General features: G+C 37.6%; 3 protein-coding genes across 3 annotated transcripts in view; 1 reads left to right on the top strand and 2 right to left on the bottom strand.

Moving 5' to 3' along the window:
* The window catches only part of LOC139124757 (uncharacterized), a 6,808-nt gene extending 1,984 nt beyond the window's left edge, over positions 1-4,824 (bottom strand). Inside the window, exons 1-3 of the mRNA XM_070690867.1 lie at positions 3,436-4,824; positions 1,806-1,845; positions 1,000-1,154 (exon numbers count right to left, since the gene is read on the bottom strand). Coding sequence (XP_070546968.1) covers positions 1,000-1,154; positions 1,806-1,845; positions 3,436-3,513 — 273 coding nt within the window. The 5' untranslated portion in view covers positions 3,514-4,824. The remainder of the gene's footprint in view (positions 1-999; positions 1,155-1,805; positions 1,846-3,435) is intronic.
* Positions 4,825-11,299: 6,475 nt separating this feature from the next.
* Positions 11,300-34,192, top strand: LOC139124758 (uncharacterized). The gene is made up of 4 exons (XM_070690868.1): positions 11,300-11,318; positions 29,337-29,550; positions 31,094-31,198; positions 31,920-34,192. Exons 2-4 carry the CDS (start codon positions 29,518-29,520, stop codon positions 32,121-32,123), a joined length of 342 nt encoding a protein of 113 aa, XP_070546969.1. The 5' UTR covers positions 11,300-11,318; positions 29,337-29,517; the 3' UTR covers positions 32,124-34,192.
* A 760-nt stretch (positions 34,193-34,952) lies between these two features.
* On the bottom strand, positions 34,953-120,584 carry LOC139124753 (monoacylglycerol lipase ABHD2-like). The gene is made up of 7 exons (XM_070690863.1): positions 120,138-120,584; positions 105,547-105,722; positions 103,847-104,014; positions 78,745-78,928; positions 48,269-48,487; positions 44,962-45,031; positions 34,953-37,960 (listed from the first exon to the last, which is right to left on the bottom strand). The coding sequence occupies exons 1-7, from the start codon at positions 120,293-120,295 to the stop codon at positions 37,706-37,708; spliced, it is 1,230 nt and encodes a 409-aa protein (XP_070546964.1). The 5' UTR covers positions 120,296-120,584; the 3' UTR covers positions 34,953-37,705.
* Between the last annotated feature and the right edge of the window lie 4,869 nt (positions 120,585-125,453).

Below are 125,453 nucleotides of genomic sequence, written 5' to 3' on the forward strand. Positions count from 1 at the left end.
ATTGAACATGGTAACCCTATCTTTTTTTCTTTTATATTCGATTATTCGCGCATGCCAGATTTCCAAAATCCCCAATAACTTTTTAAGTCTCCTAGTCTTCCATGTGTTGCTCTCTGGCCTGATCTTGTGCTCAAGTACGTTTCACTGTCATGATCGTCATTTAACCCAAACTCTTCTTCAACTACCATATACATCAGAGTCAGAGCTATCTCTGTCACTGCTCAGGTATGACAGTGACACTGCAGTCGTAGGGCGGTACCTGATAGTGACACTGTCTGCACGGGGTAGCTGTATTTTAACTTCAATGATTTTGACAATATTTTTGTTCAGTTAATACAACTGTGTTCTTGTTCTTCTCCCTACAGCATGTTGAACTGTCCAGTATTCTTTTTGCTAACACAGCCTGTGTATATGTACAATACATTTGTATCACCGACAACTGACTGTCAGTCCGGACTCTAATTAAATTATCACCTAATACATATTTATATATACAGACTTTGTGGACAAATTTGTGGACAAAGTGAATATTGTTTGTTTGATTGAGCATAGGGAAACAGCAAAAAAACTGTAGTTGATATATTACACAGAAATATTGGACTATGGTCTGTATTATCCTTGCTACAGTAAGTCTCAGTGCTGAAGGTTGTGTTGTTGTTATGATGACTATCGAAATTTGCATACAACTCTGGGAGTGAAACAGGTTGTCAAATTATCACCAACCCTGTTTCCTTGGGTATTAAAGGTGTTCAATATTCACTTTAAATAACTAGAAAATTCACTTCATGGACAGAATCTTGAAAAAGAGCCTTATCTTGTCTGGTTAAAGAGAAAAGATATCCCTAAACTAAAACAGGCATGGGCTACCAGCCATTGTCACTGGGCTACCAACTTCAGAAAATGGTAGCCCAAGTGGACTACCATGGGAAAAAGTTAATTTCACGCCTTGTTTAAAGTTAATATCATTGTCAAACACAGTTTGACCAATAATTTACATACCTGTTGTGCTTGTTTAGCTTTCCTTGTTTTTTCCTTGCCTTGGTGACACTCCAATACCAGCTTTCCAACAACAATGAATGGAACTCCATCAAATTCAATAGAATTGGTATCTTTGGAACATTCAGGTAAATTCCATCGAACCCTATGTGGCGTACCTTCAAACATATTCATAAAAGGAATTACTCTGGTAAGATTTGGTGAAGCTATCATTACAAAACTGAATGAGCTTGTGAACATTCATTTTGCTTCATTCATAAGTATATTACTAACACCAAACGTTGCCTGACCACCTTTTCATGTCTAAGGTCAAAAATCCTTTCATTTTATAATATCAACTTCTCAATATTTGTACTAAAATTTGTATTTAATTTTTAGGTTTCCTTGAAGAGGTAACAAAAATGTAAAATCTTATCTTCCAAGCTCTACAAATGAATCTACTGATAACATGTTTAAGGGAAGGGGGTCCTGGTTGCAATTGAAACGAGTATTCACTTCATGATTTTGGACATATTTTCAATAGACCTTGGGAAATAGAATTTACAACTTTCAGTTATAATATCTACCAAGGAGTCTTTTTTTTTATATAGTTTTAATGTATAAATGAAATTCTATTCATCATTGAACTAACTGGCAGATGAAAACTACATTTGAACATAAAGAAATAAAAAAAACAGTAATTTTATTTGAAAAACGATAATTTACTGCATAAGGAGATAACTACAACTTACAAGACTATATTTCAAATACAATCACATTATGAAATACAATGTTGTAGATAAGAATAAATGATAAAAGGATATACTTACAAAAATATATATGGAAAATAATGGACTTAAACATATAGATCTATAAAATAAAAAAAATGAAAATTATATTAAATTTATTGTTAAATAAATGACAGTATATTCTGTCAAAATAGGGTATTTTAGAGTCAACAATGGTGCTGTCATGCATGACCAAAAAAAATCTTAAAAAATTAAAAAATTGACTAAAAAAAATTGAAAAAAAAAAAATTAACAACTGAATATATAATATGTTTCCGTGACAGATAAAATAAGGTACTTTTTCTGTCAAAAAAATCGAACATTAAAAGCCTAAAGAGAGATAAAACTAACAGGTCAAAATTGTACTGTGGTTCTACATGTTCTACACAATACTATATATTGAACAGTGTTCTCCCTGAATAAGGTAACAGGGGCGTGGCGCCCTCTTGTAAATTCCGAGCGCCCCCTTGCCAGAAATGAAAAAGATTTATTTTTTTGAAAAATAAAACAATAAAATGTACGGGGAAAAAAAGTTGACAGTGATTTACAAGCAAAATGCGAGCGTGAGCGTCGATCCTGCAGACTGCAAACGTAATTCTCATCGATCTTGCAAATCTCGCGAGTTTGTGATGTCATCCGAGATCATAAGCCCATGTGCAACTCCTCGAAGGCAGCCATATTTGCATGGTTCAGTCCGTAACGTTACGTTAGCCACGGTCCCTCCATAGGGACCGTGCATTAGGTAACCGACTTAGCTGAGTAAACATGGCAAGGAGCTTGAGGGTAACCAAGGACAGCAGAGTACACTGAAGTTTTTATAGGAGGTTAGAATTTCGTTTGTGTATTCCTTCCAAAAGCAAAACAACCTAATTTTAGGCTTGGTCGGACTTGTATCAGGATGAGAACACGTGAGTGTTATGGTGATAATTTTGCCATCGATGAATAAATGTATGTCTCAAGACTCGCTATGTTTTCGTTTGTAATAAAAGTTATGGAACACTGTTTCAGATCTCTTTTCCTTTGAGTTTTTTGTACGAAAAAAATCTGAAAAAATGCTCCCCAAACCTGAGTGTTATGGTGATAATTTTGACATCGATGAATTAATGTATGTCTCTCGCTACGTTTTCGTTTTCAAAAAATGAAATCTTCATAATTGAAATCAGTGAACTGTAATAAAAGTTATGGTACACTGTCTCAGATCTCCTTTCCTTTGAGTTTTTTATACGAAAAAAATCTGAAAAAAATACTCCCCAAGTGCCACCAAATGACACCATTTTAATCGCTGTTTTTCAAAAGCTCCAACGGTAGGAGGGGGGACACCCCCCTCCTGACCTCCCCCCGCGACCGCTAACGCGGCCGCTTGTGGTGCTTCGCACCACGTCTTCGCCCTCTTCTCAAAAAAATCCTGGGGAGAACACTGTATTGCTGCGAAAACGAGCCCTGCCACTCCTTGACGTGTTCTACTGGGAGTGGGGGCTGCGATGTGAAGAACTGAAATATCGCACAGGATAGTATTACACATGCACTATGCCGATGCGCACGGAATTTCGAACGGCGCGAATTTGAACGCCAATTTTCAATCTTTAGAGAAATAATTTCCATAGACTTGGTCCAAAGTCCATTTAGCATCTATCCATTGGAAGATGTGTAGGTATTCCTCAAGTTTACCTACTTTTAACGGGTTTTTCCAACTGTTACCGGCGATCGCCTTGAAGTCACCGCCATCTTGAATTTTAGCTGCATGACCCATGACGTCATGCAAGTCTCGCACGTTCCCGTTCTAGTTACAGACAACACGTGCGCTCGACCATCGTCTTTCACACTTCGCATTGTCGGCAACGTTGTGCGTATTTTCGCAAAAAAAACCGGAAATGTAAATATTGTAAATAAAAGGAAATAAAAGAAAAGAAATTGGGAATGGGTTGTGTTTTTGCACTTTTTTATATTTCATTTTTTTTTTAATTTGGAAGGGGGAGGGGGCTTGACATGCATATTATGAAAGAGTCTTTTGTTTTATAAATAAACATAATTGTATAAAAATAGTTGTATAAAAATAATTGTATAATGCAGGCGCACATAACGACATCTTAAGTCGTTAATCCTCCTAAAATATTTGGTTTCTCAAACATTACCGTACCAAGACCCACTGCAATTTGCTTACCGCCAACACAGGAGTAAGGAAGACGCAGTTCTCTGTCATATACATACCCTCACACAACACCTTGATACTTCCAATGCATCTCTTCGAATTTTATTTGTGGACTTCTCAAATGCATTTAATACTATTTCACCAAACTTATTAATCAGAAAATTGAAAAATATGTCAGTAAACAGGCAGTTAATTCATTCGGTTGCAGATTTTTTGGTTAGGAGACCACAGTTTGTCAAGGTAAATTCAATACGATCGCATGTGCGATTGACAAATACCGGCTCGCCTCAAGGCTCGGTTATATTACCGTCATCATTTACCATATTTACATCTGATTGTAGCCCCATACATGCGGACAGTAATGATAAGCTTTACAAATTTACTGACGACAAGTCTTTCATCGGCCTCATTACAGCAGATCAGGACACAATCTATAAGCAAGAAGTGGACAGATTGGTTACATGGTGTGATGATAATAACTTAAGCTTGTTTTTGAATGTAAAGATAACAAAAGAAATGATAATTGATTTCAGTAAAAACAAAATCAGTCCACCTCCGTTAAAAATCAAAGGTGAGGAGGTTGGAAGGGTAAATAGTTATAGATATCTTGGGATCCTTCTTACAAACATGGTTTCTTGGGATGACCATGTGAATATGTTAAACCGTAAATGTCAGCAAAGATTGTATTTTCTGCGTAAGTTGCATAGATTTGGTGTATCCGGGAACATTTTGCATATGTTTTACAGATCAACGGTTGAGCCAATCATCTGTTATTGTATTTCTTGCCGGGGCGGTAGTATTTCCTCTTCTAATAAAGTTCAGATAAATCGTATCATCAAAGCTGCTAGGAATATTCTAGGCGTACAATTGTATAGTTTTGATGACTTGTATATGAAATCAGTGAAAAACAAATCTACAAAACATATGCAAAATGTTCCCGGATACACCAAATCTATGCAACTTACTCTAATCAACACCGCCATTAAAGAAGCCAAAAACATAAAACGCCCAGATCTCATTACATGTTCCAAACCTACAAAAACCGGCCCAATTCGCATACCATTCATCACCACTTACAACCCAGCGCTACCAAAAATATCGAACATCATAAGAAAACATTGGCCCATCATTCAGTCAAACAAAATAACAAAAGAAGCCTTCCCAACTGTTCCCGTTGTAGCCTATCGCCAACCGCCTAATCTCAGAAAACACTTGTGAGATCAAAATTGCACACCACTATTAACACCCCAACCCCAGGAAAATGCCAGCCATGCACACACTGCAATCAATGCAAATTTATGTTAATTCAGGACCATGATGTCATCATCAACCACACCACTGGTAACTCATACAAAATAACTGGCCAATTATCATGCAGCACCCGGAATGTCATCTACACAATACAATGCTCTAAATGTCACCTTCTGTATGTTGGAGAAACAAAACGCGAACTCCGGAAAAGAATCTATGAACACCTGTACAGCATACGTTCAAATAAACCCACCCTAATTGCCCAACATTTCAATAGCCCGGATCACAGCATCAATCATTTCACTTTCATCGGTATTTGCAAAGTCTACTCGAAACAAGATAAAATAAGAAAATCACTCGAACTGAAAATCCTATCCAAACTTAATACCCTCTACCCTTATGGTATCAACAAACAAGTCATCGTTGATGACACAGTCCCCACTTGTTAATGGGTACATTGATTACATGTCCTCAGAGAGGATAGAGTCCTCTTCATTAATTAGGTTTGTGATAAAAAATACTTTGATAGAGATGGCGCTCAATGGCCAAGAGTGAGATCCATGGTGATGAGAACATAAAACCAATGTAGGCACCATCCTAAAGTTCATAAAATGAGTCAACTAGGAATTAATCAACAGGATGTTGCAAAACATTTTTGCATACAATCCTAACACTTAACAGATTATCACTGTTACCATATTTCATAAAGTTTGATGCAGTATTTACAAAACTATGAGATCAACATCTGTATCAAGTTTCATCAAATTTGACGTTGTATTAATTTGTGGCTATATCACTCTACTTAGGTAAGCCATTACTTATGCAATTACAAATTAATTAAAATGACACTGATAAATGTCTTTTTCAATGTTAAAGCAATGTGAGCTTAACATCTGCACAAAGTTTCATGAATTTGATGTAGTATTTCTTGACATATTAGCCTACTTACGAAACTTCAATAATTGACATGTTACTGCTACATGACGTGAAACAAATTGACGAGCATATGTATGAAATAGGTCGATGTCCTTGTACCAACTTTGAATGATACTGGTGGAAATATGTCTGAGTTACGGCTCTGTACATTAGAAAACTGTAACAAAATCACCACCATGCAGCGATATTTGATCTTACTGTTTAAAAAATCAACAAGTATATATGTATGACATAAATCAATGTTCATGTACCAACTTTGGATAAGATCAGTTGAGACTTGCCAGAGTTATGGCTCTCGACATGAAACAACCATAACAAAATTGCTACCATGTGGCCATATTGGACCATCTCGTGAAACCAATCCACATACCGGTACATACAGATAAATAAATCAATGTCCTTGTACCAACTTTGAATAAATTCACTTGATACATGTCTGAGTTATGGTTCCAGACATGAAAAAATCGGGAAAAAATGGCCACAAGGCGGCCATATTGGATTGTATCACAAAACAAATCAATGTGCATATGCATGACATAAGTCAATGTCCTTGTACAAAGTTTGCATAAAATTGGTGAATAAAATCAGTTGAGACGTGCTCAAGTTTTGGCTAAGGACATGAAATAATTGTAATGAAATGGCTGCCATGCAGCCATATTGGATCATATCATAAAACAAATTGACCTACATATGTATGACATAGGTTAATGTCCTTGTACCAACTTTGAATAAAATCGGTTGAGATATGCCTGAGTATAATGGTTCTGTACATGAAAAAATCGTAACAAAATGGCCGAATGGCAGCCATATTGGATCGTATCACATAACAAATTGACATGCATATGTATGACATTAGTCAATCTCCTTGTACCAACTTTGAATAAATTAGCTTAATACATGTGTGAGTATTATGGCTCTGTACATGAAAGCATCGTAATAAAATGGCTGCCTAGCGGTCATATTGGATTGTATCACAAAACAAATCCACATACATATGTATGACATTGGTCAATGTCCTTGTACCAACTTTGAATAAAATCGGTTGAAACATGTCTGAGTTATGGCTCTGTACATGAAAAAATTGTAATAAAATGGCCGCCTGGCAGCCATATTGGATCGTATCACAAAACAAATCGACGTGCATATCTATGACATTGGTCAATGTCCTTGTACCAACTTTGAATAAAATTGGTTGAAACATGTCTGAGTTATGGCTCTGTACATGAAAAAATTGTAATAAAATGGCCGACTGGCGGCCATATTGGCTCCTATCACAAAACAAATTGACATGCATATCTATGACATTGGTCAATGTCCTTGTACCAACTTTGAATAAAATCGGTTGTAACATGTCTGAGTTATGGCTCTGTACATGAAAAAATTGTAATAAAATGGCCGCCTGGCGGCCATATTGGATCATATTACAAAACAAATCGACATGCATATCTATGACATTGGTCAATGTCCTTGTACCAACTTTGAATAAAATCGGTTGAAACATGTCTGAGTTATGGCTCTGTACATGAAAAAATCGTAATAAAATGGCCGCCTGGCGGCCATATTGGATCGCATCACAAAACAAATCGACGTGCATCTGTATGACATATGAAGTAATCCTTGTACCAAGTTTGAATGAAATCACTCTCTGCATCTCTGAGATATCTGCGTGAACGCACGGACGCACGGACATGACCAAACCTATAAGTCCCCACGGACACCAAAAAGACTGGTGACCCCCTAACTCCATATCCATTTTCACCATTGTATTAGCTACTAGGGAGCCCTCTCATTCACACTCTGTTCCACCTAGAGTCTGAGCCACACACTACCGGCTCTACGCTCCTACAATGTAAGTTTCACCACTGTAAATAGTGTATTCCCTTATCATTTCATCTTCTTTATTTTTTGCAACTATTATATTGCATATTGTATCCATTAATTTAGCAACCACTATACTGTATTCATTTTTATCACTTCTGTATGGCTTTCACAAATAGCTTTGTTATCGTTGTATTTACGTTTTGAATATGTTTTCTTTCATTTGTTTAGTGCCCTGAAGAAGGACCCCCGTGTGGGTTCGAAACGTCGGCTTTAGAAATAAAAGGAGTCAATGTACAACCAGAGACTGAGAGTGACTTGTTTATTTAACAAACTATATTGTCTGACAAAACGCATCAACTGAATAGTAATTTCACTAAAATGAGGTCTGGTACCAGATACTATTCAGTAAAGGTGCCGCACAAACAGGTTTAGAAATACTTTTGTACCCTCATCAGTGAGAATTCTAAACCAATTTTTTAACAGGTGAAAAAAACAAAAAAACAAACTCATTAATGGCTACTGTTAGAATTATTTAAATTGTATTGTTGTTGATCGACAAGTGCTTTGTCTGTTATTTGGAACTGTGCTTTTTAATCTGTGTGATCTCTTTGTATTTTATCTAGTGTGAAACATTTCTTTTTAGACTGTGTACATTTCAATTTTTTATATTGGATTAATAAAGGATATAATAATAGTAAGTGGTCCTTCATTTGAAATTTAGTAAGGAGTTAGGGTGTTGGTTCAGTTAAAGTTCAGAAACATTATGGAGGTCAAATGTATGGACTGTGGAGAAGTCTTTGAGGAGAGAGCAAAAGGTTACAGACGAGTCTCCATTGGAAGGCAGATTCATAAAACAGAAAATGTGAAAGATGTAAAGGAAAATAAGGGCAACTCCACACATCAGCTCTACCAAGTTTGTTTAATATTACGATATGGTAAATAAAAGGATCATTGCATTTATTTTGTGTTACATGTGATGGAGAACATCATGATCTATAATGTAAAATTTCTCTGGGGAATTTAACATAATTTGCATGATGGATAATAGTTGGACAAGTTTAGTGTCATTCAACAATTTATTTTATTTATAAACTCAGGGTTTTACATGACGCGCATTTCTGCGTCCTTTACGCATAAAACCGGACGCAGGACCCCTCAAAAACTAAACCACGCGTCCCTTGGGACGCAGCAATATCTGTTGCTGGTGTACACCTCGCGAAGCTGCTGAACACGTAAAACACATCCCAGTAAACCTTACCGACCCCGTACTTTAATGGAATGCTCCATAGTGCATTGGCCTCCACTGTTTCATAACCAATGGTAACCGCGGAAACAAATTCTATTGCTGTAAAAAGTTACTTTCAAAATGTAAACTGATTCTTAATTGGTCGATTTCTTGTTTGTGTTGATTAACACATGTTTATGCATCAGGGCGGGTCGTGTCAAAACAGGCCGATCTGCGAAAGTTTTTCGGCGGCCGCAGCAACCAGCACCATGCAGGTTTGGTCGAGGCCGAAACGGCAGCTACGCCATGCGATACTGATAATCAGGTCCCCCGACCAAGTCAGCAAAATTACGAACATTCAACAGAAGTTGACTCAATAGATTTACTATAAATGGCTTCGATATTCTGAAGAGCGAAACGTCATGGAGTGCGGTGTATGTTTGAAAGCAAATGTTACATGCCCGTTCATGGAAGGTTTTTGTAATTTTCAACATTCAACTCTCACTCGTCATCAGGACTCGAAAAGTCGTCTCACAAGCGTTAAAATCCTAAGCATGAGGACCGGCAGTTGCAGGGTAAGAGCACAGTCAGTGGAGTGATACGTAGCGGTAAGAGTAACGAACTCGAGGCGTACGCTGCACAATTACGTACTGTTTACCTGATCGCTAAACGTGACCTTCCATGCGATGTATTCACTGACATCATTCATCTGCAGAATCTGAACGGCTTAGACATTGAATATTACAAACGTCCTCAGATAGTTATGGAGTTTGAAGAGTGTATTCAACGTGCGATCGAGAAGTCCCTGATTGATAGCATACATGCAAGTGACGTCATCGGTATAATGTTGGATGAGACTTGTGTTGTGACATTTCATTCATAAGAAACTTGCAATATATGTTCGATATATTCAGAATGGCGAGGCGAATGTTTCTTTCCTCTGTAACCAGTAAATTACAGATGCCACTGCTGCAGAGATCGAAAACGCCTTGATTGAATTTTTGACTAGGAAAGAAATCTGTGACGCAGCCGTGAACAAAATATATGGACTAGGAACAGACGGGGCGGCCATAATGACCGGCCGTTTGAACGGGTTGGGTGCAAAATTAAAAGCCAGAAATCCCAACCTTGTTCAAGTGCATTGTGTTGCACATCGATTGAATCTTGCTGCTTCCCAAGCAGGCAGAGATATTGAATATTGCAAAGAATATCATAATATAATCCATTCATTGTATAAATACTTCATTGACTCTAGTGTGAGATATGACAAACTTAGGGAAATTCAAACTCTGTTGAATGGGAAAGCAAAACGAATTACTGAGGCTACATCTGTTCGCTGGCTGTCGGTCGAATCAGCTGTCAAGATGGTTTTCATCAGTTTTGAGCCAATTGCCTTGGCACTTGCAAGTGACAAAAAAAGGGGGAAAGGCTGATGAGCTGTTGAAATTTATCTCTAATTCATTGTGTCTGCTATTCACTGCCTTATTGATTGATGTTCTTACTGTCATTGGAATTTTGAGCCTTACATTTCAGAAAGATTCTGTCACCTCTTATATCCAAAAAAGTGTTCAGTCTACTAGGGACACATTGAATAGAATGACTAATGATTCACACACTGTCAGAGACGTCTTTAGTGATTTGGGTGATGTTCCTGTGAACTAGAATTTTCATGTAGGAATTATTTTAATAAATATGCAACTATTTGCTGTGTGTTTTAATACTAATTGAACACAGTGAAGACCATGGCATTGATAAACTATAAAATATTTTTGTGAAATAAATTGGGACCCCCATATTTTGATGTAGGACTCCCATTTTCTAACACCAGGAGTCCCAGGGACTCTCAAAAGTAAAAAGTGATGTAAAAATATTTTATTCACAATTTTTGAAGTTAAAAGTAATTTGCTTTCTATTCATTCACTTTTTACCACGCGAAAATTCGCATGACGTAGCCGACAATGCTGAGACAGCAATACTAGTCAGCGCACGTGTTGTTTGTTAATATCTGAATGCAAATGAAGTAGAAACGGGAACTTGCGAGACTTGCATGACGTCATGGGTCAAGCAGCTTTAAATTCAAGATGGCGGTTATTTCAAGGCGATCGTCGGTCTTGCTGCGAAAAATCCATTAGGAGGAGAGAAAAGTTACAAATACCGAGTAATTATTGAGCGGGTAGGTTATATGAACACCGGACAAGGTCCGTTTTGAAAAGTTATGTCACATTTGTGTCTTTGAAAATTTCTGGCGAAGGCCGTATCCTGTGCGATATTTGCGTATTAGACACATCGTAGCCCTTCCACTCCAATGACCAACCTACCCGAGTGGCAGAGGCTACGGATTCGCAGCAATACTATATACAGCATACCTGTAAAGTCTCTCTGAGAAGAATGCCAAAGTTCTTGGTACGTTTAGAAACTGCAAATTTGGTGTTAGTTTCCACTTCAAACGCACGAAGCAGAGTCATGGCATCTTCAACGGTCTTCACGAATCCGATGTGGTCGCTGGTGGCTTCAGTGAAAAAATTCATCCAAGAAATCATTGCGATGTATAATATGGTTTACGATGTGCTTTATTCGAGAGTCAGAATTCAAGTGGCGGTACCTTAGATTCCGCCGGGGATTTAAATTTGCCCGCGAAAATCTGTTTATTTGCATGATATTTGCATGTAGGGTCCGCCTGACCCTATATTTCCCCACGCCCTCTACCGGGGAAATGGGTCAGGGAACCAGACTATCAGGGAACCAGACTATCTCCACTGTATCCGAACCAAAAACATTGATAGAGGCAGTTCCCGAGATAAGGAGACAGGGCGTTTTCATTGGTCGCAATGATAACGCCCAGGTCGAAAGCGTTGCAGAGCGCATGCGCAGATTATCGCCATGCTGCCTTGCGTTTTGAGAGGACGTACGTACCGGCCGCCGCGTACTATGCATATAAGAAGGGGTATCAGTGCGGACGCAGATACCCGAGACGCGCAAAATCGATTTTCCTTCGTGGGTGGTATGGAACGCGAAAATTTCAAAAAAAATCACTAAATCTAGCGCTACACATTGTAAAGAAATATCGTCTGTAGTTCATCGAGAATTCAACTTATGTTAATTATAACTGGGCGAATTGAAAGATAAATAGTTAGATTTACCAAAGCGTACATTATTTAGTGTCTTATTAGTTTATTATATCGCTGAAAATCGCGAAGTCAAAATGTTGTCTCGTGCGTTTTGACAGAAAATACAACTCATTCACTCCTGAATTTTCTGGTCATGCTCATTACATGTTTCTTCTCCAAGTTTGATTTTGTCACTGTCCTTTTACACAGACATCCAACTGAAACGCTATGCCCTCAGTTTTGGCGATAAGGCCGTGAGACGGAAATGTTAACTTAAAATAGCACTGGCGGATACAGGTAGTCCTTGCAAATCCCTAAAATAACAGCTAAAGCGCATGCGTGAAGGTTGCCCTCTAGCGACGATACTCATTGTAGCGTTTCTCAAATATAATTTTTACTATAACCCAAACGGGATTCGAACCCCCACACACTCACAGCAACATCGCCTAGCTGCTAGGCCTCACACAAAACCAGTCGGCTACCGTTTACCGTTTCTCCCGTTTTCCTGAACTTTTGCGCCGGAGAAAGTATCTCCCCTATAAAAGTGCAGAAAATTAAGCTGAGGCGATTTACTGAAGCTTTGTATCTTTAAAGTGGCCAATATGAATTCACTAAAAAAGCATAAATGAACTCTTACTGATTGTCACTGATTTTTCTGAAATGCACACTTGCATATTGAGCCAGAAAGGCAAAAAAATTACAAGTATCACAGCTTCAAGGCTATACCTGAGTTCAATTTAACAATTATTGTTCTAAAAGTACAGGTTTAATTAATGATGAGGTTATGCGATTTACCTAAACTAATTATAAAATACGTATTTTTTATAAATCTTTTACAATTTGATGCAATAAGTATCTTACAACAATACAACGATAGTAGGCCCTATAAACTTTATTTTAACTCTATAGCCATGATAGGCATACGCCTCTTTTCACAAGGGTCAAACACAAAGAAAACTTATACACAGAAGACAGAGTACAGGATAACAACAACATTACAACACAGACAGGTTTCATGTAAAAGTGTCGAAAAACCTTTGTCGATAAAATTTGTAACAAGCCTGCTCAAAACCTCTAACACTTGTACAACTTCTTATTGCTGAAGGTCAATTGTTGTACAATTCGGTTCTAGCAAATGTAACTTGTAGAGCTTTATTATTAATAAATCTTAAAATCTTTGTGGATCTTTTTACTTCGTTGTTATATCCCGGATGTATGGAGGAGACTGGCCACAACATACCCTTGTAAACAGACACTACTATGTTGTACTTATAGCGATGGGATAGCAGATACCATTGTAGAAGTGTAAACATTTCAATGGATGAGGTACCAATGTCACAATTCAAAATCAGTCGCATTGCCCGCTTTAAAAGACAGTTCAAATGATCCATATCCTTTTGACTACAACAACCCCAAATACCGAGACCATAATCAAAATATGGTAAAGTGAAACTGTTATAAAATTGACGCCTTGCTGAAACTGGTAAAAATGCTTAAATTCTGGCAAGAAGATACAGAAGATACAGATTACTCTTTATTTTTCACAATACTATCAACATGACTCTGAATCTTCCACACCAAGCATCTTTTCGCTTTCTACATTTTCAATATCACTGTCACCATCTTATGATGGAACTTTGAGTTAATTTTCAACCAAAATTCATAAAATTGCAGCAAATCTAGATTGTAATAATGATTAATGTCTTTAATGGCAATAAATCATTGTTGTAATGACATGTCAAAAAGAAATTTAAGTGTTTCAGTCTTGTCACGCATAACGTTCACTGGCCGTCAGTCCATGTAGTGTTGATCTGAAAGAATAAGTTCACACCACTTATTAATATACATGCATATTAAAAACCAGCAAATTTATCATTTATTATACATATGTTTTAAAAGTATTTGTCAATGATTATTTATCAAGTCCTCAGTCAATTGTTAGGACAATTTAGTGCGTAAATTGTATAAAGAATGACACTCCTTGAAAATTATCACTTCAATGGATAAACATGCATGATATATTAACAGATATCAGTAGCAGATATTGTTATATAAAACAGGATTTTCACAAAACATCCTTCCATATCAGCTGTTCTGTACGTGGAATCGTCCGACTTAAATGCTCTCATTTGTTTAGGATCTCATCTCACAAACTTAATGCACATCCGATGTGAACTCCCAATAGACTCGCTATACTTGATATGAACTTCAGCCTAATTAGTATACAGCATCGCCCTCTAGACTATCATTTTCTCTAATGTGTACAGGTGAAGCTAAAAAATAGTCACTGCTATGGCTAAAGACGCGGGTCATAGGAAGGGGACTTTGTTTTTTTCATGTTTAATACTACGTCACATTGTAGACAGTCAGAGAAAAATCGAGAGAAGAATCGGAAATCGTACCCAAAAATGCAAGAAGGTCGTTATTGACGATAGACTATAACAGGTATGGATTCAGAGACGTATTGGAAGCCATCGATGCTGTTTTATTAAGTAAACTATAGCTTTTTGTCATGAAAATCCGTCTCCGAACTCGGCTGTACGTGCATATAGCGGCTATTCAATTTCCCGACTTCCTATGTTTCTATATGCATACCAAAGCGGCCATCACCGTATATCGAACAGCAAGTGACTGTGGCTCGAGGGTAACTTGCATGGTATTGTTTTTGAAATACCGCGACGGTTATAGCTATTCTGCATGATAATACATTAAGTAAGCGACAGAAGATTGTCAACTTAATGCTTCCCTAACAAATAACTGGATTAAACGACCGTGATACTAAATATGAATATTGTGAACGAAGTTATCATCAATTATATCGCCTGGAAAGTTAATGTAATTCCGGTTTTCAGGTGTCTGCATTTCATACGCTATCGTACTGTCAAATGACCTCCTCCAGAAGCGATATTCACAAAATCTATTCCTATACATAAACTGTTACGGAAATTACCGAAATTGTTCAAGATAAGGCCGTGAGACGGAAATGTTAACATCAGAAAGCAGGACATAATACTGACAACTTTCTCCTAACGATGCAATCCACTATCGTCAGCAATGTCAATTTTCTTTGGGCATATTTACATTATTTAGAGGAGGATTACTGCATGAACGGTCAATTTTGATCGGAGACCAGTATTCTTAAAATAAGATTACTTAAAATATTCGATCTCAAACTTACTTGGCGAAATTAAACGAAAATTTGGAGAGCTCCACCTACCTGAACCGTCACCCAGTCAGTCTGATGTTGCTCTGAAGCGCACGCCAGGACCCCTTGGCAACGATGGAATTTGGCATAAGCATGCTTAGCAACAACGGAAAAATCGCATATCTGCGTCCGCACTGTACCAGTATATGCATAGTACGCGGCGGCCGGTACGTATCACTCCACTCGTAACTGTGCATGTAGGCCCACGCTCCCTGCGTTTGATTGATTCTTCAGGAATCCTGTCGAATCACGTTATGTTACAATTTTTTAGTGCACAAAATGATACCCAAGCAGCTGCACGTCATGAAATCGAAAAACTGTATACGATCTTTAACACTGGACCGCAAGTGTAATGTAAGCTAGCAAAACCCACAGGTAAGTGGAGTTGCCGTGTACGCTTAGAGACACGCTTACGGTCCCCACATTTGTGGAGGGACCGTGATAGATAAACTACTACACGGCAACTCCACGTACCTGAGGTATAACCAGGGTCCCTCCTCAAATGCCATGAGACCTTGCTATAACGTTGTGCTACATCGATTCTCAGAGTGCTGTTCTGCGCGGTAGGGGGAGAGAAGCGGTAACATTTGATAATTTTTAACATAATGACCGTAGGTCATCAAGTTATTGTGATGGGGTTGAGTGGATGTCGGAGAGTGAAAATTGTCCGTAAACGACAAGAAGTCAAACACTGCTGAACAGACTGTGTTGATATTTGGTACATATGTTAGGACCATGTTCAAGGTTCCGATTCCTCAAAATGGTGCCAAACGAATCAGCGGTTAGATAGATATGGGAAATTGTTGACCCTCTTTTTCTACTAATTTATTTTAGGGGCCTTCCATATGTGTATTTTTGGAAGGTACACCGATACTGCACTTTGGACTGTTTTATGAATTATGGAATAGAAATGAGTGTTAGATGAATGCTAGAAACATGCAGGATGCACTGAATGGAAGTATCAGACATTTCCATGCTCTTTTAGGCATCAAAAGCGATAAAAAATAGCATATTTCATATTTTAGATTCTCACATTTGAGACGACCCTAGGCATTTGTCATATTATCTCATATCTGCTCACTTCAATCTTCAGTAAACATCCTTGAGTCAATATACAGACTTTGACATTCACATTCTAGAGATTAGCCTGTTCAGGCACAGTTCCCTGGAAACAGGTCCAAGATCACCATTCTGATAAAAATTAGAGGAATGTTGACAAATGTTAACTTCGGAGACTGATTTGATTGTTTTTGAGAGAATGGGCGATTCTGTTTGGATTTTCTTCAATATATTCTTACTTCGAACACTCTATTGAACTTGTCTATACGATACAAATGAATGTTGACAAAAGTGGGCTTCGGAGACAGATATATATTGTTTTTGAGAGACTGGGCCACTACAGTTGCAAGAGCCATACCCCAGTCTCTTTTCAAATTAAAGTGTTGTTTTTGGAGTTTCTTCAATATATTCATACTTCAAACACTCTAATGAACTTACGTTGGTAACAAATGACAGGAGTGTTGACAAAGGTTTGCACTGGAGACAGATTTTATTGTTTTTGAGAGAATGGGCTATTATAGTTGCAAAAGCCATGGCCCTGTCTCTTTTCAAATTAGAGTGTTGGTTTTGGATTTTATTCAATATATTTTTACTTCAAACACTCTATTGAACTTATCTAGGATAAAATGACAGGAATGTTGACAAAGGTTGGCTTCGTAGACTGATTTTATTGTTTTTGAGAGAATGGGGCATTATAGTTGCAAAAGCCATGGTCCTGTCTCTTTTCAAATTAGAGTGTCATTTTTGGAGTTTCTTCAATAAATTCATACTTCAAACACTCTATTGAACTTATCTAGAATATATATGACAGGGATGTTGACAAAGGTTGGCTTCGGAGACAGATTTTATTGTTTTTCAGAGAATGGGGCATTATAGTTGCAAAAGCCATGCGCCAGTCTTTTTTCAAATTAGAATGTTTTTTGGAGTTTCTTCAATATATTAATACTTCAAACACTCTAATGAACTTATGTAAGTAACAAATGACAGGAGTGTTGACGAAGGTTTGCACTGGAGACAGATTTTATTGTTTTTGAGAGAATGGGGCATTATAGTTGCAAAAGCCATGCCCCAGTCTCTTTTCAAATTAGAGTGTTGTTTTTTTGGAGTTTCTTCAATAAATTCATACTTCAAACACTCTATTGAACTTATCTAGAATATATATGACAGGGATGTTGACAGAGGTTGGCTTCGGAGACTGATTTTATTGTTTTTGAGAGAATGGGCCATTATAGTTGCAAAAGTCATGCCCCTGTATCTTTTCAAATTTAAGTGTTGTTTTTGGAGTTTCTTCTATATATTCATACTTCAAACACTCTATTGAACTACCTGACGCCCTCACGTGTGCCTTATATGTGTTGTCTCCGATAATTACTCATTCTAAGTGGCGATATAGAATCTAATCCCGGGCCATAGTCAACTAAGCATTACAGAGACAATGTCTACCAGGGTGCAAGAACTGTGCAGTCGCTCGATATCACTTGAAGAATTGAACACTGACAGCGGCAAAACCGGAGAAAATGATGATACGATAAAAGATATAATGGATGAACTTGGTACTATGAAATTGTCTATTTCCGGTTAAATAGAATCCCTTTCTGATGAAATAAATAACAAAATAGGACAAATTGACGCTGAAATGAGAGAGGTCAGGTCAGAGCTACAGCGGAAATGTGAACATGTTAAATTATTCAGGTATGAAACTGAACAACTACGAACACGATGTTTAAACTCGAATCTGAAGCCGACTGTACTACATCGCAATCAAAACGCAATGATTTCATTGTTTATGGAGTTCCTGAGCCTGCAAACGGAGAAAGCTGGGATGATAGTGAGGAGAAAGTGAAAGCCCTACTGAAAGACGAATATAACATTGACGGTGTGGACTTTGAACGTCCTCATCCGCTTAATACCCCTTCCCTTCCGCGACCAATCATTGCCAAGTGTACAAGTTTTAAACAGAAGGAACAGGTGTTAACAGCTGCACGGAAATGCGAATACTCTGAAACACAATACCCTGTTGCTGAAGATTTCTATATCCGTGTTCGTAACATCAGAAAGAACTTATCGAAATTTGTTAGACAAGCCCGGCAAAACAACCAATGATGTAGGCTTTCTTTATATGATAGAATTATTATCGAAGGTAAAGTGTTTGTGTATGATACAATGTTAACGATGATATCAAACCAGAAGGTAGATCAAAATAGGGTCTAGGCCAAGGTCTAAAGTGTAATAAATAAAAATACCGCAATTATACGGTGTCGCTCAAATTTGATCAGAATTGGTATATACCAGTATGGGTTACCAATGATCAACAATAAATGTTGTTTCTATCTGTTCAGTGGAGGAAAACTCTATGTTGATGTTATGACAATGATTTCTGCACAGTACAACCAGAAAAACAACAAGAAATATTTAAACCAGAAAAACAGGAATGACAAAAGTAATTAAGGTCTGAAACTTTAGGTACTGGAGGTCAACTTTAGCAACATGCATAGCAGAAACAAGCGCCCTCTTAGTTTGAGTATAGACGGTCTTCGCCCCCTCTACTGTCTATGGTTTCATCAGGTCTGTTAATATGTAACAGTTCATAAACAATGACAGGAAATGATTCAAGATCAGTGGAGTTGGCCTGTTTCTTACTGGCCTGCATATTTGCAAGATTTCACTTTTTCTTACCTCATTTGCACATTTTTGACACTGATGTGTTCATTTGAACAAATTCACATCTCAACCCCTACATCTACCTGTACACCAAATACTGAGACGGTAGATTTGGCGGTATGGGAGCCTTTGTGTGTGACGGACATACATCCGCACATACCACAAATCTACAGACATGCAAATCAAATGCAAATGAACTGATTCAGCTTATACGATTACCTCAAATTGGTATACCAAATGTGAGCTAAAAATGATAAGGATGTCTTCTCTAAAACTTGTATCTGTGAAAACCATTCTAATACTGCTGTTGATATTTCGACTAATGTTTTGAAGACACTGACACTTAAAATACGAAGGCTAAGGTTTTCGCATATGAGTTTCAATCAACAATTGCAAATCACAATATCCTTGGATTTGTAGAGACCTGGCTTAGTGGATCTGATGAAATGCTATGTATTCCTGGTTACGTTGGTTTTAATATGCCAAAGGTAAAACGATGTAAACGATGGCGCAGGGCAGGGGAGTTGCTGTCTATGTTAGTAATAATATTGTAGACGGTGTCACTCAATTGAAATGCAATTTGCAAGATATAATTGTACTACTGTTTCACAATGATTTCTTTCATTCTAAATCATCTACAGATATTGTTTACTTTGTGTTTACACTGCACTAGAATACTCGACTATATACCATAGTTTACTTGACGTAAACGGAATAGTGCTCCTCGAAGAGTGAATGTCAGATATATTGTCTGATTATCCAGATGTAAATGACATTTTAACAGGAGATTTAATGCAAGAACCTCTTCTGAGGATTGCAATATTTTAGATGATTCTATTGATTATTTACCATTGGAATCATATTCCTGTGATACATTTACCTTTCCACGCAAATCAAAAGACAAATTAAGTCATCAATAACTTTGGTAAGTCGTTTTTATCACTTTGTAAAATATTTGATATTCATATCGTAAATGGAAGTTTCGAACCAGACATTCCTGGAGAGTATACATGTATCTCAAATAATGGGTGAAGCGCTGTTGATTATTTAATCATCTCTACTGATTTATTTAGAGCTGTAACATATTTTTCAGTTATTGATATTGATCTGTCTGATCATTTTACCTATTGTATCAAACATTGAAGTGAATATGTGTATTCCATAGAGTCTCCAAAAGCCCTCTGTAAATGAATATGAGGGTACACGAAAGGCTGTCAAATCTAAATGAAAATTATTTGAAAGATATTTTTATTGAGCGCATGAGTGCCTCAGAAATGTGGGATAATGTACGTTTTGCGTTTGATATTTCTGATATTTCTAGCCGTATAAGTATATGTGTGATATTTTTGAATCTGCTGCTGAAGAAATGAAATACGAACAACGAAATTCATCAATATTCATCAGTACACATGCCCCATGGCTGGTTTGACCTGTGGTGTCAACAGCTGAAGTCTGTGAAAAACAAAAATCTTCGTAACTTTCGTTTACGAAATACAGAGTCTGATCTTTCTAATTACATAGAAAGTAAACGTAAATTCAAAGCTTTCTGAATGCAAAAGAAACAAGAGTATCACGATAACATTAACTTGTCATTACTGAAGTAAGGTAGATATAGCAAAACATTGTAGGATACACTATAGGAAAACATTGCGAGACTGGAGCGAGAAAATGACGCTTTCTCGCAATTGGTGAGAGTCTCTTGTTATTCTCACCGCAGTCAGTGAGAACATGAGCTGCGAGAAATACACTCCTTAGTGAGAATAAAGTGTGATAACAGATTCTCACCGGTGAGACTGGAAATTCCCACCAAGCATGGTGAGAATGTATCATTCTTATCATTCACCAATGAGAATCAACCAGACTCACCATTCACTGGTGAGAATCAAGTAGACTGAGTCTCGCTGTTCACTGGTGAGAATCAAGTAGACTGAGTCTCGCTGTTCACTGGTGAGAATCAGCTAGACTCGCTGTTCACTTTACCAGTTAACAGCGAGTCTGCTTGATTCTCACCAGTAAATGATGAGTATTATACATTCCCATAGTGAAAATTACCATTCTCACCGTACTTGGTGAGAATTTACAGTTTCACTGGTGAGAATCTGTTGTCATACTTTATTCTCACCAAAGAGTGCATTCTCGCAGCTCATCGGTCAAGCGTCACTTTCTCGCAATTTTTTCCTATAGTGATAAGTTTAAATCATTGAGTACAAAGTGTTTAAGCTCTGAAATCTCGGTAAATCAGTGGTTTGAGTATTTAAAAAAGTATTTCAATCTTTGTCGGATGACACAATAGCTCCTGATTTATCTATGGACGACACCTATAGTGAATATAACTCAATATTAGATAGTGTTATTACAGCAGACAAAATTCACAAAGCTGTCATGTTTCTATAATTTGCACCGGTTACTGTAAATCTTCATTCTAGTAATTCGCCAAATTTCAACATTTCGCCACTTGGGCTTGAATTCCCACGATTTACCGGAGGTGTAATTCTTAAAAATTGGCGGCAAATTACATTTTTCAAGTCTCTTCTGTTTAAATTCAATGGCAGCGCCATTCCAGGCACCCGCATGTCTCGTGAATTCCTATGATTATGCATGGAGTGTCCCACGCAAGGTTGGACAGTAGAAAGACAATGTAGTCGAACTTTTATCAGAACTGTAGCTGTTAAGTATCACTTTCCATATTTTCACAGCTTGGATTTAAAACAATGGTGTTGTGACATATCTCATGCATACTATGTAGTAATCATTGTGGAACAAGCGTTGGCAAGCTTTCTTGTCGACAAAGTATTGTAAATTTGAGAGTCAGACTTTGGGGGCCTTGGAGTGAGCACATCTCCAGGCTCTCGGAGCTAAGGGTTGCCCCAGGCAGCCATCAGGCTGACCTGGGGAAATAAAGTTTCGAGCGCAACGTTAATTCCTGTGTCGCCTGATCTATATATTTACTCCATCTACGCGTACTGTGGTCTGAAGTTTCCTTTAATCCTGATTCCGAACACCAAGAACACTCTTTTACTATTTGATAAAGCTATTCAGGAACTTAAAGCCAGGAAAACACCTGGTTTTGATGGAATGCCGGCTGAATTTTTCAAAGCTACTGAGGATGTCCTCCTATCATACCTTGTTAGACTTTTTCATTTAATCTTTAATTCCGGTAGTTTTCCAGAGGAGTGGACTACGGGTGTTATCGATCCACTTTATAATTCAGGAGACACTTAAATGTAAATAATTATACAGGTACCACGCTCTTAAAGGCCTTTGTTGGCACCAGATTGTCTCATCAGAAAATTTACCCAAAAGATTACAATTTCAAAGGAAAATAAAAGGCTATCAAACCTCCATAATCCTCTTATAATTACAGACTAGAACAAAGACGATCCCAGGGATCGCGAACAGTGCAACTTTAGCAAATTATTTACCATTATTTTGAATGAAATATTAACGAATGGGCAAAGGCAGAAGGAAAACTGTCAGAGTGCCAAACAGGTTTCAAAAAAGGATATTCAACCTTATATAATATTTTTACTTTATATTCCATAGTCAAAAAATATCTTTGTAGGAACGGAGGAAGATTTTATTGTGTTTTTGTTGACTTTGTTAAAGCATTTGATACCGTAAACAATACGCTGTTATTTACGTTACTCCTACAAATGATGTACAAGGTAAAATGCTTTTAATATCATATATAATGATGTTAGTAGAACAGGTCAGCATATCACAGAAAACTTTCATTGTCTAATGGGAGTAAGACAGAGATGTATCCTTAGCCCCTTTTTTGTTCGCTGCTTTCATAAATGAACTACAAAGTGTTGTTGAAAACGCGGGTCACATGGACGTTCAGATAACACAAGAATTGTAAGATATTTTTCTTCTGCTATATGGATATGCTGATGATATAACTCTGTTTGCTGATACAGTAGTAGGCCTACAAAGACTTCTAATTTTACCCAATTTGTTTGCTGATAAATGGAAAATCAAAGTAAATCTTGCACAATCAAAAATCTTCAGAAATGGTGGGATATTGAAAAAGACAGAACAATGGTTTTATAAAGGGGAAAAGGTTGATGTTGTATCGTATTATAAATATCTTGGCATTGTATTTTCTGGACGTAATGATTCGTTTAAAGCCACCAAAACTCTAGCAGACCAAACAAAAGAAATCCGTATTCATAATCGCGTAACCAAAAAGTTCGGAGAGAAATGGGACATAATTTGACATATACTTCCGATTTTGCTGTATGATGCTGAGTTATGGGATATCAAATGTATACATGTATTGAGACCGTACACTAATTGTTGTAAACGTTTCCTTGGTGTAAAACGTAACATTCCCACTGTTGCCGTACTTGGAGAATTAGGAACCCCTCTATTTATTTTTACATATGTTAGATGCATCGAATGGAGGGTGAAACTTCTGTCTATGCCGAATAGTAGAATTGCTAAGCATTCTTACTCGCTTTTAGTCGTTGGAGATCAAAAAGGGAAAACTGACTTGGTGACATATTTACGAAATATACTCTTAAGGTGTGGCTTCGGTCATGCGTGGGTCAGCCAAGGTGTTGGTAATAAACAAAAAAATTTTTATCACCTTTATGAACAGAGTCAAAAACAACTGGCAACATGAATGGTGGGAGGATGTCTCGAATACGTCGTTTACACTTATTTCGTCAAATCAAACACAAGCCATCTTTTAAGAATTATTTTCTTTATATTTGAAATCAATATATATCGAAAGGCACTGTCACAGTCCCAGTTACGTTGTTCCAGTCACAAACTATTGATTGAAATTTGTTCAAGTTGTAGTAAATACTTAGCGCGATCAGAACGTTCGTGTGAAATCTGTGATAGGCTACTCTTTCTATTGATGGTGAATTTCACTTTCTGTTCAAATGTAATCTTTACCACTGACAATCTACGGATTCAGTTTCTACCGAATTGGGCAATTAGAAACCCAGGTCTACGAAATGTAACGAAACTCTTCATGAGTAAAATTATACGTAATTTAGCAAAGTTTTCCTATCAAGCTTTTGAATTAGGGAAAGAAGCCTTGGTATTATTTACGTAGTGGTGTAATCTGTTTATGTTTATGTAATTCTTTTATCTGTATTGATGTTATGGGCTGAAGGCCTGAAGACAATAAAGTTGTTGTTGTTAAAAGATGTAACATTTCTGGTGCAACGAATTTCTGAAGGCAGTGCATTCCACAGAAAAGGAGTACGTACCGAAAAAGCTCTGTGACCATAAGACTTATTAAAATAACCGTGAGGAGGAGTTACACGCAATTTCTTAGAAAATCATAGATCTCTTTTCGTTACATACAGGTCAAATAAAGCGGTGCATCGCCACTAACAATCTTAAAAGTAGATATTAACTAATACGCGCTTTCACAGGTAACCAGTGAAAATCAACAGGAGTCGAGTGATGTGGTCATATTTATGTGTATCTGTGACTAGACGGGCTGCTGCATTATGAACAGACTGCAGACGATTTAGTTGGTCATTTGAAATACCATAGAACAAACTGTTACAATAGTCGAATCTGGAGGTAACGAATGCATGGATGAGTTTTTCAGTAGTGGGCTTGTCCAGTAATTTCAATACGATATAAGATAAACTACAACGTTTGATTAACATTCGAAGTGATATAAAACGTTGAGTAGGCCTATATGGCCTTCATTTTACATTTTACCAGTGATTTTACTAATTTGTAATGAAGCTATGGCAAAAATAATTTAATGGTCACGACCATTAATTCATTGTCATCATGGTTTCATGTATCGTGTCTAAAACCGGGGTCAAATATATGCATGGTCACCCATTCATTATCTTTCAACATGTCAAACAATATAAGTAGTATGTTGCATTAAACAAACTTCATGGAGAAATGGCCGACTTTGTCCCTTTAACATTATATGGATACGTTCATATTCAGGCTTATGTAGCAAGAGACTGACAAGAGCAGAAGTGAAACGGAAGTGAGAGCGCCGCCACTGTTTGAAGTGTGGCATGGCAACGATGTCGGCCGGGCCGACATCGTTACAGCGATGAAAACGCCCTGTCTCCTTATCTCGCGAACTGGTGTTCTGAAAACATTGGCACACGAGATGAGGGAACGTTCACGTGATGACATAACAAGTGGAATCATTGCGCACCCTGTCTTCGACAGATGACGTTCTGATTCTGAGATCGAAGTTTTTAAGTTCAAGATTCAAAATAGAAATAAAATAATTTCTTAAGCCTTTTCAAATGTAAATTATATTTTATTTATCAGTATATTTCATTAAACTTTGAAAATTGTGAAATTTTAATTATGAATCTGCGTCTGAAGTTATAGGATCTGAGGTCTGAGATCTGAGGATCTGAAACTGAGGATCTGAAAAGTCAACTACCACAAACGGTAGTAGTGGGAGTAGTGGACCTGTGAAAACTATCGATCTTGCGTTTGTGGTGAGGAAGTTCTCTCGGGGATACAGATACCGTGCACTGTACAGGTTGAACCTGGAGGTCGAAGCAAATGCGATAGGCAATGCTCGATCAATTTTGAAGCTTTTTGAAATGTCAGTGTAAAAAACTACTGATCTTGCGTTTGTGGTGAGAATACCTTCTCGGTGATATAGTTACCGTGCACCCGGAAGTCGATGCCCCACCTGCCTGCCGACTGCGTACCATTATTACGCTGTTTACAAGAAAACGCAATAGACTACACTAGACCCTCCACAGAATGGTGCATTTACGTTAGAACGTCCATGCCGTATCAATTTTGAAGTTTTTTGTCCCGTCAGTGTAAATTACGGCATTGCTGGACATGTGAAAACTATTGATCTTGCGTTTTTAAGGACCGTGGTTTGTTGTTAGAATACCGTCTCGAGGATATGGATACCGTGCACAGCACCGTGCAGGTCGTCGAAGCTCCACCGGCCGGCCAACTGCTGCGTAGGTTATGCTGCTACGATCGTAAAATCGTGGATAAATTGTTTCCAAATTTAGGATGATATTTTTGAACGATGTCAAAGTTTGGTGGATATCTTGAGGTGGGCGTGTAATACTTTTTGCCTGACGGAAAGGGCAGTGATATACGCGGGTGTCGACCGACGCTCATAAGCTTTAATGTCATTGTGAAATCGGGCCGGTTTGATTTTTAGATAGGGGTCGTGTTTTTCTGGTGGTTGGAAAGGCGAGGCTGAAGTTGTGTTATACGCAGGAAGAAAACCAATGATAGCATAATATTATATATAATATGATGAATTTAATCATTGAGTATGCCTTGTTATAATAATAGAGAGGTATGGACAATTTGTTTTTTGTCCTGTCAGTGTAAATTACGAGATTGGTGGACGGACATGTGAAAACTATTGATCTTGCGTTTGTTTGTGGTCTTTGTCTGACAAGCCGTTCCGATCTCCTTTATACTGTGCAGGGGAGAATGAATTACATTCCTCATGGGTTTACAATATGTCAAAAATACGAATTTTTGAATGGATTTACAATTCTATATATATAACAAGATGCTTCGCAGAACCCTCCTGAATGAAATAGTTCCAAATTCAATATGTTGTGTAAGAGCATGGAGGTAGGAAGAGAAACAGAGCTTTGTGCGCTACCAAAATGATTGGTCTAGCAAAGCGTCAGAGCCAAAATTGCTGAAGTGCCTTGACATGATGAAAATCGTCGACAACATAGATATCCAAAAAATGCACACACTGTCACAGTTTTCAGTTTTTAAATTGTAAAGTCAGTTCGCGAGTCACTTTTATCAGCAACATCCAAAAGAAAAAACTTTATCCAAAAGAAAAAACTGGAGATTGTTCCCTCCTACCTACTTGGGTATTACTTTTACTTCGTCTGCGAACTTTAAAAAAGCCGGGTCAGTTTTGAAAAACAAAGCATCGAGGGCGCTGTTCGCTTACATGAAGCTTTCAACTCTCTCAATGGAACACCAGTTGGGGTTCAATTACATTTATTTGATTCATAAGTAAAACCTGTGTTGCTTTATGGGTCTGAAGTGTGGGGTGCTTACTTATTCAGAAAAGTCAGTGTGGAAAGATTTACAGATTATTTTGCAAAACCTGTCAGTGAATTTGAGTCAATTCATATGAAAGCATAATACCCATTCTTGGTGTTAGTAAAACTGCCAGCATCCATACTTGTCTTGGTGAACTTGGGCGTTACCCATTACTGATATCAGTTATTTTGAATGTTATTAAATTTTGGGTTCGCCTTAAGAATTTGTCCAAGGGCAGTTTGCTGTATACTGCATTTGAACTCAAAAAAAGCTTACACAAGAAAGGTTTCTCGTGTTTCTTAAATTTTGTTGAGTCTGTTCTTCTACTGTGCAATTCTAGCATTTTGAATTGTGAGAAATGTAAACCTTCAACAGTTATCGAACTTGTGAAAAAGTCTTTAAAGTCTAAATTTAGGGAAGCCTGGAAAAATGCCTTGTCAAAAAATAACAAATTAAATGTATACTGTAGTATTAAAACATGTTTAAATGTGAAAATTATCTATCACTTGTTAAGTCTCCATTTCACAGAATTGCTTTGACAAAGGCAAGAATTTCTGACCATACTTTTGCAGTAGAAATTGGTCGTTTTGAAAACATTCCAAGACATCTTAGACTTTGTACCCTTTGTCATTCTGGTGTTGGTGATGAAATCCATTGTATTTTATTAACCAGCACAAACTGTACAAACAATTTACTTAGAAATAATTTTTAACATTCAGAACCAGTTAAAATGCTTTGACAATGATTCTCTTTTTAAGTACTTTTTGTCATGTACTGACAGTTGCATTGTTCATGTTGTTGCAAAATACATGAATGAATTGTTACAGATTTTAAGACAGAAAGTTTAATCACTTCTGAGCTAATGTGAATGAAGTGAATCTGAAAACTTTTTAGTGTTATACATTTTCTTCCCCTTCTCTTTCTTTCTGAGCCAATGTCATTATTGTGAACACGGCTAATAAATAAATAAATAAATAATATCTCACTAAATGGTTATCCAGCCTGAAACAGTCCGGGTCATTTCCAAAATTGGCGACGCAATACCATAATATTTTCCCCCTATCATTAGCCAATCAGCGGCCAGCGCGCCATCAGTAAAAATTGTATTTCCTTGCAACCTCCACACCATGCTAAGTGGCGTGAACGCAATGAGCGGGGTGAACGTTATACACTGGGGAGTTTCTCCCAGTGAATCCGGCATAAGTAACTCACTACTGCACAGACTCAGCTAAGAAAACCTCTCAGTCTGGCCTGGGCTGCCGATTCCAAATAGGTTTGTATGAAGCAGGAGAGATACAAGGGATTGAAAACTATTAAAAATGATATTATTTTTGAAAATTCACCGGCTTGAACCAAGTCTAGGTTATCTTGAGCAAACTAAGATCACCTAAAATGTGTACGAATAAGGGATGACATATTTTTACTTTATATAAACAAAGAAATACCTAGTTATAATTATTATTAGCTACTATTATTATACTGTAATACTTTATCTTTATTGAAGAAACTTTTAACTTATTTTTGCATCACACTTTTATTGCCACAAATGTGATGTAAATCCTATATTTACAAGCAAGCAATAAAAATATTATTATTATTATTATTAGGTGTTTGAAGGGGTGGTCAAATATTGTGAAAATTTGAATGATAATTGCTCAAATATTTCCTGTTGAACCATGTTGACTTTCAAAAGTAAGCTTAACTATTTACATGTACGGTGCTGGAACGAGTGGAAATTTGGAAGAAAATAATATGCACAGTCTCCAAAAACTCATAGTTAAACGCAAGAAGAATGCAAGTCAAAATTCTGATCATCCCTCCAAACATCTAATGGTCCACCCCGGCAGTCACTCAAAAGCAGTACCGATCTATAAATCCTCCCGTGTTGAACAATGGCTTGAACAGATATGAATAGATGACCCCTGACTGTGACACGGGCGATACCTTTTCATGAGTCGCCTTTTTTAATCGCCATCGAATAGTTCACAGTGATAACTCCTCAAAATTAACTTTCTCGAATTTTCTTTACTCTACAGATTTACAAAACTACTAACTTACGTTTTCTGCAGCGATAATAACATTGTGTAAATCACAAAACCCAAATAAACGTCGGTGTTACGATTTGCTTGATGTAAAATGGTATGGTCCATTGCAGGCGACAGACTGAACGAACGGACCCTCTAGAACTGCTGAGCAGACAAACCGACAACATGGAGACGTAGTTCGCCTAGTTACATTGTCACAGCTAGACAATCACCACAACTAGCCACAATCATTGCCACTACACTCTGTAAATTTGGTCCCTTTTTACATCGCATCGGAACTACCCATACGAAATGTGTCGTTGGGGGTGCACCACTACAAGCACGGTAAGTTGTCTTGACGACGGTTGATAACCGATTATATACGCGCTATTAGTATTACGGTGATTGCCCGCCACTATAGCTCTAGCTAGTCTCTAATCACTGTAACTTGTTTGCGAAGCGTTTCATCTTTTGTAGTATGCTTTTTAATGGGCGTAATTTATCGGTAAAAACAACATTAAACGCTTAAAACTCGTTAGGATACAAAATGGAGGTTTTATTGAATATCGTTTCTGATTTTCCCTAAACCCCACAGATTGTTGTTATGCTAGTGACGGGCAGTAATTAGTAGGACCGAGATACACTGCACAAGTCCATTAGTGTTTTAAAACTGTCGCGGTAACTGCAGTATTCAAGATCAAAGCGGTTCGATAGATCATGTGATGTAGATTTCCTAACAAAAGTAAAGAATTAATACTACTGTATGTTATGTTGTGCTTTATGAATACTGCACTACTTGTTACAAACCATGTTTTCAATTTTTCTTTCCTGATTCACCATGGCCAATAGGGTCATAGTTTAAGTTTAATAAACCGCTGACGGTGTTGAGGGCGGGATTCTGAATACAATCCGAAGCTCTCCGTAGATAAACATACCAAGGGCAATCAGTCGTGAAAGGCAGGCATCGCGGTCATTCCATTTCCAAGTCTGGAGCAGGAAGATTTTTGTTGTCTCGCGTACTTTGTGATGTCTGTACTGTTAGCGACAGATTATAATGCACAACTTGTATAATTTAAGACTTCCAACAATGCACATTTGGTTGAGCGAACACCTTATGTATACAACTTAGCTATTGAGGTATTACGACTTTATGAGCGTCTCAAAAATTCAATAACATTCTTTGACTTGACTGGCATTACCGATAAATAATTTCTCAGGGAGCTATTAACATCAACAGGTGGTTTTTGCCTACTACGCCCTTATGGTTTTCTGTACATACTAACCTAGATGTAAGGGTGTCTTGGTAAAATGGTCACATGGCCGTACATGTCACTGATGGACAATGAATGCTATTGTCAATTGAATCATATTGTGGATAGAGGGACTGTGGCTCAATATTATATTGGCTGCATTCAACTCAATATAAAACTGAGTGCTATTTCTGAGTCTTTCATCTAATAAGTGATCAATAAAATGTTAAATATAGTCATGTTTGTCAAAGTGTTCTTGTCAACATTTTCTGCATAATCCACTGGAGATCTCCTATTCTACAACACTTTATATATATATATATATATATATATATATATATATATATATATATATATATATATATATATATATATAATATTATGTTATATATACCATATATATACCATATATATAATATATATGATTATATATATATATATAATATATATATATATATATATATACCATATATATATATATATACGTGTGTGTCTCTGTCTGTCTCTGACTGTGTGATTTCTACAATTTTCAACATATGTTGAAGTAATAATTCAAACACAAGCTCTTTTACCTCAACTATGACAGTGGTAACTTTGTCTATGAACTCATTGATAACAGTGTGTTTCTTTTTTCACAGACATACATGTGTAAATGGTGTGGAACAAGGTATTGCAAAGAATGTCTACGAGGCGACTTCACTGGAGAGATGTTGGCAGCAAACAGATGTAGAAAATGTAATCAGGCAAGTCGAATATTAATATAATCCCAAGGATTTTGGGTTTTGATTCAAGAAGATATGAATCAGTAAGAGAAAAGAGGTGTGGCAGATTTTGATTGGATTGAATTACATGTATTCGTGTATAATGAGCAAGGTTTAGCATTTTAAAATTCTGAAAATAAATTTGTTTCTGCCATGTCTTCACATCTTGCTGATATTGTCATGTTGAATTGACATCAGTCACAGTAAAGTGATTCAGTGATAGTACTGTCTACAAAAACAACTGAATACCGGTACCTGTATTTGAAGAAAACTTACATTATTAAGTTGAGTAAAGGTCTATTTGGCGTCAATTCTAGTGAAGAGAGACATGCCAATGATTTGATTGACAACAAATAAATACAGTCATAATTGCTATCCTGATTGGCAATGCAAAATAAGACAAATATCTGTGTAAGATTTGTGCAGTGTTACCGTGTGAAAGTAATTGAGTTACAATCAGACAATAGTTTAAGTTGCTAGTCTCATGCTATGTATGGTGTTGGAAATAAACTGGTCAACACATTGATTCAAAATGCTGGTCAACATCAATAGTAACATGACTACAAAAATGTCAAATGTCTTCTTATTCCATAATTTAAATAAAAAAACAAAAAAAAAGTCATGGCAAAACACAAATACACAAGAATATTTGCAAACATAAACACTGTATTTCATGAATCATTTGTAAATGTTTTCCTTGTAGAAATCTTGCCAAGGTGACAGAGTAGAGTATGTTGTTCCAGAGAAAAAACCTGGTGATGATGACAAGAAAGGAAAAAAGTCAGCATCAGCACGGGGTTGGAGCAAGTCACCATCCAAGTCTGCCAAAAGAAAATCTGGTAAAAAATCTGGTAAAAAATCTGGCAAAAAATCTGGAAAGAAATCAGGAAAAAAGAAAAAGAAATAACTCTGCCTACATCACCATGAATTTTCATGTCTTTGAATGTTAATGTTACATTGTATTTTGTAAAGTACAGTTAGAAAATTTACAAAGCCATTCTTGCAAATTATTGTTTTTGTGTATCTTAGCCGAAATATTAAATTGATCAACATTCAAAGGAAGATTTACAATATTGGAAACTTGAATCAGGGAATTCTAATGACTAGATCACATTCATTCATTGTGTCTCTGATGTAGTCTACATGTATAAGCTTTCAAGTCAGAGTAGCCAAATCTATCTACATGCCTTTATATCTAATCCAAATGCCTTTATTATATTTAATCCAAATGCCTTTTCATATCTAATCCAAATGCCAAATTTAGATTTGGTGCCATATTTAGATAACCATGTCTGAAAGAACCAACATATAGAATATCCATCATCCTTTCTTTGTGCAAACAGTTACTCTACTTTGTTGATAATTATTTCCAAAGAAAGTTCTGCTCTTGTGGAAAAATTGAACAGCAAAATAAAGCTTTCATATACTTTGTTGAAAATTTTCTGTTGCTAGCATACAGGGCATGGGTGCATATTGGGGGGGGGGGGCATGGGTGTTTATTATTGGCATGAACCCAGTGTTTAGTGGGGCATGGGTGTTTATTGGCATGGACCCAGTGTTTAGTGGGGCATGGGTGATTATTATGGCATGGACCCAGTGTTTAGTGGGGCATGGGTGTGTATTGGCATGGACCCAGTGTTTAGTGGGGCATGGGTGTTTTATTATTGGCATGGACCAGTGTTTAGTGGGGCATGGGTGTTTATTGGCATGGACCCAGTGTTTAGTGGGGCATGGGTGTTTATTATTGGCATGGACCCAGTGTTTAGTGGGGCATGGGTGTTTATTGGCATGGACCCAGTGTTTAGTGGGGCATGGGTGTTTATTATTGGCATGGACCCAGTGTTTAGTGGGGCATGGGTGATTATAGGGGCATGGGAAAGATAACAGGGAGATGAGTTCCAAAAGAAAAGACACATTTTAGTTAGCTTACCTCGACATTTCAGCTAGCCCTGACATTCCAAGAAATTGAAGAAACCAAGAAAATATTGCTGGGAACCCTTGTTCATAAATGTTGGCAAACTAAAATGTGATATGTCTACGGCTTTGTCATGAAATTTCGTTATCGATATTTTGCTAATGTCAAGAATAATTTGCCAATGTCAAGAAGGATTTGCCAATGTGATTATTTATACTATCATAAACAAAGAATCAAGATGTTTACAACTTCATAGAAACCATATCTTGAAGATGTTTATTTACATTTTACATTTCTATAGTGAGCTGATAATTTATTCACTTATGTACGGTGCCATTTGGGTAGCATACATTGAGATAGAAAATTAGTGTTGTTGTTGGTAGTGTATAACTTTTCAACAGTACATCAACGTTACAAAAGCTTTTCAATGGCTTTGAAAATTGTTCAATGATAGAATTGCGGCAATATTTCGAACCTGGCAAATTAATTTCACAGTTTATTAAATGTAATAGCTTTTAAGTATGTAGTACATTCAATCAATTTAGGAGTACAAATACTACAAAGTATCACGTCATTTACTGTAGTATTCCATTTTTCATGAGTCCTTGATTATAGAATATACTGGCTGTGTTTTGACCATACATGATTTATTTTCCGTGAAAAGCTTTTTAAAGACATCAGATGAAGATGAAAAATAATTTTTTCTGTTATGGCTTTTCAATCCATATTGTAACATGAATATACTTTGAAATCAGTACCATTTTAACATGCATATTTTTGATAAATGGAATTGCCTATTGCATTGTGCACATAAATGGAATTGCCTATTGCATTGTGCACAAATTTTTAATATAAAAAACAGTACACCGTGAGACTTATTTACTAAAGTACAGCAACTATTCACTTTCTAAGTTATTTTAAGATAAAGAGAAAAACTGCAGCTTCAAGTTCTTTATTTCTAATAGTATGTGAATTTCCGTAAAAGTCAAAAATAAAGTGCCAATTGTATTTTTTTCAACATGGAAGACCATAAGACAACGAATAAAGATTTCTAGATGAAACACTTTTTCTTGGTTTAAATTGTTATCATAAATATTAATCAGAAAATATTGTAAAACATAGTGTCAATGACACTTGGCTCATGTTTGATTTGATCTGGCAGGCTAGAGCTATATTTACCCCTGGGAACATGCATACAAAGTTTTAAAGCAATGGGACATGCGATTTCAGAGAAAATGATTTTTTGACCAAAAATGGGAAAAATTACCAAAAAATACACATATGAAAATTTCACCACAATTTGAACAAATCTGTTAGAGACCAACCCTAAAATCATGCATAAAGTTAAAGGGACAAGCACTTTCAGGGAAGATTTTTTGACCAAAAACAGGAAAAATTGTCCCCAAGGTACAACTATCAAAATTTCACCACAATTTGAACAAATCTAACTAAAGCCACTATTAACAACCTGCATACCAAGTTTCAACCACATCTAGCCTCTGGTTACATAGTTTTAGCGATTTGCTGGATGTTCTCATTTTTTACCTCATTTGCATATTTTTGACACTGACATGTTCATTTGAATAAATTCACACCTCCACCCCTGGGTGCACCTGTACATGGAATACTAAGACAGTAGGTGCTGCAGTTTAGGAGTTTGATGTGGACGGACATACATCCGCTAATACTAACATACATACATGTACATACATACATACATACAGACACTGCTGACCTACCATACATAAGCTCTTTTTGGGATATATACAGATACCAAATGTGAGCTAAAAAAAAACACACTGAGTGGACACTTTGGTACAATTAGTATATAGAACTTAAATTACTTTTAATATTCTCAAAAAAGATTTTTTAAGATGAAATGAAAATATAAATCTATAAATTGCTTGTAAAATGGATAATACCACACATAACACCAATTTTCTTTCTGTCACATAAATATAATGACTCAGCTATAAGCTTCCACAAATAAATCCAAATCTTAAATCTAATATATTCTCAGACCCACAATTCATTAAAATGCACATGCAAAACTCTTTTTTAAATTACCATACATAACCATTATACTTTTAATTATCTTTTCATGAAAGTGTGAGTTGTAAAAAAAGTTTCCAGGCAAAAGTTGATTGTGTGTCTGCCCTAAATGTAAACAACCTTGTTTTATTATATCTTCGAAGCTCATCAAAGTTGTCTTTCTACACAGGAAAACTTAGATAAATTAGATACCTTTTTGTACATGACAGACTCTACTAAGATCAGTTGAGGAGCACACTGTGATGTCATTATGTATCAAATTCAGTTTTGAAGATTGGACAGATCACTTAAGGATGTACGATCGGTAAAATTAAAAGTAATGTCATTTCTCTGAATTGTCAATTTTTGGATTCTCCTTTGTAAGTATTATCAAAATGTGTGATAAAATATAGGGGTCACCGCGCTCGTTTTTGAGATAAATGACCATGAATTTTGCCATTTGTGAGAAAAAATGCTGAGTCAGCATTTTTCCACCAATGCATTTTCTATGGACGAAATAATTCAATGCCATTTATCTCAAAATTTAGCGCGGTGACCATATACTTTTATTTGATCAGTATAATTTATTTCTCTAGACTGAGCTTTGTGCAAATTTTCATGAAAATGACATTAGTAGAAATTGATTTTCCAGCAAATTTCAATGTAATCCTATGGGAAGTGACAAATTCCACGCGCGCGTACCGCTCGTACATCCTTAATTAAGTAGAAATTAGAATATGTAAACTAGACTGTACTGTTTGATATTTGTACATACTGTATTTGACAATATCACACATGGTGTAGTTATGACAACATTTCAACACAATTTTTTGGATGTGATAATAATAGCTGGTTGGAAAGGCCTACTTAATATTCATATCAAAATATTGAAGAAAAAACCAATGAGTCACTATGCAAGCAATGGCTTGTATTCATTTTTTGTAAATTGCACATGCATGATAAATGAAATGATATTGTAAATAATATAATGAAAAATTGCCATTGAAAAAAACTTAATTCTAACACAACTTGGTTGTTTCTCTGCTTTTTCTTATCCTCTTGATCAATTGTAATATTGCTTAGATTGTATCGCTGTATTATCTTTCATACATCTGACAGCTGTCATGAATCAACCAGACAACATCACTCATTGCTAGTTGTACAATCATGCTCTTCTATGAAAATTTTTGTACTATTTTATATTTATATACTGGTGCTGGTAATAGTATTTCTAAAGTATATCATTCACCAAGAAGGAACTAAACTGACTACCATTTGAAAGAGATGCAAAGCAGAACAAATATCAAAACTACACATTTATGTACTTAACAAGGCAATAAGTCTGTGAATTGCACATAATGAATGGATTGTATGGGAAAAACAACTGTGTAGAAAATATACAGTAATCTAAAAAAAGATCCAATAAATAAACCAATAAATATAAGATGTTTAAACATTGTAAATAAATGTTACCATCATGTAACAATTGCAGGCTGTTCAATCACTGCAAATAAAATACATCATCATGCCGATATTTATACTTATACCGTTTAAATTCTATCATGCCGATATTTATACTTATACCGTTTAAATTCTATCATGCCGATATTTATACTTATACTGTTTAAATTCTATCATGCCGATATTTATACTTAAAACCGTTTAAATTCTTACACAATAATAATTAAAACATTTATTTGTTTAAAGTCATCAGAGTTCTTAATTGTTATTTAAAAAATAATATCTTACAGAACTCTATTACTTACTGTGTTGTAAATAATTGACCATTGCTGACTCTACCAAATACCAAAGGAACTGTTCCTGCATAAACTTCTACATTTACAAATTGACTTTTAATTCAATGGGTTTTGTCTATCAAAGTGACCAGGCAAGCCAGTAGGATCAATGTTTTTGCAATTTTACATCAAAGTTTCGAACAAGTCTTCAAGAAAGCACTTGGATAACTACAAACATTTTTGTAGATTTATCAGCTACCAATCATCAATAGTCTGAATCAAGCAATTTGATTGGCAAACACCACTCTGAACTACAAGACAATGAATAATAAACTAACACTAAAACACTTAAGAATCCAATTGGCCATGCTATGAGAAAAAATAAAGTCGGCTAATGTCTGTAAATTCTTTCTGATTATGAGAGAGAGTGTAAAACTTTAAGCCTCTGGTAATTTATATCTGTTTACCCTAAAGGTTATAAACAGTTTGCTTGGGTATGTAGAAGCCTAAATAAGATCTCTTTAGGGAAAATTAGCTTATTTAGCACAAATAATTACTTCACTTAACTTTGTGTTCATATAATCAGCCAAATGCCTTCTCTTGCTGTTTTCCCTTATATTACATTTCTTTTATCTTGTTCTGTCAAACAGATACATAACATTCCAACCAAGCATCTGCAATGATCTTGACCTCTGCATGATGGTCATTTATTTCTTTAGAGTCATGGCTATAACATCTCTAAAGTCTTTATTCTTAAATCAAAAATTACCACGATTATAAATCACATGTTTTGAAACATCTGAACTTTTAATCTGAGAGTTCTTCATTTCTCTGTGTGACATCAATGATGGCATCAACATATTCAACAACCATTCTGTCCAACCATGTTACTGGGTTTGGCCGAACTACACCACCTTCAAAAAATCCAAGATGGCCGCCATGTTTGGTGACAACAAATATTGAATTGTTGACAGTCTCTACGTGTTTTTTTGGAATATCAAAGACAGCATTGGGTATTAGTGGATCATCCTCTGCATTCAGTATCATCAGTGGAATTTCAATCTGAAAAACAAATGCAAGATATATGTGAACACTGACAATTTATGAATCAAACAAAGTGAGAGAGAATAAGAGTTCTGGTCAGAGTTTTTTATGATTGAGATGGTTGAGCTGTGCATTTGGCTGGTCATTATAGCACTAAATTATCAGAATGAAATCAAACTAACAGACTATCTCTGTTGTAACATCCATGATATCAGTATGTCTTGCAAAAAAAAGCTTCATTAAAGTTTCATGGGAAATCACAAACATTGGGCAATTGTCCCTGAAGCTACTATAGATGGTACAGAAGACATAGCATAATACCTGATAAAGTGAGAGCAGAGGTCCTTTGGCAATACAGTGTATTCTTAAGGCAGAAGAACTGTTTCAGTGTGGCTCATACTTACAGAGCCTCCTATAAACACAGACATTCATCAATAGCCAGCATAGAAAACTGCCATCTATGCCTATAAAAATGGCAAAAATTTGCCCGAAAAATACAAAATTGCAGATTTCATCATTATTTTGATGCATTATAAATAACTCCTACAAACCTGTGTATCAAACATCAAAGCCATCAATCAAATGAGCAGTTTTTGAGAGACAAATTTTTTGATCAAAAGTGGCAAAAATTACCCAAAAATTACAAAATTGCAGATTTCATCATAATTTTGATATATCAGCATTGGAAACTACTGCCCGTCCTCCCGTCCGAGATGGGTAACTTTTCAGTCGGACGGGAGGAAAATTGTACTTCCACGTCCGTGTGTCGGGCTCTCGACAGTAGCCCATACGGCATACCCAGTAATCTCATGCGATCATTGATTGTCGGCATGCCAAACAAGGCGGTGACACATTTGATCACTATTGCAATGTATTCGATTTTTAAGGCGTGGTGTTTACAAAAGCCATGTAAAGCTGTGTTTCAACACGATTTGGAGACTACCATATTCTGTGAATCTTTTCTAGATCGTAAAAGAGCTAAAGAGAAATGGAAAACTTTATACGATGAAATAAAATATACATAAAAAAAAAAAAAAACTCTGTAAGAAACCTAAAAAAAAAACAAAAAAAAAAAACATTGGGCAATTGTCCCTGAAGCTACTATAGATGGTACAGAAGACATACATATATAGCATAATACCTGATAAAGTGAGAGCAGAGGTCCTTTGGCAATACAGTGTATTCTTAAGGCAGAAGAACTGTTTCAGTGTGGCTCATACTTACAGAGCCCCCTATAAACACAGACATTCATCAATAGCCAGCATAGAAAACTGCCATCTATGCCTATAAAAATGGCAAAAATTTGCCCGAAAAATACAAAATTGCAGATTTCATCATTATTTTGATGCATTATAAATAACTCCTACAAACCTGTGTATCAAACATCAAAGCCATCAATCAAATGAGCAGTTTTTGAGAGACAAATTTTTTGATCAAAAGTGGCAAAAATTACCCAAAAATTACAAAATTGCAGATTTCATCATAATTTTGATATATCAGCATTGGAAACTACCGCCTGTCCTCCCGTCCGAGATGGGTAACTTTTCAGTCGGACGGGAGGAAAATTTTACTTCCACGTCCGTGTGTCGGGCTCTCGACAGTAGCCCATACGGCATACCCAGTAATCTCATCGATCAGCTGCTTATAAAGGAATATAAAGGAAAATGAGGGCAACTCAACACATCGGCTCTACCAAGATTGTTCAGTATTACGATATGGTGAATAAGAGGATCATTGCATTTATTTTGTGTGGAATAGATGGCGAGACACCGGTGAATCGATAGTGCTTTGACCCTAGTCATGTGATCTGGGTCCCCGGTAAACCAGTTTGTTGATTGAGTGATTCGTCTTAACGGTGTTTCGGAACCAAAAATGGGGTTCCTTCATCAGTCGCTCTCTTGTTTTGTATCCCATCCGCTTGGTTGTGTGATGAAGTCATCTTCGTCCTCGAAGAGGAGAAGCCAGATTCGTTATTGAGAGAGTTAGCCACTATTGACTGACTCTATAGTGAGCGATCCGGTGTGTGGTGTCATATTATAATTAACATGACCCAGCATCGACCGGAGTTTCTGGACGGTTATAAGGATTTTTGTTTTAGGGTATATTTTGAGCGTTGCTAGTGCTCGTTGTGTTAACAGTAAATGTTGTACTAATCTGTCAACGATTAGTTTGTTTTAGGCATTTAAATCGATTATCCGAACTTTTAGTTATGTGTCAATTTTTCATGGACTTTGTCATAGATTTCGGGTCGATATTGGTGCCTGCTTTCCGGTGTTTGAAAAGCATGTTGTGAAGGGCTGTTTCGAGAAATAAATCTTGTTTCTTTGTGTTTAGCCGTTCCCAGGTTTCATGGTTTCGTTAACAATATTTTCTGTAAATGGCCTTTGAAATCGGTTTGATCTGGGGAGAGTATTGGTTTATTTAATTCATGCCGCCAACTATGATTACTTATATGGCAACTCTCTCAGTTTTGATTTTCTTTGCCAGATGATGTTTTCTGTACTGCTCAGCAATCTTTTCAGTTTGGTTAATTGTAGTACCAATTCGATGACAGATTGCATCTTGGTTTTATATGATAAGTTGTGGCATGAAATGGAGATAAATTTAATTAAAAAATTCAGTTTCCCCATTGTTAAAACCAAATATATAGGGGGCAGATGCTGCAGTCATTTGTAGCAGGACAGGGACTGGACTCTGATTATGAATCAGACTTTTCTGATCTCCTGGAAAGTGATGTTGGTAGTGACACTGACTTGATGTAATCTGTGCTTGACTCATGTCAGCACTGATTTCATCAAGGAGACCATGCAAAGATCCATGATGAAATGTCCAGTACTCGGTTATCAACACAATGTATCAGAGTGTTATCAGCATTGTTATTGTAGAAATTTTGTATTCAAGTCCGGATTAGAATTCATTTCGAACAGTGGAATTCAGAACAGTTTGTTTGTAAGATCACAGTTAATACTCATGTTGAAAATAAAGTTGTTTAGGGACGATTCAGAATTTACTTCCAGGGGGGGTGGAGGATTTTCAGGGGGGCCACCCATTTTTCCCAAGAAAATTTAGGGGGGGGGGCCAGACAAAAATACCACAATCTTTTAGGGGGGGGCAAGGAAAAAAATCATCAATTCAATATTTGCCCAGAATTTCTGATCTCTACAAAAGAGAACCATAGATGCTACCTGGGTGACAGATAAACTCAACGTGTTTAGTTAAACTCCTTTAGCTGCCAAATTCGGTAATATTCACAGTGGTTTGTTTTATGCATCTACTGCAGTATCTTGTTCTCCTCCCTGAAGCGTCATGAAATGTCCAGTATTTAGCATGTCAACACAAACCATACAGTAAACAGTCAGGGTTATTTTTGTTGAAAAGAGATCTCGAATCAAGTCCAGGCTAGAATTCATTTATCAACAATAACAATGGTCATTTATGTTCACACTGGTATGCTGCTAAATACAGCATTGGGTGTTCTATGTAGTGATAGAATAACAAACAAATGCTGATACACAGAGATGAACATTGAACAAATGCTAAAAATTACAGCAAATATTCAGCATCATCAGGTTGGGTTTACCTTGTAGCTTGTAAAGCAGTGTAAAGTTGCATGATAAAGAAGTGTTAATTTGTGCAAATGTATGCAAATCACCCGATTTCTTGGCTTCTTTTGCCTCCCAATTTCAAAATTTCCGAAGAATATAACTCCACTCCAACTTGGTCAAATTTTCTGAAATTTCACATTATGTTTTTTAAATGCTATATAACAAAACGACTATCAATTGGTTTTGTTTGGCAATAAAGCTCTTACATTTTTAAAAAGAGGCATTTTGAATAAGAGGCATTTTAATTTTGCTGATCATGATTTTAATCAATTATTAGAGTGTCAGTCTTTAAACCCCTACAATTTTAAAATGAGGATGGATAATGCCAAATAAATAGTCGTTTTATTCTACATATACTCTCCTTTCAAGTGAAATATTACATTTCAGAAAATACTGTCTAGTTTTTGACTTAAATTAATTTTTATCATTAATACCAAAATTGAGGTTTTTACCCCAAATATACACCCACTTCATCCTTTGAGTAACTACTGCTACCATACTAAACTTTAGAGTCTCTGCTTTTTGAAAATATATGGTATGAGGGGGTTTCCTTGTCATCTTTGATGAGAAATATTGCTTTGAAAAAAACTGTGTTGGCAACATGCAGCTCCACCTTAATTCAAAACAAAACGACTTGCTACTCTGCCACTTCTTAAAGTAACATGGTCACGTTGGTTCTCTGGGATTTCGTCAGTTCAGTGTCTGTGTCACTATTATATTCAGAACCAACACCATCATCATCACTCTCAATGACTCCATTGACAGAGATTTCCAATTCAGAGTCACTGCTATCTGACTCTGACTCATCTGTGACATAAGTTGTTACATCTTTCCCTGACAGTTTTCTTAAATTGAATGAAGGTTGTGCATGTATATGTGCGGTGAACTTTTTCAGCTTTCAATTTTTTTTGTTTTGGTAATTTATGTTTATCAAGGTATTTATCTAATTCTTTTACGTTTAAATTTTGAAGGTTCCCACTCAAGAGCAACTTTAACCAGTCATAGTCCTCGTATTTTTTATCCTCTCTTCTTTTCTGCTCCTTTTTCTATGTTTCATTCTCATCAATTTTACCCTTTCTAAATTTTTTAAATGTTCTACATAACTTTTTACAGTGCTTACATCTACTATAAACTTTTTTGAAATAAATTTATGGCCGTCTCATCTTCAAGTTGCTTTTCAGCGAATAGTTTTTTAATGTTGAAAATAAAAATTATATGTATTACTGTCAAAAATATATGGTGAAAAATTTACAAAAGGGTTGATTTTCCAATAATCCTGTATGTGCATCCAGAAGATCATGTGGCTCTGCATCAATGCTATGGTGTCGGATTGTTGAAATATTGTGTACACAAGAAATTTGCTGTAGTCCAAGAAGTGATCTCAGTGTGTATGAGGCTAGGAGAAATATGGATAGGCTTACACATTGTGTATTGATGCTAATACTTTTGTGTCCCATTCATTCTGATATGTATAATCAAAGATTTCTCAGTGGCGGCTGGCAGAAAAGGCAAAAAAACAAATTAACATGTATTGTTTCATGTCATCTGAAAACATGCGCATCATGACTATTTTAAGATTAAAGTTTGTTAAAAAAAATTGAAATATGAATGCTCTGTCAATTTTGAAAAATACTGCTGACAAAATGTGAACTTTGACTTACACAGGGTTATCTGCATTTTAATATGAACATTGGATTGTTAATGGAATGAGCAGAATAACATGTGAATTCATGTTTTTGATAAGGTGTTTTGTTCAAGAAATGATCTAAAATATTCCTCAGCATTGTTGCTTTCCGTGGCAGCTACTTGGTTTTATGACAACCAAATTAGAAAAAAAGAGAAAATTAAAAACAAGTTGGCTTTCACCAATTTTAATTCCTAATGTTTAAAACTTTCACCGTGAGTCAGCATTCAGCATCATCAAATGAAAATGTATGCTGAACTTGTGCATGTACATGTACATCTTACTTTCCAGAAATATCTGGATATCTGCAAATGATGTACAATAAACTTCTAGATATATATCACTTTGCCAATTATCTGCTCCTCTGATTTCCTGTTCACCATTTCTAACCGACATCTTTGCTTGTCTTTGTGTGCATCATATGTATCAGTGAGACATAACGAAAAACGTATTCATATTTAGTAATTAACTTTTCTTCAGAAATTTACAACCAGATATGTTTATTGCCACCCTTTCCAAAAGTGTGCCACTTGCAGTCCCTGCAAATCATTCTTTTTATAGTCACATAACCCTGAAATGATTTGTTATATCATCGATAAATGTCCACTACAGTTCCTGCAACTTGTTAGACTGGATATGTCTATAATGTATAAGCATGCATGTATATATTAGGGGGGGCCATGGAAAAAAAACGAAAGATGAGGGGGGGGGGGCCCATAGATTTTTTCTATAATTTACTAGGGGGGGGGGGGGGGGGCCGTGGAAAAAAATCACCCAGAAAATAGAAAATCCTCCACCCTCCCCCTGGAAGTAAATTCTGAATCGTCCCTTACAGTTTGAAGTACATAATGGTTTTGTGTTTTTTGAATGAATGGATTTGTCAAAAATTCAGGACAGGCAACTTTCTGGCAGGACAGGCAAGTTTTGAAAGTTACCAGTCCTGATGTCTGGCAAATATTTTGGCCAGTTTCCAACACTGGATATATCAACTTCAGTTCATCACTACAAGCCTGTTCACTAAATATCAAAGCTGTCTGACCAGCGGTTATAAAGAAAATTTTTTTCAAAACACGCCTGTTTTGAACTAATTTGCATGTTCTCAAAAATATCAAAAAACAACAAAAACTTTTTCATAATCATATTTTGGACTACAAATATCAAATCTGTAAGTACTTTGGTTCTCAAGATATTTGAGTGGACGGACATCCTCACAAAGGGACATACCGGTACATACATACATACATACCGGTATATACATAATACATACAGACTGACGACGGACACTGGACGGATACCCATCCCAATAGCTTCTATTGACTGTAGTCTATAGTAGCTAAAAACATGACTGTTGGACTGTCGCAAAATTCATAGACCAGTCCAGTGATTCATTGTCATCTACTAACCATAGCTGGTGGATTTGACGAGAATTTATTCTTCAAATTGTTTAACTATCTTCATCTGTATATTGTCTTATCAAAATGATACTTCATCTTTCTCAGGAATTTTATCAATAGCCACAACCAATGAAAATGAAGATTTCTAGATTGTGCAAGTTGGAATAGAATATTAGAGTTACATTGGAATTCTGGTACAAAACACTTATGTCCACTCCTGATTGGCTTGACAAATACCAATGACATCCATGTATCGCATATAGTATGCACACTATTGTGTCTTTTGAAGCAACAGTAGATGATAAAGCTGTACGGCATTGATTAATTTAGACTTACATTTGGAATGTAGAACTTGGAGCTGCACGTACAGAAAAATTCTTCCAAAGAATTGTAACCTGCCATTTTCCTGGAATACAATATCGGAAGTATCCATTTATGTTGCATATTGTATTTCTGCTGTAACTATCTCTAGCTCTGCTGTACTTTCATATCTGCTGATCACATTGAGTCATACAATATTTCCATGGCAACAATGTAACAGTTGTCATAAACCTTACAGTCAGTTTTAAGAACATCTGGCCAGGCTAAATAAATTTATAAATAAATAGTTTCTCAGTTCTACTTTTGTTGATTTAAAATCCTGTAAATTAGTCAAAAATCCTGTACATTAATCAAAAAAACTGTAAATTAGTCAAAAATCCTGTAAATTAGTCAAAAATCCTGTACAGTAGTCAAAAATCCTGTAAATAAGACAAAAATACTTTAACGTTACAAGTACATAGGTAGTTACTCTTCTTATCAGCTAAAACTCACCTCACTACATCTCTGAAAGGAAACAAAACTTGGAACTCACCTCAATACGTCACTGAGAGGAGATAAAACTTGTGAAACCAACCTCACTACATCTCTGGGAGGAGGTGAAACGTATACCGTAAAACTCAACACATTACATCTCTGGGAGGAGGTGAAACTTGTGAAACCAACCTCACTACATCTCTGGGAGGAGGTGAAACGTATACCGTAAAACTCAACACATTACATCTCTGAGAGGAGATAAAACTTGTGAAACCAACCTCACTACATCTCTGGGAGGAGGTGAAACGTATACCGTAAAACTCAACACATTACATCTCTGAGAGGGGTGAAACTTGTGAAACCAACCTCACTACATCTCTGGGAGGAGGTGAAACGTATACCGTAAAACTCAACACATTACATCTCTGGGAGGAGGTGAAACTTGTGAAACCAACCTCACTACATCTCTGGGAGGAGGTGAAACGTATACCGTAAACTCAACACATTACATCTCTGGGAGGAGGTGAAACTTGTGAAACCAACCTCACTACATCTCTGGGAGGAGGTGAAACGTATACCGTAAAACTCAACACATTACATCTCTGGGAGGAGGTGAAACTTGTGAAACCAACCTCACTACATCTCTGGGAGGAGGTGAAACGTATACCGTAAAACTCAACACATTACATCTCTGGGAGGAGGTGAAACTTGTGAAACCAACCTCACTACATCTCTGGGAGGAGGTGAAACGTATACCGTAAAACTCAACACATTACATCTCTGGGAGGAGGTGAAACTTGTGAAACCAACCTCACTACATCTCTGGGAGGAGGTGAAACGTATACCGTAAAACTCAACACATTACATCTCTGGGAGGAGGTGAAACTTGTGAAACCAACCTCACTACATCTCTGGGAGGAGGTGAAACGTATACCGTAAAACTCAACACATTACATCTCTGGGAGGAGGTGAAACTTGTGAAACCAACCTCACTACATCTCTGGGAGGAGGTGAAACGTATACCGTAAAACTCAACACATTACATCTCTGGGAGGAGGTGAAACTTGTGAAACCAACCTCACTACATCTCTGGGAGGAGGTGAAACGTATACCGTAAAACTCAACACATTACATCTCTGGGAGGAGGTGAAACTTGTGAAACCAACCTCACTACATCTCTGGGAGGAGGTGAAACGTATACCGTAAAACTCAACACATTACATCTCTGAGAGGAGACAAAACTTGTAAAACTCACCCTGGGTCAGTTTATTTGCTGATGAAAATTTTACAAAACTTGAACATGAAATGATACTCTATCATATCAATTTTTTAAATCACTTAGATTTAAATGTACTCAGAGTTTGAAGCATAGTATCATCAAATGTAAGGAATTTGATGAGCATGCAATTTCATGTATTTTGACATAATGAGAATACATTTCGTTTAGGTCATTCAAAGAAATTGATCAACTATATTAAACAACATAAAGGGCAAATAACAAGTTATTTCTGAATAAATATTCTTTCGGCAAAATACTTTAGAATTAAAATATTGTTTCATTTCATTATGATATATACAAAGGGAAACATCCATGGAGATGTTCAAACAATGGACTTCTCAATGGAGATAACAAAGCAGTGATATTGTCATGACAACAAATTAATGCACATAAATTCTACCTGAATAACTACAATCTGACCAACAGTTCTTCTCTTTTGACGATTTTTACCATTTTTAGAGTATCAACCTTATGTGCCTATCAGACAAATTCAAATTTACTACAAATGATGCATCTCTAATATTTAATTGATACAAATACTACTTTCAAAAATATTGCAAATCTGCACAGTCGTGACAAAATAACTGTTAGACAGCACTGTATTAGTATTTAGCCAGTACAGCATAGCTTTTGTTAATTTAGTTATCAACTATACTCACCAAGTGAAGTGTTCATCAATGTGGACCAAGCTGGTTGCTTCAAACACTTTATCAACTATACTCACCTTGTGAAGTGTTCATCAATGTGGACCAAGCTGGTTGCTTCAAACACTTTATCAACTATACTCACCTTGTGAAGTGTTCATCAATGTGGACCAAGCTGGTTGCTTCAAACACTTTATCAACTATACTCACCAAGTGAAGTGTTCATCAATGTGGACCAAGCTGGTTGCTTCAAACACTTTATCAACTATACTCACCTTGTGAAGTGTTCATCAATGTGGACCAAGCTGGTTGCTTCAAACACTTTATCAACTATACTCACCTTGTGAAGTGTTTATCAATGTGGACCAAGCTGGTTGTTGCAAACACTTTATCAACTATACTCACCAAGTGAAGTGTTCATCAATGTGGACCAAGCTGGTTGCTGCAAACACTTTATCAACTATACTCACCTTGTGAAGTGTTTATCAATGTGGACCAAGCTGGTTGTTGCAAACACTTTATCAACTATACTCACCAAGTGAAGTGTTTATCAATGTGGACCAAGCTGGTTGCTGCAAACACTTTATCAACTATACTCACCTTGTGAAGTGTTTATCAATGTGGACCAAGCTGGTTGCTTCAAACACTTTATCAACTATACTCACCAAGTGAAGTGTTCATCAATGTGGACCAAGCTGGTTGCTGCAAACACTTTATCAACTATACTCACCTTGTGAAGTGTTCATCAATGTGGACCAAGCTGGTTGCTTCAAACACTTTATCAACTATACTCACCTTGTGAAGTGTTCATCAATGTGGACCAAGCTGGTTGCTTCAAACACTTTATCAACTATACTCACCTTGTGAAGTGTTCATCAATGTGGACCAAGCTGGTTGCTTCAAGCACTTTATCAACTATACTCACCTTGTGAAGTGTTCATCAATGTGGACCAAGCTGGTTGCTTCAAACACTTTATCAAGATCATATTCGGTAGGTTTCTTTCCTTCTCTTTGATAGTATAACTTAGCACCAGAACCAAACAACATATCTCGATTTCTTTTGATGACTGACTTTTGATTCTCAGTCATCAGGAAGTTGTAGATTCTTCGAAGCTTCTCCCATTGGTGCATAGCTTCTACACCACTGCAGATGAAAGGTCAAATCAAAATGTTAAAGGGAAACCTAAGTCAAGCAAATTTCATTGTTTATCCCTTCTGATAGAACCCTTGAATAAAATGCAGCTCAAATTTGCAACATGATTGCATGCACTGGTGACTACAACGCGGCGAAAAAGAGAAGTTGAAGTAGACGACATTTATGACAATGAGCTCGGAATTCCATGGGCGTGAAAGGGCTCATGGGAGGACCTTGCGTGACATCATCGGCGATACAGACTATTGGAGCTTGCAGCTGGAGGAGTACTGCGAAAGGTTCAGTGCGTTCGTAAGACGACTATGGAGAGTTTTGACAGTGATATTTCTGACATCGAGTATTACTTTTCCCCTACTGAAATTAAACCATACCAGTTTGAACCAAGATATGTAATAATGGAAAAGAAGCACACACATAAGTTCATATCTTGGTTGTTTGCGTTTTGTGTATGATTCCGTGGAGGCACGGTCCCGAGGGACCATGGTGGAGGGAGTCACTGTGCTTGGACCCCAAACTGGATTGGAGACACTAAGTGACCGTGCGATCCTTCAATGTTACGTTTCTAAAACAGTGTTTTCTTCATCAGTCGCTTAAATTAATTTTTTGTTTGTGAATGATACGGATTGATCAATATCTAAGTCGAGCTTTGCCAGATCTTTAAGCTTGCGAAATCTCTGATACATATCGGAAAATATTTATCCGCGATTTGATAAATCTATCTATAGTATCATCTATTTTTCGAAGTTTAGGTTGAACTGAGGAAGTCGTGCTTGCTCAGATCTGTAAAGTGATGAAATCTTTGACATAAGCTTATATTGGATATTTACCCGCGATATGAAAAATCTAGTGTCGTAAAGAATGAATTTCATGGAAGACCAGCCAAAACTCCCAATGATGTCCGATCGGTCGTCTGTCCAAGTCCCGATCATCAAGTAATTTTTTTTAAGCCTACATGTAAAGAATGTATTTTGTGCAAGGCCTTACCAAACTCCCAATGGTATCCGCTTGGTCCTTTAAGGAAGTTACACTTCATAATGTGTATGAAAGTTTTGTGTGGACATTTTATGAAAAAAATGCTTTAAATGTGAAAAATGTATTTCTTGCATGATTAATTTAACAATGTAAAACATGCAGGATTCTTGACTACCTCCCGTGGATGCTATTTTTGAACTAAGAGTCGGACAGAAGTAGTCGGGTGGTCAGGTCTGTTAGGTGGTGAAATCTCTGATATACATCGGATATTTACCCACGATTTGACAAAGTATCGTCTAGTATCAGAGTTAAAGTCCCAAATTGCCGATATTTATCTGGTTAACATTGGTAATTTTGCAGACCTGGCGTGCCAAAAGACAGTGCAAGTAAATCTAGTGTGATCGTCTGGTATCGATATTAGAGTCTTGCAATTGCCGATATTTATAGGGTAAATATCAGCTATTTCTAAGCGTGCCGAGACACGTTAGGCAAGAAGTCGTTCTAGTATCTTCTAGTATCAATATTACCAGGTATAGTCCCGAAATTGCCCATATTTATAGGGTATATATCGGTGATTTCGCAGACCCAGGCTGTCGAGATAAGAGACGCTTCATGTAGTTTAGTCTTTGGATAGAGTCCTGAAATCACTAATGTTTATCTGGTTAAAACCGGTCATAGTAGGCTGACTCAGCATGTCAAGATACAAACCACATTGTGTAGTATCGTCTTGTATCGGTATCAGAGTCCCAAAATCCCTTATAAAACAATCATCTCTGAAAGGTGCAGAGCATAACTTTGTATCTTGACAGTTTTAACATTGAAGGCCTTATTACCTCCGACTCGCCCGACTTTCTTGAGCCACTGTCTTCAAAAAGCTGTTCTGTGGGAAAACTGTAAAAACTAACACCGTTTTTGTTCTTCTTTTAGTCATTTTTGCACCCAACTGCACAACAGTTGACCATTTTTCATGCTACTGAGCATTAAAAAGTTGTAACGTGAAGAACTATACTAGACAGTCATAGACTCCAATTGCTACGGTAAGCTGTCACACACTTTCGTGTATCGCCGATGACGTCACGCACACTCCTCCCAAGAGCCCTTTTGCGCCCATGGGATTCCAAGCTCATTTTAATAAATGTCGTCAACTTCAATGTCTCCTTTCGTCACGCAGTACTCGTTGGGGCGTGCAAATATGTTGCAAATTTGAGCTGCATTTTATTCAAGGTGGATATTAGAAGGGATAAATGGTGACATTCCCTAGACTTAGGTTTCTCTTTAAATGCTGTTACCAGAAAAGTCATCTTTTACAACAAATCTTGAACAAGTAGCTTAGCATAGGGTAAATCTCCACTGTTATATTTATAAAATACTATTATGAATATTATCTGATTCTATATAATATTCAATTATTCAAGGAATATACCATAGTGATCATATGAAATTCAAGTCATTTCAAAGATATATGACATTAAGAAATGAGTTCAATGTTAAACGATGATGAATGAGATGCTGCATATTAATGGATAATTGTTGCTATTGCGTAGGACAAGCAGTTCAACAAAAAGTGATGTTTTCAAAAAGTTTAAACCATCCATACAAAGCAAACTTTAAAGGGATACAGTCATCAGAACTGAGCTCAAAGGTCGTATGGGATCCATATGAACAATGTAAACACTGTATCCAAGGTACAATCATGGTGATTGATGAAAGTTAAAATAAGTCTATCATATTCTACATTGTACAATTTAAATGTTGCAGCTATGATAATGACTTGCATCTAGGTATCGTGGACGAAATACTTTGTTTGTATAAAAGTAACTCACACAGGCACAAAGGTGTCAGAGCAAATTGATTTTTGACAAACAAGAAAATTGGTCCAAAAAAATTTTATGGCAAAATTTCCCATTTAGTACAAGCTATACAAGATTACATTATCTAATATTAATCGCACAATATCTAACAAACTGAGTTTTCAGAAAAAAAATATCACCGTACTGTTAGAAAGTAGTGACTATAAAAAGGTTCAAACAGCCGTCAATCATCAAAACTTGGGAGCAATCATGTCATCTTTATGGTGTATACAAATTATATAATAATAATAATAATAACAAGGCAGTATTGCTGAAGGCAAGGAGTACTTGGGCCGTGATAGAGTAATTTTGAGGACAATATATACTACTATTCAAATATGGTCTTGAATTTCCTCCTGTCAATTAGGCATTTGATTAACTGGTTATTAAACGAAGCAATGGCATGACAACGGCAAAATATGTCTAGCAACTTTTGTGGAGTTTGAGGCAGGGGTTCTTTATTTATCGTGAAAATTGTTTAAACTCCTTAAATATTCAAATTACAGCAAATTTCTTTTGTTCTCGATGGTAGATGTCTAATATTTAGATGGGCATATTTAGATTTCTACCCTATAGTTATCCCTATATACCAAAAATCGGACATCCAGCTCTATTGGCTTGCTCAGAATTAGATATGTGCATAATTAATGAGGTACAATATGTGGTGTCATAAGGTGTCCCATCATACCGAATATGAAGGGTGTAGCACTTGTGGTTACTGAGTTGTGGACAAATATATCTATTTGAGGTCAAAGGTCATTGAGGTCACGTGACATTTTGTCAAAATAATTGTATTGCTAAGTTATTCCTATATACCAAAAATCAGACCTCTAGCTCTATTGGCTCGCTCACTTGAAAACAATCTCATAAACCTGGCTATATGGGCAACTGTGTATGGGCAGCTGGATGCTTGACTTCCCGGAGAAGGCGAGCTATCACGTTCAAGCTCCGGATTATTTGTCGATCAAATTTCAGTAAATTTACCTTACCTAGATGAAATTTTGTCTATAGGCTGAAATTTCGCCGAATTTTGACGAAATTGCATCGATTTTTCAGGTTCATATCCGACATTTTTTAGTTTTGAGTGCAGACAGAAATAAGTTTTGAGGCAACATGGCTGCGACCCCATGTTGACCCCGGTATCTGCTAAAGTGCGGGTTGCGGGCTGCGGGTTTTTAGAATTATGGCTAGATTTCTAATATATGTAATATGGCATTTAGTATATAAGAAATAAAACCTTTAGAATGTGTCTATTATCAATGATGATGATGGCTGCCTGGCCATTACAAATAATTAGGGATCTGAATCACTTTTCTTTCTTGCCATGGATGTGAGTGAGAAATTTATACGTAATACCAGACTGACAAAAAAAAAATCGCGCCTCGGAAATGTCGCCACTTATCGCGGAATGAAAATTGTTACATTTCTAGTATCAGGCCATAGGAAGTAAATTCTTTGTAATGCATCCATTCACAATTCGGTTCCAGGGCAACTCATACAGAAAATTAAACAATGCCTAGTTAAATGCAATGCATAAGGAAAGATTTGACTTAAAAAAGCGTAGAAGTGATGTGTATTGTAAATGCCGTGTATTTTTCATGAAATCTTTAAAAAGAAAAAGACGTACAACAAAGGACTTAGTTTACTTTGCCGTTTCGGTTCAAGCGAGGTCGCGACCTCAGAGAACGACATTCTGCTAACATTTTAGTTTGTGTTCTGCAGCTCCGACTCTCAATAATTTATCTCCTAATATCATGAACGTATGACTTGCACCTGCAGTATGATAGTCGCTCCATGCCAGTATGCCCCCTTCAAGCATTTGATCCAGCGTGACTTTGAAAAGTTACCTAGGACTATAATCGTGTTCACCACAATAAAATTATTTGAAACGGCGTTGAAAACGATTTTGAAAATTGTGCTTTTATCGGCGGTTGAACTAATCTGAAGTGTGAGAAGGGCGAAAATGATATCAAAAAAACACACATTTTTCATGCCCGCAGCCCGCAACCCGCAAAATAGCGCATCCGGTTGACCCCTAGCCCTGCGTACGATGCTATGTGCTACAGCTAACACACAGCATCGTACGCAGGGCTAGCGAGAGAGTTGCCGACATCGACGGTTATTTACGAGAAGTCAATAAAAGACTGTCATTTTTGGAAGCGATCGAGTAGCTGAGGTAGGCTGGGATACGACTTGGGCCCAAGAACGCTGAATTTCGGCAGTAATTTGGCTTTTTACGTGAAGTCCCAAAATGGATTTGAAGTCACCGACCCAAAGTACGGGTCTTTGCAGGGCTGTGGTGAGCGGGGCGATTAGCTGTAGCGGAACACACAGCATCGTACGCAGGGCTAGTTGACCCCAAGTGAAAATGTGTTCGCGATCAAATCTTTCTGTATTTTTTTCAGAATTTTCGACAAAATCATTGCTTCTTAAATCTTTTGTAAAATATAAAATACTAAAATAAAAATGCGATGTGCCATGTCTCCAGATTTCTAAAACATCGTTCGTTGACCGTTCGACGGAATACTCATTTCGCAAACTTGTGACGCAGTTGAAATTCAATACTGACCGACAAATAATCTTAATGAGACGAGATCATTCTAGACCCCGTTCTAGACATCCTCCAAATTATCCAACCATTCGCGTTAGAGTTCAGCTCGCTTAGAGTATCATAACATTCTTCGGCCGGCCTTCGTTTAGATCGACCCTAATCTCTCCCATTTAGGAAATAAATACACAAGCTACCTCGACAAAGCTTCGTGCACCATCCAGGACCAAACGCACTACAAATCTGTCTTGACGTCATCATCTCCTTACATGGTAATCGGCATACCGTATTTTTTAGCAAAGGAGACACAGAATACGTCGGAGTATTCAGTTTCAAAACGTATTACATTGTGTGATGTTGTCAAAAAAAGGTAATGTTACTGCAGTGGTATAAATTACAAAACACAAAAGTTCAAATCAGTTTATTTTGGACTGGCTTTACCCAACATTTCATATTGTTTCTCATGCCAGATTTGACCACGTACTTACTGGCGACCCCTTTACATGCAAATTTTGTGTCAAATGGTGTGTTCTCCTGGAAAAACAAACGTACGATTTCTATATGAAGGAGGCGAAATTTGCCCTCAAAACTCGAAACCACCCCTTTATGGGGTGTACCAAGCTATTTTGAACGAGCTTCTCGAATCTGCAGCTCTATTTTGAAATGATGGTCTGGTTTTCTCAGCTCAAGGATAAGTGTTCTCCATCGCTGTGGGCATTACTATTCTCAACTGGGGATACAGTTTCCAGTCGTAATGTTTTTCATTGTGTCCGGGATATAAAACCTTTCCTTTTCAAACTTTCACTTTGATTAACACTAGTCCACATCTTGTCAGCGATTAAACATGTTTCAAGTTTAAATGTTAAATTCAGGTCTCGAGCCCTCCTGTTCGACCAAACTGAAATTACCCCTCCCACTTTGGCTCGTCCAGTGGGTGTAGCAAGGGTCGTGCCATCGCTTAGGAAACGGAGGGTGCATTAATTGTTGCATTTCGATGCATATTTTGATTATATTCAGAAGATTTTGTGGCAAAAACTTAGATAGAGAAGCATTTATATTCACATCTCACTTATTCATGACTGGCTGAGAGCAGCACTTCCATTAAGTTAGCATCATTACGCCATTTATTATGCCAAGAAAGATGAAGCCAAGACATTTTGCCCTCCCTGGTCTCAGCCAGAAATGGTTATACCTTACAGAGTTTTTTCCCACGGAATGAAAACAAATGTACTTGGGCTGAGGCCCAAGTACAATAATATTTTATTGCTTGCTTGTAAATATAGGATTTACATCACATTTGTGGCAATAAAAGTGTGATACAAAAATAAGTTAAAATTTTCTTCAATAAAGATAAAGTATTACAGTATAATAATAGTAGCTAATAATAAATATAACTAGGTATTTCTTTGTTTATATAAAGTAAAAATATAATCAGCAAGTTGTTCATTAAAAGATAACTCTTGTTTTGTTAGTAGAGAAATAAGCTGATGTTCAGTATCGTCGTTGGAAATTGATTTTACTGAAAAAGTACTTTTTTGGACTTTGTATTTCTGACAGACTAATAAAAAGTGTGTTTCATCTTCAATACTGTTGGTGTTACACTGATTGCAGTATCTTTCAGTAATTGGGGTTTTTGGAACAGTGTGTCTCCCTTTTTCAATTGCTAGATCATGATTGCTAATGCGAAGTTTGGTGAGTAATTTTCTTTTCTCACCTTGTAACTGTGTTAAGTAGGGTTCTAATCTAAAATTACGTTTTATTTTGGCGTACATTCTTAGTTTACTATTTTCATCAGTGATCAAACTTTTCCAAAAGACTGCATAATTGTTTGTTAAATTTGTTTGCATTAACCCAGTTATAACTTTGTGGTGTTTAAGTGATGGAGCTTTGTCAAGGAGAAAGTCCATTCCATTTTCTTTAATTAAAGCACTTAAACAGTTAAACCAGGATCTATTGTTAGTGTTGTTTACCATTTGCTCCAGAAAAGCTTCTTTAGCAAGATTACAATGTGGCAGTTGTACGATATGAAGCCAGTGTTTAACAATATTAACTTTGATCTCAAGTAGAAGTGGAAATTGTCCTAGTTCACCCCTCACAGCGGCATTACAAGCTTGTCTATTACACTGTAAAATGTTCTTACAAAATTTGAGGTGAGTTTTTTCAATTGCTGATTTATCCCACTTCTTGTAATCCATGAAATCTTGTCCCCAAATCTCTGAGCCATACAGTAAAACAGGTTTAATGAAAACATTGAATAGATGTAGGGAAAATATATTATCAATATATATATATCAATGTGGGTTTCAGGACACCAAATATTAACAAAGACACAAATCAAGTTTGTTCTCTTTCTTATATCCTTTTGAATCCCGAGGGCGAAAAGCTGGATTGAAACATCCAAAGCCAGTACACAATTTTCCTACCATCATAATAACTGAACAAGCTCCACAATGCCTGAAGAAAACTTTTCAACCAAGTACACTTCTCCAGGTATATTGTCATGATCGTGCATACAGTGAGCCCAAAGCTATTCAAACTCTCAACACACAAGGTACTATTCAACCACCTGTAGTGACAAATTCCAGTCCTATCGAAAATCCCAAAGCTGTCGACTTTTTTGCAAAAATTACAACTCAATGCTGCCGTGTGGAATGCTTGCTCAGTAACCAGAAAAATCAGTGCCATTGCAACAACCCTGATTGATGAAGTTTTAGACATTTTTGTTTTCACCAAAACATGGCTCAAGAATCCAGCCAACCCTGCAATGGCTGAATTTCACTTTGCCATTAGCAGATATTCTATTCACCACCATTCTCCCTCCAAACGTAGAGGCGTCAGCGTTGCTGTAATTGCCTGTTCTACTCTACATGTTACAGAGAAACGAGCTGGTTCATACCAATCCTTCGAGTGTTTGGACATCATTTTTAAAGCATCTAGCCAGTCTTTACGTGTTATTACCATCTACCGCCCACCGAAATCGCAGAAGAATAATTCAACCGTCAACGAGTTTCTTGCTGAATTTTCCATTCTACTTAAGTCCACTGTACCGTCGCCCGGCCATCTTATCGTCGCTGGCAATTTTAACATTCACCTTGATGAACTGAACTCGCCCAACACAGTCAAGTTTATGAATCTGTTGGACTCAATGGGGTTGCATTAACATATTCTCACACCGACAAATAAAAAATACCGTCAAGGACAGTGTGCTCACATTCGGTTTGAATTGGTAAATTCAAGAAATATTTAAACCAGAAAAACAAGAATGACAAAAGCAAATAAGGTCTCCAACTTAGGTACATGTACTGGAAGGTCATCTTTAGGAACATGCATATCAACTTCTATAGCAATGGGACAAGCAGATCCTACATACATAAGCAAATGTCAAAAAAAAATTAGCCAGAGAAGCTTGACAAAAAGAAAAGGTGGGAGAGTGGGGAAAAAATAAAGAGTGGGAAAAATCATTCTCACGAGCCAGAGCAATAATTTCCGCTCCGCTGACCTACGCAAAAATCAAGCTCTGGCAGATTACGCCGGGAAACTGCGGAAGTATGAATGGGGTTAATTAATTATTCATGAGAACATATCATCAGAATTAGCCAATCACGTATCCGTTTTACAAAGTCATGTCGGATCGTAAGCTCCTCATTGTCTGTGTGTACACAATCAAGCTTTCAGGGCCTGAGATCCTCTGGTTCCTTTGCATCTCTTCCAATATATGTTGCATTAAATCCGACAGCTTTCAAAATTTTGACAGTTTTTCTGTCATGATCGACAGCACAGGCGACACCATGTGAATACTACGGCTTCGATATGTACACAGACTACGGCCAGCAACGAACCCGGCCCGGTCCAACTGCAAGGTCGTCCCCGTACACTCAGTGTGACTATTTCGGACGATCTCAGTTCGGACATTTAAAGACATGCTGTTCGTTGTACTCACTTCGCTCCGTATTGATAGCGTTTTACAAGTCATGATACCGCATATTAAGTCAGGTGACATTGCTGTCCCGTTTTGAATAGTTAGTTTTTTCGGTAGAAGCTATTTCGGGCGCTATAAAACTTCGCGAAGTTAACACACGTACGATACAACAACTTGAAAGCGTCGAAAGCAACACACAGAGACAGCCCATGTCCGATGTAAGCACCATACACGTCGAAATATAGTTGCGTCGTCCATGGATTGAACGTAACTAATTTATCACAAAATGTTTACAAACAGTTTTCTAAACACATCAAAATTGAAAATCGAGGGTTCGAAGTTTCAAAATATCAATATTTAGCCCCTATAATCACATTCCAAATACGACGTCCGATTACTGCGATAGCAGTACGATTACTACGCACTCACTATGGAGTCAACAATTTGGCAACTTTGACCCCCCCCTAAATACCACTTCCGTCCTTTTAGGATAAACACAATAAAGTTTCGAAGGGTATGGTAATACGATTTCGTACTGCTGCTCGTCATTTGTGAAACGGCTTTGGGCGAAATTCACAATACCTTGTCCGAAAATTGTCACCAGGTCACACTGAGAGAGTGTACGCATCTACGTGGTCGCACCCGGGTGAACTGCAAACCCATGGAACAAACTAAACCTCTCTTGGTTTGATTCCGTTGTTAGCGTAACTTTTGTGATGAATTAATGAAACATAATCGGACTTGAACAACTACGCAATTTTCCGAGATCTAAGATTTCGGCAGTGTTGAGACGATCGGGAGCCTAGCGTACATTTGTGATTTGTATCGCGGGGCACCAGCTCAAATGAAAGGGCCCTATATATCCTTCATACGTTTCTAGCTCCATCAAGTCCATGTATACCCACAGCATGATAAGAAAGCTTTCAGTGTGAACCTAAATGAAGAGATCGATACATAACTTGTGGTAAAGTAAATTTATGATAAATAGTTTTGACCAACGGGTTTTACACAGCGGTGTTGTTCTACGCCTGGGTCGGACACTGTGCACAGCGAGGCGGGGGCCAGCTGTTCCAGTTATGCGATACCCTTCGATATAACGCTTGTGAAACACGATGGGCCGGGACGGCCTGCCATGCCTGGTACCGGTAGCATACAGACTTGCCACCGCTGGTCCTCGTGCAAAGAAACCCATCTTTTCCTTGTAAAATAATTATCAATGGCGTCTTTTCGTTGTGAAGAGAGCGGTTGAGTCCAAAAACATTAAACATTTAGACATTGCGCGCTCTTCGTCGACAGTGAACGCTGTATGGTGCTGAGCACCAAGATCAGCCCAAGTCGTTGTGTATTGCTCATTACAATAATTTATGCGCGTTTATGAGACCTACTTTCTGATTGGCTCCGTTCAGCCAGCGCTGGAAACCAGCGATAGATCCGCTAATCTCTGCGTAATCAACCACGGTCTCTTGACGGGTAGCGCTGAGCTGTTGCCGTAATGGCGCGTGGTTTACGATGATGGAAAAAATGTACAAGGGATCTGGTAAAAAGTAACGCTACCTCATCAATCTTCTTGACCCTACCCCCTCCTGAATATCAAATGTTCCACCCCCTTACATAAGACCAGCTGGCATGGCAGGAAATGTATTAGCAACCTTGGGGATGTTTTAATAAATGCTATGAGTGCTATCATTCAAATGTAAACAGCACTTAAATCAGTTACAGATAGTGAAATGCCTTCCACTGTGGGGAGGATTACGACATCTGGAATTATCCTGGATCCAAATTTCTTATCAGTTCTTGTGTGTCTTACATGCAAAAGTTGCAAAAATTGGCTATCAATGAAAGAATTTACCTCAGCTTTGTTTTCTGGATCAAATTTTACTACAAATTGATATTAAATATGACAAAATTATGTTCACAGCCTTCAAAACTCTCTCACAACATATCCTGGGTTGGTGTAGGTCATTTAAGGTCACAAAAGAAAATTAGCTAAAATATAAAAATTTGGGGGTTTCCCAACACTTTGAGCAGAAAATTTATCTCATAATATCCCTCGGGACTTTTGTACCAAATTACAAAGCTATCAGACAAGTAATTTTAAGAACAAGTTTTCTTGACCAAAAATGACAAAATTGTCTTAAAATTACAAATTTGTATATTTCAGGACAATTTCCACACATCCAATTATTGTCATCTCTGGACATCTGTACACCAAATATAAGCTGTCTGTCCAGGGGCTTTAAAAAGAATATATCTTTTAAGATTTTTTGACCAAAAATGACAAAAATTGCCCTAAAACAGTAATATTTCCAATTTTGTCGTAATTTCAACAATTAGAAGGGTAACACCCTTGCAAACATCCAATCCAAATTTGAGAGCAATTGGGCTAGCGGTTTCAGAGAAGAAGAAATTTTACTTAAAATGAGAAAAGTAACTAAAACATTCAACAAAAATACAAAATTCAAGATATCTTCACGATATTCATTAAACTGATTTTGATCAACCTTAGGAACCTGTATACCAAATATCAAAGCTATCATATTAGTAATTTTTCAATAAAAAAAGTTTTGACCAAAAATTTGGAAAATTGCCCCAAAATTACAAATATTAAAATTTCAATTCAATTTGTATACACTTGACTGATGTCATCCTGAGGAACATGTATACCAACTTTCAAAGCAATTAGATGAGTGGTTTCAGAGAAAAACATTTTTGACTAAAAACTGAAAAAATTACCATAAAAACAGAAGCATGCAAATTTCATCCTAAATTTTTAACATCTACTTTAGAATGCCTAAAGGAATCTGCACACCAAGTTTCAACCCAATCTGACCAACGGTTACAGAGTTTTAGCAATTTGCAGGGTTTTTCCTTTTTTCCCCTCATTTGCATATTTTTGGCACTGACATGTTCATTTGAACAAATTCACATCTCCACCCCTAGGTGCACCTGTACACCAAATATTTTTGTACAGTAGGTGCTGCGGTTTAGCTGTTTTACATACATACATACATACATACATACATACATACATACACACACACACACACACACACACACACACACACACACACACACACACACACACACACACACACACACACACACACACACACACATACATACATACATACCAGGGATAGAAATACTTTTTTATTTCTTGACGCAAAAGTTTGCCACCGGATATAAAATTAGGTGGCAACTAGAAAGCATTTGCAAGCAAAAGCGAAGTTCCAGAGACCAGAGCAGCGGAAGAAACAAGAGAATGTGTGACAAAGATAGGTGCAGAATGAAAGAGTGCTTTGGATTTTAATATTCAAGCACGTACCTATAGGGCTGCTAGCAGTAAACACAATGATATACAACTAAAAGCAAGGCAGTCCACAGATTACAAATGCCTACATGTACGGTAAAAACGAAACAGATACATACGGGGGCGACAACGCACGGAAATGTATATCAGACGACATTCTCGCGAGCCAGAGCAATAATTTTCGCTCTGCTGATCTACGCAAAAATCAATCGCTTGACGGGTAGCGCTGAGTTGTTGCCGTAAAGAGGTGCGTGGTTTACGACGATGATCAGACGAGAGGAAACATCGGACCTAGGCCGTTGAAATTGAAAACCGAGGCCACATGCATTTTCATTTGATTAAAAGCACAGACTAAAACAATTTTCATTGCAATGTCGCTGTTTTCACGAGATACTGACCGTTTGATCTTGGAAAGTTGAGCTGCTTTAACGTGCAGCCAACGCATGCCGGCGCCGGTGCGGTGACGGCTGTGTGTTACCGGCCTGTGTAGGCCTCGCAGAATGATATAGGAAAAACCGGGGAAAAACCGCTGGTGGCTCCTCAGAAATACGGCGGGCAGTTTCTCCGCAAAAACAGCCGATTTTGAATCCAAATTTTGCATTGACCTTCGTTTTCGAGCACACCCTCCTCGCCTAGGTACACGATGTACCCAGCCGCGCTTGTAAATTTAGGGAAAGCTTAATTTTCTCTGTCTATGCGAGCGAAGCCATCTTATGTGCCGCCATTGTTACATTCGGGCGAAACAGTATAGCGCCACGTACGGCGAGTATTTAGAGAAAAATAAAATCAAAAAGCAACAAAAAACAAAGCGAAAGAAAGCTAGAATTATTAATAGCTGAACGCAATATGATAGTCGAGCAATGCAGAATAAAAAATAAATAAATAAACACACAAGAAATGCCCGTAAAACCCGTCCGAGTTGAGCGATGACGTCATAAGCGTGTCGCAATGCATTCTGGGTAATTAAGGTAAAATTTGTGTATAGCATGTTCTATGATAGTAATACCGGAAATAGAGAAAGAAAGAAAGAACGAAAGCAAGAAAGAAAGAAAGAAAGAAAGAAAGAAAGAAAGAAGGAAAGTAAGCAAAAACTAACAGTTCCAGAGCTGGTCTCTGGAACTAATTATGAAAAGTCTGGTGGCAGTTTAACACATCATGTGATCGGTATAATGAAACATTTTGTCATTGCCACATACTCATTCTAATCTATAAATTCTTGAAAATATGGTGAGTACACGTCACAAAAAGTCAACCCATACTGCAGGCCTCGAAAATTTTTTTCAAACTTACTAACCGTGGGACACGTGAATTTCATTTTTACTTGCCCGAGAGGAAAAATTACTTGCCCTAAATTTATAATAACTGCACCAGTAATTTGTAACAGAGGCAAGAGTTTGGGCATATTTAGTGAATCCAAGAGGGAAAAAACAGATTCAAACATGAACTACATCTTTTTACGAATCTGAAATGTCACAGAAGAAATGTGAGAATACTTTAATCTTTTCTGTAGATTTGGTCATCTGGAAAACATCTTTGAATTTGGAATTTTTCCACAACCTAATCCAAATTAAAATCTTTGCATAAGAGTAATAAGATTGTGTGATTTACAATGTGCATGGCTGGCTGCTGCTCTTTATTGTCAAGCTGAGATCACAGACAACTGCTCTGCTAGTGTTTATCTGCCAATGCATACGCGCACATGTACATCTTCAACCCTTTTACCTGTTTACATGTTTGCTCACTGAGCACAGCAGTTTTATTTTGATAAATGTATTCGTCAAGAGAGCAGATTCAAGTTTCCTTTTCGTTACTCTTCAGTGCAGATTTGTTTTCTGTAAGTGAGAGCCGATCCCTAACAACCAACTTCGGTCACGTAATTTGAAACTGTCTGCATCTCACACACTACGTAGCTGCAATATGTGGCCTCCTTGGTCGACTGAGCCCGTTTCGACTATGATGTAACTTGTACTTTTCAACTGGGTGTTGATTTAATTACGTTGAACAGTAAGCATTGCGAGATCCATGGCTTCGAATAAGTTTACATCCATTTACCGAGCACATGGTGCAACTACACTATCCCGTGAAGCCGATCGATTGTCATACGAGTCATACACTTGCACAAAGTGAATGGCAACCACTGTCAAGAGCATACCACTTTACGGCACACATACAAAACAGTGAGTTCACTCCGTGTCGTCGGAGAGAACATGTCGCAAAACTCTATTTTTACGACTTTTTGTGTTTTACAACAGCAAGAACGATTATTTTGCGATGTCGGGCGGATTTTCAAGGGTTTTCAGAAAAAACTTCTGAGAGTTGAAGGACTTACAATGATTGTAGGCGTGTACAGACCTAATGAAATACGTTTTCAAGCTTGAATTGTCCAGAGCTTAGTTGATTCAACTGCTGGTGCACTTGCCCGTCGGACGGGAAGCATATTGATTTTACTTGCCCGAACGCGAAGTTCACTATAGCCACGATCGTCGGGTGATAGGAATTTTTGAGCCCTGTACTGGCTAATGAATTGCAAGTATTTATTATTATTTAAATCATGATGGCTGCAGTTTGGCTTTGTTTTCAAAATGTCACAACATGCTTTTATCTTGTGCCGTATGACTGCATATGCGGCTATCACAGAGGGCAACAACATGTCCAGTGTACAAAAGCTGCGTCATCGATATGGAGATTAGCCAATCACAAGTTTGGTTAATTCATGACAATAAAACTTTTAAGTACAGCATACCAGCGGAAGGACATAGAAGAGTTGAAAGTCCTATTAAAAAATATGATCAATATTGTTGTATTTCTCACTAAACTTGAGGTTGTGTTTATTCATGGAATAGTAAATCATACCAAGTATAGCTTATTTTAATGCCAATATGCATCTTTTATATTGTAATAACATAAGAAAGCATTAACAAATCATTATTTAAAATTTTATTATGACATTTGTGTTCCATGTACAACATTTCTGTAGCGTCCGTGACACTGCGTCTACCATATAAAACAATGTGCACTGTGGTAATACTAATGACGTTTGCTTCTACAAATTTTTAGGAAGATATGCCCCATACCATAACCTTTCAACATATTATTTAACTGGACAGTTATCATGAACTTGAAATTTTGACCTACGTGACACACTCTAGCGCACCCTGATTGTGACTGACCCGACTGATAATAGTAGATCACCCTGGTAAACCAACATTACTTGGGCGAAACTGGTTGAAAAAGTTGAAATTAAATTGGGGTAAGATTTTTACATGTGTAGCTGAAAAAGCTAACAAAGAAAGCGGTGATTGTATGACCGGTAATACGAAAGACAAACTTGATTCAGTCTTACGAAAGTACAGTAATGTGTTTTCTGATAGCTACGATGGTATGCGTGAGCACAAAGCTCACATCCGTGTGAAAGAAGGCGCCAAGCCTGTGTTTCATAAACCTCGTAGAGTTCCATATGCGCTCAGGGAAGCAGTGGAAACAGAGTTACAAAAGTTAGAGGAAAACGGTGTAATTGTTAAAGTAGACCGCTCTGAATGGGCGAGTCCTATTGTTGTCGTTCCCAAATCGAATAAATCTGTAAGAATATGCGGAGATTATAAAGTCAGTATTAATCCGGTAGTTGAGGATGAGCAATGTACTCTGCCAACTACTCAAGATTTGTATGTTCAATTGTCAGGGTCAAAGGTATTTTCACGATTAGATTTGACGCATGCGTATGCACAATTGTCAGTTGATGATGAAAGTCGGAAGTACTTAACCATCACTACTCACAAAGGCCTGTATGCCTATACTAAGTTACCTTATGGTGTGAAGTCAGCACCAAAGATTTTCCAAAGTAAGATGGATTGTATCTTATGGCTGGTTCATACAAAGGCCATTGAAACGCCTCTGAAACGGTTCTGGGCCAATACTGACACAGAAAGTTATGTGTGGACGCTCCGAAGTGGTTCTGAAGCATTTCAGATTTGAGACGGTTTAGTCGGCCCGACCAGAGCCGTTGTAGGGATTAACTCTATCCGCAAATCGCTGTGTGGACAGACTGAGCCGCTTCAGAAGCGTTTCAAACGCCCTCACACGAAAGGTATTTGTAACATAAAACAAACAACAACCAACATACAATGTTCACTTTCGCCATGGCTGCCGAACACAGTACTACATCTCGCAGTATACTGGTCCGACGAAGAGATAAGCTTGCTACCAAGAACCCTATCAATTCGACCAGAAAAAATAATTACGATTTGAAAAACGTCGAATTAATAGGAAATTAAAACTGCCGAAATAATTTAGTGGTCGAATTTAATTTGGAACGACGATGATGAAATTTAAGCGAGACATGTTTGCCATAGTTGAGATAGGATCTGAACCAAGCTCATCTGTGGAATGTGTAATTGGGAGATCTGGAACATGACCCTTTTTAGCTCACATTTGGTATACCAATGTGAGGTAATCGTATAAGCTGAATCAGTTCATTTGCATGCCATTTGCATGTCTCTATGTATGTATGCAGTGTTCGAAATAATCAGTGGCAATGGTGGCATTTGCCACCAAAAACTGTCAATCTGCCACCAAATTTTTTTCTGGTGGTATTTTTCTGCCACTAAATTTTGGGTCATCATGTCATCGATCCTACGGCTTGAATGAAGGAACACTGAAGGAACACGCGTTGTCTGACGGCGGAAAAACTCATTAGCAAAAAAAACCAAACTAATTGCGACATTTTGGCATGAATGAAAACATAGCGTGAATCCAAACTTGTGATTGGCTAATCTCCATATCGATGACGCAGCTTTTGTACACTGGACATGTTGTTGCCCTATGTGATAGCCGCATAGGCAGTCATACGGCACAAGATAAAAGCATGTTGTGACATTTTGAAAACAAAGCCAAACTGCAGCCATCATGATTTAAATAATAATAAATACTTGCAATTCATTAGCCAGTACAGGGCTCAAAAATTCCTATCACCCGACGATCGTGGCTATAGTGAACTTCGCGTTCGGGCAAGTAAAATCAATATGCTTCCCGTCCGACGGGCAAGTGCACCAGCGGTTGAATCAACTAAGCTCTGGACAATTCAAGCTTGAAAACGTATTTCATTAGGTCTGTACACGCCTACAATCATTGTAAGTCCTTCAACTCTCAGAAGTTTTTTCTGAAAACCCTTGAAAATCCGCCCGACATCGCAAAATAATCGTTCTTGCTGTTGTAAAACACAAAAAGTCGTAAAAATAGAGTTTTGCGACATGTTCTCTCCGACGACACGGAGTGAACTCACTGTTTTGTATGTGTGCCGTAAAGTGGTATGCTCTTGACAGTGGTTGCCATTCTCTTTGTGCAAGTGTATGACTCGTATGACAATCGATCGGCTTCACGGGATAGTGTAGTTGCACCATGTGCTCGGTAAATGGATGTAAACTTATTCGAAGCCATGGATCTCTGCAATGCTTACTGTTCAACGTAATTAAATCAACACCCAGTTGAAAAGTACAAGTTTACATCGTAGTCGAAACGGGCTCAGTCGACCAAGGAGGCCACATATTGCAGCTACGTAGTGTGTGAGATGCAGACAGTTTCAAATTACGTGACCGAAGTTGGTTGTTAGGGATCGGCTCTCACTTACAGAAAACAAATCTGCACTGAAGAGTAACGAAAAGGAAACTTGAATCTGCTCTCTTGACGAATACATTTATCAAAATAAAACTGCTGTGCTCAGTGAGCAAACATGTAAACAGGTAAAAGGGTTGAAGATGTACATGTGCGCGTATGCATTGGCAGATAAACACTAGCAGAGCAGTTGTCTGTGATCTCAGCTTGACAATAAAGAGCAGCAGCCAGCCATGCACATTGTAAATCACACAATCTTATTACTCTTATGCAAAGATTTTAATTTGGATTAGGTTGTGGAAAAATTCCAAATTCAAAGATGTTTTCCAGATGACCAAATCTACAGAAAAGATTAAAGTATTCTCACATTTCTTCTGTGACATTTCAGATTTCGTAAAAAGATGTAGTTCATGTTTGAATCTGTTTTTTCCCTCTTTGGATTCACTAAATATGCCCAAACTCTTGCCCTCTGTTACAAATTACTGGTGCAGTTATTATAAATTTAGGGCAAGTAATTTTTCCTCTCGGGCAAGTAAAAATGAAATTCACGTGTCCCACGGTTAGTAAGTTTGAAAAAAATTTTCGAGGCCTGCAGTATGGGTTGACTTTTTGTGACGTGTACTCACCATATTTTCAAGAATTTATAGATTAGAATGAGTATGTGGCAATGACAAAATGTTTCATTATACCGATCACATGATGTGTTAAACTGCCACCAGACTTTTCATAATTGCCACCTAATTTTATATCCGGTGGCAAACTTTTGCAACAAGAAATAAAAAAGTATTTCTATCCCTGGTATGGTACAGTATTACCATCAGTTTTTACCGAATTTAGCCACAACTTTACAGCCACTCAATGAATTGTTAAAGAAAGGAGTTGACTGGAAGTGGTCTGAAAAATGTCAAAAGGCGTATGAAAAATGTAAAGCAAAGTTAAGTAGTGAAACTTAACTAGTACACTATGATCCAAATAAGAAGCTTAAGTTAGATTGTGATGCTTCAAGTTATGGTGTGGGAGCTGTTATCTCACATGTGTTTGAAAATGGTAATGAAAGACCAATAGCGTATGCCTCTAGAATTCTATGCCCAAGTGAACGTAACTATGCCCAAATTGAGAGGGAAGCACTTTCACTGATATTTGGAGTTAAGAAATTCCATGATTTCCTGTATGGGAGAAAATTCACCTTGGTTACGGACCATAAGCCATTGCTAGCAATCTTAGGTCCAAAATCAGGTATTCCTACCATAGCAGCCGCAAGAATGCAAAGATGGGCACTAACTCTGCAGGCATATGACTATGATATAGAGTATCGTAACACGCGAGCACACGCAAATTGTGATGCGTTGTCAAGACTACCAAGTCCAAGCACACAAGGTGCTGAGGACAGTGTATTTGCTGTTAGCGTAATAGATGAGAGTTTCCCAGTTTTAGCTGATGATATTGCTAAGGAAACCAAAGTTAATCCACTTCTTAGCAAAGTGTATGATCTTGTATTGAATGGTTGGTCCAGTTATTTCAAAGATATGTCTGAGGCACTTAAGCCATTTTATCGTAGAAGAGATCAATTGTCAACGGAACAAGGTTGTATTTTATGGGGTACTCGAGTGGTGATTCCAAAGAAGTTTCGTGAAAGGTTGTTAGACGAGCTTCATAGGGAACATCCTGGAGTATGTGCCATGAAAGCACTTGCCAGTAGTCATGTATGGTGGCCAAATATTGATGCGGATATTGAGAGTAAAGTGAAAGCATGTTCAGTTTGTCAAAGAGTAAGACAAATGCCAGCTAAATTACCTTTACATCCGTGGGTATGGCCAATGAAACCTTTTCAAAGAGTTCACATTGATTTTTGTGAAGATAAGAAATACTATTTCTTAGTTCTTGTTGATTGTCATTCTAAATGGGTAGATGTAAAACCTATGAAGAGTATCACAGCTGATCGTACTATTGATGAGCTGAGATTAATCTTTGCAGAACATGGTCTACCTGAGCAGTTAGTTTCGGACAACGGTCCACAATTCACATCTGATGAATTTGGATTGTTTATGAAAAAGAATGGCATTCAGCATATTAAAGTAGCTCCATATCACCCGGCATCTAACGGCGCTGCTGAGAGAGCAGTGAGGCTCGTAAAAGAAGCCTTCACTAAACAAGTCTTAGCAAGAGATGCGTCTTTATCTCTGAAATGTAGAATTGGTAGATTTCTGTTTAGATACCGAACTACACCTCATAGTACAACAGGTGTAAGTCCAGCTGAGTTAATGTGCAAACGTCAGTTTCGTACTAGATTGCAATAGGTAAAACCCAGTCTTGCAAAGCGAGTAGAAAAGAAACAAAATGCACAACCAGATATGAACTGAAAATGCTCACGTGTTTCAATATATATTGCAGTTCTGTTTGAATTTGAACCTTTGCCACATGTTTGCAACTTCATTGAAAGTATTATGATCAACATAATGAACATTATTACACCTCACTCATTCAGCGTGCACTGCCATTGGTTAAACATGACTCACGTGACATGTAAAAGAACGTGATGATGCCCTCTGCAAACGTGATAATACCCTCTGCGAACTTGATGATGCCCTCTGCATTTGCTATTACATGGGTGACGTAATTTTACTTACTGCGCGTCCTTTCTGCGCATAACAAATTGTCGTTCGCTTGTAAGCAGTCAGCAACTATGGCTGCGAAACGTCATGCACATCTGTCACTGGCACAGTTAGACGATATGCAAGTAAACAGCAAACGAACGAAAATGGCAACAAGGAATGCAATTTCTGTGTTCAGCGACTATGCAAGCAACAAATGTGGATACGCCACCGAGGAGATCGGCAAACTTTCAGCGGCAACCCTAGACTCGGCACTGAGAACATTTTACGCTGAGGTCCGGACTCAGAAAGGCGAACTGTACTCAGAGAAGTCTTTGTGTTTTTGTGTCTCTGCATGTTTGCTTGTTTGGTGTAATAAAATTAATAACACACGCCAGCACGGGCAAGATCACGATTTGTTGCCTGCCCTCGGGCTGGTGCTCATGACGGTAATATTGATGATGAGCCTTCGGCTCGGGCATCATCAATATTACCGTCATGAGCACCATCCCTTGGGCGGGCAACAAATCGTGATCTTGCCCTTGCTGGCGTGTGTTATTATTTAAATATTCACCACATTAATTCTAAAAGGCCATGAATTATACAAATATGTAATTAGCTGAAATAAAAATATTAAATTTCTTTGACTGCTGTCATTGTATCACCACTTTATATAGCAAGTGTAATTTACCTTTTGCCAAGCAAGTCCTTAAAGCTATACATACCAAACTGTGAAAGCTCATTAGATATGCAAATTATAAATAAGCTGACATGAAAATGAAATCACTTTCAATATTGTTTTAACCTGGTATAATCATCAATGTACATAGCATGTTTTGCCAACTTTGATCAAGTAAATCCAAGTATATATCCGTAATTAGAAAAGATCATTGAAAACGCAAATTAAGAATTGGCTGAAGAAAAAATACGTTATGACTTTCAATAATGATATATCATAGTATCATTAATGTATATAGCAAGTTGCGTCAACTTTCGCCTAGTCAATTCAAATATATATCCCTAATTAAGAAAGTTCATTAAATATGCCAATTAAGAATTGGCTGAAGTAAAAACGCTTAATGATTTTCAATAATGTTGTATGATAGTATCTTCAATATATGTAGCAAGTTTTGTCAACATTGGTCAAGTCAATTCAGATATATATCCCTAATTAGCAAAGTTTATTAAATATGCAAATGAGGAATTGGCTGAAGTTAAAATGCTTCATGACTTTCAATAATGTTGTATCATAGTATCTTCAGAAAATGACAAGTTTCATCAACATTGGTCAAGGTAATTCAGGTTTATATCACCGATTAGGAAAGTTCATTAAATATGCAAATTAGGAATCGGCTGAAGAGAAAATGCTAAACAACTTTTAATAATATTGTATTATATTGTCTTTGATGCAGACAGCAAGTTTCATCAATTTTGATCAAGTCAATTCAGATATATATCCCTAATTAAGAAAATTCATTTAATATGTAAATTAGGAATTGACTGAAGAAGAAATGTCTTTTGACTTTCAATAATGTTAAATCATAGTGTCTTTATTGTACATAGCAAGTTTCATCAATTTTGATCAAGTCAATTCAGATATATATCCCTAATTAGGAAAGTTCATTAAATATGCAAATTTGGTATTGGCTGAAGTAAAAATGCATAATGACTTTCAATAATATTGTATCATAGTAGCTTCAATATATGTAGCAAGTTTCATCAACTTTGGTCCAGTCAATTCAGATATGTATCCCTAATTAGCAAAGTTCATAAAATATGCAAATTAGGAATTGGCTGAAGTTAAAATGCTTAATGACTTTCAATAATGTTTAATCATAGTATCTTCAATGTACATACCAAGTTTGGTCAATTTTGATCAAGTCAAATCAGATATACATCCTTAATTAGGAAAGTTCATTAAATATGCAAACTAGCAATTATCTTTCATGTCACCCCTAAATGGTTCCCACTATAATATATCTTGGTGTGATCAACATTTGTAGCATGTCTCATCAAATTGTGTGCAGTCATTCTCAATGTAAAGCCTTTTTTCTAAAATCATTAATTGTGCAAATGAGCAAAAAGTAAGCAAGCCACACCCACCAAAATCTGATCAGTTCTTGCCATTTGCTAACTGAATCTATGTACCAGATTTGATTGTGATCTGATGAGCCGTTTTTGAGATATCGGACCAACAGACAGTACAAGGTTTCAGAAAAATTAAAACTGTGATAACTTCATTAATATGCAAGCCACGCCCACCAAAACCTTTTCAGTTCTAGCCATTTGAATTCTGAAGATGTCTACCAAATTTGACTGAAATACGTTCAGCCGTTTTTGAGATAATGTTGATACAGACACACGGACACACACACACACACACACAGACAGACATGGCTAAACCATATGCTCACGTGTGTGAACACGTGAGCAAAAAAGAGCAGTTTGATCGTCATAGAAAACAAGAGAGATATTTTGAAATTGGTGATATTGTAAGAGTGAAAAATCCTAGAGCAGAGTCAAAACTTGATAAGTGGTTGTTAGGCTCTGTAATTGAAGTCAAAGGACCTAGAAATTACATGGTCAAAATTGGGTCCACGACTAAAATGGTTCATGCAGATCATATGGTGAAAACCTATGAGGAAAGTGAACCAGAGTTCAAACAAACAAGTGTACCAATGGCTAGTGAATCAAAGGTGTACATAAGGGATTTCAGTCCACAGTCAGTAAAAGAAATGCCTAGAGCAAATCCGACTGAAATACCAAATGTAGTAAAACCTAAAGAAAGTACTGCAGTTAATGGTACCAGTAAATCTGACAAAGTAACACCAAGTCTAGGGACATCAGTAAAACCAAGTGTAATTACTGAACCAGTTAGAAGATCAAATAGAGTTAGAAAACCAGTAGTGAAATTAGATCTGTAGATTTTGCAATGTAGTTTATTTGTAGAAAACAGGCATGTAACACTTTTCTTTTAAAAGGGGAAGCAGTGTAATATATGCTAATATATTCATGTAGTGACGTATTATTGTAGTGCGCATGTGCAGAATAAAGTTGACTCTCCTCATGCTTGAGACTAGTGAACAATGGCCTCCGTGTCTCTCTAGACAATACATAGTACATATACTACACCTTGGACCCTTAAACACAGTATTTGGTGGGCTGCCAGCCTTGGACCCATAACCACCACTTCACCCATTTTAGTAATACACCCACATGTATCCATCACTTGAAAGCCTGTTTTCTCAACTTTAGAATGATATGAAACACAAGCTTAAATTACACAAATGAAAAATACATCGGAAAAGGACATGTAGCATTGTTAAAAGGACATGTAGCATTGTTAAAAGGACATGTAGCATTGTTAAAATCGTCAGTGAACAACACAGTAATTTACATGTTTCAAAGACTGACTCTAAAATGATGTTACAAGAACACTCCTATACTGTCCACTCTCAGAAGATGCCACTTTGGTATGTAGCTGATTGTGGAGATGTTACATAAGAAAACCACTAAAGATATGTCAATTACGATTCAAAATAAGCACCAAAAATTGCAAATGAATGCTTTCCCTCTAAATCATGTTTTCACTTCCGCGTTTAAACATCGAATTATAATGTATGTTAGAATGCCTGTCTGTGATTGGTCAGTAAAATGGTCATGACTCTGATCCTGCAATTGTCTCCCACTGTAGTCTACAGTGACTAATAGAATCTCACACACCAAGGACCTGGGATCAGATTTCTCAAACGAGTTGGGGATATTTAGTCTCACACTCGCCTGCGGCTAATGTGAGACAAAATATCCCCAACGAGGTCCTTGGTGTGTGAGATTCTTTTTCTCACATGACCACAATATTTTGCACGTGGAACAGAAGGCTATTTATAACCCTACAGGGCTCGAAATTAACATTTTATCCTGGTAGTCATTTTGACCATATGTTAGATCATAGTATCTTTAATGTACATAGCAAGTTTCATCAATTTTGGTAAAGTCAATGCAAATCAATATCCCTAATTTCAAAAGTTCATTAAATATGCAAATTAAGAATTTGATGAAGTAAAAATGCTTAATGACTTTCAATAATGTTAAATCATAGTATTTTCAATATACATACCAAGTTTTGTCAATTTTGATCAAGTCAAATCAGATATATATCCCTAATGAGGAAAGTTCATTTAATATGCAAATTATCCATTATCTTTTATGTCACCCCTTCATACCTTTCACAGCTGATATATGTTGATGTGATCAACACTTGTAGCAAATCTCATCAAATTGTGTCCAGTTGTTGTCAATATATATTCGTTTTGTTCTAAAATCATAATTAATTATGCAAATGAGCAAAAAGTAAGCAAGCCACACCCACAAAAAACTAATCAGTTCTTGCCATTTGCAAACTGAATCTATGTACCCGATTTGATTCTGATCTTATGAGCCGTTTTTGAGATATCGAGTACACAGACAGACAGACAGACAGACAGACACACAGACACACAGACATCGCTGCGACATATGCTCACGTGTGTCAACACGTGAGCAAAAAATAATACCGATGTTGGATAAAAAACCTGATTTTGCCAACAACTTCTCACTACTGACTCGTGCTTTATTGGAACCCAAATAACATGCAAACAGGTGGCACAATTCGTTCATGTTGTCTATCTTGCAATCGTATTTTTATACTTGCAAGAGTTCCAAAGTGATCACTGCATTGTCTAATGTTTTGTAATGATAAGTAGAAGGATTTTTAATTTTTTTTCCGTTGCAAGAAATATTTGCAAGGCCAATTGCAATGTTATATTGATGAAACGGTGCCCTCGCCATGCCATCAGACAAACCGGCAACTGCTGAAATACTAATTTTTTTCCATGGTGGTCAAAATGACCACTAGTTACAGAATTTGGAGGTCAAGCGTGGAAAAATGGTGGTCATTTGACGCAAGACCACCGCTAATTTCGAGCCCTGCCCTATCAGAGCTTGTGTATTATTTATATGCTGCAGAGTGTGGGATGGTTTCTGAGTGTGGGATCAATTTTCCTACACCGTCAATCCCATACTCCAAGTGGCCAGGAATGTGAGAATGTACAAAGTACCACACATACAGCTGTGTCTGATCTTAAACTTCAGGAAGCAACATTTATATTACATTGCCACAGTAATTTCTCAAAAACGACAAAATAATCCAGACAGTGTAAGACTCATATTTTTCAAGTTGAAAGTATAACAACATTACTGTAAAAACAAATAGTTATGGAAAGAGTTTGTAATTGGTAGTGTTCGTTCATGTATCATATATATTCATGTCTGGCAGTGAAAGCAGTGCTATGGCAGTGGAAGCAGTGTTATGGCAGTGGAAGCAGTGCTATGGTAGTGGAAGCAGTGCTATGGTAGTGGAAGCAGTGCTATGTTAGTGGAAGCAGTGCTATGGCAGTGGAAGCAGTGCTATGGCAGTTGAAGCAGTGCTATGTTAGTGGAAGCAGTGCTATGGCAGTGGAAGCAGTGCTATGGCAGTGGAAGCAGTGTTATGGCAGTGGAAGCAGTGCTATGGCAGTGGAAGCAGTGCTATAGTAGTGGAAGCAGTGCTATGGCAGTGGAAGCAGTGCTATGGCAGTGGAAGTAGTGCTATGGCAGTGGCAGCAGTGCTATGGCAGTGGAAGCAGTGCTATGGCAGTGGAAGCAGTGCTATGGCAGTGGAAGCAGTGCTATGGCAGTGGAAGCAGTGCTATGGCAGTGGAAGCAGTGCTATGGCAGTGGAAGTAGTGCTATGGCAGTGGAAGCAGTGCTATGGCAGTGGAAGCAGTGCTATGGCAGTGGAAGTAGTGCTATGGTAGTGGAAGCAGTGCTATGGCAGTGGAAGCTGTGTTATGGCAGTGGAAGCAGTGCTATGGTAGTGGAAGCAGTGCTATGGCAGTGGAAGCAGTGCTATGGCAGTGGAAGTAGTGCTATGGCAGTGGAAGCAGTGTTATGGCAGTGGAAGCAGTGCTATGGTAGTGGAAGCAGTGCTATGTTAGTGGAAGCAGTGCTATGGCAGTGGAAGCAGTGCTATGGCAGTTGAAGCAGTGCTATGTTAGTGGAAGCAGTGCTATGGCAGTGGAAGCAGTGCTATGGCAGTGGAAGCAGTGCTATGGCAGTGGAAGCAGTGCTATGGCAGTGGAAGCAGTGCTATGGCAGTGGAAGCAGTGCTATGGCAGTGGAAGCAGTGCTATGGTAGTGGAAGCAGTGCTATGGCAGTGGAAGCAGTGTTATGGTAGTGGAAGCAGTGCTATGGTAGTGGAAGTAGTGCGATGGCAGTGGAAGCAGTGCTATGGCAGTGGAAGCAGTGCTATGGCAGTGGAAGTAGTGATATGGTAGTGGAAGCAGTGCTATGGCAGTGGAAGCAGTGTTATGGCAGTGGAAGCAGTGCTATGGTAGTGGTAGTAGTGCTATGGCAGTGGAAGCAGTGCTATGGCAGTGGAAGCAGTGCTATGGCAGTGGAAGTAGTGCTATGGCAGTGGAAGCAGAGTTATTGCAGTGGCAGCAGTGCTATGGCAGTGGCAGCAGTGTTATGGCAGTGGAAGCAGTGCTATGGCAGTGGAAGCAGTGCTATGGCAGTGGAAGTAGTGCTATGGCAGTGGAAGCAGTGCTATGGCAGTGGAAGCAGTGCTATGACAGTGGAAGTAGTGCTATGGCAGTGGCAGCAGTGCTATGGCAGTGGAAGCAGTGCTATATGGCAGTGGAAGTAGTGCTATGGCAGTGGAACCCTTACAAAAAAGTCCTACAGGATCCCTGTAGGACCCAAGGATCCTGCAGGAGTCCTATAGGGCTACCTCCATCCTGTAGCTCTCGTCCTATAGGACAACGCCTGTGCTGTAGGATTTATGTGTCATGTCTTATGGGTTCGTACTAGTTCTATAGGCTCATATTTGTGCCCTATAGGACACCCTACAAGATGATTCTGCCTGACTTTTAGGACTGTAAAACTGAACAAGTAATGTTTGAGTAATGTTTATAATTATTCCCTTACGAAAATAGTCTGTAGAATTTCACATATTCTCATATACCCTTTCTCAAAAGCTATTTCTATTTACACACACATGCCAGGAACATACCATATTCCTTTTGCCGTTTGTACATGTCATGGCTGTACACAGACAAAGACTCTCTTTGTTAGATCCAAGGTCAAGTGAGCTGACCTGTGCCTTTGCTTTGTTATGTAAATAGTTTCCTGCATTTACAATGGGCGATTACATAATAGTACAGCCACGCATTATTCATTTGCACTTGAGGCAGTGCACCAGTGAACATGCATGGCTCCTGTTAATGTAAAGTACTAAAGTTCAACTCCAAATTGCATGGAACATTAAGATCCAAGGTCCATTACCAAGATTCTAACAGTGTTATGGAGAAGGGAGCTCACTAATATGTCACAACTGTAAGAAATGACATTGCAGCATTAACTGAACTGACCTCTTAATTACGTGAGTTAAGATACACATCTATTCAGTTAATAATGCACTTGGCTGAGGTGACAAGTCAAAGGTAGGCCTTGCATTCATATGTGTAGGTTGCTTTATATTTTGTAGTCCCTGTATGTTGCATTGATTTCTGTTTTGATTGATTGTTAATCTTAATTCCTTTAGAAATAAACTACATGTTTATAATTACTTGTTTTGTAAGTTGACTGACTTTTTGTGAGTTTTGCAGTTATTCATTGCATTGGTACCAATAGCAAAATCAGAAGGAGTTATTCCTTACTTAACAAAATTTCTGCACTCTTTTACAGAAGTTTGTTTGCCTTGTGCGAGTTCAATCTCTTAGAAAGTATGATAACAATATGTAAAGCATATTCTGTACCCTATAGGGCTGCCTACAAGACCCCCTATAGGGTTCCCTATAAGACCCCCTATAGGGCTGCTTACAAGACCCCCTATAGGGCTCCCTGTAAGACCACTATAGGGTTCCCTATAAGACCCCCTATAGGGCCCCTATAAGACCCCTATAGGGTTCCCTATAAGACCCCCTATAGGGCTCCCTATAGGGTTCCCTGTAAGACTGCGTTCCAAAATCCTGTAAGACTACTACTGCCTGATGTCCTATAAGACCCTACATGCCTCTACCCTATAGGACTGGTATAGGATATTTTTTGTAAGGAAGCAGTGTTATGGCAGTGGAAGCAGTGCTATGGCTGTGGCAGTAGTGCTATGGCAGTGGAAGCAGTGCTATGGCAGTGGAAGCAGTGCTATGGCAGTGGAAGCAGTGCTATGGCAGTGGCAGCAGTGCTATGGTAGTTGAAGCAGTGTTATGGCAGTGGAAGCAGTGCTATGGCAGTGGAAGCAGTGTTATGGCAGTGGAAGTAGTGCTATGGCAGTGGCAGCAGTGCTATGGCAGTGGAAGCACTACTTCCACTGCCATAGCACTGCTTCCACTGCCATAGCACTGCTTCCACTGCCATAGCACTACTTCCACTGCCATAGCACTGCTTCCACTGCCATAGCACTAGTACTGCTTCCACTGCCATAGCACTACTTCCACTGCCATAGCACTGCTGCCACTGCCATAGCACTGCTTCCACTGCCATAGCACTACTTCCACTGCCAGTGCTATGGCAGTGGAAGCAGTGCTATGGCAGTGGAAGCAGTGCTATGGCAGTGGAAGTAGTGCTATGGCAGTGGAAGCAGTGCTATGGCAGTGGAAGCAGTGCTATGGCAGTGGAAGCAGTGCTATGGCAGTGGAAGCAGTGCTATGGCAGTGGAAGCAGTGCTATGGCAGTGGAAGAAGTGCTATGGTAATGCAAGCAATGTTATGGCAGTGGAAGCAGTGCTATGGAAGTGGAAGCAGTGCTATGGCAGTGGAAGCAGTGCTATGGCAGTGGAAGTAGTGCTATGGCAGTGGAAGCAGTGCTATGGCAGTGGAAGCAGTGCTATGGCAGTGGAAGCAGTGCTATGGCAGTGGAAGCAGTGCTATGGCAGTGGAAGCAGTGCTATGGCAGTGGAAGTAGTGCTATGGCAGTGGAAGCAGTGCTATGGCAGTGGAAGCAGTGCTATGGCAGTGGAAGAAGTGCTATGGTAATGCAAGCAATGTTATGGCAGTGGAAGCAGTGCTATGGAAGTGGAAGCAGTGCTATGGCAGTGGAAGCAGTGCTATGGCAGTGGAAGCAGTGCTATGGCAGTGGAAGCAGTGCTATGGTAGTGGAAGCAGTGCTATGGCAGTGGAAGTAGTGCTATGGTAATGGGAGCAGATTCAATAGATTCAATGTAATGCCATTGATTGAGTGTGGGCTGGTTAGGTTTCTAGATTGTTGTGGGATGAGGAAAAACATTTTCTATCTTAAATTATGACATCATGTTTTAGTCCTCAGTATGTCCCCGTTTAAGTTGATATTTTCATATGATGGATTACAATGAAAATAATTTTAATATTGGCAAAGTGAAGCTACCGGGAACAATGAGATAGGTCACAAAGTACTTACAATGATATGTCATAACCCTGGCATAGTGACACACCACAGACAAATTTCTCCTGTCTTGTTACATCTTCACCTAAATACTTCAAGACAATATTGCCTCCCATACTGAAACCAATGGCAATAAATCGAGTTGTTGGATGTCTTTCTTCAAAATAGGTTACCATGGCATTGTACTCATCAGTCTCACCTATCAATGGAATAAAATTGAAACACTGTTGTCATGACGATATCACTTTTTGTAGAGAATAATACATGTATGATAGCAGTTTCACCTTACTTAATTGTATACATGATTACCCGGTGAATTCTGACAGGTCCTTTGCTACATGGTATATCCTGTAACATCTAAAACTTATGTCTGCAAGCTAGAGTAGCTATGTGTGTATCTAGGGATATTTCATAGTGTATAGCCTGTAGTATGTAAGTGCATGTCCTGTGGTATCTCAGTCTGTGTCCTGTGGTATCTCAGTCTATGTCCTATAGTATGTAAGTGCATGTCCTGTGGTATCTCAGTCTATGTCCTGTGGTATCTCAGTCTATGTCCTGTGGTATCTCAGTCTATGGCCTGTGGTATCTCAGTCTATGTCCTGTAGTATGTAAGTGCATGTCCTGTGGTATCTCAGTCTATGTCCTGTGGTATCTCAGTCTATGTCCTGTGGTATCTCAGTCTAATGTAATATGATATATCACAGTGTTTGTCCTGTATTATATGAAGATATTACAGAGTGCAACACTCCAGGTATACTAGTTGTATATATCAAGATGTTTGAAAGAAGATGCCTTTGTACAGTTCATCGACAAGGATAGGATCAATCCAGGATATGAACAAGTCATCGTTGATGACACAGTCCCCGCTTGTCTGCTTGGTTATATTCTTTGGTGTCTTGGTTCCTGTGGAATGACCTTGATGCAAATTGCATGAGGCCTATGATTTGTAAACTAATATTATTTGTGGAATGTTCAATGAATGACCCATTTCTGTGGGTATTGACTGCTGATGTCAGTTTTTTAATAAGTTGATTATTTTTACACTGCCTTGAAATCACACAAACATGCAGTTTTAATGATTTAAACGAATGTTTCCAGAGTGAACTTTAAAAACATACCTAGCAAAAGTCAATGGAATTGCACAGGCAATTTTGGGCGAAATATGGTAACAGTGTAATGTCATTAGGAAGAAACTGCCCCAAAATAGAAATGTGCAAATTTAACCATTCTTTTACTTGATTTGACTTACTTCATTCACGGAGATGTTTACAGCAGTCAAACTGGCTGTTATCGTGGGAAGACGAATTTTTGACCAAAACTGGCAAAGAATGCCCCGAAAAATATGAATATGCCAATGTCAACAAAATGTGAACAAATCTCACTGAGAAGAAGACTTTCTTTTTATTGCCCCATAAATACAAATATGCAAATTTCAACACAATTTGAACAAATTTCATGAAAGTCGCCACGAGGGATCTGCATATTATATTTGAAAGCAATCAGATCAGTGAAGATGGCTTTTTGATCAAAAACAGCAAATATAGCGTCAATGACACTGTGGCGCTCCCATATGGATGGTAACACAAGTGTTAAGGTGAGTGTTTGTTGTATGAGGGTGCCTCATGAGTTCTACACCATTTAGCGGATCTGAGTCAGAAAATCTGTAACAACTACACTATACTATAGGACGCTTGGTGAACTACTACTTATAAGTGAGCTTCATCAGAGTGGTTTGACTGGGATGTTTGTGTTAGGTGATAGGGTAATGTACATTGAGAGTTGGACTTCCACCCAGAATTTATGTGGCTTGTAGTTCATTGATTGAATGCACAAAAATTATGTCTACAATTGGAAATGATTATTATTTGACTTTATGGTAATGATGATGGGAAAATCTGGTCCAAAAGCAGCAGACGAACTATGCACATATCCTCATCTAGGTCCACCATTAGGGATTGTGGTGTTGTGTATGATAGGTGGTGTGGTGTATGGGTTAGGTTGGGACTAAAAATTTTGGCAAAAATAAATGGATGACCCAGCAATTAGTCAGTAGCTGGATGGTTGGTGAGGTGAAGTGTGTGAAGTTGGTCAAGTTTTTGACATGGACAGACATATATACATGCATTGTACACACATAAAGAAATAGAGAAAATTTGAGAATATAGTATTTAATGAAAAATATAGTTGACAATGACAGAAAATAAACTTTGTATCTCTTCACCAAACGGTGATCAGTAAGTTGCCAATCACTTAAAAAGAAAATAAAATGAAAAGTTTCAAATCAAGTAGGGTGTAAATAAATAGTTTAAAAGGCAGAAAAAAATAATTTTATTCTGCACTAAGAGGTATGACCTAGCTGTAACTGTGACTTTTATGTGCAACTTTAACACTACTGCTTGGTGACGGAAACACAGACTTGATCCTCATAAAACACACAAACAGATTTTCTTGCCAACTTTTGTAATGTCAGTGGTGGTATTACCAGTATTTATTTTGAAGACAATATGTCTGCCATCGACGGTTAATAGTTGCTCTATATTGTACATGTTTTTTGAGATAGCATAGGAGAATCTTTGCTTGCTTGGGGAAAATTTTGTACCTGATTGGGGAAAATTTTGTACCTGATTGAGTGAATGGAATCTTTGGGGAACAAAGTTTTAGGTGTTACACAATTCATTTTCAAACGTAAGGGTAGTTTCTTCACCAAATGGTGTGACTAAATTTTAAGCTTTTGTAACCTTCACTCTAACTTCTTGGTGAAGTTTGTCATTACAGACATTAGACAGTTCTTTTTGAAATTGCTGGTCTGTGTTGCTCATGTTGCCTAGTTGAGATGGTGACAAGAAGAATCTTTGCTTGCTTGTGGAAAACTGTGTATGTCATTGACTGAACAGCATCATTGAGGTGCAATGTAAAAACTACACCAGATTGTGATTGTGGGGACCAACTCTTCTTGCAGGAAGTAAATCTGAAATGGTAATAATATCCCAGTATCAAAGATTAGAATGGTGAAACATGATTTGTTGTAGATGAAATATAGATGGGAATTCAGGTGTCATCTCTTACAGTTTATTCAAGGGAAAATTTTCATGTTATTAACTTCAAATCTAAGGCAACACTGTGAGAGGTGACACATGCACATTGTCAGGGCTTCAAACTTAATTGTCTGGAGTTACTGATATGTATTGAGATGATTATTTTTGCATGGCACCTTGATATAAGTGCCAAAATGAAAATGAGTCAGTATAATGCAAGGCATATAATTTTGAGGTCCTGACTTGTGCCACTGTTACAGTAAAGATTTTCCTCTGTTTGCAAGAAATATGCCTTATGGTCAAAAGAGGTGTGCATAAATAACAATTCAAAACACCCTCAAAGAAAATATTGTGCAACACATTGCATCATAATTGTTTCTGTGTAGTCAACCAGACCTTACACCCACCCCAAGTCCTCACAAACATGATACAATAAACCAGATATGAACTGTAAATGCTCACGTGTTTCATTATATATTGAAGTTACCGGTATGTGTAAATTTGCACCTTTGCCACATGTTTGCAACTTCATTGAAAGTATTATGATCACCACAGATTAAACTCTACTGGTCATTAAGTATTCAAATACGCAATTAGCTGAAATAGAAATAATTAATTTCTTTGACTGCTGTCATTGTATCACCACTTTATATAGCAAGTGTAATTGCCTTTGGTCAAGTCCTTCAAACTATATATTCCAAACTTTGAAAGCTCATTAGATATGCAAACTATAAATTAGCTGACACAAAAACTTAAGTGCGAAATGACTTCCAATATTGGTATAACCTGGTATAATCATCAATGTACATAGCATGTTATGCCAACTTTGATCCAATAAATCCAAGTATATATCCCTAATTAGGAAAGTTCATTAAATACAGAAATTTGGAATTGGCTGAAGCAAAAATGCTTAATGCCTTTCAATAATGTTAGCCTATCTTTAATTTACATAGCAAGTTTCATCAATTTTGGTCATGTAAATTCAAATATATATCCTTAATTTCAAAAGTTCATTAAATATGCAAATTAGGATTTGGATGAAGTAAAAATGCTTAATGACTTTCAGTTATGTTAAATCATAGTATCTTCAATATGCATACCAAGTTTCATCAATTTTGATCAAGTAAATTCAGATATATGCCCCTAATTAGGAAATTTCATTAAATATGCAAATTAGTAATTATCTTTCACGTCATCCCTTAATATCTTTCACAGCTGATATATCTTGGTGTGATCAACATTTGTAGCAAATCTCATCAAATTGTGTGCTGTCGTTGTCAATATATATCAATTTTTTCTAAAATCATTAATTATGCAAATGAGCAAAGAGTAAGCAAGCCACACCCACCAAAAACTAATCAGTTCTTGCCATTTGCAAACTGAATCTATATACCTGATTTGATTGTGATCTGATGAGCCGTTTTTGAGATATTGAGCACACAGACAGACAGACAGACAGACAGACAGACAGACACACACACACACACACACACACACACACACACACAGACGGACATCGCTGCGACATATGCTCACGTGTGTGAACACGTGAGCAAAACAGCAAAGAGAAGAAACAATAAAACAAATCTTTTTGTTTGTAGATACCCTTTTAATTCAAATCACCTCTCCAAAGAAGATAAGATTTAAAGAGAGTCACACTAAATAAATTAAGAGGGTTCGAAATTCCCCGGTAGATCTGTGTCAACAGATTGGTATACCAGAGTTGGTCCTTGGGCAACTATATTACACATGTTGTACTACTTGAAGTTGTAGCCCACATGGGCAACTGGGTTTTTAGACAATGAAATGTCAACTTTGACAATTTTTTTTTCATTGTCACCTACTACACACTGAGGGAAAAATACTGTGTCTCTGTTAGAACAAGAACAACTTATCACAAATATGATAATGAAATTAAGCAAGCAATCATATTTACAACCATGAGCCAAGTTAAAGTTGCGTTGAAAACAAAACAGTTCACATGTACCTACTACAACGGCCACGCAACTAACGCTGTACTTTCCGACATTAACTGACATAACCCACTCAAACACACAAATTATGAACCTTTAATTGTACCAACTGATACCGCATACTAATGCCACAGTATACCTACGTTCGAATTAACTGATACCCGATCGACTTCACACAACCAACACGAGTCGATAATAAATGAAAACGCATTTACTGTTTTACGTTCGTCCTTTTGAAATGCACTGTATACATGTAAGCGCGGCCCATTCAGATATATTCACGGGGATCGCCACGTGCGACGAAGCCACTTGAAACCGAAGTAGCGAGGAAAACTGTCCCCATAAAGGCAAAGTTGATTTTTATCTCGACGAAGTGGAAAACAAGATTAAAATACTTAGTTGTTGTCGACTCTCGTTTCTCTCTCAATGACCCGCTCAAACTACATCTAATTCCGCATTCTTGCAGCTGGTGCATGCTTTCTCAAACACCCTAGTGTCACGAGAGTTATGGCGTCACATGTATACTAGTACAGTATGCATATGCTCACGGGTCGGGCAGTCTCGTGTAAGAATGACGATTGACTGTAACATAGCCTACGATGCATGCAGGTTGCCAGTGGTACACTCAGCGGTGAAATCGAATCGTCATGCACGACAGTTGCTGGTCTCGGTCAAGTTCTTCCTATTTCAGCAGAAATTGCTCAGTTGAGGAAGGGTTCAAACTGCATAACGTTGAACGTCGAGTGAAAAAAGCCTCACTTAAAATGTGATCGAGATGGCTCAATTAACGATACCGAGTACAAAATGGCTGATAGTAATTTATAGAGGTATACAATTATGAAACACAATTTTCAATGTTGCACTGATGACTGCCACCGTTAAACGCGAGTCTACACAGAAATAAAATCACAAAACTTCACAAGCGAGGTTACTGACGGTGTTACTATTACTAAACAGCACGCAAACATGCAAGCTCATTTAGAAACAGCTTTTCTGTCTTTCCTGAGAAGGTAATACGCTAATACAGAACACGTCTTTCAAAGTCCACACAGTTAGACGTATAGTACCGTGGAATATCTCAGGAACAGACTGTTTGAAACCTCTACTTTAAACATTACACTTTTATCTGTTCAACTGAGTTGTTTTTTGCTCACGTGTTGACACACGTGAGCATATGTCGCAGCGATGTCTGTCTGTCTGTGTGTCTGTCTGTCTGTCTGTCCGTCTGTCTGTCTGTGTGTCTGTCTGTCTGTGTGCTCAATATCTCAAAAAAGGCTCATCAGATCAGAATCAAATCTGGTACATAGATTCAGTTTGCAAATGGCAAGAACTGATTAGTTTTTGGTGGGTGTGGCTTGCTTACTTTTTGCTCATTTGCATAATTAATGATTTTAGAAAAACCGGATATACATTGAGAACGATTGCACGCAATTTGATGAGATTTGCTACAAATGTTGATCACATCAAGATATATCAGCTGTGAAACTTAATAATGGGTGACATCAAAGATAATTGCCGAAACTTGGTATGCATATTGAGGATACTATGATTTAACATTATTGAAAGTCATTAAGCATTTTTACTTCATCCAAATCCTAATTTGCATATTTAATGACCTTTTGAAAGTAGGATATATATTTAAATTTACAAGACCAAAATTGATGAAACTTGCCATGTACATTAAAGATACCATGATAGAACATTATTAAATATCATTAAGCATTTTTACTTCAGCAAATGCTTAATTTGCATATTTTATGAACTTTCCTAATTAGGGGTTTTTATCTGAATCGTCGAGACCAAAGTTGACGAAACTGGCTATGTACATTAAAAATACTATGATAGAACATTATGAAATATCATTAAGCATTTTTACTTCAGCCAGTGCCTAATTTGCATATTTTATGAACTTTTCTAATTGGGGGTATTTATCTGAATTGACGAGACCAAAGTTGACGAAACTGGCTATGTACATTAAAGATACTATGATAGAACATTATTGAAAGTCATTAAGCATTTGAACTTTAGCCAATTCCTTATTTGCATATTTAATGAACTTTCATAATCAGGGATATTTATCTGTATTGACTAGACCAAGTTGACGAAACTTGCTATGTACATGAAAGATACTATGATACGACGTTACTGAAAGGCATTGCCTAAGCATTTTTGCTTCAGCCAATTCCTAATTTGTGTATTTATGAACTTTCCTAATAAGGGATATATACTTGAATTTACATGACCAAAATTGATGAGAGTTGCTATGTACATTAAAGATACTATTATGTAGGCTAACATTATTGAAAGGCATTAAGCATTTTTGCTTCAGCCAATTCCTAATTTGTGTATTTGATGAACTTTCCTAATTAGGGATATATACTTGGATTTATTTGATCAAAGTTGGCATAACATGCTACCGTAAAAACCCGATCAATTCGACCAGAAAAAAATAATTACGATTTCAAAATCGTCGATTTATTAGGAAATTAAAACTGCCGAAATACTAGTAATTTAGTGGTCGAATTAATTGGAACGACGAGGATGAAATTTACGTGAGACATGTTTGCCATGTTGAGACTGCTTCAAAGCATGGACTGTGGAATTTTTTGAGGTCGACAAATTAGGTAACAAAAAACCTCAAACACACCTGGGTGTCACATCAAAATCAAAGTGGCAGCGATTACAAACGGAGCGATCTGTGACACTGCCACCAGCCGCTCGACGGACGACGCGTAAGTTGACATCGTGTGCCAGCCCTTGGAAATATATTGTAACTCCCTGACAGGCAGATGAGATAGTCTAATGGCATTTGATGCATTGAAAGTTTGTAAAAATAATAAAAAATGACATCACCGATCATAAGAAACGTGGTGTTGAAGATAATAGTTTTTAAGAGAAGACTATGATTACCATATTTCTGTAAGTATTGTCTAACTTTGGAAAACCAACATCTGAAGATTTACTTCAACCAACACTTTTATATTTATTCTACTCTTATTATAAGATTAGTCGAATTTCTGGAAAGTAGGTGTACCTTTTCGATGTCTGTGTATCGTCTATACCGAAGTCATATCCAAAACAGTATAATCAGATCGCGACAGCGTAAACCTCTCTCTCTCCCTCTCTCTCTCTCTCTCTCCGGTATTTGGATATTTTATATTGTCGACATTTATATATAAGTCTGAAGTTTCAGGTCACCTCTCAATGCAAGTAGTTGATGTCAATTTTCCGTATCGGGCATGGTCTCTATCGTCTCTCAAATCGTTAGTTTTTTTCCTGTTATATTCGGTATCAGACTCAAAACACAACGTGAACAATGCTGATAACATATTGCAAATTTCGTATCGAAAACCGGTAAAGTTCGTAACTGGTGACATATCACGGCCTGGAGAAAGTGTATCACCATCGATCGAATGTCCGTGACACTTTTGCTGCCAAATAGACATATTGACATAAGACATATTACACAGGGAACTTCGCGTTATGGCAATTATATGAATTTTACCGTGAAGAAAATCTGTGACTTTAAACTGGCCGTACAACCAACAGTAAACATGGCGGAGCAATGATACCGACTTCAGAGACTTCGATTTTTTTTTCATTGCGACCGCTGGTGACAAAACAAGACGGGCGTTCGCTGTGCATCAATAAGCCTTTTGAATATGAAAAATAGCGTCAATGACACTGTAGCTCCCATCCTGGACTATTTAGTGTTTGTTCTCTGGTCAGATATTTGAACATGTGTGAAAGGGATAAAGTGCATGAAGTGAAAATACTTAAATGAAATGTACTGGAGACAGTGAAATATGATTAATGTAATTATTCAGAATATAAAATGGAAAAAATACAGAATTAGATATATCTAATACTGTGACACAACCATTAACTCAACAAGTCATTTACAATGACATAGTCTCCACTTGTAATAGAAGTATTAGTCTTGATGGGGCAGGAAAATGTGGTCATTAAGAAGTATCACTGGAGTGTATATGTTGAGATCTATGGGCACATAGGTCTATGTCGTTGTTCCCAATTTGAAACACATGAGGCATGTCTAAGTTATGGTTCTAAATCGGGAAAAAAGATCAGACCTCTAGCAGTATTGGCCAGCCAAGAAATACATATGCGCATTATAAATGAGGTACAAGATGTGACATCTTAAGGTCTAATATCCTATCAAAATTGGAGGGTATAGAACTTGTGGTTACTGAAATATGCATATATATGTATAATCAAGGTCAAAGGTCATCGAGGTCACATGACATTTTGAAAAAAAAAATTATATTGCTAATTAATCCCTATATGCCAAAAAATAAGATCTCTAGCTCTATTCGCTTGCCCAGAATTAGATGTGTACATAATTAATGAGGTAAAGCGTGTGTTGTCATAAGGTCTCCCATCCTACTAAATACAAAGGACATAGTACTTGTGGTTACTTATTTATTGACATAAACATATATTTTAGGTAAAAGGTCATCGAGGTCACATGACATTTGGTCAAAAAATTTCTCTCCTATAGTTATCCCTATATACCAAAAATCAGACATCCAGCTCTATTGGCTCGCTCAGAATGAGATATGCGCATAATTATTGAGGTACAGTATGTGGCGTCATAAGGTGTCCAATCATACCAAACATGAAGGGTGTAGCACTTGTGGTTACTGAGTTATGGACAAATATGTATATTTGAGGTCAAAGGTCACCGAGGTCACGTGACATTTTGTCAAAAAAATTGTTTTGCTAAGTTATCCCTATATACCAAAAATCAGAGCTCTAGCTCTATTGGCTCGCTCAAAATTAGATATGCGCATAATTAATGAGGTACAATATGTGGCGTCATAAGGTGTCCCATCATACCATACATGAAGGCTGTAGCACTTGTGGTTACTGAGTTATGGACATTTTGTCAAAAAAATTGTTTTGCTAAGTTATCCCTATATATCAAAAATACCGTCAAGGACAGTGTGCTCACATTCGGTTTGAATTGGTCCATTCGAGAAATATTTAAACCAGGAAAAACAAGAATGACAAAAGCAAATAAGGTCTCCAACTTAGGTACTGGCATGGAGGTCATCTTTAGGAACATGCATATCAACTTCTATAGCAATGGGACAAGCAGATCCTAAATACATAAGCAAATGTCAACAACAAAAAATAGACAGAGAAGGTTTGATAAAAAGAAAAGGTGGAAGTGGGTAAAAAAATGTACAAGGGATCTGATAAAAAGTAATGCTACCTCATCAATCTTCTAGACCCTACCCCTCCTGAATATCAAATGTTCCATTCCTTGGTATTTACAACCTTGTGGTTGTAAATACAATGTGAGTGTTATCATTCTAATGTAAACAGCACTTAAGTTAGTTACAGATGGTGAAATGCCTTCCATTGTGGGCGGTGATTACAACATCTGGAATTATCCTGGATCCAAATTTCTCATCAGTTCTTGTATGTCTTACATAGAAAAGTTGCAAAAATTGGTCCGCAATGAAAATAATCACCGCAGCTTTGTTTTCTGGATCAAATTTTCCTACAAATTGATACCAAATATGACAAAATTATGTTCACAGCCTTCAAAACTGTCTCACAACATATCCTGGGTTAGTGTAGGTCATTTAAGGTCACAAACTGAGAAAATTACCTAAAATATACAAATTTGGGGGTTTCCCAACACTTTGAGCAGAAAATTTATCTAATAACATCCCTCGGGACTTTTATACCAAATTACAAAGCTATCAAACGAGTTATTTTGAGAACAAGTTTTCTTGACCAAAAATGACAATATTATCTTAAAAATACAAATTTGTATATTTCAGGACAATTCCCAGATATCTAACTATTGTCATCTCTGTACAGACCTGTGTACCAAATATAAAAGCTGTCTGTCCAGGAGTTTTAAAAAGAAAATACTGTTTAAGATTTTTTGACCAAAAATGACAATATTGCTCCAAAATAGTAATTTTCTCAATTTTGTCATAATTTCAACAAATTAGAAGAGTAACACCCTTGCAAAGATCCAACCCAAATTTGAGAGCGATTGAGCGGGCGGTTTCAGAGAAGAAGAATTTTTACTGAAAATAAGAAAAATCACCAAAAAATTCAGTAAAAATACAAAATTAAGGACATCTTCACAATATTCATAAAATTGTATAAGGTTCACCTAAGGTACTTGCACACAAATTTTCAAAGCAATCAAAACAGCGGTTCTCGAGATATTAATTCTTGACCATTCTCACATTTTGTAAACTCATTTGCATAATTTTGGCAATGCAGACTTCATTTGAACAAAATCCCATCTATAGCCCAGGATGCATCCACACACCAAATACCAAGCTGAAACGTGCAGCGGTTTGCGTGTTTTTGATGTTGACGGACATACTGTACGTACATACATACATACATACATACATACATACATACACACATACATACAGACGCCATTGACTTCAGCTTATACGATAAACTCACATTGGTATAACCAAATGTGAGCTAAAAATCAGACCTCTAGCTCTATTGGCTCGCTCAAAATTAGATATGCGCATAATTAATGAGGTACAATATGTGGCGTCATAAGGTGTCCCATCATACCATACATGCAGGCTGTAGCACTTGTGGTTACTGAGTTATGGACAAATATGTATATTTGAGGTCAAAGGTCACCGAGGTCACGTGACATTTTGTCAAAAAAATTGTTTTGCTAAGTTATCCCTATATACCAAAAATCAGACCTCTAGCTCTATTGGCTCGCTCAAAATTAGATATGTACATAATTAATGAGGTACAATATGTGGCGTCATAAACTGTCCCATCATACCATATATGAAGGGTGCTAGCACTTGTGGTTACTGAGTTATGGACAAATATGTAAATTTGAGATCAAAGGTCATCAAGGTCACATGACATTTTGTCAAAATATCCGAGATATCTGCGTGAACGGATGGACTCACGGATGGACGAACAGACGGACATGACCCAATCTATAAGCTCACTGGACTTCATCCGTGGGGACTAAAAATTGTGTCACTGCATCCTTTTTGCAATATGAATACGATGAGAAACTAAATTTTTATATTTCGTGGCCTTATACATGGGAGTCTATGGAGATCTGCCTTATACATGGGAGTCTATGGACGTGTAAACTAAAAATATGCAAATTTCACCACGATTTGCCCAAATTTGGGAAAGGTCACTCCTATGCACTTCCATACCAAGTTTCAAATCAATCGGACTTGTGGTTTCAGAGCAGGAGATTTTTTGACCAAAAATGGGAGAAAATTACAAAAAAATTCATGAAAAATAGCAAGTCCAAGATACTGACCCAAGACGTGCACAATCATTTCATGTCAGCCCAAAGTACTTACATGCTAATTTTTCATGTAATCTGCTCAGTGGTTATTGAGTTTTTTTCAATTTTGACTGTTTTTACATTTTTTCACTTAATTTGCTTATCTTTGGCAATGACAACTTCATTTGAACAAAATCTCATCTACAGCCCATCATCCATGTACACACCAAATATCAAGATGAAATGTACAGTGGTTTTGGAGTTTTTGATGTTGACGGACAGACATACAGACATACAGACATACATACATACAGACATTTTCCTAGCCTATAAGAATAGCTTCCATTGCCATATATACATATGGCTATGGGAGCTAAAAAATCGGACATCTGAACCTCAACCCACAGCTTGAAAGTTGTTCTCCGAATCAGGACAGGGACATCGGTGAGGCCGGATTTCACGTAGCTATGGAAACCGACGGCTCGTTCGTTGTAAGAAAGCATGCGATGTACGTTACATGCTCTCTTGGGCCATGGAATTTCGCCGTATCGCCTCTACAGACTACACCGTCTATTACCTAACCATGCTAACAAACACACGATAGTTCAGTAACATGTATGTCTTCATTAATCTACCGATCATCGACCGTCGAACACTTCGAAAACAATGGTCGCGGTCATGGATTCAAGGACGTTCACAAGAAGAGAGCTATGGCCAGTAGATGGTAAAAATGCACGTTTCACATTGTTGAAGCTATCGTGCTATGGGGAGTTGTATGCCATTGTACATTATAGAACCCAAACGTGTAAGGCAAACGTGCATGACTAAACACTGTAAAAGTCTGCACGTTAGACATTTTAGACACGTTAGGTCCGTACACGTTGGGTTTGCACGATACACGATAGGTTTGCATGATTGGCATGATAGAAATTGGAGTCATGTGGAGAACCTAAAATGACGTACACGTTAGACATTTTAGACACGTTAGGTCCGTACACGTTAGGTTTGCACGATACACGATAGGTTTGCATGATTGGCATGATAGATTTTGACTCATGTAGGTTTGCACGATTGGCATGATAGATTTTGACTCATGATGAAAACCTAAAATGACATGCACGTTAGACATTTTAGACACGTTAGGTCCGTACACGTTAGGTCTGCACGATACAAGATAGGTTTGCACGATTGGCATGATAGAGTTAGACCTTACCGTGTTTGTAGGCCATCACGTGAATCTTGAGACATATCGTATAACGTGCCGACCTAAGATTTACGGAGCTAACGTGTCTAAAATGTCTAACGTGTATGTCATTTTAGGTTGTCCACGAGTCAAAGTCTATCATGCCAATCGTGCAAACTTATCGTGTATCGTACATATACCTAACGAGTACGTATCTAACGTGTCTAAAATGTCTAACGTGTATGTCATTTTAGGGTCTCCAGATAAGTTGAATGGTACAGTCATGATATACACGTTAGACATTTTAGACACGTTAGGTCCGTACACGTTAGGTTTGCACGATACACGATAGGTTTGCACGATTGGCATGATAGATTTTGACTCATGATGAAAACCTAAAATGACATGCACGTTAGACATTTTAGACACGTTAGGTCCGTACACGTTAGGTTTGCACGATACACGATAGGTTTGCACGATTGGCATGATAGATTTTGACTCATGATGAAAACCTAAAATGACATACACGTTAGACATTTTAGACACGTTAGGTCCGTACAGGTTAGGTCTGCACGATACAAGATAGGTTTGCACGATTGGCATGATAGAGTTAGAGACATATCGTATAACGTGCCGACCTAAGATTTACGGAGCTAACGTGTCTAAAATGTCTAACGTGTATGTCATTTTAGGTTGTCCACGAGTCAAAGTCTATCATGCCAATCGTGCAAACTTATCGTGTATCGTACATATACCTAACGAGTACGTATCTAACGTGTCTAAAATGTCTAACGTGTATGTCATTTTAGGGTCTCCAGATAAGTTGAATGGTACAGTCATGATATACACGTTAGACATTTTAGACACGTTAGGTCCGTACACGTTAGGTTTGCACCATACACGATAGGTTTGCACGATTGGCATGATAGATTTTGACTCATGATGAAAACCTAAAATGACATGCACGTTAGACATTTTAGACACGTTAGGTCCGTACACGTTAGGTTTGCACGATACACGATAGGTTTGCACGATTGGCATGATAGATTTTGACTCATGATGAAAACCTAAAATGACATACACGTTAGACATTTTAGACACGTTAGGTCCGTACAGGTTAGGTCTGCACGATACAAGATAGGTTTGCACGATTGGCATGATAGAGTTAGAGACATATCGTATAACGTGCCGACCTAAGATTTACGGAGCTAACGTGTCTAAAATGTCTAACGTGTATGTCATTTTAGGTTGTCCACAAGTCAAAGTCTATCATGCCAATCGTGCAAACTTATCGTGTATCGTACATATACCTAACGAGTACGTATCTAACGTGTCTAAAATGTCTAACGTGTATGTCATTTTAGGGTCTCCAGATAAGTTGAATGGTACAGTCATGATATACACGTTAGACACGTTAGACATTTTAGACACGTTAGGTCCGTACACGTTAGGTTTGCACCATACACGATAGGTTTGCACGATTGGCATGATAGTTTTGACTCATGATGAAAACCTAAAATGACATGCACGTTAGACATTTTAGACACGTTAGGTCCGTACACGTTAGGCGTGCACGATACACGATAGGTTTGCACGATTGGCTTTTTTGGTCACGTTAGTTCCGACCTAACATGTCAAACATGCACTACTAAAATGTAAAAATGTCTAAAATGAAAAAATCCCGACTTCTGGCCATGGATGCAAGAAGAAATTATCAATAAGTGGCGGGCAGAATTATTTTTACTGGTTTTGAGAACTTCTAAAACAACTTGTAATCTGTATATCTTCGCACATCGAACCGATATTGTATACCTATCACCGTCGAAGTTTATGTCTTTCACTGTAGAGTTCTTTTTATCCAAAACACATATCCAGAAGAGTCCCACAGAGCAGGCAAATGAAAGGATAATTGCTTCAAACGAATGAAATTGCACGAAAGAATGAAAATCAACAGCACATCCTGGACGTGATTTAAAACAATAGCGCTTGTGAATAGGACTATTCTATTTAAGTAACGGGGATGGAAAGCACAGAACTGTAAAAGTACTGGAAAAACGTGCCATTTTTCTCGCAATTTTAGCAACTGTAACGACCCTTTATTCTTTACTAATACCTTTCCATAATTGAATTAAACTAGGTTTAGGACTTATACAGACTGTGAATCGAAACGACAAGTGTAGGCCTATAGCTTTGAAATTTTATGGGAGAGAGACACCACGACTGAGACCGGCAGTAGCACAACAAACTATTCCGAATTGCGCGTCTGTGTTTAATACAGACATCTCTCGTAGGTGATTCTGGTTTCTCAATCGAATCAAAAGTCCAACATTTACAACATTGACATAAAATATGTCTGAAAACTTTTGTTTTATTCAACCAACTGATTCATCTCCTTTGATATCCCCTAAGCTACATGTAAACAGTCCGGAAAGACTGATATCGATGTCTCCCGGGCCCCCATGCAGTACGGCCGTACGTGTCCAAATATTTCAGTGTTATACATTTTCTTGTCCTTCTCTTTCTTTCTGAGCCAGTGTCATTATTGTGAACACAGCTAATAAATAAATAATAATATTTCTTCACCGTTTTGCAAAATATCTCGTCAACCGGGCGCATGGGCAACGGTCTTTGTACGTTGGTCAAAACTAATGACACTGTAGGTCAGGATATAATATCGGTCAAAGTAAGATTGAATAAGGAAGATGAAAATGCTTTCATCAATTGACAAAAATGAGAAGGAACGAGTCAGTAAATATCGAACCATAAAGGGGAGATCGAGACTGCCATCCCCCATGATTAATCAACTGGGAACGAAATATATATATTTCGATCGACAGACTTACACAACCAGAGACAGCATTTTATTCAGCTTTAAAATAAGTCACCGCCTTTCCTATAATAACACCCCGTTTGCGTTTCGATCTACTCTGCTCTGTCCCCAATTGGTAAGGCCGTTGGGGTTTCGCCAGCCGTCGGCGTACTGACTGATACATGGTTATTTCTTCAGGGATCTTTTCATCGTTTGGCATAAAATACAGCATCTCTTTCGGTGCACAAGGCAAATCACCGTTTAGAAGGAAAGTCACAGGAGGTTAGGATATTATATAGGTGAAATTAGAATGGAATATTGAAGGTGAAAAGACTTATCGGTCGACAAAAATTGCCAGAAACCGAGAATTGAGATTGTCTATGATTTATTAACTGGGTACAAAAATGTTCGATTGAGTCATTAAAACAGCGAGAAAGAGCATTTTCTTCAGCTTGAAAAAATAAGTCGTCGTTTACTCTTTCCTTGACACTATCCCCATTTGCGTTTGAAAATATTACTCTGTTCCCAGTCGGTAAGAACGCACAGCGCGGCGGCGGCGGCCGTACTTTAATACCGACATGTAACATCGATTTTTTCCTCAGCAATTTTTTCAGCGTTCGCAAAAGATTTCGCAAACTTGTCCTTTTAGTGCACGGGGCACATCTGTCCATGTGTTTTAGGAACAAGCAACATGTGGTTTAGAACATAATATCTGTCAAATTAGGAAGGGATATTGATTCACACACAGAAAGAGTCTGTAAATTTCAATCGACACGGGATGGTAAGAATTCGGAAAAGACAATAAGAAAGGGAGAAAGTAGGTAATTCATTCTGTTTTTCTTCGATATAGGTGAGAAAATAGTGACAAAACCAGAGACTAGAGGGTTGGTACTTCACACATGCTGAAACTTCACGCATATTTCGAAAGCGGCAACTGAGATCCAGCTCACTATAAATCACATGAGGTTTCATACTCAGCGAAAATAATCATGTGACCCAATGAAAACCAATCTGAAAGCCGTTTACAAAGCCCTTTGTTGTTCTCATTTCTGCCTTTTTTTCTGACCCGTGGTTCATCGTAATCGTAACGGTGGTTTTCGATGTCTTGAAATATCGTTCATTCACCAACTGAAGGAAGTTTTTGAAGGGTATGTAATTCGGTCGAATTAATAGAGATCGAGAAAGTCCCAATTTTAGTCGGTGGTCGATTTGAAAGGGCCCAAATAAAATTATGTTTTGTGAAAAAAATAGGGTGGTCGAATTGATCGGGTTTTTACGGTATGTACATTGATACCAGGTTATACCAATATTGGAAGTCATTTCGCACTTAAGTTTTCATGTTAGCTAATTTATAGTTTGCAAACTATAAATTAGCTGACATGAAAACTTAAGTGCGAAATGACTTCCAGTAATTAGCTTTCAAAGTTTGGAATATATAGTTTGAAGGACTTGACCAAAGGCAATTACACTTGCTATATAAAGTGGTGATACAATGACAGCAGTCAAAGAAATTAATTATTTCTATTTCAGCTAATTGCGTATTTGAATACTTGATGACCTATAGAGTTTAATCTGTGGTGAATATTGTTCATTATGTTGATCATAACACTTTCAATGAAGTTGCAAAAATGTGGCAAAGGTTCAAATTTACACATAACTGCAATATATGTAATGAAACACGTGAGCATTTACAGTTCATATCTGGTTTTAGAAAGGTTTTGCTGTTGTTTCAGCGGTTCAGCAACATAATGAACAGACATCAACGCTGGGCATTGGCTGACCCGCCGTATGGTATATCGATGAACCACACAGTCCCTCAACTCCATGCACTGTAGCTGAACGGATGATAATTGACAACATGCAGTTTCAAATTCACATCAAAATACATGCTACGCAACACACTCGATCTCAAAGTAACCTCACAAAATGTAATCCACGTTGTCATTTTGACTCGGTAATGCCATTATGAACAATTTCACAAGCGCACAGCTGAGAGAGGGTGAACACGCTACAGTTGAGGTACCCATTCACACACTACAAGTAGTACAACTTCTCCATGTAAAAATATGCATAAATATAAAAGAAAAACATGTATTGATAGACATACAGAATAGCTTACCTTCTGACTCGTGAGGTGCACCCAAAAATCTTGCAAAACGCTGGAAATATCCCGAAATCCAGAGTTAACGATTTCTAGCTTCAACTTTTCTTTACGAACAGTGGCATGTATTACGTCACAATTTGGCTATTACATCAATTGTTACTATTCCCTCATTACATGTCTCTCTTCTGCGTGCAACAACAGGGTGCTACACTATAACCGTAACAGCAATGACGCGTTGAAATAGGTGGAGCTAGCTCTGCAGCAGTGACCCAGTTTGAAATAAATTGACCTTGAACATTGACTTTCAATGCGTGTTAAAAAAAATGTCTACAATAAAACAACCAAAACATCACCATTCAAATACATACAAAATGCATGGATAATCCACAGTAACATGGACACCAAGTTTTACGACTCTCCAACAAATATTTTTGAAGAACAAAGCTATTCAACCTAAAAATGAAAAAAAATTCTAAAAAATATAAAATTAAAAATATCCCTCTAAAATTAACAGTGTTTTTAAAGGATTGACGCTACCTACCTAACCCACAAGTTCCCGAGTTGCAGCATCTTCACCAATTTTCACTTTTTGTATCTCATTTGCATATTTTTGACACATACAGTTTGATTTGAACAAATTCACATCTCCAACCTAGGATGCCTCTAATTACCAAATATGAAGACATATCGTCTTGTAGTTTTTGTGTTTTTGATCTGGACGGACTAACAGACATACATACATACATACTTACAATACATACATACACACACACGCCATTTTACCACCTTATAAGAATACCTCCCATTTGCATATATATGCATATATGGGAGCTAAAAATTGCCCCAAAAATATTGATATGCAAAATGCAACACAATTTTAACAAATCTGACTGTGGGTATCCCAATGAACTGGCATATCAATTTTCAAAGCAATTGGACCAGCCGGTCCAGAGTAGAAGACCTTTTGACCAAACATTTCGAAAATTGCTCCAAAATTACAAATATGTAAATTTCATGACAATTTCAAGAAATGTGACTGTGGTCGCCCCTACGGTCTTTCATATCAAATGTGAAAGCAATGGGATCAGCAGTTTCATAGAAGAAGGTGGCAATTGTTGATGGACGACGTATGGACCGACGGTGATGGACAATCAGCTATCTGTAAAGCTCCGTGTCGATGTCACCATTATTCACCATATCCTAATATTAAACAATCTTGGTAGAGCCGATGTGTGGAGTTGCCCTTATTTTCCTTTATATTCAAACTTTTCGCAAAATAACTTTACATGCATATGTAGGTCACAGTGCTTTGCCTTTGTGCCAAGTTTGAACATAATCAGTTCATGGATGTTTGAGTTATGGTTCAATGACATGAAAAAATCGCAAAAATGTGGCTGCCTCGCGGCCATATTCGATCGTTTCGCGAAATAACTTGACGTGCATATCAAGGTCATAGTGCTTTGCCTTTGTGCCAAGTTTGAACAAAATCAATTCACAGATGTTTGAGTTAATATTCAAAGACATGAAAAATCACAAAAATATTGCCACCTTGCGGCCATATTGAATCATATCGCAAAATAAATCGATATGCGTCTGTAGGTCATAGTGCTATGCCTTTGTGCCAAGTTTGAACAAAATTGGTTCAGCAGTGTCTGAGAAACTGTTGATGACAGACGGACGGACGGACAGACGGGACCCAATCTATAAGTCCCCGTCGGACTTCGTCCGCGGGGACTAAAAAGGTTCTGGTGGGAGATTGTGTTGTTTTTCATTAATTGACACACTCTTCAAACACAACATACCGTTAGCTAGCCCATTAAGCAGTATCACTGTCATCAAACACAACATATTAGCCAATAAGCCCCTTTACAGTTCCAAAGACTAGCATTCTATACCCATAATGCTTTGCGAAATTAGCGGCTTCGAGGGTACCACTTTGAGCGTATCGCTTACTCTTTAACACAGGTGATATCGAGATTCATTTTTCGTGTGTTTTCAGACTCATTCTGTGAGAAAACATGAGCTACGCAGTAATACTTTATATGTCAGTGTATTTATAGCTGTCTGTTACAACACTTTGCCAATTGCACATCAATTTTACGGAAATCTGGAAAATGTTTGTGGGATTCACGTTTGTTTTCATCCAAAGTCAGTGTGCATGTAGCAAGATTGCCGCTGTGTCCGTATCAAGTTTTACGTGTTTGTTTACATGAGAGGGTGTTCCCATTTGTCTCCTAGTTAAAATTTTTGTTCAGTAGATTATGTCTGAGGATATTAAAATCACCATTACTTTTTGTACATAATCTTTACATGATCAGTGCAGTCTCTACATTCAATTTGATAGCAGTAATTGTATACTTTTCCATGAAATCTTTTGTCAAAAGCAACAGCCAATTATTGTGATCATGATTCATATGTGTAAATAAATTAGAACGACACAAACTTCCTCCAGATTTCTATAAAAGAGAAAATAATTGGCGAACTGTTACATTCAACAGCTTTCAGATAGATTGACATATAAAAAATGAATAATTAGCTTACTTTTTTTATCAGAATAAGTCGGATAACAAGCAAATATGATTCTTGTTATAGCAGACCTGTGTTAAAGAACAGGCGATACACGCAAAGTGGTACCCTTGAAGCCGCTAGTTTCGAAAGCCATCATGGGTATAGAACATTGGTGCGCAGAACTGTAAAGGGGCTTATTAAGTAGTACCGTAAAATTCCCAATTGAGGCCGCACCTCTAATTGAAGCCGCACCCTGACTTTGAAACATTGTCTTGGCTCATTGTTTGCCCATTTTGGGTTTTTGAATTGTACCATTATAGAAGCCGCACCCCTTCTCTGAGCCCATCATGAAACAATGCATGCTGAAATTCACACCAGCTGGCTAACGTCGCCTCATTGACTTGTGCTAATGATTGACAGGTGTCTTTCTTACAGAAAAAATACCCAATAAAAAGTTCCTTTTTACATGTAACACTACTACCATTGTGCATTTTGTCATTGATAGTAACAAAAGTACAAACAATGCCCCATGTATCGGCACGTTTGTGTGTATGTTTGAACACGGCCGAAGTTTTTGTCAGTGTGGTAAACACCGCCATAAGTCAATTACCTGATGCAACAATTTTGAAGCAACGGTGTTTGTGTAAGTTAAAATAGTTGAGAGATTGAGATACCATGTTTCAAATACGTATTTTCATTCAATACCCACGTACCCTTACCGATGCCTGACCTACAACAACCACGGCACCTGCATCATATTGACATAATGAACTGCCTATACTGTACTGTGGCTGCTGGTGGGTGCATATAAGCTTGTACACGTTCCGTTTTTGATCATGAGAAAATAAAATTTGACCACAAAACAGTTCAAAAAAACATGCCAGTAAAGTTACCAAAGGTCATTCACTTGCCTTTATTGCACTATCCGAGTATGAGCCACCGGTTCGGCAACACAAGACAGCTGTAAATCAAGGGGACCCATCTGCCATGGACGCTTAATTTATGCTAATTTTATGCACGATTTTTTTTTCAAACCATTTGATCTTCTATCGCTTTCAAAATCGACTTACTCGACCAAAGAAATTGATTGTACAATCTCTGAATACAGAAGTGACATTTTTGTGAAATTCCAGCGTCCAAAACCCCTAAACTTGAAACAAAGACATCATGCATGCATGTCATGATGTCAACATGGCCGACCTTAGTGAGACTATTCTATTTAGGGGACGGGGGTCAGCAGGGTCAGAGAATCAAGAAAGTACTGGAAAAACGTGTCATTTTCCTTACGATGCTGTCAAGGGAACTCCAGTTTCCCATTGTTTTAACATCTTTTAATAGTTTCCTTATTATCTAAAAGGAATTTTACCAAGTTTAACGACCAAATACACTCTCCTAACGTTTCTATATTGGAGTAACACTAGGGTAGGGGCTTTTTATGTGGGTAATTTATTCACGCAGAATTCATTGGTACTAATTTGCATAACAATAGCGATTGCCCCTGCAATGCTTGGTGAGCATCGAGAAAAATATCGAAACACAGGAAATGTACGTAATTGAAGCCGCACCAGGACTTCAGCGCCTGATCCCAGGGGTCCCTCAAAAATGTTTCTAATACAAGCCGCGGCTTCAATTGGGAATTTTACGGTATCACTGTCATCAAACACAGCATAGCTAGCCAAGTAGTATCACTGTCATCAAACACAGCATAGCTAGCCAAGTAGTATCACTGTCATCAAACACAGCATAGCTAGCCAAGTAGTATCACTGTCATCAAATACAGCATAGCTAGCCAAGTAGTATCACTGTCATCAAACACAGCATAGCTAGCCAAGTAGTATTACTGTCATCAAACACAACATAGCTAGCCAAGTATTATCACTGTCATCAAACACAACAAGGCTAGCCAAGTAGTATCACTGTCATCAAACACAACATAGCTAGCCAAGTAGTATCACTGTCATCAAACACAACATAGCTAGCCAAGTAGTATCACTGTTATCAAACACAACATAGCTAGACAAGTAGTACAGCCAAGTAGTATCACTGTCATCAAACACAACATAGCTAGCCAAGTAGTATCACTGTCATCAAACACAGCAAAGCTAGCCAAGTAGTATCACTGTCATCAAACACAACATAGCCAGCCAAGTAGTATCACTGTCATCAAACACACCATAGCTAGCCAAGTAGTATTACTGTCATCAAACACAACATAGCTAGCCAAGTAGTATCACTGTCATCAAACACAACATAGCTAGCCAAGTGCCGGTAGTATCACTGTCATCAAACACAACATAGCTAGCCAAGTAGTATCACTGTCATCAAACACAACATAGCTAGCCAAGTAGTATCACTGTCATCAAACACAACATAGCTATCCAAGTAGTATCACTGTCATCAAACACAACATAGCTATCCAAGTAGTATCACTGTCATCAAACACAACATAGCTAGACAAGTAGTATCACTGTCATCAAACACAACATAGCTAGCCAAGTGCCGGTAGTATCACTGTCATCAAACACAACATAGCTAGCCAAGTAGTATCACTGTCATCAAACACAACATAGCTAGCCAAGTATAGTATCACTGTCATCAAACACAACATAGCTAGCCAAGTAGTATCACTGTCATCAAACACAACATAGCTAGCCAAGTAGTATCACTGTCATCAAACACAACATAGCCAGCCAAGTAGTATCACTGTCATCAAACACACCATAGCTAGCCAAGTAGTATTACTGTCATCAAACACAACATAGCTAGCCAAGTAGTATCACTGTCATCAAACACAACATAGCTAGCCAAGTGCCGGTAGTATCACTGTCATCAAACACAACATATCTAGCCAAGTAGTATCACTGTCATCAAACACAACATAGCTATCCAAGTAGTATCACTGTCATCAAACACAACATAGCTAGACAAGTAGTATCACTGTCATCAAACACAACATAGCTAGCCAAGTGCCAGTAGTATCACTGTCATCAAACACAACATAGCTATCCAAGTATAGTATCACTGTCATCAAACACAACATAGCTATCCAAGTATAGTATCACTGTCATCAAACACAACATAGCTAGCCAAGTAGTATCACTGTCATCAAACACAACATAGCTAGACAAGTAATATCACTGTCATCAAACACAACATAGCTAGCCAAGTGCCGGTAGTATCACTGTCATCAAACACAACATAGCTATCCAAGTATAGTATCACTGTCATCAAACACAAACATAGCTATCCAAGTATAGTATCACTGTCATCAAACACAACATAGCTAGCCAAGTAGTATCACTGTCATCAAACACAACATAGCTAGCCAAGTAGTATCACTGTCATCAAACACAACATAGCTAGCCAAGTAGTATCACTGTCATCAAACACAACATAGCTATCCAAGTAGTATCACTGTCATCAAACACAACATAGCTGGCCAAGTAGTATCACTGTCATCAAACAGGCTAGCCAAGTAGTATCACTGTCATCAAACACAACATAGCTAGCCAAGTACCGGTAGTATCACTGTCATCAAACACAGCATAGCTAGCCAAGTAGTATCACTGTCATTTGAATCTCAAGGCTTGGCATTTATGAAAAAGTCGCTACCATACCACATCAGAATTTCCAACTTGTTATAGATTTCAAAAGTATAAATGGGCAACCACCTGACACCGTTTCCATTACGATTTCAAAACTTGCGTATGATTTTATGCAAGTTGGTTTTTATTTGCGTAAAATGTTTCAAAAATGCATACGTTACTTTGAAGTACCTACTATATTTGAAGTAAGTTCGTTGGTCTTTCCTGTCAAACTTTAATGTGCATGCTCTATTGACTGAAAACAATAGTCTGGGGGCTTCAATATAACACGTCACTGAGCTGACCCTTACCTGCCATATCATAGGCACTTTCCATGCCGCGTAGATCGTATATGTTTGTTGAGCAGCCGAATGTTCAAAAAAATACTTCCTGACAACGGATATAGGGTATTCAAACGTTCAACAAAAAACAGATGATGTTCGAAGTCCAGCGGGACCTCAAGAACGCCACCCGGCAGAGTCTAAATCGTCAACCATAAACACTTCCTAAATAACATTCAACATAATGACCATTAAATGTATTGTCTTACCAACAGTGTAGACTAGATCAATTTGTGAAATTTTTGCCTCTGTAGATGTAATACTGCAATTATTTGTTAAGCAAATTACATTTCCTTACCCCAAGTAAATATTCTTGGTGAAGTTAGGGGGACATTCTTCAAAGCTCCAAGATGATTCAAAACACCAACACGGTATCCATGGTTACAAGCACAATTGACAAAAGTTCTGATATATTTACTTTCACTGGAATTGGCAATGCCTGGTGCAATACATATGGTGTAATCATCTGTTAGAAAAGGAAAGAATGACAATGTGAAAATTGTAAAATAAATACCAATGGCAACGTGGAAAGACATTGAAACCAATTTACAATCCCACAAAGTATAGGGTACATGCCAGGAGTTTAGTTGATTCTCCATCAATGGTCTTAACCAGGCAACTTCACTTTCCATTAATTTTATTTAAAGGTCTCTTTGAAAGTCGATAGGGAATGATCAATGCATGTTATACACTCATGTGACCATGGTGATGGGAATAAATAATCCTTTAATATGGCTCAGCTAGCTATAATATAAGGTTATTCACAAAATACTGATAATAATAATATAATATTTGGTTCTTATATAGCGCACATATCCACAAGTAGATGTGATCAAGGCGCTTTACAATTATTATTACCCCTGGTCACTGGACCTAATATGATACCACTCAACTCCCTGGGGAGCAGACAACAGCTCACATGTGCAGCCAATAAGCGCAGCAGAGCTAAACGCACACATAACAACCTCTGTCCTACCAGGTACCCATCACTCCTGGGTGGGGAGAAGCAATGAGGAATAAAGTGCCCAAGGACACAACACCACAGCCATGCCGGGGCTCAAACTCACCATCCTTTGATCGTGAGTCCACTGCTCTAGCCACTGGCCCATGATGCCTCTACTGGGATTCATGTCTGAATACAATATTGATGATGATGTAACTCATCTAAATAATTGCCTTTTTGTCCATTTGTTAAATAAGTCTAACAAAATTATCTTTGTTAAGAAATTAGAATATAATAGCAAGCGATCAAACACTGGCCACAGTTTTTCTGCACAAACCTTGTATTATGAGCTTGATCATAGAGGGGTGGTTGTTTAATGAGAAGAGCGGCTAGTCAGAGAATGCAGAAACTATGGGGAAGGATTGCTGAAGACAGTGTGTTGCAGACATGGGTCACAGTCAAATCAAAGTGGAAATACCACACATCCAGTGTTACATGGGTCACAGTCAATTCGTCATGGAAATATCACACATGCAGTATTACATGGGTCACAGTCAATTCATTGTGGAAATACCACACATGCAGTGTTACATGGGCCACAGTCAAATCAAAGTGGAAATATCACACATGCAGTGTTACATGGGTCACAGTCAATTCATAGTGGAAATATCACACATGCAGTGTTACATGGGTCACAGTCAATTCATAGTGGAAATATCACACATGCAGTGTTACATGGGTCACAGTCAATTCATCATGGAAATACCACACATGCAGTGTTACATGGGTCACAGTCAATTCATTGTGGAAATATCACACATGCAGTGTTACATGGGTCACAGTCAATTCATAGTGGAAATATCACACATGCAGTGTTACATGGGTCACAGTCAATTCATAGTGCAATATCACACATGCAGTGTTACATGGGTCACAGTCAATTCATTGTGGAAATACCACAAATTATGCAGTGTTACGTGGGTCACAGTCAATTCATAGTGCAATATCACACATGCAGTGTTACATGGCAAAAGTACAAATTAAACTGTACTAACCTTGTGTCTGATGAGGTTGTTCTGGTTCAAAGACATCAAATGTACAAGTAGCTCCATCTGACATCATCACACTTCGACGAAATCCTCGTAGAAAAGGTGGTTGAACTCTTCCAAGTTTGGCATAGACAAACGTTTGTAAATGTCCACTCTTTCCCCATAGTAATGTTGGCGTATACCTGTATAGAGATATAATAATATCTATCATTCTATCCTGAAATTCTACATGATAACATCACTCACAACAATGTTTATTTTTTCTTCAAATGTAGAGATTAGTTACCATTTTCTGATTTGGATCTTGAGATTCATGCCCAATTCTTATACAGACATAATTCTTCTCTAATTGAGCAGGTTTTGACAAATTGACTGATGATGCACAACTTTCAACGGAAAACAAACGACCAAAGTTCCATAAACAGTCACTGTCAACAACCATTAAGTGCACTACTAATAGGGAGTTCAGTGAAAATTTTAACTCCAAGATGGCTGTTTCTTTTATAGATAGAAATATTTATGTATCAGAGCAAGTTATAATAAAAAATAAATTATCGAAATCGGTTCACCGGTTTTCAAGATATGTGCATTTTAATGGGTCAAAATTTGCTAATTTTCGGTCAAAATGTCGTTAAAAATGTCGTAAAAAGCAAATTTCTGAAGTTTGCAGGACCAGAAACATCATACTATACTGATATTTACAAGTACTTTCTTCATTTTTTCAAAGAATTTTACCTACTCTTATAAAAATTGCAAGATTCATGAAAGATTAACTCTATGAATTTAACACAAGCTCGACTATTTAAACTTGTATAAAATTTTATCTGACTTAGTTTTTTTTTGCACGGCACCATGGGAAAATTTGGATTTTTGCAATCTTTGATGATCCGTATCTCAATTAGGATTCATCTTATTGTAATGGAATTTCTAGAAATTAATGAAATATATATGCAGATATAGATAATGCCCTTAGTTTTTGAAATCTAGATTACAGTTTAATTTCCCAAGAGGTCAAATATGGCAAAAACTAGCATTTTATATAGCAAGTATGGCGGCCATATTGGATTTCAAAGGCGGCCATATTGGATTGACATTTCATTGGTGGCAATATTTGTTTTAGTGCTGGCAAGTCACTGAAAATCAGTTTAGTCACTCTGTAGTAAGTGAAAATAGGACTCTGTAGTGCCTGTGTATTTTTTAACAATTAAAAAGCTAATATTACTGCTATTAAAAAAAGTAAATACAGTTATTTCTAGTGAGCAACAATTGACATCACTCAAAGCCTTGGATCAGCGTTTTTTTGTCCCTGTTGAGGTATGTAACTGGGACATGAATAAAACAGAGCACACCAACTGGGACCGCCAACTGGGACTCCCAGTTGGCTTAAAATGCACTCTGGAACCGGTCCCAGTTCGCTTCTGGGACCGGTCCCAGAAGCAAACTGGGACCGGTCCCAGTTGGCCTCTAGGACTGATCCCAGAAGCGTACTAGCTCGACGTAACTGGGACCATTATGATTGCGGGGAAATGCACTTGTATCAAATGAACTGTACCATGGAGGTAAGGTACCTCCATGCTGTAATGACGAAACCATAATATTAATGGGAAAGAAGTTTCCCATCCCACTATGTGCCTTTTGTAGGAATGGTATGCACCTGTTTTATTCATGTTCCCTGTACTGTTGTGAAAATTATGTATGTTTTTTGTGTGGGAAAGCTAACATCTCCCTGTTTCATCTAGGACAGTCAGGTCTCATTTCAATTCTGGGACTCGTAGCTCCATAGAGCTATGACAGACATACAGACTGAAATAGAAAACACTGAGACAGCATATACTACATATAGCTACTAGCTGTCAATGAAGTTTTGAAGCAGTGCATGTTGTTGACTTGTATATTCAAAACCCTTTGTCTTAAAATGTAATGGGACTATTATCACTTCATTGATGTCTATTTTTTCCTCGCATAACAATGAAATGATTCTGCTGTACCAGTACATGCACGCACTAATGGTTGCCCCTCTCCTATTTATGTCTATCTGTTCAGAAATACCGGTATAACTAGGTCCAAATTAAGATATCAGTCATATACTGCAAGTGAATTGCAATTCTATTAAAACACAGCGGGTTTTCGTTAAATGTTTTGTTTGCTGTTTTTAATGTAATGAAAGCCTTGATGAGTTAATTGCTAGTCTTGCACAGTTATTTTCATCTCCTTTTTCATCTGATTCAGTACACAGTCTCTCTATCAACATGATCCGTGCAGTAAGATTTCAACACACACCATAGCACAGGACGTACTAGTGCTAAGAATGAGTACATCGCAGTAAGGCCAAAGTAATCAAATTCTTTGTTTAGCGCCCACTCAAATGTTTCGAAACATGAGCGGGAAGGCAGTACTAAAACACATACAAGGAAATCAAAACACACGTTATATTTTCTTGATTGTTTCCATGTAACAACATAGATGTCTATACAAAAATCATCAGAAACTTCCTTTCATCGCAATCATCATAAGTTATACTACAAGATGTGAAATTTTGTAAACAGGAAAGCTACTCAGTAAAATCCTATTCAAGCCATTGGCAGTAGAAAAAATCCTAGTATGTGCACATGCACAGATGCAAAACAAAGAATTAAATTACTTTTGCCTTAGTTGGGATCTATTAAATGTGGTGTATACCTATAATTATGGCAGAGTAAAAAGATGAAATTAACAGATTGTTAGTACAAAGTACCAGTAAATGGTTTTTTCATAGTGGTCCCAGTTCACAATTGGATGTGTCCCTGAAGTGTACTGGGACTGATCCTGGAGGCCAACTAGGACCGCGGCCGGGGTCCTAGAGTTAATTTTGAAGCCAACTGGGACTGGTCCTGGAAGCCAACTGGGACAAGTCCAAGAGGCCAACTGGGACCAGTCCCAGTTCGCTTCTGGGACCGGTCCCAGAAGCGAACTGGGACCGGTCCCAGAGTGCATTTTAAGCCAACTGGGAGTCCCAGTTGGCGGTCCCAGTTAGGGGTTTGAGCTACCCTTACATACCTGTGCTACTGAGTGGGACTGCATGGGGAGGTTCAGTAAGACAAATAATAAATGGGTGCCGCACCCAATTATGGCCACCTTACGGTGGCCCAAAACTACCTGTTCTCCGCATTCAAAGTCTGCGTCGCAATCAAATGTTTTTCTCTCACATATGTCTCTGCATTCAAAGTCTGCGTCGCAATCAAATGTTTTTCTCTCACATATGTCTCTGCATTCAAAGTCTGCGTCGCAATCAATTGTTTTTCTCTCACATATGTCTCCGCATTCAAAGTCTGCGTCGCAATCAAATGTTTTTCTCTCACATGAGCTTATGTCTCCGCATTCAAAGTCTGCGTCGCAATCAACTGTTTTTCTCTCACATATGTCTCCGCATTCAAAGTCTGCGTCGCAATCAAATGTTTTTCTCTCACATATGTCTCCGCATTCAAAGTCTGCGTCGCAATCAAATGTTTTTCTCTCACATATGTCTCCGCATTCAAAGTCTGCGTCGCAATCAAATATTTTTCTCTCACATATGTCTCCGCATTCAAAGTCTGCGTCGCAATCAAATGTTTTTCTCTCACATATGTCTCCGCATTCAAAGTCTGCGTCGCAATCAAATGTTTTTCTCTCACACGTCTCCGCATTCAAAGTCTGCGTCGCAATCAAATGTTTTTCTCTCACATATATCTCCGCATTCAAAGTCTGCGTCGCAATCAAATGTTTTTCTCTCACATATATCTCCGCATTATTCAAAGTCTGCGTCGCAATCAAATGTTTTTCTCTCACATATGTCTCCGCATTCAAAGTCTGCGTGGCAATCAAATGTTTTTCTCTCACATATGTCTCCGCATTCCAAGTCTGCGTCGCATTCAATGTTTTTTCTCTCACATATGTCTCCGAGGTAAGCCTCAGTGTACATTATTCCGCGAAGCATAATTTCTATCGAACAGCGCTCTCAGACGGTCGCTATTGACAACGACGAACATTGTATCAAGTTATTTTCAATAGATTATCGATCGAAAATTTGTTTGGACGCCGCTTGTGCCGGGCGCCCGTGTGTTGAGGTCACGTCATAAACATTTCCACAATAACCCATATATTGACTTATACACTTAAATATCAACATTGAAGGTATCCTGTTTTCCTGTACTGAAATTAAATCGACGACAATTTTTTTAGTTTTGGTGATACTTTTACGTACGTTTCGGCACATTTTGGCGCACCTCGGCGTAGTTTGGCGCCATTGTGAACGGGGGATTACACGCGAGTGAGCGAGACAACAATGTATCAATTTCGGACAAAAGGATATTGATCGATAACGTTCACTGCACGATTACAGTGGAGACTCTACGCCCGTTCGCCTCTGTATGGGGCGCCTTTGGGCCGTAGTGCACTACGGCCCAAAGGCGCCCCATTTTGTACGGTATATAGCGTCCCGAATTTTTGCCACACATACGTGGAGTGCGCGTTCGGAGAGTCAATTTCACCTCCCGCGTCATGTTGAAAATTTCGCCGTATTTCCTTGCTGCACATCTAAATATTAATGAAAGAGCAACAGGTCCTATTTCCCGTATATGCTGCCCTTACAATTATAATATTTTGGGAAGTATTTCACAAGGGAATTCCAAAAATACGTAAGCGATAAGAGACATATGCAAAATCAAGTAAAAACACAGTCAACAGCAAAACGATCTTCAACTCGTCATTTCATAAAAAAAGAGGGAAACTAAAAAAAATAAAACCATAGAGTTTTAGTTACCCTTCATGATATGTGTCATACCAAATATTATAAAAAATAACAGCGAAATGAACAAGTTAAACCAACGGTTTTTTTCAGATGTATTTTTCATTTTACGATGTGTCTACTCTGCTCGATTTCCCATAGAAAACAATTGCGTTTAATGTACTGAACAGACCGTACAACTATCGCTCGTTCAAATTTCTCAATTCTGAACCAATTATAGTGAAAAGTGGCACGGTGTTTCCTTGATATATATACAAAATTGCTGTCGTTTTAGTTTTTTGAATTTCTCGACGAAACTTGTTTTAGTTGCATTTTATTTTTTTCCGATTGCTGAATTTTTGCTCCTGCCCTCATAAAATGGCGATCTTACAGCGTTTGCATATGCAGAATCAGGGTCTAATATTGACCCATTTTAATCGGTTAGCGTCTCTTAAATTATACAGACCAAATACCAGTCAGGTTGTTGTAATTTATACCAAATTTTGGCGAATATTAACTATGAAAATCCCAGTAAACTGCAAGAATAACACAGAACAGAGGCGAACGGGCGTAGAGTCTCCACTGTAATCGTGCAGTGAACGTTATCGATCAATATCCTTTTGTCCGAAATTGATACATTGTTGTCTCGCTCACTCGCGTGTAGTCCCCCCCCCCCTTCACAATGGCGCCAAACTACGCCGAGGTGCGCCAAAATGTGCCGAAACGTACGTAAAAGTATCACCAAAACTAAAAAAATTGTCGTCGATTTAATTTCAGTACAGGAAACCAACGGATACCTTCAATGTTGATATTTAAGTGTATAAGTCAATATATGGGTTATTGTGGAAATGTTTATGACGTGACCTCAACACACGAGCGCCCGGCCCGTCCAAACAAATTTTCGATCGATAATCTATTGAAAATAACTTGATACAATGTTCGTCGTTGTCAATAGCGACCGTCTGAGAGCGCTGTTCGATAGAAATTATGCTTCGCGGAATAACGTACACTGAGGCTTACCTCCGAGACATATGTGAGAGAAAAACAATTGAATGCGACGCAGACTTGGAATGCGGAGACATATGTGAGAGAAAAACATTTGATTGCGACGCAGACTTTCAATGCGGAGACATATGTGAGAGAAAAACATTTGATTGCGACGCAGACTTTGAATGCGGAGACATAAGCTTATGTAAGAGAAAAACATTTGATTGCGACGCAGACTTTGAATGCGGAGACATATGTGAGAGAAAAACAATTGAATGCGACGCAGACTTTGAATGCGGAGACATATGTGAGAGAAAAACATTTGATTGCGACGCAGACTTTGAATGCGGAGACATAAGCTTATGTGAGAGAAAAACATTTGATTGCGACGCAGACTTGGAATGCGGAGACATATGTGAGAGAAAAACAATTGAATGCGACGCAGACTTTGAATGCGGAGACATATGTGAGAGAAAAACATTTGATTGCGACGCAGACTTTGAATGCGGAGACATAAGCTTATGTGAGAGAAAAACATTTGATTGCGACGCAGACTTTGAATGCGGAGATATATGTGAGAGAAAAACATTTGATTGCGACGCAGACTTTGAATGCGGAGACATATGTGAGAGAAAACAATTGAATGCGACGCAGACTTTGAATGCGGAGACATATGTGAGAGAAAAACATTTGATTGCGACGCAGACTTTGAATGCGGAGACATAAGCTTATGTGAGAGAAAAACATTTGATTGCGACGCAGACTTTGAATGCGGAGACATATGTGAGAGAAAAACAATTGAATGCGACGCAGACTTTGAATGCGGAGACATATGTGAGAGAAAAACATTTGATTGCGACGCAGACTTTGAATGCGGAGACATAAGCTTATGTGAGAGAAAAACATTTGATTGCGACGCAGACTTTGAATGCGGAGACATATGTGAGAGAAAAACAATTGAATGCGACGCAGACTTGGAATGCGGAGACATATGTGAGAGAAAAACAATTGAATGCGACGCAGACTTTGAATGCGGAGACATATGTGAGAGAAAAACAATTGAATGCGACGCAGACTTTGAATGCGGAGAACAGGTAGTTTTGGGCCACCGTACCACCTCCATCCAACTATATGATAAACTGAGTAAATGGTGCATGTACACATTCAAATTTTTACAAATACAACATGGTCCAACCTACTGAGAGAAAGGGGAAGGGATTCACTCCACCTTGACCAAAAATTCTCTGTTTTTCACATCATGGCAAGAGTTTGAAAATGGCAGGAAATTTAAAATGAATAAAAATCTGTTCAATTTCTTGCCTATTCTGTCATAAGCAAACATTGTAGAGGCATTGTTCAATTTGCAGATTGCAATGAATATCTGAGGAAATTGGAGGTATCTTGAGGTTGGACTAATTTCCCAGAGTTGCAGCTCATGGACTTTTAATATTATCTACCGGTATATTATATAAGGTTATTCCCAAAATATTGGGATTTATGTCTGAGTACATCGTGAAGTGGAGGTGTTGTCTGAAACGCATATTGTCGAGGATAATACTGATGCGTACGATGTAAGTGAACATAAATCCTGGTATTTTGGGAATAATCTTATTATTACACACCTTTTTAGTCCAACTTTACAAGAAAAAAGTCAAAATTAAGGCGTCTTTTGGGCGCTTGTCGCGTACTGTACTGAACGATTGCGAGCAGACTGGGAACACGTTGAGCACATCTGCTAACCGCGCAGAACAAAATTTCAACCCACACAGGGCATATCGCGCAGTGCACATTGTAGAAATTGTACGTCAGCAGCATAATTTCACTCGAATTCACAGGTTTTGGACTGACCACGATTTTATTTGGGAAGTACTGAATGCTAAGAAGTATATGTTTTTGTAAAATTGTAAAATTTTCTCTTCATTTTCTCCAGGTTGACGTAAAGGTATTATGAGGTCGAAGGTCAAATACCATCCAATAACACCTAAAGTGTTGTACTCTGTGTCAAAGTGTCAAAGTTATTGGACTGCGTCTTCTGATACCGAAACTTACCGTACAACAAAAGCCCATAGGTTACAGACACAGGTGTATAATTATGAAATATTATTGATAGCATGCATCTGCACATGTACAGATTGAACTTTTGAAGGCAAAATCTCTCTTCTGGAAAATATTTTAAACATACATGTATATTTATAACCCATAGAAGCTCCACTACAATGTGGATGGACTGAAGTCAAATGGCTGATCTTTTTGTACTGTATATCTATCTTTTTGTACTGTATATCTATTTTTTTGTACTGTATATCTATCTTTTTGTACTGTATATCTATCTTTTTATGGTAGAATTGACTGAAGTGGCAAAAGGGACCATGCTTCTCATTAACAATCTCTGGTGAAACCATGGCACCGTGCTTTCTATGACTGTAAATCAATACAACAGACGACACATTGTGCAAAATGTTCTTCCTCAGCTGTGCTCACAAAAATGGTTAGGGGGGGGGGGGGCTGGAGGAATTCAGGGGGGATTCAAAAATGTTTGGGGTAGTAGAGGGGGGACTTGAAAATTTTTTAGTTCCCATTTATGTTTTACATTTTCCAATTCAAAATTTTTGTCGGTAATTCAATGAAAAATGAATACCAATTTTATGTCATCCAATTGTTGTAATGTTTATAATAGTTAACAAAATTTCAAACCATTTTGTTACATTTCATGACGTTTATCTTTAAAAAAATCTAAACATGTATGATTGTTGTAAAAAAATCAAACTTGAGCCTAGTAACAAGGCAGACGCTGCAACTATTGATGATTTCAGCAATATTTCTGTGCAATATATCAACTACAGTTTCTTGCTGTTTCCCTACAGCATCCTCAAACACACAATATTCAATTTGTTGACAAAGCCTGTAATTAGAGTCCAGACTGACAGTCAGTTGTCAGTGATACAAATGCTTGGTACACATACACAGGCTGTGTTAGCAAGCTGAATACTGGACAGTTCAACATGCTGTAGGGAGTAGAACAAGAACTCAGTTGTATAAAGTGAACAAAAATATTGTTAAAATTATCAAAGTTGATACAGCTACTCCCTACGAGCAGTGTCACTATCAGGTACAGCCCTGCTACTGCAGTGTCACTGTCACTATATACCTGAGCAGGGACAGAGATAGCTCTGACTCTGATGTACATGGTAGTTGAAGAAGAGTTTGGATCAAATGACGATCATGACAGTGAAATGTACTTCTACACAAGATCAGGCCAGAGAGCAACGCATGGAAGACCACGAGACTTCAAAAGTTATTGGGGATTTTTGAATTTTGGCATATTAGGATAATCAAATATTAAAGAAAATACCGCAATTATACGGTGTCGCTCACATTTGATCAGAATTGGTACATACCAGTATGGGTACCAAAGATCAACAATAAATATTGTTTCTGTCTGTTCAGTGCAGGAAAATGCTACGTTGATGTTATGACAATGACTTCTGCACAGTACAACCAGAAAAACAACAAGAATGACAGAAGTTTGACATACTGCTACAGAGAAATTGATGTTTTGATCAAAAAAGGGCAAAAATTGTCCTAAAAACACAAATATTGAGATTTCACCACATTTTTTGCAAACAGCTTCTCAGCTTGTCAAAACATGATCTGCAACATTTAATTTCGCGAAATCTATCAGCAATATAAATCACTGGGCCATAAGTAGTTACAGCACGCAATCTTATTTGCGCTAGTGATATGGATGTACATTGTATCCTCAGACAGCGTCGAACTAAAAAAATTATAAATCTGAAAATTTACTTAGTAAAAAAAATTAGCACAGCTTTTCTCATTTGGAATTTTTTTTTTTTGAAATTTACAGTTGTAAAAAAAAATGTTCACAATTTCATTGTGACCAACCCCTCCCAAGATCTAATGGTCCGTCCCTTAGTTTGAGCAGGTCTATTAATATGCAACAGTTAATAAACAATGACAGGAAATGACTACAGGTCAGTGGAGTATCCTGTTTCAGCCATTGGCATGCGACCACTCATGAACATTTGCAGAATTTCCCTTTTTCTTACCTCATTTGCACATTTTTGACACTGATGTGTTCATTTGAACAAATTCACATCTCAACCCCTACATCTACCTGTACACCAAATACTGAGATGGTAGCTTTGGCGGTATGGGAGCCTTTGTGTGTGACGGACATACATCCGCACATACCCACAAATATACAGACATAGACGCCACTCAGACTCATCATATAAGCTCTTTTTGGTATTTATATATAATACCAAATATGAGCTAAAAGAGATAGGGTCACCATGTTTGATTTCTAAATTTTCACATTCTGACCATGAAATAATACAAAAGCAAAACTTTGAACAGTAAAGACTAAATGAAAAAATATGACTAAATGGAATTATTTATTTTTTAATCAAATTTGTCATTATTACACCCAAAATTTCAGAGATGAAAACATTATTTGATGGAATATTTTAACCTTCCAGTATTGTCAAGTTTGAGTAGCTTCTAATTCATGTCTTGTACTTTTAAAACAAATTTTTGGTAGGTCACTGTGCTCAGCTTTTTCGATTAGCCAGAATTCATGATTTGCCCACTCTTTCATGATTATCATTTTGTGTGCTCTTTGGCAGAAGCAATTGACCTGGGCAGAGTTGGATTAATTCAAGTTGGCTTAGACTGATCAATCCAAAAAGTTGACTGATGCATTTAAAAATGAATCAATTTAAGAACTTGCCTTAGGAATATTATTTTACAAACTACTATAACAGGTAGTGTTGAACATCTGCAAGTGTAACAGTGTGGTACATGTTTATTTTTTCTGTGTGCACATCCTTTACTGATATACGAGCTTGTGATAGTTGGGGAGGGGGGGGGAACTTGAAACTTTTGATCATACAGAGGGGGATTTGAAATTTTTTTAGGGTATTGAGGGGGGTGGATCTGAAAAAACATAGGACCAATGTCCCTGAAGCTACTACAGAGGACATACATAGCATAATAAACACCTATTGCCTGGTCATGAGGGCTATAGCGTTACCAGAAACATCGCTATTCCCCGAGGCCGTAGGCCAAGGGGTATAGCGATGTGTTTCTGGTAACACACGGCCACGAGGGGTAATAGACGAGCGCTATAGCCCAAATAAAGACCAGGCTATAGGTGTTTTATAACACACCACATGCTCATGTTGTATTGTTATATAGCTTTTAATGTGTTTTGATATTTTGTACCGCAACAATCCATTGTGACAAGTTTACTGAGCGATGTACAGCAGTTTCAGTTGTACGTGGTACTACTTTCTTTCAAAACATAGGGCCAAAGTCCCTGAAGCTACTATAGACATGGATAAAAAATTAAGTATTTCCTGACTGTATGAAATTATCTCACTAAGGTCATCCTAGGGACTTGTAAACCAAATATTAAAGCTATCTGAAAAGTGGTTTTGAAAAAAAAAGCGACTCAACAGTTGACAGAGCTCTGCTGTGTTTATGTAGAGAATAACCTATTGTGACACATGTATTGATGAAGAAGGTGGATATCTTTGATAGCTCATTTCAGGATGGCCTGACCAAAAATGGAAAAAGAAATTCCGTAAAAATACAGATTTGCATATTTCATCACAATTTTAACAAATCTACGTTGGGTTATCCCTAGGGACCTGTATACCAAATAACACAGCTGTCTGACCAGTGGTTATGAAGAAGAAGATTTTTTATCAAAAATGCCTTTTTTGGTGCTAATTCGCATATTTTCAACAATATCAAAAAATTAATAAAATTAGTTTCTCAAAATCATATATTTTATCCACTCAACAAATATCAAATCAGTAAGTACTGCAGTTCTCAAGATATTTGAGTGGACGGACACCTCATAAACGGACATACATACATACCTACATACATGTACATACATACACATACATACATACAGACTGACGGTGGACGCTGGACGGATACCCATCCCAATAGCTTCTACAGACTATATTTGTCTATAGTAGCTAATAAACGAGAGTTAATTACATTCTAATTAAAGTATACAAGGCTTGCTTAAATCAAGATTTACGTCATGAAAAAACAGCATATCTGTCAGGTTATAAAGAATCTTAAGCTGCTTGTCTTTAGTATTTTCATCCTATTAACCAAGCACATTTTATCTTTCAAATTAACATTGTAAGTAAGCTCTGTTGAATAAGTTGAGACTGAACGTACTCAGAGAAAGCACACTGAAGAGACAAATGTTTGAAACTTAAGAAGTTCAAGGTCATCAAAAGCATTATAAGGAATCATGTAACACTTTCATAGCACTGTTTACACAGATTGCATAATTGCTATAAATAGCACATGAGGAATCTTACAGCCTAGCTTTACCATAAAAACCCTATCACTTTGACCACTCTTTTAATTGACCACTCTATTTTTTTCCTCAAAAAGTAATTTTATTTTATCCTTACCAAGTCAACCATAAATGGAAATTAGAACTTTCTCTATCTCTATTTATTTGACCACCCTATCATGACAAACTATTATGAGCAATTTCTTTTAGATAACATACAGGGCACAATAAATGACGGTTCAGAATATGTCAAAGTTGGGATTCAGGAAAATTGCCTTTACATGTTTTAATCCTCCAAGATGGTAAGCATTTCACTATGAACTGTCAAAAAAAGTTGAACTTTCTGATAATTCTACAGTAAAATTATTTTGGCTTTGATGATTTCCTAATTAATTCAATTATTTAAAATCATATTAATTTTTTTTTTCTGGGTGAATTGATAGGGTTTATACAGTACAAGAATTACATACAATGTAAGTCAAATTTTGACCAATAATGATAAAAAAATTCCTTAAAAATACAGATTTGCATATTTCATCACAATTTTAACAAATCTAAGTTGGGTTATCCCTAGGTACCTGTATACCAAATAACAAAGCTGTCTGACCCGCGGTTATGAAGAAGAAGATTTTTTGCCAAAAACGCCTTTTTTGGCATTAATTTGCCTATTTTTAACAATATAAAAAAATAAAAAAAAAGTCTTTCTCAAAATCATATTTTTCATCTACACAACAAATACCAAATCAGTTCTCAAGATATTTGAGTGGACGGACGCCTCACAAACGGACATACGTACGTACATACATACATACATACATACATACATACATACATACAGACTGACGCCGGACGCCGGACGGATACCCATCCCAATAGCTTCTATAGACTATAGTCTATAGTAGCTAAAAATATTCAAGCATACCTAGCGACATCCTTAGTTGCACTTTAATCTTTTCCGTCCATGAGCTGTTAAAGTTCTTTCGCTGTTGGAATGTTGGAAAATGTTGGAAAATCTGTTTTAGACAATGCGTCATCACCTATCCCGGACGCACATCACGTTCCAGTCACCCGCCATTGTTGCAAAGCTGCAAACGACACTCTGCCCATGACGGTCACGTGACTGGGCACTTATTTTTTGCTCAGAACTATTTCCCTAGGGAAACAGCATTTCAAAAAATACCCTCTGACGTCACTTTTTTCGATTCGGTGGGGACTAGACGTATCTATTTTCTCGTCACGTGATGTATTCTGGCGAATCGCGACACGGAATGAGCATGTGGCGTGTTATAATACCTGATAAAGTGAGAGCATAGGTCCTTTGGCAATACAGTGTATTCTAATGGCAGGAGAACTGTTTCAGTATGGCTCATACTTACAGAGCCCCCTATAAACACAGACATTCATCAATAGCAAGCATAGAAAACTGCCATCTATGCCTCTAAAAATGGCAAAAATTGCCCGAAAAATACAAAATTGCAGATTTCACCATTATTTTGATGCATTTTAAATAAGATAACCCTTACAAACCTGTGTATCTAATATCAAAGCTGTCAGACAAGCGATTTTGATGAAATAACTTTTTGACCAAAAATGACAAAAAAAATTCCTTAAAAACACAAATTTGCATATTTCATCACAATGTGAACAAATCTAAGTTAGGTCATCCCTAGGGATCTGTATATCAAATATCAAAACTGTCTGACCAGCGGTTATGAAGAAGATGATTTTTTACCAAAATCGCCTTTTTTTATTTAATTTATATATTTTCAACAATATCAAAAAACAAAAAAATAGTTTCTCATAATCATATTTTGCATCTACACAATAAGTATCAAATCTGTAAGTACTGTGGTTCTCAAGATATTTGAGTGGACAGACATTCTCATAAAAGGACATACACTGATACATACATACATACATACATACATACATACATACATACATACATACATACATACATACATACATACATACATACATACAGACATACATACATACATACATACATACATACATACATACATACATACATACATACATACAGACTGATGACGGATGCCGGACGGATACCCATCCCAATAGCTTCTATAGACTGTAGTCTATAGAAGCTAAAAATAAGATTTCCATCACGATTCCTCTAGCTCCCCCTAAGTAATCGTTATTTGTGAACGCAGCCTTAGTGAGTGGGATGGGGAGACAATGCGCAAATCATTTATTCTCATAATGAATCCCACATATTTTGTACATTTTCTGCTCATACGTGCGGATGCTACACCTGGCGGCAAGACAGTTATCCACAATTTTCAATCTATTTTACCCCTTTAGACTCCCCAATTACGCCCTCGGTGTCGGTCTATTTCTTCATTATTTTGCCCAGTGCCAGCCAAGCCTTTTTTACATGCATCTCACAGTTCACGGCGATATAAGAGATAGCTACCCATAAAGTTATGAAATAATGAAAAATATCAATGAAAGGTTTGTAATTTTATCAAACATTTGTTGAACAAATATGTTTATACTTACAGGTCAGTCATGGCCGGGCACATTTTTATAATTTCTCGTACAAGTTTCGAATCTCTGTAATATAGTTTAGGTTTCTCAGCATTGCTATTGGAATGTAAAATCCGAACCAATACGTAAATGATGACCAATACCACGAAATAAAACACAGCGTCTGCCATCGTGTATAGTGCTAAGTACTCAGCGCCAGGTAATGTCGAAAGAGACAGCGCCACGATGACACAAGTCACTCGAAAATAATCGAGCGATTGCTCAAAAATTTACATGCGGCCAACAACACGTCTTTACCGGTGCAGATATGCCAGATCGATAATTCTACCCCGCTGATCTACCTGATCAAGGCATCGATGTTCAGTTGTGTTCTGCAGTATCTGAGAGTGAGACCCATTGTCACGCAGCAGATGCATGTCGTCATCTGTCAGCTGATGTAACCATGGAAAGTTGAAAGGTCAACCAGGTACTCAAATTGAGGGCGCTATCGCTACAACACAAGCTGGCATTCAGGCATCAGACATGCCTCCCTGATATGATATCGTCAGTATCGAACCATCAAATGTATGTCTTACAAATTTTAAATCAGTCTTACAAATTTAAAATCAACCAAAATCACATCTTGATGGTGTATAGAAACATGTGAAAAAAAACTAGAAGAACTTATATAGGCCTAGACCACTCTGTGCAACTGCAGGTTTTATAGATCATTCGGTGCAATCACACTCAGTCCCCTGTGATCTATTCCGCTCTTGGCCTATGCGCCCCATAGACGTGTTTTTTCTCGCTTATGTACACACGTCTATGGGGCGAATAGTCCCAGAGCTGAATAGCTCACGAGTGACTGTGGTGCAACCCGGGGGTGCAACGGCTCATATAGACCACTTTTTTGCTTGGAAAGATGTCGGATGGCGGCGATTAGACGACAGGTGCGCTAAATAAAGGGCGACAAATTTCACGAACTTAAAGTGCGACGATTGGAATTGCATTCAACTGGCTGCCGGGGACAGGTATGCCGGGAAAGGAGTTGAAAATTCGTCGTACACAAAGCGCGTAGATTGGAATAGCTGTCAACGGGCAGCAGACCACAGGTGTGCCAGGAAAGGGTCGGCATTTTCCGTACCGAAGAATATGGATTTGATATGGCCGTCTGCGGCACTCAGCGAAACCTTTACCCGAAAAATGATTATTAATCTGCCGTACTTTAGGTGAAATTTAATGATTCTGAGTTGGCAGCTTGCGACAAGTGCCTGATAAAACAGCTGACTCTCTTTCGCACACGAAGTGCGGGAATTTGAATGGTCCTTGACGGGCAGAAACCGACAATTCTGCCGCTGCAGTAGGCCCTATACTACCAACCTCCTGTCAGAAAGACAAAAATGTACAAATTTTATTTTACTTAGCCTAACTTTATTTTGCAAATAGAAATTACGAATGGGGGTAAAATGCTAAATTGTAGTTGGTTTTCCCGAGTACGAATAGCGACTTTACAGACGAAACCTCCAGCTGTGCAAGCAATGTTACGGCCTAACAGCAAATCGAAATTAAAAATTAAAAATTTGCACCACGTGATTTCAACTTAGGAAACTTTCATTTTTGATGGGGGAGTCGGTAGATAGCAAGAGATTTAATTTTTCAATACTGTTCGGGCGTCAGACATCAAAGACAGTTTTACAAATAAAGCTTTTTGTTTAACTATGGTACGCCTAATATCAACAAAATTGAATGATACGTAATACACAACCATGAGTCGATGTACATTCGATATGAGTAAAACCTTTATAGTTTACAATCTCTGTATTGACACAACTGCCATGGATGTCCATTCGATAATAGCCTAACTGCAGCGGGTGTCTACATCAATACAACTGTAGGCCTAAGCTTAGCAGTTTACGAACATTCGATGAATAGAACAACAGTTTTAAAACGAACGAGAACAGTAAACTGGTATATAAGCTTACATCTGTAATTGTGACACTTTTTGTCTACAATTCAATCTTTTGATTCTGACAAATTACGTTGGGTGTCACGGATGTCAACTCCCTTTACGGGGAATTGTGAACTTGACACTAAGTTAGTCCCCTCAGAATCAAATGATCACTTTTGCGCGGATTATACACGTTTGACAGTTTGCCTACAAGTTATCATTGGCTTCTGAGGGGTCACTTTTAATGACTTCTAGTTAAAATACTACTCTTACACTTTTAGTTTAATTTACTACTCCCTGTAGAGGGTTTTGGCATCTACGAACTTGACATTCAAAGTAACTCGTCAGAATCAAACGATTAATCGTAGGCTAAAGTCTCATGTGTAGAAGTGAATATACCGTTTTACTGTTCGTGTTAGTTTCAAAACTGTAGTTCTATTTACAGAAAGTTCATAAATTGACACAGTTTTACAGACAACTGCTGCAGTTACGTACATTCATGGTTGGTTTTACATTTCTCTCAATTTTGACAAATCAAGACATCAATGCTGAATAATGGCAAAAGAACCGAATTAACGTTATAAATTCATAATAATGTCAAGATAATATCAAGATAATGTCGTAATCATGACCAAATAATCGCGTAATAAAGACCAAATTATGACATAAAAATGACCAAATCACCTAATAATGGCAAAATAATGATGAAATAAGTTCCAAATCAAGACATCAATGCCGAATAACGGCAAAAGAACCGAATTAACATAATAAATTCATAATAATGTCAAGGTAATGTCGTAATAATCACCAAATAATCGCATAATAAAGACCAAATAATGACATAAAAATGACCAAATCACCAAATAATGGCATAATAATGATGAAATAAGTTCCAAATCAAGACATCAATGCCGAATAATTGAAAAAAAAACCGAATTAACATAATAAATTCATAATAATGTCAAGGTAATGTCGTAATAATCACCAAATAATCGCATAATAAAGACCAAATAATGACGTAAAAATGACCAAATCACCAAATGATGGCATAATAATGATGAAATAAGTTCCAAATCAAGACATCAATGCCGAATAATTGAAAAAGAACCGAATTAACATAATAAATTTGTAATAATGTCACGGTAATGTCGTAATAATCACCAAATAATTGCATAAGAAAGACCAAATAATGACGTAAAAATGACCAAATCACCGAATAATGGCAAAATAATGATGAAATAAGTTCCAAATCAAGACATCAATGCCGAATAATGGCAAAATAACCGAATTAACATAATAAATTCGTAATAATGTCAAGATAATATCAAGATAATGTCATAATCATGACCAAATAATCGAAAAATAAAGACAAAATAATGACATAAAAATGACCAAATCACCAAATAATGGCATAATAATTGTGAAATAAGTTCCAAATCAAGACATCAATGCCAAATAATGTCACAACAACCGAATTACCAAATAGGTTCGTTATTATATCAAAATAATATCCAAATAATGATCAAATAATTGCATAATAATGGCACAATATTTACATAATTATCACAAAATCACCAAAATAAATGGAATAATAATGATAAGATAAGTTTAAATAAATATTTCAAGATAATTTTGGCGGTGTTCTCACCCCATACTGTGCATGTTGACTGGTAGTTCATTTTAAAGAAACGATGAATCAATTTGCAATCTTGCCATGACGTCATCCAGCTATTATTTTACCAACTAACAAGGTTTTCCATCTAACAACTGTGTCGTAATAAACCACTGTGCAATCTGCCATCAGGAGGGTGATCTGACCATTCACTTTCAAAATTGCCCGCTTTATCCAAGTGAAGTTCCTCAGTCAAATAAACAAACAACATGAATACAAACCAACAATGTTACTATCAACCAACAACGTGACTACCAACAAACGAACCAACAACGTGACCAACAACGTGATTATCAAAGAACAACGTGACTACCAACTAGCAAAGATTCCTGCGCTCGGACTGGTCTTACGATCGTTAATTTTTTAAGATAACGGCCTATTTACGGCCTGGGGTGGGAGGAATGCGAAGGGGGTCACTCAAAAAATTGGGAGTTGCTCAAAATGTGGAGGGTAATTGAAACGCCTCTCAGATTGCACTATTGCACACATCAATTTCTCAATTTTTTTCGATATGAGAGGGGGGACACCCCCCTCTTGTTTTCTCCCCCTGGGGTGTTCTAACATTTTTATTTCGTAAACAGACGGCGCCATCAATTTCTCAAAATTTTCCACGCAAGATAGGGGACCCCGTCTGACACTTTCCCCTCAGCCTCTTGCGTGTTCTGTCCCATGTACTTTCAAATTCTGCCCAGTGAGTCAGATATCGTAGTGAAAATCCTGTCATGGTACCCATCCAAACTAAAAAAATACTCTATGGTTAGATACTGATCATACTGTATTGTCATTTTGAATTTCATTTAGTTGGTTTCACCTTTTTCAACCGTCATGAGATAACCAATGATAATCTAGCATCAGGATTTGAAAGGCCTTTACCATCGCTATTTTTTGTAATTTTACAAAAACATGTATTGGTATTTAACTTTTCTGAGTAGGGATGGGACTGTAAAAATTTCTGAGTAAAGAGAGGATTACTCAAATTCATTATGGTTGGCGGGGGGGGGGGGGTTACTGGAAATTTCGGAGTTTCCGATGAAATTCCTCCGGACCCCCCCCCCCCCTCCCAGGCCGTAAATAATGACGGCTACCTAAGAACTTTGATTAACCTTGTAAATTCAGGTAGCGAGATACCACCATGGACACAGTTAAATACTTTTGACAAGAACATTAATTTAGGGATATTCTCCAGCATATTACATACTAAATACCTACCAATAGCAGACCCAATTCAATGTTTTTAACAGATGTATCAAATTTCAAATATATTTTAGTCTCATGTATGCACACTATCTGGCGGAGACTTTGGAACATGAAATTCAATACGATAAATTCCACCACTTCAGAAAGAGGTTTCACAGCTCATTAGTTATGGTCATTTTAAATATAAGTATAAAAAGAAGATTTTAATAATAAAGTTTGGTAAATATTGCGATGATGATTCAAATGTAGATGCTATAGAATTAGAAGACAGGAACAATACCGTAAGCCTCGAGAAGGGAAAAATGTACATCAAACTGGAAAATATGACCTGTAAGAATGAACTTTGAAGGCTGTAAGAGTGACCTTTGAAGGCCGTTAAGAATAACCTTTGAAGGCCATGCGCGACCCCTTCCAATAGAAAATTACGACATTACCAAATATACACATCGATAAAAGTTAAGAACCAACGCTGTTTAGTTTTTATGGTAGAATGCTGGATTGTAACACTTGGAAATTCCATGAAACTCTCCTC

The sequence above is a fragment of the Ptychodera flava genome (assembly GCF_041260155.1).
Source record: "Ptychodera flava strain L36383 chromosome 23 unlocalized genomic scaffold, AS_Pfla_20210202 Scaffold_24__1_contigs__length_23054250_pilon, whole genome shotgun sequence".
Classification (NCBI taxonomy): domain Eukaryota; kingdom Metazoa; phylum Hemichordata; class Enteropneusta; family Ptychoderidae; genus Ptychodera; species Ptychodera flava.

Bases quoted from the DNA above. Each gene is read 5' to 3' on its own strand.
- LOC139124753 (XM_070690863.1), bottom strand. From the start codon at position 120,295: ATGGCAGACGCTGTGTTTTATTTCGTGGTATTGGTCATCATTTACGTA. The intron at 104,015-105,546 runs GTTAGTACAGTT...CTTTTCTAACAG, and splicing joins ACAACCTCATCAGACACAAG to ATGATTACACCATATGTATT. The intron at 45,032-48,268 runs GTGAGTATAGTT...ATTGTATTCCAG, and splicing joins ATTGATGAACACTTCACAAG to GAAAATGGCAGGTTACAATT.
- LOC139124758 (XM_070690868.1), top strand. From the start codon at position 29,518: ATGTGTCGTTGGGGGTGCACCACTACAAGCACG. The intron at 29,551-31,093 runs GTAAGTTGTCTT...CTTTTTTCACAG, and splicing joins GGTGCACCACTACAAGCACG to ACATACATGTGTAAATGGTG. The intron at 31,199-31,919 runs GCAAGTCGAATA...TTTTCCTTGTAG, and splicing joins GATGTAGAAAATGTAATCAG to AAATCTTGCCAAGGTGACAG.